The 142,308-nt window shown below is 47.4% G+C and overlaps 6 protein-coding genes across 14 annotated transcripts in view; 3 read left to right on the forward strand and 3 right to left on the reverse strand.

The window, feature by feature from the left end:
- maml1 (mastermind like transcriptional coactivator 1) overlaps positions 1 to 7,374 on the reverse strand; it is a 20,921-nt gene extending 13,547 nt beyond the window's left edge. For both annotated transcript variants that reach the window (XM_023959423.1, XM_023959422.1), the window contains exons 1-2: positions 6,594 to 7,374; positions 5,462 to 5,748 (exon numbers count right to left, since the gene is read on the reverse strand). In XM_023959423.1, coding sequence (XP_023815191.1) covers positions 5,462 to 5,743 — 282 coding nt within the window. In that variant the 5' untranslated portion in view covers positions 5,744 to 5,748; positions 6,594 to 7,374. The remainder of the gene's footprint in view (positions 1 to 5,461; positions 5,749 to 6,593) is intronic.
- A 10,118-nt stretch (positions 7,375 to 17,492) lies between these two features.
- canx (calnexin) lies at positions 17,493 to 28,092 on the reverse strand. Of its 3 annotated transcripts, none has more exons than XM_011493271.3 (15): positions 27,970 to 28,092; positions 23,046 to 23,279; positions 22,837 to 22,910; positions 22,694 to 22,752; positions 22,386 to 22,527; positions 22,238 to 22,319; positions 21,708 to 21,900; positions 21,451 to 21,640; positions 21,271 to 21,384; positions 21,010 to 21,166; positions 20,722 to 20,937; positions 19,767 to 19,886; positions 18,635 to 18,740; positions 18,507 to 18,565; positions 17,493 to 18,439 (listed from the first exon to the last, which is right to left on the reverse strand). In XM_011493271.3, the coding sequence occupies exons 2-15, from the start codon at positions 23,274 to 23,276 to the stop codon at positions 18,383 to 18,385; spliced, it is 1,800 nt and encodes a 599-aa protein (XP_011491573.1). In that variant the 5' UTR covers positions 23,277 to 23,279; positions 27,970 to 28,092; the 3' UTR covers positions 17,493 to 18,382. The 3 variants fall into 3 exon arrangements, with proteins under 3 accessions (XP_011491573.1, XP_004084971.1, XP_011491572.1); XM_004084923.4 differs by having other exon boundaries at positions 17,493 to 18,436; positions 18,635 to 18,743; XM_011493270.3 differs by having other exon boundaries at positions 18,635 to 18,743.
- Positions 28,093 to 30,143: 2,051 nt separating this feature from the next.
- mgat4b (mannosyl (alpha-1,3-)-glycoprotein beta-1,4-N-acetylglucosaminyltransferase, isozyme B) lies at positions 30,144 to 78,086 on the reverse strand. Its single transcript, XM_023959425.1, has 15 exons — positions 77,859 to 78,086; positions 45,903 to 46,082; positions 45,548 to 45,691; positions 42,765 to 42,898; positions 40,885 to 40,931; positions 40,629 to 40,742; positions 37,870 to 37,945; positions 37,287 to 37,401; positions 35,192 to 35,322; positions 35,011 to 35,118; positions 33,911 to 34,104; positions 33,761 to 33,839; positions 32,502 to 32,589; positions 31,212 to 31,324; positions 30,144 to 30,705 (listed from the first exon to the last, which is right to left on the reverse strand). The coding sequence occupies exons 1-15, from the start codon at positions 78,022 to 78,024 to the stop codon at positions 30,682 to 30,684; spliced, it is 1,713 nt and encodes a 570-aa protein (XP_023815193.1). The 5' UTR covers positions 78,025 to 78,086; the 3' UTR covers positions 30,144 to 30,681.
- A 10,121-nt stretch (positions 78,087 to 88,207) lies between these two features.
- On the forward strand, positions 88,208 to 116,181 carry dgkq (diacylglycerol kinase theta). Of its 2 annotated transcripts, XM_023959426.1 has the most exons (23): positions 88,242 to 89,126; positions 96,274 to 96,353; positions 100,957 to 101,056; positions 101,429 to 101,520; positions 102,180 to 102,305; positions 102,657 to 102,810; positions 103,222 to 103,290; positions 103,397 to 103,497; positions 105,892 to 106,097; positions 106,790 to 106,880; positions 106,981 to 107,035; positions 107,954 to 108,015; positions 108,081 to 108,231; positions 108,302 to 108,340; positions 108,512 to 108,627; positions 110,476 to 110,627; positions 111,025 to 111,173; positions 111,243 to 111,421; positions 111,892 to 111,992; positions 112,891 to 113,037; positions 113,107 to 113,218; positions 113,287 to 113,439; positions 113,515 to 116,181. In XM_023959426.1, the coding sequence occupies exons 1-23, from the start codon at positions 88,937 to 88,939 to the stop codon at positions 113,614 to 113,616; spliced, it is 2,727 nt and encodes a 908-aa protein (XP_023815194.1). In that variant the 5' UTR covers positions 88,242 to 88,936; the 3' UTR covers positions 113,617 to 116,181. The 2 variants fall into 2 exon arrangements, 1 of the variants encoding a protein (XP_023815194.1); XR_002874041.1 differs by lacking the exons at positions 113,107 to 113,218; positions 113,287 to 113,439; positions 113,515 to 116,181 and having other exon boundaries at positions 88,208 to 89,126; positions 111,243 to 111,498; positions 112,891 to 113,001.
- A 2,100-nt stretch (positions 116,182 to 118,281) lies between these two features.
- nfkb1 (nuclear factor kappa B subunit 1) overlaps positions 118,282 to 142,308 on the forward strand; it is a 45,360-nt gene continuing 21,333 nt past the window's right edge. The window contains exons 1-5 of one of the 5 annotated variants that reach the window (XM_004084545.3): positions 118,282 to 118,536; positions 122,609 to 122,652; positions 123,208 to 123,292; positions 133,952 to 133,998; positions 134,166 to 134,264. In XM_004084545.3, coding sequence (XP_004084593.1) covers positions 122,614 to 122,652; positions 123,208 to 123,292; positions 133,952 to 133,998; positions 134,166 to 134,264 — 270 coding nt within the window. In that variant the 5' untranslated portion in view covers positions 118,282 to 118,536; positions 122,609 to 122,613. Of the gene's footprint in view, positions 118,537 to 119,442; positions 119,462 to 122,608; positions 122,653 to 123,207; positions 123,293 to 133,951; positions 133,999 to 134,165; positions 134,265 to 142,308 lie in introns of those variants that run through there. The other 4 variants (XM_011492821.3, XM_020699974.2, XM_020699972.2 and 1 more) reach the window with 4 other exon arrangements.
- On the forward strand, positions 134,271 to 140,354 carry LOC110013583. Its single transcript, XM_020699977.2, has 2 exons — positions 134,271 to 137,695; positions 137,778 to 140,354. The coding sequence occupies exon 2, from the start codon at positions 138,959 to 138,961 to the stop codon at positions 139,877 to 139,879; it is 921 nt and encodes a 306-aa protein (XP_020555636.1). The 5' UTR covers positions 134,271 to 137,695; positions 137,778 to 138,958; the 3' UTR covers positions 139,880 to 140,354.

Genomic DNA, 142,308 nt, shown 5'->3' on the forward strand with positions numbered 1-142,308 from the left:
TTCTAAGGACTGAGCGGGATTTTGCTTTGAAAAGCTCACACCGACCCACAGCCGCCGCGTGAGCTGGAGACATGTTCTCCTGCTGCTCGTTCACATTGAGCTGCAGGACCGATGGCAGTCTGAAGGCTCCCACACGTAACAACGCATCCGCCCCTCATCCACAAAACGTACTGTATTAAGTCTGATTGCTCTGCACAGACACGAGCGCGGAGCTACAGTGTTTGTTGTGGAAGGAAACTTCTGACGCACGCTTTTCAGTCGCCGCTGCTTTATTTTACTAGTGTGTTTTTTTAACCAGCCCGCTTACTACCATAATGCTGCCGCGACACAAGCGGAAGGAGAGCTGTTCCTGTTCTCCCCTCCATCCACTGCTGTTCCTTGCTCATTCTTTAAACACTGACAACGGTGTGGCGAGCGGGGGATTAGACCCGCCTTTAGCCCCTAAGACTCATGGGAAATGGGGAAACGCAGATGTAAATTTCCTCATCATAACTGAGGGATGTAATGTTGATTATATGGTTACTGTTTGTAATTTTATGTATGATACCTAGATTGTCAATAAGTAAAAAAATAAAAAATAAAAAAATAACTGAGGAACTTGTGAACAGAATTGAGGTCCATGCTGTTTGGCAGATGTGGGCGTATTCAAACACATGAGCTGACGCAATACTGTCTCCTCCCACGGTGTGCTTATAAATTGCACTCAGTCTGGGAGTCAGGTCACGTTTTGTCGGGCTGACGATGTTGCGTAATGCACGCGGCTTGTATACTAACGCGGCTTATGTATGTACAAAAGAAGTTAAACACGTGAAAATGGGTGGATGCGGCTTGTAATCGGGTGCGCTTTATAATCCCGAAATTACGGTAACTGTTTTCCGTACAAAATGTACTCATAAAACTGTTATTCAAATAAAAAACGTGAACAAAAAAATCAATAAGTAAATAAATCAGTAATACATTTCTGTTTATTCAGTCTTCTATATCTGCTGTTTTCTCATTTAAACATCCTTATTAACACAGTTCAGTTAACACTATTGAGTTATAACCATTAAACACAGAAGAAGACTCCAATTCTACAGTTCTATAAATCCATCAATGGTTCTTCTTACTGATGGACACTTGGCAGCCCCTTCTCCCAAACAGCTGAGACCCTCAGTGTGGATGAAGATGACTGTCAGGAAATCTGGACTGGACTTATTGAGATTTAAGGTGGAGAAGTCAGAGAGGATGTGCTCCCTATTTAGAGTCTGTGTTGAATGTTTTTATTTAAAGTTTACTCTTTAAACCACAAATCAGTAAAGAGAAACAAAATTCAGAAACCATTTTTGGATTTTCTATCTTATGACCTTTTGCACATTTAAACCCCGATCATAAGTTATTGTATAGCAGCCGGTCATCCACTCCTATGCACGCAACTGGAAATGTATTACTGTGCTGACTGAAAGCTGCCCTGATGACTACAAAACAATGCATTATGGGACATGTGTCCTGATGGGTTTTTGTAGTTGAGTGATCAATTAAAATCATTTAAAATAGCTATGAATTGAAAAAAGGCTACATATAATACAAAACATTCAAATAAATATAAAATATATAATAACAGAGATCATACTGAGGGGGAGAGGCATATTAAAACTAAATTGAATGTTAAAAACAACTCCAACTTCCTGTTCTCCTTCAGTCCCGCTGCAGCTTCGCCTTCACCCCCCCTCCCCCCCCAACGATCCAGGCGAGGCGCTGGTTCATCTTAAATGCGTCTATCGTTGCATTTTCCCCACGTATTTCAGTGCGTCTAAGACTACATGTTGTTGCTCACACGTGTTTAATGTTAACGCCCCGTTAGCGGTCACGCATGTAGGTGTGAGACATTTATTCTCAGCTGACCATCTCCTGGGGGAGCGGTGGGTTGCAGTGACAGCCGCGCACGATAACCGTTTGGTCGGGGTTGATACGCCGCCGTGCGCCTAACCGTAACCTTCCTCCGGCTCCGTGCGCCCCAGAGCAAAGTTCAGCTCTGACTGCATGTATTTAGAAAATGACGAGCGAATAAATACGTTCTAAAAGGAAAGTAGGGAACTCCTAAATGTGGTCCGCGGAGGGGGCTGTCAGGTGTCCTGCCTTAAATGTTCCCCTGCTTTCAAGCCCGGTCATTGTCACCCCCCCAAGAGTCATTTACCCCACTGTGATTGGTTGGTTCGTCAGCTCCACGCACAACACTGAAAAAGTGTCGTTCAAACAAACTGGCGGGACGCATTGACATTAAACTTTCATATTAAGGCGGGGCCCGCAAAATATCATCTTGGGGGCTGCAAATAACCCGCGGGACGCAAGTATGAGACCCCTGGTCTAGAAGGTTCTGATACATCTACAGAGGAGCCATATCTCCAGGGTTTATTCCTGTAGGAAAACTTGAGCTGAGATGAAGCAGGACAGGTGGAGGGGCCTAAACACAACCAGGAAGTCTGTGAGTTCAGACAGCCTTCAGACTGGGGCCCTGTCTTCTTCACGATGAAGATCAGTGGGACATATCCCAGCAGATCCCAAACATTTAATTAGAAAGACAAATGTTTTCCAGAACAACGATCATTGGGGGGAGGGGGGGGGGGTGTTGCACAGGAAACTCCTTTAAGCAGAAACAGCCCTCTGACTCTGCTCGTCTCCATGGTAACAGACATTAGGAAGGGTGGTGGTGTCTGCAGCTGAACCATAGGCTTATGGGTATTTGAGTGTAAGGTGGGGTTGGCGGTGGGAGGAGCCCATCTTCGTGCCGCTCTTGGTTGGATTTAAGAGGCGTGTTCCCCTGCACGTCTGGCCCCCCCTGCAGCAAACATCCACCCCCTCCATGCTGACTCATCCAGGAATTTGGGACTGGCTCAGCCGCAAACATTCCAGCCTCGCTGAAGTGGACCTGGAGTGAGCGGCCGGCTCTGGAATTTCAAACATGTCAGCCCAACAACTTCTGATCTGCAACCCAACAAACTGCGTCAGCAGTTTCCCTAAAAAACAAACACCTTCACAGTCCTGGGAGGGCCTGTTGTTGCATTTTCCATCCACCTGTTTAAAACGGTGTTGTCTGCAGTGGGGGCTTTTCCACACCCACACTCTGCCCCGATGAGGGCAGATGTTTGCCACCACCACTCTCTTCATCATTTCCCTGTAGTCACCATCTAGAGGACAGCTTTTTCATTGTACCGGTAATTTTTTCAGTGACAATAAAGGCAATTGAGTTATCCATCCATCCATCCAGAAACACAGTTAGAAACCTTGGGGTTTTATTTGACCAGGATTTATCATTTAAGGCTCACATATCTCAGGCGTGCAGAACTGCCTTTTTTCACCTGTGGAATATTGCTAAGATCAGAAATATACTTTCTAAGAGTGATGCTGAAAAACTCATCCATGCATTTGTTACGTCGAGGCTGGATTACTGTAACTCCTTGTTAGCAGCGTGTCCTAAGAGTTCCTTAAGAAGTCTCCAGCTTGTTCAGAACGCAGCTGCTAGATTGTTAGCAGGAACTAGCAGAAGAGATCACATCACTCCTGTGTTAGTTTCACTTCACTGGATCCCAGTTGATTCTAGAATCAAGTTCAAGATCCTCCTGTTAACCTATAAGGCCTTACATGGAATGGCCCCGTCCTATATTAAGGACCTCATAGTCCCTTACCATCCAATCAGAACACTTCACTCACTAAATGCAGGACTGCTTGTGGTTCCTAGAATTAGTAAAAGTACGGTTGGAGGTAGAGCGTTTAGCCACCAAGCCCCTGTTTTATGGAATAAACTCCCAGCTCATGGAAGAGAGGCCGACTCAGTTTCTACATTCAAAGCTAGACTGAAAACATTCCTCTGTGGACAGGATTATTGTCAGACTAGATAGTATTCAGAGATTATTTAACTTAATGTTAATGTGTTTAAATTAAACTTAATATCAATAACTATTTGTTTTAAAGGCTGCTAGAAGTTGAAGCTGGGGTAACTATGGTGCACTGGGGTTCTGTCCTCTTTTCTCTTCTACTTCTACCCTTCCTCTCCTCTATTCTTGATCATAATTTATCATTTAGTTCTCCATGCCTCTGTTTGGTGCAGTGATTCATGTATTGTCCCTCTTTCCCCTCCTGGGGAGTGGGAGTGCTTCCAGACTCCAGTTGGTTCATCCGTGCTCCAGTTCCTGACCGTTTACCTCGCCTCTGCTCCTGCTCCTACACCTGGCTGTGGATCCTGCCTCTGGCTCATCTCTGGCTCGTCTCTGCTCTGTACCTGACCGAGTACCTCGTCTCTGCTCCTGCTCCTACACCTGGCTGTGGTTCCTGTCTCCGGCTCGACTCACACACCTTTGACTGTCCCCCCAACCACGGCTGGATGAAGCTCGTCTGCTGGACTTTATATATGTAGTTGTAGATTTAGATAAGTTAATTCTTCTCTAAGAGTTCTGGTAAATCGCCTGTCCGTCCTGGGGGAGGATCCCTCCATCACCCCTGAGGTTTCTCAATCCGTTTTTTTAGGAGTTTTTCCTTACAGAGAAGGGGGGTCTAAGGGCAGAGATGCCAGTTTAGTTTAGTCAGTTTGTTAGTTCATTTTAGTATTTTCCTATTGAATTCTATGTATTCATGATCCTTTTGAGTTTACTTTTTCAATTACCGATACGAAGCCAATCGAGACGACTGTTGTTGTGAATTTGGGCTATACAAATAAAATTGAATTGAATCCAGAAACATTTACAGCAGAAACTGCGTCCCAGCTCTTGTGTAGGTTCATCTGCACAAAGATGAATCTTTGTGTCCTGAAGGATAATCTGACCCTGGATCGAGTCGTTGGGGGCAATCTATTTAAAAAACGTAAAGTGTTTCAAGAGTTTTTACATTCAAAACTTTGTTTCAATCTTCATCTGAAAAATATTTGCAGACAATTTCAAACTGTTTATTTAAACTAGATTTCATGTACGACCCTTTCAAAGTGGAAAACAGATGGAGAGGAAATTCAGGGAAACAGGAAGCTACAGAATCATTTCAAAATAAAACAAAACAAGCAACAACTTTAGCGGCCTCAAACTGGCTCATTTATGAAGATAGTCAGATAGTCTGACCATAAACTGTAGCCTTGCACTTTCAACACCTGCCAACAAGTGCCCGCGCACACCTGCCAGGTGTCCGAGTCCCCGCGCACACCTGCCAGGTGTCCGAGTCCCCGCGCACACCTGCCAGGTGTCCGAGTCCCCGGGCACACCTGCCAGGTGTCCGAGTCCCCGGGCACACCTGCCAGGTGTCCGAGTCCCCGCGCACACCTGCCAGGCGTCCGAGTCCCCGCGCACACCTGCCAGGTGTCCGAGTCCCAGCGCACACCTGCCAGGTGTCCGAGTCCCAGCGCACACCTGCCAGGTCCCTAAGGTGCAGGTGTCTATGACCTTATTAGGGGATGTACTGGGTGTTTCTCATCCTGCCGCGGGTCTCAGCAAACACTCACCGCCATCAGCGTGCTGTTTCGGCTCTGCTCCGGTGCCATCCCTCCGTTTTCACCGTGGTCTGTGCTGGCAGGCGCCGCTCTCTGTCCAGCCTGGTCGCCGCTGGGCGGGGGTTGCCTGTGCTTGCTGGCCCGCTTGGCTTTGGTCTGCAGGCACCGCTGATGTAGGGCGACGGTCTGCTGGCGCTCCAGCTCCAGCCGCTCCACCGTGGCCTTCTCATAGCGGCTCTCGCAGTTGATTTGATGCTGACGGTAGAGCTCGATCTTTCGGCGGAGTCGCTCCATCACAGCTACATGAACAAATCCGCCACCATCAATCAGGACGAGAGGTTGAGGGTTCATCTACAGCAACTGAATGTTTCTCTTTCCCTGGTTCTGCATCCCCTCCCCCTTTACAAAAGCTCCATGGAGGTAACTTTTGTCTCGTTAATGGCTTCGGTCACAGAGGCGGTCCCTAGCAGGAGGAGAGCCGGGGTTTAGGGGGCAGCCACCTCCAGCTGCAGTCTTTTCAAAAACCACATCCGGTCTAGAAACCCCATCTACAGAGAGCCCTCAATTCTAACATGTGATTCACGTCACACGCTGGGTTTGCCCAGAGACCCCCACCTGTTCCAGTCACTGCCCCAGTTCTGAACCCGCCCAGAGTCTACTAAACCCGCTGGAGGTCTCCAAAGCCCGCCCCGGGTCTCCTGAACCCACCCCGGGTCCTAAACCCACTCCGGGTCTCCTGAACCCGCTCCGCTGCCCTTGGGTTTCCTAAACCCGCTCCGGATCCCCCGAACCCACTCCGGGCTCCAGCAGAGTCCCGGTCGGTTCGGGGAGCTAGCGCATTCCTCCACTCAAAAAGTTCTGCCCCGCAGACCGGTCAGACGGAAACGGCTCTTCGGTTTTAACCCCAGGAGGTTCTGCCTAAGGCTACCACTGTGTGGTGACGGTGTAGCGGGAGTCCGCAGGGGCTCGAACTTTTTCTGAAACTTTTATTTTGAAGCTTGACGACATTAGCTTAACAGCGAGCAGAGCAGCTAACCAAATTCAGAAACCTGGCAGCAAAAGTCCAGTTCAGAACCTCACACTTCCGGTCCAAACTCGGCGTTCGGAGGTGCAGAAGAACCGGGAAAGGATTTTTTTGACTCACCGTGAGGCCGCCCGCCGCTCCTACAGCATCTGCCCGGGGAACAGCTGATCCCGGAGCCGTTAGCTGCTAGTAGCTCGCAGAGCTCCGCTTCACCAGCGGCGTGGAGGCCGGTCCGGAGCCTTTAAACACGTCCTCATTCTGTCCAACTAACTTGTTCCAAGTCACCCCCGCGGATAAAACCCTCCCGGGCGGGCGCAGACTGGACAGTATGCGGTTCGGTTCTGTTCGGAACCTCGAGCCTCCGAGTTTCTATTGTTTTCCAAAGCAGCCCCACTCCGCCATCTTGAAAACTTTCTCTTTTTTTTCCTTTTTTCAATAAGCGATTGGAGCTCCGGACATTGGCCCGCCCCCTGATGATTGACAGCAGAATCAACCAATCAGGTTGGACCCACGGGGTCAGCGAGACCAATTAGGATCCAGATAAGGAGCCAGGTTTTGTTCAGTTGAAGTGAAACAATTCAAACTGTTTACATTTCTTATTTGAAATTATAAACATGGAATTTTCTATTAAACTTTAAGAAGATGGTCTTAGAATTGAAGCTGGTCACAGTTTTGACTAATTATTTTAGGTTTGTTTCTGTATTGACTACTTGAAATAAACCATTTCTAATCCATGATGCAGAAGTATGTTAAAACAGGAAATGTAATTTAAGTTAAAAATGTCCAAAACCTTTAAGTTAAAATAAAAAAGTGTTAAACTAATAAACGTTAACAATTAAACAAATCTGATTAATGTGAAAAGATTAATCTAAAACCAAAAGCTGCTTAAAGTGCTTGAATTACTGGTAAATTTACTGAAATCAATAAATAATCTATCTAGTAGGCTACTGATTATTTGTACACACTACTCCCAATAAAGAAAGGATATCGGTATTTACCCTTTTTTTTAGTTTTGTTTTATTTTGTCTGAATTTTCAATTTCTATTTTTTTTAAACACAAATGAAAATAAACACAAAAGTTTAAAATAGACACATAAAACAAGAGAGTGAGCGTGAAAAGGAGGGAAGAGAAATCTTGTATCATCCCACCTCTTTTTACAACACCAGGGGCCTGTTTCAGAAAGGAGGTTCAACCAACTCTGAGGTTAAACTTGAACTCTGAGTTGGTCAATCGAGAGATTAACAACTCAGAGTTTTCTGTTTCAGAGCAGCTGATCGGAGTTAGGTCAATCAACTCTGAGTGGACTGATTAAGCGTGCGCACCGCGTCTATAAGAAGCCATTATCAATGGAGCGTAGATATTACGAGTCACCATGGCAACCGTGGAAAAAAAGAGGTCTGCATATTTTTCGCCAGCTGAACTTGACGTGCTGCTGCAGAGTTACAGTGAATATGAGCACATATTCCAGAAGAAAAGCAACACCGCTGCATCTGCAAAACAGAGACAGTTAGCGTGGAAAACATAGCTGCTCAAGTTAATGTGTAAGTTTGCATTTAAATCATTGTTATAAAATATTGGTTGTAATAACTTTTTAAATAGCGTAAGGTGTGAAATAAAAATGGCGATATTTAGGTTTACTTTTGAAGTGTTATTCCTGGTGTAAATGCATGAAATGCTGCATAGTGTACAGAACCAATCTGGGGGAAAAATGCCTTTAACGTCTGTAATGTTTAGAGGACTTTTTTGTTAACCTTCCCCTCTTGCAAACGTTGGTCAGTTTAATATTAATACATGCAATTGTGTTTTTAAAAGTGAACTTATGTCTACCCTTGTATTGATCAAGTGGTATAGGTTTATATGGGATTAAGAAAGTAAGCAGTGCTAGCAAATTGTGTTTCCTAAAAGTAATTGTTACATTAATCTAATCCAATGTCCCTGATTTCATTTTCATGTAGATGCAATCCTGCAGGAATTAAAAGAACATGGCAGCAGCTAAAAATGAAGTATAAAAACATAATTCAATCAGGTCAAATGTGAGCATGTCATGGATGTAGGCTTTGTTGACAACATTTGACATATGAAACATCTACATAGCAATACATATCTAATGTTGTTTTCATTGTATATATGTACTTGACTGCAACGAAAAACGGTAACGCTCAAACAAAAACGTTTGGGGAAATGACACAAAATCGAGTCTAGGTCTCAAATCCTCGCAGGACGTAAATGTAATTCTCTAGGAATTAATGCAGCCTCCTCGTCTATTGGGTCCTCCAAAAAAGGACAAGCCATTCTTGTCACTTGTCTCTGTGTGACGGAAATGTGGGCAATGAAGGTTAAAGCGAAAAATACCGCTTCGTCTTTAAAAAGGGGAGGGGACCGGCAGAAACCTTGAGTTTAGAGAATAAAACCTGCTCCCGACCAGGTTAGGTTCACAGCGTAAGTAACCATGGACACTGACTCCGAGTATAAGTTACCTCTCTTTCAGAAACGGGTTTGACATACTCTGCTTTCTCTGGTTTAACAAACCTCCCATTCTGAAACGGAAAACCCAGGGTTTCCCTGATTTCAGGGTTAACACACTCAGAGTTTACACTTAACCTCCTTTCTGAAACAGGCCCCAGGCGGGTATCCAGAAGGCAGGTTCTGCTAGCTCCCACGATAAGTTTGAGGCTAAGGAAGTTGATAACCTCAGCTTTCGGTTCCAGAAATGGAGGTATGTTTCAGGATATGTCAGGTTGCCATAGCAACTCATGCTCTGAACATAACCTGGTCTGGATCAGGTTTAGTTGAAGGTTAGTTTGTTTTCAGAGAGGTGAAGCAGCATGGCGTGTCCATTTGAAGATGATTTAGTGGATGAAGAAGCTCAGATAATACTTTTTCCACCATGAGAGGGTGATAAGACCACATATGGATGTTGGAAAGAGAAACTTTATACTTTGATCTAACTTAATTATTTGCTTCAGTTAAGATCATTAAAAATCTTTTTTTGTTAAGTCAGTATAAAAATAACACGTAGTTATCAGACAGTTATTTTATTTTCATTCAAATGAATTCAATTAAGTAGGGGTAACTTTGGTGCTGCTGTTAGATCGGCACCGCAAGGGATTGTGGGATACCATTTGCCTGTCTGGACGGATTTGGGTTGAAGTGTGGGTTTTTGACCAAATGTGTTTAGTTGTTTAGCTATTTCACTGTGTTTTGCCGAGTTATTTGTCCTACTATGTTTAATTCTTTCTGCACCATGAGTGAGAGGGAGGAAGAGGAGGATGAGGATATTTAGCACCATTAGTGCTACCAAATGGTGTCAGAACTGAAGTTACAGTCAGAGTCATAAGAACCAATATCCTTCTCATTGTAAAACCACATTAAATCATTCATTTTAATTTTATAAATATTAGAATATCTACGGCCTCTTCAGACTTTAAGAATTACAATAAATAAAGATGGAAAAACATTTAGCTGAATTGGAGTTACATGACATTTAGTTAGATAAATATATAAACTTGAGTTGTAAAAACAACTACTGAGTTGGATAGATGTAAGAAATTAGGTTGAATATAGTTCTGGGGGGGAGGGGGGGCCCATTATTGGTACGGGTCGGGGGGGCTGACGGGTCGGGGTCTCCGCTGAGGCAATTAGTGGTTGCCTCGGCCGGTTGGCCTCCTCTGTCCCGTCAAGGCCTGACCAGAGCTCCTCTAGGGCCGGCGTCTGGGGGTGGCCAGGGGCCAGGGGGCCTGGGCTTGCTCCGGGGGGGCGACACTTTCTGGCTCCTCTCTCTCTGTGTGGGGCGGGTGGTGCCGGGCCTGGGGTGTCGGCGCTTCCGGGGGTGGGGCCCCTGGGCTGGGTGGCCCTGGCCCCTTTGCTGGGGGGGGACGGCTGGGGGACAGCTGTTTGACCACCAGGGGACAGTCTACCAGCTGTCCCCAACTTACCCCCTTCCTCATATAACCTCATATTAGGGTGAGGGGGTGGGGGGTCTAGCCTGCGATGCGCCTTGGGGGGGAGCTACTTGGCAGTGGCCCCCCTCCTATGGTTGCCGTATGGAGTGGGCCCCCCCTCTTTCGGTTTTATTTGCACCTTAGACATGTAGGGTCCTTGGTAGGGGGGGTGCTTGGACATCACTGCAAGCAAGCAGCAGATGTCCTCCCGGCACCCTACCCGCCAATTTGAACCGCACCTTAGACATTTAGGGCCCCCTATGCCAGGCCATACAAAGTCTGATGGAAAGTGGGCTACTGGGAAAAGACGGAAATGGACTAGATGTGAGAACAAGGTTCTGTTAGTACTTAGTAGTTACATGCAGAGAATGTGGAATGAATGGATGCTTCAAAACCCACAAGCAGAGCTAACTGCCAAACAACTGGTAGTACAGTGCTCTAACATACACAAATGCCAACTCCTATCACAACTTGAAATTGAAGCGATACAATACAATGCCACAGGAGAGCCAGAACAACAGGTCAGAGAGGAGGCTATACCACACTCCCACAATGAAATTGGGTACACAGCCCCAACAACCACAATTACGCTGGGCGAGGCAGCAACTGACCTGAAAGACAAGATCATGTCTACAATGAACACTAAGCAACCCAGACACCAGCTACAAGGGTTAGGTGATGTACCGCCTGAAAGTCTACTGGAAATTGTGAATGAAGCATTGAGGACAATTCCTACCACAACAATCACAGAAACCAATGAACTGGTTTACACTTCAGCAGCAGTGATCCTTGAGATGCTTGGCTATAAGAGCAACCCATACCTGAAGCACTGGAAACGGCCAAACAAAGGCTCCAAGCCTTGAGCAGCTGCCTAAAGAGGTACACAAGAGACAATGAAGCCAGATGGATAAACAGGCTGTTCAGAACTCAGCCTCCGATAGTATACACTCAGTGGCACGGTCAAAACAGCCGAGCAGACCCACCAAGAAACTGAACAGTACTGGAAAAGCATGTGGGAGAAAGAGACAGCACATAACAGCAATGCCCAGTGGCTGGTCTCTCTGAGAAAAGAACATAGTAACCTCCCTGAACAGAATCCAGTAACCATCACAGTGGCAGACATCCAAGAAAGAGTCTCAGGTATGAAGAACTGGACAGCACCGGGCCCTGACATGATACATGCCTACTGGCTAAAGAAGCTTACCGCACTCCATGAGCGCCTGGCAGCACAAATGAACCAGCTGCTAAGAGATGGGACTCACCCCCAATGGCTAACAGAAGGGCGAACGATCCTGATCCAGAAGGATCCCTCAAAGGGTGCAGTCCCATCCAACTACCGGCCAATAACCTGTCTCTCCACAACATGAAAGCTCATGTCAGGCATCATTGCAACCAAGATAAATAGGCACATGGATCATTTCATGAGTAACACATAGAAGGGCATTGTTAGAGACTCCAGAGGAGCCAAACACCAATTCCTGGTCGACAGAACAGTCGCTCAAGACTGCAAGTCACGACACACCAACCTGTGCACAGCCTGGATTGATTACAAGAAGGCCTATGACTCAATGCCACACACATGGATCACTGAATGCTTGGAGCTGTACAACATCAACAGGACTCTAAGAGCTTTCATAGGAAACTCAATGAAGCTGTGGAAAACCACCCTTGAAGCCAATGGGAAGCCACTTGCACAAGTGTCCATCAAATGTGGGATATACCAAACCCCCTCAGCCAAATAATCAACAAGACTGGCTATGGATACCGACTCAGAAATGGGGCCAACATCAGTCACCTCCTCTACATGGATGACATCAAGCTATATGCTAAGAGCGAGCGTGACATTGACTCCCTGATCCACACCACCAGGATCTACAGTACTGACATCGGGATGTATTCGGGCTCGAGAAATGCAGCTGGATGGTGACAAAGAGAGGCAAGGTAGTCCACACAGGAGGGGTCTCACTCCCAGATCCTCTGGATCATCAGGATGGTCATTGGCAAACTTCAGATGGGCCTTGGCATGGACTGACTTCAGCAGGGGGAACCTTCCGTGCGATACATGATTTTAAACCATGACGTTTTAATGTATTACTTATAGTAGCCTTGGAAACGGTGGTACCAGCTCTCTTCGGGTCATTGACCAGCTCTTCCGTGTAGTCCTGGGCTGATGCTTCACCTTCCTTAGCATCATCGATACCCCACCAGGTGAGATCTTGCGAGGGGCCCCAGTCCAAGGGACATTAACAGTCATCATTAGCCTCTTCCATTTTCTGACAATTGCTCCAACAGTTGTTCTTTTCTCACCAAGCTGCTTGGCAATTGCCCCGTAGCCACTTCCAGCTTTGTGAAGGTCTACAATTTTGTCTCTTGTGTCTTTTGACAGCTCTTTGGTTTTGTCCATGTTGGTAGTTAGACTTCTGACTGATTGTGGGGGGGCACAGGTGCCTTTATGCAGGCTAACCACCTCAAACAGGAGCCACTCATTTAGAATCATGAGCAGAGTGGAGTTGGACTATTTCAAAGCAGAACAGCAGCTCTTTGCTGGTCAGACATCTATCTGATAATCAAGTGATCACATACTTATTTGTCACAGTAATATAAAAAAAATTGTTCAACATGATTTCTGAATGTTTCTTCAGATTCTGTCTCTCACTGTGGAAATGCACCTATGATGAACATTTTAGACCCTCCATGTTTTCTATGTGGGAGAACTTGCTAAATCACAGGGTGATCAAATACTTATTGACCTCACTGTATAATCTTCATACGCCGTCATTAAAATCTCAGACTCCGTCTCACTTTAGTATAGCGCTCTGTTTTTTCTCCACGCATTTCCATGGTGACTCCGCAAATCGGCGATCCATTGAGAATGTCTGTATGTTCTTGCTGTGCACGTGCATTAACCCAGGGTTGCCAAGTGGAGCGTAATTACGTTAACTCATATCCGGTCTTTTGGAACCGACATACCCAGAGTAAGCAAGTTCAGGTGGACTTCAGCCAAAGTTCAGGATTAAAGTCAGGGGAGTTTAATGTTGCTTTCTGAAATGCCCCCCTGGTGACTCGACCGACACCAAAACACAGCCGTGAATGTGTGCAGTGAAGACCATGTGACCGGATGATGCAATGACGGTCTACCGTCCTGTTCACTGGTGAGAGTCAGGTCACGTTTCACAGAAATGATGGTCGTCAGCGTTGCTGTAAGAGGCGAGGAGAGCAATACACCGAGGTCAACTTGGTCTCCAGGGTTGGTTTTAGGGGAGGAGGAGGAGGAGGAGGAGCAGACATCACCAGTCAGAACAAAAGCTTAATGATGGCTCCTTTCACACCTGCATTATCATTTGACCACATGTTGTCTGTTCACAGCAGAATCTTCCAAATGCAGCACGAGTCCTCTAATCAACTCCAGGGGCCTCATTTATAAACGTTGCGTACGCACAAAAGAAGGCGTACGCCACTCTCTACGCAATAGTTGATATTTATAAAAAGCAAACTTGACGGGAAAATGTGCGGTCCTTCACGCTCTGACCCAGGCGTACGCACAAAAACGGGTGAAATGAGAAACGGCGACACCGCCGGCAGATGGAAGAAACACGTGAAAGTGAAAATGACAATACTGCCTCTCAGAAATAACATGAAGACTTCACAAAGCAAGTCTGACAATTAACAGCTACACCAACACCCGTTTGATCGATCAGCAGTGAAACAAACAAAAAAAAAAATCAAACGAAAATTACAACAGAAATTCAAATGAACACTTATTTGCAAAAAGAAAAGTGAAAAATGTTCTGCAATATTGGCATGTTGTGCAATTCATCCTCATAAATAATATAAATAATATAGTTAACAGAACGAAATAATGTACAAAACTGATATTCTCGTCAGTGTGTCCGTCTGGCGGAGCAGATATAGGTGCGGACGGACGGACAGACGTACTACTTGTCCACTGGGGAAAGTTGTTTTCATAGTAAAATATTTCTTCATAAGCTACAGACTTATGGTATTCATGCATATGCCTTTAGTTTGTTTTATTTTTGATAAAACAATGTATGGCGTATGTCCTAACCATTCAGAAAGCAACAAGACATTACATTTGCGCTGATCAATTTCCCATTTCCACGTCGATTATTCCCGACATATGTAGCTTGTCAGATGTAATTAAATGGAGGGAAATAAAATGCCCCATCACGATGCGTAATGACGCACAATGGCTGATCTTGCTCTCTTAGAAGATGTGGCAAATGGAAGAATTCGGAGTGAACGCATCTTTAGACAGCAAGAAGACTTGTTGGCAAACGAGGACCAGGGGCTTATGAGCCGGTTCCCACTTCCTGGAGCCGTCCTCTTGGACCTCTGCAGGCTTTGGGGCCCGGCGTTACAGAGGAGCACTCGGAGGAACCACGCGTGTCACCCGGTGCATCCGGCGCTCCGGTGCCCCTCCCAATGGAGCGCTAGACGTTTTTTTGCCTCGACTTTGATGTCCGACCCTTTCTTTTTTATTTTGGCCACGGTCCGAGGTTGTGAGGCTACAGCATTTTCGGCGTCTGCCACCGTTTGCCGCTCACGTGCCTTTCTGGCATTAGTAATGCCCACACTGTGCCCTCCAAACAACATTATTCTCCTCTTTTCCACCTCGCCAACGATAACTTCTATTTCACATTGAGTGAAGTTACGTTTTTTTGATTTCCTCTCTGTGTTTGCCATGGTTTCACAATCCATGAATATTCATTTGTGGGCGTTTCACGGACTATTTATGGGCAACTATGGGCGTGTCATGAGGCCGCAAAAGCTGCGCTGCATTTAGAATTGGTTGTGATTTATTAAGGGAAAGATGCGTAGGATGTGCGTGCGCATGGTTTTATAAATCCGAATATTTCTGTGCGTACGCACGTCCTATGTTTCATCCGTACGCCACTTCTGACGCAAATCCTACGCAAAGTTTTAGAAATGAGGCCCCAGGCCTTTTATCTGCTTCACTCATGATGACATAACAAGGGAATTGTCCACACCTGCCCATGCAATAGCATGGAAGTCAACTGTCCAATCACTTACCAACCCATGAAATGAAGGGATTGTGTTTAAAAATGCTTTAGTTTTTCACATTTTGATGCAATCTTTTTGTTCAACCCATGGAATAAAAGCTGAAAGTCTGCACTTCAATGGCATCTGAGTTGTTTTATTTCAAATTCACTGTGGTAATGTACAGAAACTAAATTAGGAAAAATGCGTCTCTGTCCAAATATTTATGGTCCTGACTGTGTATACAACTATAAAACTTAAATTAATTAATTCAATTGGTAACAAGTAATTGCGTTAAATTTATTTAACCCAATTTCTTAAGTTTTTTCAACTCAATTATTGTTTTTACAACTCAAATTTGCATATTTATCTAATTAAATATCATATTACTCCAATTCAATTAAATGTTTTTCCATCTTAATTTATTGTACTTCTTGAACTCTCAAATGTCTAAATTAGAGGCTGCAGATTTTCTCATTTTAATAAAATTAAAATAAATAATACAATGGGCATTTATAATATATACCATACATTTAATTATCATGACTCTGTCACTTCAGTTCTTATACCATTTTATACCATGGTCTGGGTGAATACTCGATTCTGATTGGCTGCTGGGTGCGCATTAAAAAGTGAAATACCACAGGATAACCGCACGGTGAAAAAAGAAGTTCTGGTCAGCCTTTTGCTTCATCATTTGGACAAAAACAAGCAGTAAGAGGAGAACTTTCTCTCTGAACTGATGTTTTATTTAACACATCAAGATGATATGTATCACTTGGTGCGGCGCAACGCGGACTATTTGTTTTTGTGAGAAAAGCGATCCAAATTGGAAAAAAAGAAGAATTAAGACTAAAAACGGGTTACTATTTATTTCTTTTGTAAGTGACCGTGGTATAAGCCTTGGAGGTGTCCATTATCACTTTTTAATGCACGCTGTGGAACCCTGAACCGTGTGACGCAAAGCGGAGGGCAGCTGCTTCCGCGGTGGTAAATATCCTCATCATCATCTTCCTCCCTCTCTCTCATGGTGCAGAAAGAATTAAGGTAGACAAAACACAGTAAAACAACTAAACACATTTGGTCAAAAGCCCACACTTAAACCCAAATCCGTCCAGACAGGCAAAGGGAATGGTATCCCACAATCCCTTGCGGTGCCGATCTAACAGCAGCACCAAAATTACACCTACTTAATTGAATTAATTTGAATGAAAGTAAGTTATTTTTAAACTGACTTAACCAAAAAAAAGATTTATCTTAACTGAAGCAAATAATGAAGTTATATCAAAGTAAAAGTTTCTCTTTCCAACATCCATATGTGGTCTCATCACCCTCTCACGGTGGAAAAAGTATTATCTGAGCTTCTTCATCCACTAAATCATCTTCAAATGGACACGCCATGCTGCTTCACCTCTCTGAAAACAAACCAACCTTCAACTAAACCTGCTCCGGACCAGGTTATGTTCAGAGCATGAGTTGCTATGGCAACTTGACCTACCCTGAAACATACCTCCATTTCTGGAACAGAAAGCTGAGGTTATCAACTTCCTTAGCCTCAAACTTACCCTTATAACTAAAACCTGCCTTCTGGATACCCGCCTGGGGCCTGTTTCAGAAAGGAGGTTAAGTGTAAACTCTGAGTGTGTTAACCCTGAAATCAGGGAAACCCTGGGTTTTCCGTTTCAGAATGGGAGGTTTGTTAAACCAGAGAAAGCAGAGTAAAGTTGAATGGTCAAAGTTGATGGTTCAAACACCAGAGCAAGACTGGAATACCTGAACTCAGGTAAAAGGAGCAGCGACTGAAGACTTTTGGCAGTTTCTGTAGAAAGTGGGAGATGTAAACACAACTGCCCCCCGATGAAAGGTTCTGAGCGTCCACACGTGGAGAGTCCGACAACCATGTAGACCCTGCAGGACCAGCACAGACTGCCTGTGGCCATCTTCATGACCTGACCCAAACAGGGTCTCCGCTTCTTTGTTGGGAGGACAGACCAATTAAAAAGGAAGCCCCACCCTGTGGGCGTGGCCAACGAGCTTCTAGACAGAGTCTGCACTGGATCTGGTTCCATTTGGCCTTTTTATTCAAAACAAATTGGACTCACACGTACACACACACACACACCAGCCTGCATCATCACAGTATTTTCTAATCTTGCGGCGTGTTGGTCCAAACGGGCCGGGCCAGCACACGGAGGCGACTAAGAGTTAAAGTTTTACCAGCAGGTCCAGAGTTCAGTGCTCAGTCTTTGAACGCATCGCTGCACTGCAGAATGGGGGGGGTCCACAGTGCTGCTGATCTACAACCAAGGACGAAGCTGCAGCTCCTCAGTTCACCAGGGGGCGGAGTTAGACGTGAAGGGTTTTCTGCCGTTAGGGGCGGAGCAGAGGACGGCCACGGCGGTGACGGACTGCCTCGCCATGACATCACATGATCAACAGACAAAAACCACAGCGTGGGATCGGGGGAGGGGGTCAACATCATCACGGTGAGTTTACTTCTGTCTAACAGGACCGCCAAAAGCCCGGTTCTGACCCGAGACAGGCCACAAGAACAGCAGAACCTGAGGATCCGTCAGGTTGAAGTTTTCAAAGGAAGCTTCCAGCTCGTGTTCTGATGTTCTGATCCGGTTTGGGGTCCGGCAGCTAAACCTTTACTTCAGAAACTAGCAGCTGTTAGTAGTTAGTCTGGTCACTAGGTGGCGAGGGGGCTGGCTGACCGGCGGTCCCTGGAGCAGACTGGCAGAGGTGGGGGCGGAGCCTATTCAGGAATGATGCAGGAAGTATTAGTGAATCTCAGGTAAATGCTTTCAGTCACACAGACTCAGTCCTGCTGGACTTTCTCTCCGTCTGGAAGGGTGGCCAACGTCCCGCTGGTGTCGCTGCTTCACTGGTTCCTTTGAGGAGGAGGAGGAGGAGATGAGGAGGGGGAGGGGAATCGGACCGACACCTCAGTCCTTCCTGGTCCGGTTCCTGCGAGATCTTCGAAGCTCATCTTCCAGCTTCTGCTGAGAACACAGAGCGCTTTGAACCAGAATTCAGAAGAAGGTGCGGTTCTGCGGACCTGCTCCTCACCTCATCCGCCGCCTCATTCTGCTCCTCCTCTTCATCGTCTTCATCGTTCTTCTCTGCAGCTGGAAGAAAGCAAAATTTAGCCAGCAGGAAGGGGCGGAGCCTGAGGAAGGTGGAGATGAGGAATCCACCTGGACTCTTCTCTTCTTCCTCCTCCTCCTCCTCCTCCTCTTCCTCCTTCACGTCAGGCTGCGGTTCGTCCGTCTTCTTGTAGTCTGCCGGAGACGCCGTGCTCTTCTTCTTCACAGCAAACACAGAGAGGTTAGCAGCTCAGCGGATCACGGGCCGGTCCAGAACTATCACTGACACCCCAAAGATCCTGGACTCTGACCAGAGGACTCCCGCCACGCCGTTTCCCCCCTCAATCATCTGCACCGGACCAGCTGCTCACAGTTCTGCCAGATGGTCCTGGTTCTGGTTCAGAACCACTTTGTGTTCTTCAGCTTCGGGAGGTCATTTGAGGCTTCTAAAGGACAGAACCAGGCCGCCATATCCCGTCAGCTCTGAGTGTTTGCTACTGCCTTTTGGGACAGGAAGCAGGTCCAGGACTGGTTCTGAAGGTCCATGAGCTCAACCTTCAGGACTGGTTCTGAATAGAACCTGTTCTGAAAACACAATGGCTGCTTCCACTCACTGGTTTTCACCTGAAGCGTTGGCAACAGGTGAGTTCACCTAAGTAGAACAAATCCTGACCCGGGATGTGGAGCGGCCTCAGGTCCAGACCCCCCAGCACAGACGGCGGCAGATCAGGACTTTGGAGACGTCTGCTCAGTGTGAACAGCAGAACACAAACTACACCACAGCAGCACAGACGCACAACCACAGGAGGCTACGCTAACGGCAGCAGTCACCGGGCCAGAGGGGGCGGGGCCGGTTGGCGTTCCGGCCCGGTCCAACTCCTCCTGTAAGCCGGTCAGGCTGAGGCCAGCGTGAGCCGCAGAGCTCTGTGGACAGTCCGTCAGAAGGTTAAGCAGGAGGCGCCACTCTCAGAGAACAAGGCCCCGCCCCCTTAAAGCAGCGGCTGTGAAGATGTGCATGTTCTAAACCTGAACCAGGGTCAGAACCAGAACTTGGACCAGAACTTAACCAAGTTCCACATGATCAAACCGGGTCAGAAGCCACTGAACTCCATCCTGGTTTTCGATCAGCTTTACTGATCGTGGACTTTCTACAGATTCACATGGACACATGTGTGTGTGTGTGTGTGTCTGTGTGTGTTTGTGTGTGTGTCTGTGTGTGTTTGTGTGTGTGCGCGTGAGTTACCTTGCCGGAGCAGCAGAACACAAACAGCAGGACTAGCGGCAGACCGACGGTTAGAACGTAGACGATCCAAAGCCACGGGCGCTCCTCTGCAGCCGTCAGCATCTGAGCAGCCAGACCAGGCTGCAACCGCACACACACACAAAGACACAGACACACACACCGAGACACAGACACACACACGCACACAGAGACAAACACACACACAGAGACACAGACGCACACACACACACAGACACAGAGACAAACACACACAGAGACAAAGTCAGCACACTCCCTCAGTCATTCTGGTCCACAGTCTCATCCCCTCCCGTCTGGATGACTGCAACTCCCCCTCATCTGGACCCCCCCCCCCACAAAACTACCACCAGAACTCTGCTGCTTGGATCAGAACCCAAACCCCCTCCTCTCTGCAGAAGCTCCACTGGCTTCCATGTAGCCACTCCCACCTGCTCCCTTAGGTCCGCCTCCTCGCTCCAGCTTGTTATGCTGCCGCTCGGCTGGTCACCATGGGGGGCAGAGCATTCAGCCGCTCTCCTTCAGACTAGCACCCCCCCCCCTCATTAATTGATGATTCTATGGTTTTGTTCTGCTTTAATGTTTCTTTTACTTGTGTCGTATCTGTAAGGAGACTATGGAGTCTAGATGATCAACACATCCATCATTATCAGAAGTTCACGCCAGCGTTTCATGGAGGACCTTCTGCTTTGCGTCGTACTTCGTCTCCAAACTCATGACGACCGTTTCCGACCATCCAGAACCTTTTCCTGCTGATCAGATTCTGTTTGGTCGTCTCCTGTTCTCGGTTTGGACCAGAACTTGGTTTTCCTTTCGGTACATTCTCTGAGCATCCTCATGTTCAGAAATGTGAACATAAACCGTTTCAGACAGTATTCTAACCCCCCCACAGGGACTACATGGTCTTCAACAGAACCGGATCTTCAGAACCAGAACTCACCTCGGCGGCCCCCTCTGCGGCCTTCTTCAGCCCCCAGCCGTCAGCGGCCCAGCGGTCGGCCGTGTTGCGGTCGTTGGTGATGAAGAAGTTATCAAAGAAGATGTCGGAGGTCATGGACCAGAGCTCCAGCCCCACGGCGCTGAAGGCCGTCATCCTGAAGGGCTCCAGGTCCTCAAAGAAGGCCGGGTTGGGGATCTTCCTGGGTTTCCAGATGCCCTGAAGGTCAAAAACCTTCAGCTTCGCGGATCTGGATCCTCCAAAAACCAACCTACGGGGCCACAGACTCACCTGGTAGTTGGGGTTGTCGATCATGGGGGCCTTCCACTTGCCCTTGTGGTTGGGGTTGTCAATCATTGGTCGTTTCCATTCACCGCAGCCGGGGGCGCTCTCGCAGGCGGGGTTGGGGATCTGGGGAGCCTCCCATTCGCCGTCCATGTCCTCGTCCCTGACGGACACGCAGACGGGCGTGGTAAGGGGGATCTTGCTCTTACGAGCCAATCAGAAGCAGGAACACAGAAGGAGGGGCAGGGGGTTGTCATGGTAACTCACCAGTCGTCAGGTTTGACGGCGTCAGGGTCTCCGATGTACTCGGGTTCGTCGTCCAGCCAGCCGTCCGGTTTGACTGCGTTGTCGTCGGGGATCTGGGCGGGGGCGTCCTCGTCCCTGAGGAGAACACAGGCTGAGCGTCGGGGAACCCTCCCAGAGCAGAACCGGGGTTCTGAGGCTCACCAGTCCTCGGGCTTCACAGCGTCCGGATCTTGGATCTTGGGCCTCTCGTCCCAATCCTCCGGTTTGTGGTCTTCGGGGTCCTCGATCTCAGCAGGGGGGTTGACAGGTGGGGTCATGTCCTTGAGCAGGTTCCCGCTGTTGACCACCGTCTGGTCCACCAGCACCTCAAAGCTGTTGTCGGGGTTCACCACTAGAGGGCGACACAGGGGTTAGAGAGCGTGGACGAGCATCCACCCGGACTGCGTGGCGCGGCGTACCCAGACTGAACAGGTGCGTCTTCTTGTCGGTGAAGTAGGAGCGCAGGTCAGCGTCGGGCTTCTTGGCGTGCTTCTCTTCGTACTCTCCCGTTTTTGGGTTCTTGTGCCTGAAGATGAAGTGCAGCTTGTAGTCTTCCCCACATTTGTCCGGTCCAAACATGATGGTGTACGGGGTTCTGTCCACGAACTGGTCCTGCAGGACCATCAGAGGTTAGCATCAGAGGGGGAGGAGGGTGTGTCTGTGTGCGTGTGTGTGACTGCGCATGTGTTAGATCAGGGGTCCCCAAATCCAGGCCTGGGGGGCCGGTGTCCTGCATGTTTTCCAACCACCCTGCCATTGAAGCTCCTTATTGGCTAACACCTGAACCAGGTGCTCAGCAGCAGGCCGGGCCTCAGGTTCTGGATTTGGGGACCCCCGAGTTAGAGTTCCAGGTCGTTTCCTGTCTGCAGATGCTAAATATCTTTCAGTCCAACCGCACCGGCTGAATATGATTGAGGTCAAAGGTCAACGTGAAGCCTTTGGCACTGACCAGGTTGAGCTCCGGCGTCTCTGTCAGCAGCTTGACATAGGCGCCGCCGCAGTCGATGCCAGACTGGAAGTTGACCTCGTACCTGAGAAGCAGAGTCAGAGTCAGGGGGCGGAGTCTGAACGACGCGCTGCAGAGGAGCGGCTCTTACTGGACGATGAGCGGTTTGGTGTCGAAGGTGAAAGGTCGCAGCAGCCGGGCAGAGATGGCGTGATGTTTAGCGCGGGACTTCAGGACCAGACCTTTGTCTCCGGGGAGCTTACTGTCCTTCATCTCCTCCACGGCCCATTTCCCTGTGATCAACATCATCGGGAGCGATTAGCCCCCCAGCTAAGACCTCGTCTGGAGAGACCGTTAGGGTCTCAGAGAAGCTCCGCCTTCATTTATTCACACAGAACCAGGCAGACGGGCCTGTGCGACAGGAAAACCAGGCAGCATCAGCCGTGGACCAGAACCCACCGTCATACTTGGCGATCTCTTCGTCGGCGGCGTCCTTCTTGGCCTTGGACAGAACCCACCTGCAAGCAGACAGAAGCGGGTTTGGAATCAGTCGGCCTGTCAGCTCTCAGGTCCGTTCTGACCGAACCGCGCCAGCAGCTCACCCGTCCAGGGTCCCGCGGTCAAAAGACTCTGCAAAGAAGTGCTCCCCCACCGGCTCCGGGGCCTTGTAGGTCACCTGAAAACCAAGAAGATGAGCCACATCTACATCATGCTGGACCCAGACGTCCTGGTTCTGATCCGACACTCACAGCCCCCATTACAGATGAAAAGTCTAAACTCTAGCCCCCCCTGCTGGTTGTCTGGGTCGTACCTTTGGTACTGGGGGGGTTTTAGGGGCTGGCGGGGCTTCGTCTTCCCCCTCTTCTTCCAGTCCTTCCCCTTCGTCGTCGGTACCGGCCAAACCCAGATCCAGCTCGTCCTCCACGTCCAGGTCATCGTCTAGACCTTCCTCCAGGCCGCCCTCAGCCCAAGAGACGGGGGCCAGACTGAGGAAGAGGAGGCCCGCCGCCACAAGAAGGAACAACGTCACACGCTGATGCATGGTCTGAGGAGAGGAGGAAGAGGAGTCACCTTCACTGATGAAGATCCGCTCAGATTGTTGTGAGAACAAACGGGAAACGCTTTTTCAGAACCCAGAACCTCAGAGGAACCTTCAGGTTCTGAAATGATGGGGTCGCGTGAACAGATGATGGAGGATCAGGTTTGTGTCGTCTGGTGCAGGTCTACGGGTCCCACAGGAGGAGACCTCTGTTTGCCACACCGTATGGCGCCAAGTGACGGCGCCACCGCCCAAATAGGCCTGACCACCGACTGACTGACGGGTCGGCAACCTGCAGCTCTTTCATCTCTGAGCGGCAAACAGGAAAGGCTCATGAAAGGATTTAAAAACACCAACGGGCCGAGCTTTAAAAACATCTAAATGCAGATCAGTTCCAAGTAGAGTTCTAGTGACTATGGACCCGGACAATGTTCTGACCCGGGCAGGACGACGCAGGAGAATTCAGAGAAAATGGAAGTTCCTGAAGGAAACAGGACGTTGAATGGCAGCTGGAATTAGCAAACAACAAAGTCTCAAATGTGGCGAGACATCCCCGAATAAACATGGAGCTTCTCCCCAAAACTTCCTGATCCAGGAGAGAAAACAGATGAATGCTGGTTCATGACGACACACAGCAGTTCCCTCCCTGCTGCTCCCACTGTCCGGTCCGGTGTGAACACTTCAGGCTGAACGTGTGTTCATGAAACCGCATGCATCTCCCCCTTGAACCCACAACACATGCGCGGTGTGAATGTAGCATCGGACCGAGCTGGACCAATCACGGATAACTGACCACGGCGGCGTCTATTGCAAAGAAATGGCGACTGAATTGACTTGATCTGGACGTGGAAGTGAACCGTTTTCTGTGGATGACGTCACACAGACTCAGTCCAGTTCTGCGATACAGTCTCTGGCTCAGACGCTGCAAAACCTAAATGAGAGACATCTATTTGTGACGCCCTTCCTAAACGGTGAAAATGCGTCCTTATCCTCAGTCGGACTTTGACACAATGCAGCTCTTTTGTTTGGACCTTCCCATTTCCTTCACAGCTGTAATCTACCTGAGGTCAGTGAATGCAGCGTTCATCAGGTCACTATATTCTATAACCACCACCACCTCTACCTGCCTCTAGAGCAGGGGTCGGGAACCTTTTTGGCCAAGAGAGCCATAAACGCCACATATTTTGAAATGTAATTTCGAAAGAGCCATACAATAATGTAGTGTCCCTTTCCCACACTGAGGCACGGAGACTTAACCTCTTTTAAAGTTCTTTATTCCGATTACTGCAGACCGCAACGAACGCCGTACAATTAATTCAGCAACTCCTGAATCTCTCCCGCCGAGACGAGTGCGCTTCTCCCAACTTTATATTCCCCTGCTACCCCTGCAGCCCCTCCCATTTCCCTTATTTGGCCCATAGCTGAACCCCATTGGTCCAAACTACCTAACAACAGGCTGAGCGACAGAACTGAGAGCCAATCAGATCTCTGCTTGACGCGTTCAATGAACTCCAGAACTTTTAACCTGGCCCAACAGCCATCCAACTCAGTCCGCGACAATTTGTTTAAAACTAAAATACAAGTGAATGTGTGCATTTGATTTAATTTCAACATTTTTAAAATACAATAAGTCTGTGGATTCTTTTTAATAACATCGTTATGCTGTTGCTAATAAATGGTGAGTATTTCTCGTGGTAGTTTTGCTGATGGTCTAGTCTGGTTGATACGAGGTGAGTTTCTGCTTCATGCAGGCGTTGAGACTTTAAACGTGATCGTAGGTCTGAATGTTCTGTAGATGTGACAAAGACTGCTCACATGCAGACGGGGAGCCAAACACACACTCACACGCTGCAGTGAGTGACGGGCAGCAGGTTTTACGTATTTACAATCCCTGCGCGATTCACCTGCTGTCCCCACAACACCTCAGCCCCACCCTCTGCTTTCTCCCTCACACATCCCGTCCCCGCATCTGCGCGCTCTTTCTCAGAGACGGGAGCGCGCAGTTTTAGGCACGGCAATTCACAGGTTTCCAGCTGGTACAAACTCTGTGAAATAATAGATAATAGTAAACTGATAGCGCTGGCGCAGATTTCTCTCTCTAAGCACCGCTACTACTGCGCGCCTCTGGCATCGCATCGCGCCCGAGAAGGACTGGTCTAATGATAAAAAAAAAAACTATAATTAAAGATTTGTCTGCGAGCCACATGTGACCATCAAAAGAGCCATATATGGCTCGCGAGCCATAGGTTCCCGACCCCTGCTCTAGAGTCTACACCACAGTCCTGCATCCTCCTCCAACCCACACCCATCGCCATGGTGACCAGCCGGCACCCACAGGACACACCCCCTTAGCGTCTTCATCTTTAATGAGATTACAGCCTCTGGGATTACTGCAACACCCCACGGATTAGCAACTCTGCATGTCAACCCTGGTTAGACCAACCCCCCCATACCTGCCACACCTGAGCTGGAGGGAGGGGCTACGGGACACTGAAGGACCCCGCTGTAGCCATGGAGACAGACCCACTCAGGTTGGGGGGGGGGGTCCAGAAAGTCCTGCAGGACTGTTTTCCTGGTCTGGGCCCACACGCCTACTGCACAGCTGACAGTAATCTGATTACCCTGTTGCAGGATTAGCCTGGAGGCTCATGGGAACACAGAGGGACAGGACCCCCCCTCCCAATGTCTCTGAGCTGCTCCTCGATGCTCCAAACATTCAGTTTTCTACGCCATCCTACCACCTCACAATCATCGGATCAAACCAGAACCAGAGAAGCTGGAGGTTCCGCTCATCCGTGTCCTGGTTCTCCTGAATCCGGGTTCTGGTTTCTGCTGACGCGTCAGGCGTTCTGCCACAGGAAGAAGACCGACCACGAATGCTCAACAGCTTTCAAACCACTCCCCGGTCCTTCTGGCTTCTGCGGGGGCAGCACGCTCTCCGGCCGGATCCGATTGGCCGATCAACCGGCAGTTCAGACCTGACCTCTGACCTCTGGGTGAAGACGCTCTGAAGACGCCGGATTCTCTAATCCGTCAGAACAGCCGCTTCAGCCTGCAGGACATCTGCGGCTCCACGCCCTCGCCGCCACAGGCCAGACGCTTAGACCGCCGCTGCAGCAGCGCCTGTCCCTGCAGAACCCCCCACGCTTTCACTGCGCTCATGGCCTGGTGGTCAAACGTCTGACCTTACTCTGACCCATTAAAAGGTAAAACGTGTTCCTGGTTCTGGACGGAGACATTAGAATAAACGTTTCAGCGAACAGGAATGTGAAAACTCCCCAAGACACAAGCTGTGGCGTAGCGGGTGTCCTCCATTTGTTGACCAAACACTAAATCCACACGATGGAGGATCTTCTGAAGGTTCAAACCCCAAAACACAGAAGCAGGAGACTGATGTCAAAGCAGCATGGTCCCAGCAGAACATCCAGATGTTCACTTTTACCGCAAACATGAGGAACTCTGGCCTTGATGAGAGCCGCAGGCTGCCGAGCCGTCTGTAAGGCGGTGGTCGGGCCTGTGTAGGCAGTTACGCCGTCACTCAGCGCCATAAAGCGTCTTACAGTGTGGTAAACATGAGAACACGTGAATGTGACACGCTAAATAAAAGCAATGGAAAGTGAAAATGGTTCAGACGCTCCACCTCATTTACAGGCAAAGCGGTTCACTCATCACCAAACAGGACCGGCGGGTTACATTTCAACCACACAGGTCTTCACCCAGACAGTCCAGGAGCAGGAAGCTCTGGTTCAGAGGCTGCTCGGCATCCCGGTGGCAGCAGGGGGCACCGACACCTTCTCTGGGGGGCGGCTGGTCCCAGGGTTCACCTTGGAGACCAGGTCTCATCCGCCACCAGCACCTTTAGGACGGACATCTGGAGCTTTTTGGTGACGCGTCCCATTCCAGAGGAACCCAGGGGTCTCCAAGCCCGATCCTGAGCTCCTGCCCCGCTTCAGTATCACTGCTCACCTGGATCAGGTGTGTTCAGTCATTCAATCCAGCTCACCAGGAACCGGGTTGGAGGTTCTGGATTAAACTGTGGAACCGGCGTTTCTGTGGTTCCTCTGAACAGGCAGCACTTCACTTTCTGGACGGATCTCTCAGAACTTTCTGCTGTGGTCAGAACCTCAAGAACCTGGAGGATAAAACTGACCCAGTTTCCCTTTCAGGTCGCATCTTATGACAGCGACAAAGGCAGGTTCCGAAGACAGAAGGTTCTGGAACAGGGGAGAACCCTACAACCCGGACTCCAGCTTTTCGGGCTTTACAGTGTCGTCCTGCCGGTTAATTAATACCGGGAGGGGTCCGTTTATTAAGAAACAAGCATAACTTAAATAACGCGTTCAAGAATCGTTCGAGTCCCGGGATCGAACTGCTGCCCCGGTGAAAACACACTACCAGCCCGGAACAGCCGCTGCCCGCCGGCGCTCGAACCAAACACGTGAGGACGGGTTCATTCAAACCCAAAGACAGTTCGAGTCCGGGTTCTGGAGGTTCTCGGTGCAGGAGGCCCGGTAGCAGCGACCAGCCTGCTAACTAAGCTAGCAGCGGTTAGTTAGCCGCCGCAGCAGCGCCGCGGGTTCGGCGTCCATCATGGCGTCAAGCATTCCGACACAAACCGAGACATTTACACCGATTTTATAGCGAAGTTCGTCAACGTTTTTTCGAAAGGACGCCACATTTCCGTCTCTTAGCTTACCTCGGCTGCTCGGTATGACCGCCTGGGAACCACTGAGGGGGGTCACGTGGGACACGGCAGGCTACGGACCGCTCTGCTCTGACGCCGATTGGTCACTGGGAGGACCCGTGTGGGCGGGCCCTGTCAACTGTCATCTGCTGATTGGTGGGAGGACGCTCTGGTCAGACCTCCCCTCGGAGCTGCATCTCGTGGACGGCGGTGATTGGCCAAAATCCCACAGGAAGTGAGCGCTGATTGGTTGTAGAAATTATCACTGAGATTGAAGGGAATCGTTCTTTACTCCGGATCTGATTTAAATCTGTATTTAGTTAAATATTGATTTTACCCCCAAATCTGTGTGTGCGTGTGACATTTACACAACATCCACTCAAATCTGCAAAATGTTTGTGTTTCTGTTTTGTGTTGAAGGTTGGACTCGTTCACACGTGAATACATCATGAACACACCTTTTTCATTTTATTCTTTGATTTTAACATTTAAGTCTGGCTGGGACCTAAAGGTGGATCAAACGGAATATTTCTGCTGTTCTCGGATACTAAAACAAAGATTTGTTGGTTCTAGTTATTGAATAAACAATGATTAATAAATGTTAAAATCTTGAAGTCCAGGGGGGTATTCCCGAAAGCATGTTTAACTCCACTGACTTTAAGCCTGAATTCTGGCTGAAATCTGCCTGAACTTGCTTACTCTGGGTATGTCGGTTCCAACAGACCGGATATGAGTTAACGTAATTACGCTCCACTTGGTAACCCTGGGTTAATGCTCGTGCACAGCAGGTACATTAAGACATTCTCAATGGATCGCTGATTTCTGGAGTCACCATGGAAACGATAAAAAGAAAGTGCTATACTTCAGTGAGACGGAGTCTGAGATTTTAATGACGGCGTATGAAGATTATACGTCCATCAATAAAGTAACACGGCTGCATCATCAGCAAAAGAAAGAGTTTCTGCTTGTAGTAGAAGAACAGACAAAGTAAACGCACGAGTTTCTGATCTTATTTCCATTTTCCTTGTGACGCATATATATATATATATATATATATATATATATATATATATATATATATATATATATATATATATATATATATATATATATATATATATATATCTCTGACTCTCTCTCTCTCTCTCTCTCTATATATATATCTATCTTATGTTCTGTGTTTTCATTGGTCGGTTCGATGAATGTGATTGGAAGAGAGTGGGTGGAGGCGGAGGAACCAGTGTTTAAAGGTGTGTTGTGAGAGCGCGTGCGCACGGAAAGTGAATGAGGAGTCAGGGCAAAGCTTCAGTTTTGTGCTGTTTGGCGTGACAAGATGTGACATTGTAACATCCACCCGGACGTTACAATGTCACAGCTGCCCAGCAATAGTATTTGTACTCATTTAAGTTTTTAACTACTAAAGAATATATGCAGAGATCAATATTTACATGTTTGCTGGTTTTGTAAACAATTAAGACTGTATAATTTATAAATGTCACTTTCGCACCATAAAAATATTCCATCATAATTACTTTTCTTTTTTTTTAACTAAATATATGTCGGAGGAAAACCAAATCAGGTCAAATGAACACAAACTCCAACAGGAATAAATGGATAAAGGATGAAAAAGACGTTTGTAACAGACCGATAACTCTTCCTGTCAGTGTGAACGGGTCGTTCTTCCAGGACACGCCCATTCGGCCTGTAGCGGTGACCGTCACGTGACCTTCACCCGTGGGAGTCGCTCCTCCCGGCTGAACGTCTTCAGCTTCGTCTCATCGTTTCCGGCTCCTGATGGCAGAGCTTCATCTGCAGGTGAGGATGATGGAGTTCATGCCCAGATGGGATCGTGTCCACCTGACGCGTCTCTGACACTGACGCAGGCTCCTTCTGTAGACCAGACCTTCACCAGGACTAAGACTAAGAAGCTAAGACTTCACACAGATCTTAGCTTTTATACAAGTCTGGAAACTTGACTGAATGAAATATTTTAAATGGAACTTTTCCTGCGCTGGACATAATGGCCTGAATGTTTCAGACCGTGTGACGTCAGGATGATGTTGGCGTCTGCACGGCAGCAGGACCTTCCAGCGGTGACATCAGGAGGCTCAGCTTCCCGCCAGCATGGCGGCTGCACGGGCGTCGTGTCATGTGACCGTCAGGGCAAAGAACCAAACGTGCACAGGTACGGGAAGGGAGCCGTTTATTAGAAACCGTAGTGTTTCTGAGGCGGGCGGAGCAGGTCCGAGTCTCTCCGTGGAAGACCCCAAAAAACACAGGACTCCGTCCTGGAAACCACAGAACAGTGAGAACCCAGGGGAGCCGCCGCCAGCGACAAAGAAACCGCCTTCATCAGCCCTCTAGAGGCTCAAAGGCTGCAGCAAAGGATTCTGGGAATGCTACATAGTTGAATCTGCGCTGCTTCTCATTAAGGCAAAGAGGTGTGTCCACCCCACCCGAGGGACCTCTCTGTGTTGAGAGGGGCTGTCACGGGGGTGGGTGGGCGGAGCCTCACATCCCCAGTGATGCAGAACGTACAGGTGAGTCCAGGAATAATGACAGTATTTGCTCCAGGGAGCCAACCAGGAGAAAGCTTCACCTCCGTCTGTTTCAGTCTGACTCTTGCAGCGCGGAGCTCCGCCCACACGGGGTCACTGCAGGACCACGCCAGCATGGAGTGCCGGGACAGGAGGCAGGGCGGGGCCTACCAACCGGTGGTCAGCTTCACTCTGCTTTCTTTATGAAGATCTGAGGGGACAAACGCAGAACGTTAGGGAAAACGAGACCATCCCGACCTACGGCAATACCAGAGGGACAAAAGTGAGAATCTGCCTATTTATGAAACTAAAGTTTGGGATCGTCTTAATTAAAGTCAATACAAAAACCATCAAAATGTTAAATCTAAAAATCAATCGTTTTTAAAGGTGGAATTTATGAAAGAGTTTGATCTGTGGAAACAGAATGAGAGCGTAAAGCCTTCACTAACAATGAAAACCAAACGCTGGTGACCCAAAATACAAAATAAAAGCATGAAGCCGGCTGCCACACAGATTCAAGCATTTCTGCCACTTTTAGCTTCAGAAAAACATCTGCTGGACTTTCAGCGGCAGACCGCTCTGGAATCCAGTCAAAGCCACGCCATTGTAGACGTAAAACAGGAAGTTCACCTAACACCCAGGCCAAACTACGCTGGAAAGCAGGCGTCCACGACTGAATTCCTCCAGAAATCTTTCAAACTCCTTGGGGATTCTCACCTCGCTGAGGATCACCCACACAGGTGAGTCCGTCACCACAGACAGGCGCATGGCTTCCAAGGGGCCGAAGGTGGGGTTCACCTCCCCCTCTGCAATCCCGTTCTGGAACATTCCTGAAAGAACAAGTATGAGAGGGGCCGTTCGGCATCAGGAGGTCTGTTGTTGGTGTGTTTTCTGAACATGTGATCCTGGAAGCCGCAGTGATGCTCCGCTGCAGAACTACCTTCACCACACTTCTGTTCCCGTTAGCATCTTTGGTGACGACACAAACCAGACAGCCATAAAAACACACAAACGAGCAGACGATCCGAACAGGAAACATCACCATGACAACAAAGCTGCTCCTTCCTCCCTCATCCAGAGGAAGATGAGGAGGACCAAAGCCAGCCTCAAAGGAAACTGGATCAGACTTTCAGAAGCTAACCCAGTTCCCCAGGGTCCATCAGGTGGCGCCGCAGACACGGGCTCTTTGACAAGAAAAGACGGTCATCTGCGTGCGGCATTTGGTTTCAGCTCTTCCTCAATGGAGCAATAATCCCTGCAGGATTACCAGGGGATTATCTTCCAGCGGCGAGGCCTCAGGTACGAGCCACTGTAATCCCACAAAGACCAGCCTTCCTGCTCACGCTGGGTTTATCCTCAGCCAGGGTCCAGATGATGCAGCGATGAAGAGGAGGGTCCAAGCAGATGCTGTTCAGAACCCTGGAAGAGGGGTCCAGCTGGTCTTCCAGAGAGGTGTTCGGCAGAAACGAAGACGTTTTCAGGAAAACTTGACCCACAGAACAGAGGATCCTGCAGAGTCCATCGGCTCAGATCCTGAACGGCGTCATCCAGAAGAAGCTGTGACCGTTTCAGCAGCTGCGTCTGCACCCATGTTTCAGGAATGAAACCCGATCTCTGCTGGATTCTAACCACACAACCATCAATGTCATGAATCTTCAGATTTCTACAGATTGGTGTCCTGGACATGAAAGTATGAAGTGTTAATGACAGCTGCTCCTCTTCCTCCTGAAGGAGCATCTGTGTATGCTGAAGATCCTCTGCAGCTCCATGTCCCGTTTCCATCAGAGGTTTCACTTTCAGCGAAGGTCGGCGTTTTCCAGAGTCGGTTCCCTCTGAACATTTTCAGGACTAGAGGACGTTTCAGAGACAGAACTCTGAGGTCCGACATGAACTGAAGACCAGACGGTCATGAGTCTGGGTCCTGCCAATGTGCTGATGTGACCTCCAGGATGTGAAAAGAATCCAACAGTCGGAGCAGAAGAATGTCCTCCTCTCAGTCTGTCTCACCTATTCTGATGAAGCCGTCTTCCGTGCGATGGTACTTTGGCGTTCGGTCCTTTGCTTCAGTCAGGGCCTCCTTCTCCGCCTGGATGTTCTGGAAAACACAAAGCCAGAGAAACCGATCAAGTGTGTGCCACCAGAGGACCAAAGCCTCATGAGGAACCTGGATTCTGTGCTTCTCTCTGACGTTTAGAAAGCCTTTGTGTCCTGCAGTGACTCAGCAGACAGCAGAACCTCTGCTCCCCGCTGAGGGTTTACAGCTGAGCGCTGAGAAACAAGTTCAGTCTGGACTTTTTCTACAATCAGGTTTCATCTCCATCTGCAGAGTTTTATGGTTTCCACTGCTTGGAACCAGGTCAGCGTTGCCATGGTAACTGCCTCCACCCTGCTCTCAGTGAAGCTTGATTTTCCGTCTCAGCAGGAGCTGCACCTCCTCTGCATCACGCCTCCCCTCAGCTCCTGCAGCAACTCTGGGCTCTGTTCGGCCTTCAGAGGTCTTTCAGAGTTGCCCCCACCAGCCCCAGTGCAGGGGGAGCACGGGCTGACGGGAATCTGTGCTGCTGATGGGTCGGTGCGGCTGAAGAACGTCTGGCTCTGAAAGACGGCCTTTGGGAGGGAACATGGACCTCCGTCATGCTTGGAGCCTGCAGGAACGCTGCACAGCTGCAAACATCCCTGAGGGGGAGGAGCTGGGCGGATGTGAGGGCGGGGCCAGTGAGCATCTTACCCTTGGGGGTCAGGTGTGTCTTACCTGAGACTAGAGGGGTAAATTCAATTCAATTCAATTCAACTTTATTTGTATAGCCCAAATTCACAACATCATGAATACATAGAGTTCAATAGGAAAATACTAAAATGAACTAACAAACTGACTAAACTAAACTGGCATCCCTGCCCTCAGACCCTCCTTAAATGCATCCGCCTCTTCCTCACAGGATTTCTGCACAAACCACCAGGTTTATCAGATGTTCAACAGCCCCTCCTCTTCAGAAAAGGGGCACTGACCAAACTGAAACCAGTTTTTGGGGGCTTCCAGTGTCCGTTTCTGTAGCTTCTACGGTTCTAGAACTCCAGATTTCAGCTTCTGGAGTCCTTCAGCTTCCAGATGGTGGAAGAACCTTCAGCTCAAACCAAATCAAATCAAATAGATCAAATCAGCTAAAAGACTCAAAGGATTCAAACAAAAACGTTTTCTACTCATGACTTGATTTGTTTATGTCTTAATGCTCCTAAACGCCTCCGAGCTGCAGACAGCAGGAACTCACGTCGAAGGGCAGCACCTCCACAGACGTGTTGAACAGTTTGTCTCCTGGATGCTCGATGTTTCCGCTCCGAAAGAAATACCTGAAAACACCAGACAGAAACTTTAAAACAGCCCCTCTGAGCCGCCCCCATCCCCCCCCCCCAACGCCCACCTCTCGATGCGGACGGGGCTGAAGAATCGTATCCTGATGAAGTCCCCAGCCACTGGGGTGAAGGCCCAGAAGAAGTCCTCCCCCAGGTAGGCCTTCTCCAGGGTGAAGTGCTGGTAGGTCTTCAGGCTGGTGGTCACCTCTGCCAGCGGGTTGGCGTGGCCTTTGTGCAGCGCCTGCTTCCCAAAGTCCTTATCCTGGACACAGGATGTCACCAAAGACTCAGACCGGCGTGCTGCAGATGACCACTTCCTGTCTCTACCATCCCAGAGACTCTCAGCAGCAAGGATGGATCCCCATGGAAACCTCCTGAAACGTGAACACTTCTGACAGAAAAGGGATTTTAGGACGTTTCTCTAAACGACACCATGATCGCATGGGGAGGAGCTCTTATTGTGAAAGGACCAGCAGCAGAGCAAAGCCACAAAATAAAACGTGTTTCAGTGTCAGCCTGTTGTTTCCTAAAATGTCTCATTTTAAAGCAAATGTCTTCAAAAGTTACAGTTTTGATCATTTATGAATAAAACAAGAAGAACTTACAAAAGAACCTTCAGAACGTGTATAAAAAACGGTTTAAAAGCCTACAGAAAATCTTAAAAACTGACATTTTCTTAAAGAAACACAAAGTATGCCTGATGAAGATGATGAAGATGAATCCTGAAGTTTCTTTTCACAGTAAAGATCCACATTCTGGTTTCTTGTGCAGATGTGGACTCGGTTCTACGAGGGCGGAGCTTCAGATGGACCCACACTACACTGATGTCACACCTGTAAGAAGATCCTGGTCCAGATCACTGCTGGTGATTTTCAGAATAAAACCTTGATTTTCACAGTGTTTTATTCTGAAAATCCCCTCCTGGCAGGAGGTTTCCTGTCCCGCTCTAGACTATGACATTAGAAGATCGTTCTTCGTTCTGATCAGCTGGTTTGACGGAGAAGTGGCGCCGCTGCATCCTCTACACGTCTGCCCCTTTGACCCGATGGAAGAACGTCTTCCTCTAACGGTCTCAGTGGAGTTTAAAGCAGACGTCTGGATCCTGATTGGTCAGAAGGTGAGGCGATGGAGCCTCCCCATGAAGATGGGACGGTTGTTCCTGATCTACCTTCAGTTTCTGGATCTTCCCTGCCAGAGAGGAGTGGGTCCCGACGTGCTGGAAGAGCGAGGGTTTGAAGCGGATCCTCAGGTTGGCCTTCTGCCGGTCGCAGTGTTTCTGGTGGAGACAGACGGGTCAGAACGCCATTGCCCTCTGATGGGGCCTCTGTGGACCACGGGCAGGAACTCACCGCGTCCTTCTCCGGGTTGCAGACTTTGACCCACATGATGTGGTCCAGCAGCCAGTCGATGGGCTTGTCTCTGTAGAACATCAGCATGAACTCCACGATGAGCGACAGGTCCGCAGACTTGAACATCTTTCCTGCAAGGAGGACGCGGTCAACTTAACATAGAGGTTGAGAAAACGAGCAAGAAGGTTACCATGACGACCACAGAAGAGGATCCTAATGATCCTGTAGAAGGTTCTAGTGGTTCACATTAGTGTACAAGTCTCTCCATGGCCGAGCACCAAAGTACATCTCTGACATGTTAGTGCCATATGAACCATCTCGTACTCTGAGGACCTCAGGGACCGGCCTCCTGTTGATGCCCAGAGTCAGAACTAAACAAGGGGAATCAGCGTTTCAATATTCTGCAGCTAAAATCTGGAACAGCCTCCCTGAAGTCATAAGACAGGCCTCTTCTGTGTTCATGTTCAAATCTAGACTTAAAACATTTCTGTTTAGCCGTGTATATGACTGAAAGGTCCTATCTGCACTTTTCTTTCCTTTCCTTCCTTTATTTTTAAATCATTTTTCAAATTTTTTTTCTTTTCTTTTTTTCTTTTAAAGTAAATTTTACGTTGATTGTTTCTATGATGTATTGTGATTTTAATGCATTTTTCTGTTTTGTGAAGCACCTTGAATTACTTTGTGTAGGAATTGTGCTATACTAATAAACTTGCCTTGCCTTGCCATTAGGTGTAGTCCAGCCTGACCTTCAGGCGACCTTCAAGTCGCACCTCGACGGTCACAATTCAATTCAATTCAATTCAATTTTATTTGTATAGCCCAAAATCACAACAACAGTCGTCTCGATGGGCTTCGAAGTAAAACATGAAATCAAAAGGATCATGAATACAAAGAGTTCAATAGGAAAATACTAAAATGAACTAACAAACTGACTAAGCTATACTGGCATCCCTGCCCTTAGACCCCCCTTCACGGTAAGGAAAAACTCCCCAAAAAAACGGATTGAGAAACCTCAGGGGTGATGAAGGAGGGATCCTCCCCCAGGACGGACAGGCGATTTACCAGAACTCTTAGAGAAGAATTAACTTATCTAAATCTACAACTACATATATAAAAGTCCAGCAGACGAGCTTCATCCAGCCGTGGTTGAAGGGACAGTCGGGGCGCGAGTCGAGCCGGAGACAGGAACCACAGCCAGGTGAAGGTCACAGACCAGAGCTGTCTCTGCAGGCCAGAAGCTCCCAAAGAAGCAAACCGGCATCAAAGAGAGCCAAACCCCAAACGTGAGCGTCTGAATCGTAGAACGGCCCCACAGCGCCCCCTGTCTGATGTCAGTCAGAGAGTCAGCTTCAAACAGATCAATGCATCAGGACACCCAGGGGCCCCCAGTCAGGAGGAGGAGAGGTCACAGCCAGGACACCAGGGAGTAGGAGGAAGGACATGGCTCCTCACAGAGGAAGGTCAGCGACTGTATATGAGGACTGGACTGAGTGGCCCCTCCCTCCGGTGTTCCAAACAGGAAGTGACCTCAATAGAGAAACAAACAGCTGATACTCATTCTATTGGTCAGAAGAAACATTCTGGATCTGATTCTGATCCAGGAAACATTTCTTGATAATCCTCTTTGTTTATTATTGTTGTCTGTTTTTAGTTGTTCAAGTCATAAACTGAACTATTAGACGTCTGAGTAAAAATAGGTGGAGTCTGCTGACCCCAACCTCAAACGCTTGATTGACAGATTCCCCAGAGCTGCTTTCAGTGGAAGGGGTGTGGCCTTTCAACAAGCTCAGTCCTGATTGGTGACGGTAGTCGTCATAGAAAAGTGACTCAGACCGACTCGGACCAATCACAGTCGCCTGGCTCCAACATGGCGGCGTCCATATTTAGGGAAATAGGCGACTGAACTGATTTAATTTTGCTGGAGCCAGAGGTAACGCGTCTTTCTACGGGTGACGTCACACGTGCCACGTCCAGTCTTCTGTTAGGGACCCGCTCACTGAGGGGCCCTTACTGAGCAAACCTCTTCACAGAGCAGGGGCCCTAACAGAGCGGGCCCCCTAACAGAGCGGGGCTCCTCCTGTAGTGGGGGTCTCACCGATGAAGCCGAGCTGGGAGAACTCCAGGATCATCCACTCCTCGGACGGCTGCTGCAGAGCGAAGTTCTTCATGGTGGTGAAGAAGTTGGGCCGGGCGACGATGTCGTCCTCCAGCTGGAAGACAGAAGCAGACGTTCATCTTCCTCTGAGCATCAGCTGGTTCTGATGAAGCCAAACGGGTTTCATCAGAACCAGACCTTTCAGAATATTCTGGACTAGAAGTCAGAGTGTGTCTGCAGACGTGTGTGTGTGAGCGGGTTTATGAGGACCTGAAATCCTCAAGACAGACGACAGCATTGCTGTGTGTATACCGCCACCTACAGGCCGTCTGTGGTATTACAAGAAGATGGATGCTATTACGCACAAATATCATTGGTAACTTTGTTCAAACGCAAAAACAAAGCAATCTGAAAGGACAGCGCCCCCTGGTGTCTCATTCAGAGACAGCTTGTTTGAGTTTTTGGGCTGAATTAACAGTGAGGAGTTGTGTGTCTGTGTAGTGTGTTCTTGAGTACACAAAATCACACAACACTGAGTCTGAGGACTAGAATCCGACTCATCCATCCCCCAGTGGAGCTTTACCTGCACATAGTAGGTTCCTTTAGACTGAGCATACATCATCAGGAAACAGTAGTCCAGGTTCTGCTTTGTCCTCCACCTGCATAAGAGGAGGAGTCATCATGAACCATCAGGGACAGTGACTCCGCCCTTATCTTCAGATTTAATTACCTAAAACTGAACCATTCGTCAAGTTCTGGACCCGTTTATCTGAGAATGAATGTTGTTCTGCAGATTCCTTCATGAATTTATACGCTGACTTCACACTTTTCCACCTTTTTTTTTCCATAGAATGTACACAGCTTTAAGCAGAAGCTGCAGATTTCAAAATAAAGTGTGTCAGCTGACTCTGTGGGCCCATGCATGATCACGCTCACACCTGCACCTCTAAACCACCTTAATGATCAAAGCTTTATTGAGACAGACGATCGACACAAAAAAAATCAAACCAACGTTAAAATTCAAAACAGAAAGGTAAAAATAAAACATTTACATTTAGAATGGAGGAGAGGGAGGGGTCAGTGTGACGGCAGTTACAAAGATGGGGGGGGGGCAAACCTATGACCATCTTTTTGTTTTGTCCCGCCTATTTTGTAAAAGGTTAAAACACCACCGTCCTCCTATGGGAGCAATAAAATCTGACCCCCCACCCCCCATTGCACTGCTGCTCTGAAGACCCACATCTTCGTTCCTGTAGCTCAGACAGAAGCTCTTTGTGAATCTCCTCCTTCAACACAGACCTCCTCCCTCCCCTCTGTGACAACCCCCCCCCCCCTGTAAAGGCTGCCCTACAGCAGGGAGCCAACAGGCTTTTTATAATCCCTCTGAGGCCTAACAGCAGTCACGGCTCAAAAGGCTCTTATGGGGAAACAGAAGCTGCCTTGTCTCATGCCACACCCCCCTCTAGAAGCTCCAGAGGGGCAGGGGGTCAGCCGCTCCCCACCCCAACCATGAAAACAAGTGGCTTCTAATGGAAACTGGAGGGAAAACGCAGATTCCAACAGCCTCTAACACTCCTGAACCAAAAACCTTCAGTTCTCTGCTGTACCTGAAGACCTGCCTTTTCCAAAAAACAGAGATCCAGAGGAGGATCCACAAGAGGATCCAGAAGAAAATCCAGAGGAAGATCCAGAGGAGGATCAAGAGGAGGATCCAGAAGAAGATCCAGAGGAAGATCCAGAGGAGAATTAGAGGAGGATCAAGAAGGAAGATCCAGGGGAGGATCAGAAGGAGGATCCAGAGGAAGATGCAGAAGAAGATCCAGAAGATGATCTAGAGGAGAGTCCAGAAGAGCATCCTGAGGAGGATCCAGGGGGAGATCCAGAAGAAGATCCATAAAGAGATTTAGGGGGAAATCCAGAAGAGGATCCAGAGGAGGATCAAGAGGAGGATCCAGAAGAAGATCCAGAGGAAGATCCAAAAGAGGATCCGGAAGAGGATTCAAAGGAAGATCCGGAAGAGGGTCCTGGGGAGGATCCAGAACAGTATTCAGAGGACAGTCAAGAAGAGGATCATGAGGAAGATCCAAAGGAAGATCTAGAAGAGGGTCCAGAGGAAGATCCACTGAAAGATCCAGAGGAGGATACAGAGGAAGATCTAGAAAAGGTTTCAGAGGAAGATCCAAAGGAGGATCCAGAAGAAGATCCAATAGATGATCAAGAAGAGGATCCAAAGGAGAATCCAGAGGAAGATCCAGAGGAGAATCAGAGGAAGATCAAGAAGGAAGATCCAGGGGAGGATCAGGAGGAGGATCAAGAAGGAAGATCCAGGGGAGGATCAGGAGGAGGATCAAGAAGAAAGATCCAGGGGAGGATCAGAAGGAGGATCCAGAGGAAGATGCAGAAGAAGACTCAGAAGATGATCTAGAGGTGAGTCCAGAAGAGCATCCTGGGGAGGATCCAGGGGGATCAAGAAGAAGGTCCATAAAGAGATCTAGGGGGAAATCCAGAAGAGGATCCAGAGGAAGATCTAGAAGGAAGATCAGGAGGATAATCCAGAGGAAGAGCCAGAAGAGGATCCTGGGCAGGATCCACTGGACGATCCAGAAGAAGATCAAGAGGAGGATCCAGAAAGGGATCTAGAGGAGAATCCAGAAGAGGATCCCGTGGAGTATCCATGAGAGGGGAAACTGAGCTCCAGTGAAGTAGATCCCTACACTACAGCTTTAAAGTAAAAAGTAATCAGTTACTCTTTGGACTCTGAGTTTGGTGGCTTTCATGAAAGCTGCTGTTTCTCCATTTTCAGCATCACAGGATTTCTCTCCAACTTTAAATCAGTTATTCTTCTTTATGGATCCATTTCTCTACACGTTCAAAGCCCTCCATCACCTGCTCCCTCTTATATTTCTAATCGCCTCCATATCAACACCCCCCCTCCTCCTCTCCGGTCTTCTTCCTCCCTTCAGCTTTCAGCCCCTCGGCTCCCCAATTCTGAAACTCTCTCCCCCCAGACATCCTTAACACTGACTCCTTTTCAATTTTTACACCCAGACCAAAAACCAGTTTAAATCTGCTTTCCCTGATCTTCTGCTATCTGATTTTATTAATGATTTTAATGTATTTCTTGTTTTTAACATGTTGTGATTTTATTGGGTTTTCTTTTGAATCTGTCCAGTGTCCTTGGGTGTTCTGAAAGGTCTTTCAAATTAAATGTATTGTTATTATTGTTTGGTTCTAATGATCAAATATGGGAGCTCTTGAATGATTCTGGAGGTAACAGGACACTTTGTCTCTACCTTAGAGGAGGAAACAAACTTCCTCCTCTAGGCTCCTCACTGCACACACCTGACTCTCTCCTTGGGGTCTCCAAAAGACTCTCGAAGGCGGGAGAAATCTGGATAGAAGTGGACGGACGGCGAGATGACCTCCAGAAGTCCGGACTGGATCTCTACTGGAAAACTGGGAATCAGACAAACACAAGAGAAGCTGAAATGAACCAGTTTTCTAAGACAAGAAGGAAACAAGGACGGAGGGAGGAATCAGGGAGGGGAAATGGATGCTGCGGCCTGTTGCCATGGTAACGGCATGCACACTGACTCACAGGCGCTTCAGGTTGTCTGCTACACTGCTGGCATACTGCTGGTCAGCCTGGAAACACAGACGTTCAACGTCAGTTTCAATCAAATCAACGAATGAACAAAATGAAAAACATTTAAATTCAAAATAAGAATCTGTGAAACAAAATTTATGCTTGAATTTATTCAACTACCGACTAAAACATTGTTAAAAACAGCAGATAACACAACAGTCTGTGTTTAGCTTCTATATTTACAGTTTATATTTACAGTGATATGACTCATATCACGTAAGAATAATATTGATTATTACTAAACACCAAAACATTTTAATTCTAAAAACAAAAACAATAGTTTTGAAAAACTGAAAAAAAAACACAAATAAATGTTTTTCTCTATTTACATATTAAACATTAAAGTTCTGTAAACAAATAAACGGTAAAAAATAAAATAAAATAACTTGTTTAAAATCTAAACTTCCTGAACTTTAAAATGACAGAAACTCAGAAAAATAAATACTTTTTATAAAAAAATGCCCCGAACACTGTTCTCCAGTGTAACTTCACTGAAACTTCGCTTCAAGTGTCTCCTCCTCATCAGGGGGCGGGGCCAGACGGCCAAAGAGGTACTCAGTACTCTCTTCCAGAGACTTCAGTCTTTCCGTCTGACCAGAACGTCCTGGGAGGAGTCACGTGTCTGCCTTCCTGTGGGAGGAGTCACTTGTCTGCCTTCCTGTGGGAGGAGTCACGTTTTTTCCTTTCTGTGGGAGGAGTCACGTGTCTGCCTTCCTGTGGGAGGAGTCACGTGTCTGCATTCCTGTGGGAGGAGTCACGTGTTTGCCTTCCTGTGGGAGGAGTCACGTTTCTTCCTTTCTGTGGGAGGAGTCACAGGTTTTATGTCTGAACAGAAGAACCAGCATGTTTCTACATCTTCTGCTGGTCTCTCGGCTGAACCGGACCAGAACTATATTCAGCTTTGGTTCCATAGAACCATCAGAAGATCTCCATCAGAATCGAAGCTCCAACAAGAATCCAGCTGATGTAAAAATAGAACTGCAGCAGATCTGCTGACTGCATCAGTGCAGCTGATTATCAAAGGACCAAGAAGATCTAGAAGATGACCGGATCTTTAGAACCGACCAAAAGTTCCGCTGAGGATCTTTAGGATAAACCCAACTCAGCAGCACACCACAGAGACTGGGATGGATCTTCTGCTCTTCATATATTTCCTTAGACATAAACGTTCCTCAGATTCTCAGGTGATCCTGCTGGAGTGCAATAACGGCTGCTCAGTGTTGGCCTCAGTGACGCTACAGTCATGTAATATTCATGTGCTACATCTGCTCACATTAAAAGCGTTAAGTGCTGTCGCTGATCGCCGTTTATCTGCAGAGGCGCCACGTGACGCGTTAGCTCGCAGAGTCTGAGCTCTGTGGGTTTCTGACGAAGCTGCTGAGAAGAAGATGAAGAGGAATTCCTTCTGACAGAAAGATGACGGACAGCTGATAGACTCATGAAGGAAAAGTTCACATTGGGCAGAGTTCTGAGCTTCACAACAACAGCACAGATATATTAAAAATGGATGAATTATTATCACTGTCAGTGCAAAAACATATGTAAAACTCAAGAAAGTACCCAAATGACCACCATGACTGATATTTCCGTCCCTCCGGCCCGTATGGTCACCATGGATATTTGTGTTAACAGTTTTGAGTATGTGCTTTTATTTTGAAGGCCCCCTTTTGCTTCATGCAGTTTCCCTCCATTTCGGCAGTGATGTGAGCAGATTTAACTAAGACTCTGAAACAGAAGCTGGACTGCAGAGCAAGAGGCTGGCGGCGGTGGCTTCAAGACGTTGATCGCATTTTTACGTCACGACATCGCTCCACACGCCAACATCTACTGACCTCTGCGATGAGGACCACGATGACGCAGTCGTCCTTCTCAGCAGGGCTGAGCTCCGACATCAGAGAGGCGAGCGTGTCGGTCAGGTAAGAGTGGACCTCCCTCTTCACACTGGGAATGCCCATGACCACGGACACTGCACACAGACACAGAGAAGACGTTTGGTTGGACAGCAGCCACATTTTCTCACCCTCCTTAAAGCTGGAGCCAGGCCAGTTCACAAGGGAACCACTAGGGGGGCGTTCAGCACTCAAGTCAGCCTGGAGCCACATTCACACCGCCCTCAGCAACGTGCGTTCAAGAGCCAACTTCCAACACAAAGTCTATGTAAACGTGCACAAATGTGTTGGTGTTCATGCGTAGCTCCAACTGTGATCGGCCTCTACATACAAATGTGTGTCCATCAGACGCATGTTGAACGTTAACCTGGTTGAACTTTGACCAATCAGGGCCCTGGATTTGGTTGTGACAGGTGCGTCATGTTCAATACACTGACTGTATTGAAAAGCCGCCATTTGAACGCGCGTCACAAACCCAGCGTGTCTCTACCTTCAGTGTTTAAAACAACACACACTAGAAGGCTGGACGTCCAGGTGTCCCTGACAGGGGACGAGGATAGGCTCCAGCAACCCCGAGGTGTGCCGGATTAAGCAGATTAAGAGAACAGTTCTTCTTTCCATCCTCTCCATGGTCAAACATCTGCAGCTGCTTCCAGAAAAAAAAAACGAGTTTTTAACTCTCCTCTTTATCTGTCAGTGCTTTAACAAAACACATTTGTGCCTGAAACTAGTTTTCCTCTGAGTGCATCATAAATGCATTTGGCTGCCCTCATTCATGCTCACAGCTCTGCACACACACACTAGAGTCTGCTCATCTGCTGCCTCTGCTATTATCTGCATTTACCGTCTCTGGAAAAGGCCAGCTTGTCAGAAAAGGCTTTAGTAGGCATAAAAACATCTTGTAAATACATTAGACAGGACGTGCACGCCCACACAAGCACGGCCTTTGAATAGTCTGCCTGAATGGAGCTGTTTACTTTCCTCTCCAGGGAATGCTGAGTGCATCACAGGGGCCTCAGCGAGCTCCTGTCCCATGAAAGGTGCTCTGTTCCTGCGCCGGCCTTCAGGCAGAGGCTGCCCTCCGTGCAGCGTTAAAGCCTTTTGGACCGTTCTGACTCTGGCATTGAGAATCCAGATTCTCTAAGGATTGAATCTTATCCCAAACTCCTTCAGCCTGGGACGACCTTCAAACAGGAAGTCCGGAGCATCGGTATACGTAGTTTCATGGACCTGCTTTTGGCATGCAGCGTTCACACCAGACAAGCAGGGAGGGGCTTCTCCTTCTGTTGTTTTGCTACGGTTTACTAGCACATGTTCCCACAGCTGGAAGAGTCTGTGAAATGTCGTAGCGCTGTAAATCTGGCGGCTTTTTCTTTCACAGCTCGATTCCCAAATATGAAAGACTTTTATGATCAAATTTCAAACAGTTGGCATTTCTGTGATTTAAAACAGACGCCATTCATACGTCACTACCAAATCTGAGTCACTTATTGGCCAAAGTTCACCTGGTTGACCTTTAGCGTGCGTTTAATGAACGCCGGGTTTGTACATAGAGCCCGGACACGGACTTAAGCTTTGAACATGGAAGCTGGAAACACCGGTTCATGGCTGTTTTCATGGACATTTCATTGAAAGTGGTGGCTCAAACATCATTGCAGCCAGACATTCTGGGACTACTAAACAGGATTCTGGAGTCATTCTAGAGTCCAGCCGGTTCAGCTGCTCTTAGCACCTGATGTGGTTAAGGGAACCAACCCAGAGCTTCAGCCCAGTTCAGCGGACTCTGGCGCCGGACGGAACCGGAGGAATAAAGCTTCAAAAGACACCAGGAAGCATTTTATTCCACGTCCATCGTCAGAATTCAGAGGTTCTAAAGACTCTTTCCGCAGGGTTTACATGTGCACAGATAAACCCGATATGCTGTTTTAACTCGGTCACATGATCACACGGTTTCATGAAGTCCATGAAGCTTTTGTCTTGTTTTTATTAAAGTCATTCACTCAAATGTTCCTTTTTCTGATTTCAGATGATCCCCAATAACGGATAGTTGTATTTCTTATGCCTACTTCCTGTTTTTGGTTTGTTTCTAAAGAGCATTCTTAAAAGTCTCTTTTCTTTATAGAAGCATTTTCTTTGGTGTTTGTTCCTCTGCGGTTTATCATCCTTTTCCTTTTAAAGTCATTACTTTTCCATCATAAAATCTTTCGCTGTTTCGCTAAAATTTGTTCACGTCTCCCCACAGCGATTCTTCAGGTCTGACATTTGGTGCAGGTTTTCCTAATCATCTCTAAGTTCTTGTCTCCAGTAGAGAAGCTGAAGTGTCAGAACTTCTCTGGATGCTATGATTAGCATGCTATGTTAGCTCCATCTAAAACAAAAATCTGACGTTTTCACATCATAGCGTCACATCATTATGACGCTACAGCTGGATTTCTGGGAGACGTCATAACAGATGTAGTCATTAGGAGCTTTATTTATTGCTTCATATTATAATAAACGTTGATCCCTTTTTTCCAAACTCACCTTTTATAACGTTATCAAAGTGCAGGAATCCAGAAACGTCACTACTGAGCTTTAATTTTTGGTTGATTTATTTGAAAGTGTGAGTGTTTTCATGAACATGTTTCAGGGATTCCTGTGTTCTGCTGCTCGTAGCAAAGCCTGCAGAATCATTTGCCAGTTTTGGTCCAGACTCCGGCAGAAACGTGGCGTCTGGCAGCGCTTACCTCCGGTGCGTCCCTGGCCCAGGTGCACAGTGGGCTGCAGGCCGTCCTCTCTGTTCAGCAGGTGAGGAAGGTGATGGAAGATGGAGGGAAGCTGCAGCAGGTTTTTGCTGCTGCTCACGTTCCACAGCTTCAGCCGGGTCTCTTCTACGAACACATGGAAGAGCAGAGGAGACCAGCAGAAAACTGAATGTCTCAGGCGGAGTCCCATGTCTCCCTGCTGACAATGAAGCGTCTGGATCCGCTCAGAGCTGCGTCTCTCTCTGAGCGGATCGCCAGGGGGAATCTGACACAGAACACCTGCAAGAAGCATCAGAACCGTCTGAGCTGGAGAACATCACCTCCATGCTGGACTGACCAGAGAGGCTGCTCCAGGTGCGGTTGATATCTCTGAGCGCCTGCTTCTCAGCGATGGCCTTCTTGATCTCCTCCAGAACCAGGTTCAGCTCTTTGGAGCGCCGCAGGTTCTCCTGCTCGGCTGAGTGGAGACGTTCTCTCAGAGCCAGGAACTCTCTCTGGTAGATGTCGACCACATCTCCTGCAAAGGAGACAACAGAGGTTCCAGTTTCCATGTGTGAACAACGTTTACAGGAAGATCCTTATTCATCCAAAATATCTGCATGGTTTAGAAAAAAGAACTTGTGTAGGTGACCTCTGACCTCCATAAAAGTCACAATCATGAGGTCGCATCTTCAGAAAGATACGACCAAAAATGATCTCAGTCAAAGCAAATGTTTTTTATTTTATTCAGCTTTGATGAATCCGAAAAAAGTGAAACGGCTTTCAGACTGAGCTGAGAGTCTGAGGCTGCAGGACACCGAGAAGAAAACAGAAGCTTTCTCCAGGAGATCCTCAAACTCTTCAGTTTCATGCACATCTGGAGCTAAGCTGCACGTTTTCTACCAAGGTTTGCATCTGACCTGTGAGCTTTCCGGTAACCACGATCAAAGACTGTCGACTCGACCTTCAGCTCTGAGTGGATGAAAGGACAAACCCCACGATCACCGGACTCCAACCTGACCTCTGGATCCATCAGTTCTATTCTCAAAGCTTTCCCGGTTGTCTTTTCATTATGATGATGCCGTTTTAGACTAAATCCAATTACCTGTGTTGTTTTCTAGAACATAGTTTCTGCAGAGCGGCAGGTTCATCAGACGTTCACCTCACCCCGAACTTCCATCATCCATCTATTCATACCCCCCATCCTGGATGAGGCGAGGTGAGACGCGGCCGGCCTGCAGTCAGTCACAGGAAGGCTGCCGGTCCTGATGGTGTCCCGGGGCGAGTGCTGAGGGATTGTGCGGACCAGCCGTCTGAGGTTTTCACAAAGATCTTCAACTAATCCCTGGCACAGTCAACGGTCCCACTGTGCCTGAAGTCCTCCACCATGGTTCCCCTTCCCAAGAAACCACACATCTCCAGCTTCAATGACTACAGATCAGAGGCTCTCACTCCAACAGCTTTGAAAAGCTGGTCTGTAGTCACATAATGGCAGCCCTCTCAGGGGACTGGACCCCCATCAGTTATCCGGACCCCCACCAGTTCTTTGGATCCCCACCAGTTATAGGGCCCCCACCAGTTATCTGGACCCCCACCAGTTCTCTGGACCCACACCAGTTCTCTGGACCCACACCAGTTCTCTGGACCCCCACCAGTTATCTGGACCCCCACCAGTTATCTGGACCCCCACCAGTTATCTGGACCCCCACCAGTTCTCTGGACCCACACCAGTTCTCTGGACCCACACCAGTTCTCTGGACCCACACCAGTTCTCTGGACCCCCACCAGTTATCTGGACCCCCACCAGTTATCTGGACCCCCACCAGTTCTTTGGATCCCCACCAGTTCTCTGGACCCACACCAGTTATCTGGACCCCCACCAGTTATCTGGACCCACACCAGTTATCTGGACCCCCACCAGTTCTTTGGATCCCCACCAGTTCTCTGGACCCCCACCAGTTATCTGGACCCCCACCAGTTCTTTGGATCCCCACCAGTTCTCTGGACCCACACCAGTTATCTGGATCCCCACCAGTTCTCTGGACCCACACCAGTTCTCTGGACCCCCACCAGTTATCTGGACCCCCACCAGTTATCTGGACCCCCACCAGTTATCTGGACCCCCACCAGTTATCTGGACCCCCACCAGTTCTTTGGATCCCCACCAGTTCTCTGGACCCACACCAGTTATCTGGACCCCCACCAGTTATCTGGACCCCCACCAGTTATCTGGATCTTCACCAGTTATCTGGACCCACACCAGTTATCTGGACCCCCACCAGTTCTTTGGATCCCCACCAGTTATCTGGACCCCCACCAGTTATCTGGATCCCCACCAGTTATCTGGACCCCCACCAGTTATCTGGACCCACACCAGTTATCTGGACCCACACCAGTTATCTGGACCTTCACCAGTTATCTGGACCTTCACCAGTTATCTGGACCCACACCAGTTATCTGGACCCACACCAGTTTGCTTACAGGTTGCCATAGCAACCGCTCTGCACGCTGCTCTCTCCCATGTGGAGCAGCGGGAGAGCTACTTGAGGATGCTCTTTGTGGATTACAGCTTGGCCTTCAACACCATCCTCCCACCAACGGGTGGCCAAGTTGGTGGACCTGGGACTGCCCCATTCAACCTGCTGTGGTTCAGTGGCTTCCTCACCGGTTGCAGACAGAGAGTCAGAGCAGGACATCAAACATCCACGGCACTAAGATCCAGATTCCAGCTCAGAGGAAAACAAAGATGTTCATGACCCAAAATATCGTTTCCCCACTTCAGGACAAAGCCTGGTCTCTACATTCTATCATTTTATCACTTTTTTAATTTATTTATTCATTTATTTATTTATTTATTGATGTGTGTGTGTGTGTGTGTTTTTGCGGGGGGGGGGGGGGGGTCGCACGGTTTGTCTTGTCATCTTGTTTTTAAATTTTATTGTATTTTATGCACAGCACTTTGAGTGACATATGTTGTTGAAAAAGTGCTATATAAATAAAGGTTGATTTGATTTGATTTGATGGGATCTGTTTGTCTGCAGGTGGTTGATCGGAAAGGGGCGGAGCATGGAGACTTTGGCACTGCCCAGAATATTTTCTATGTCACAAATACAACCTTTTTCAAACTAGCTCGGAGTGGGGCGGTACAAACCCTACAGCAGGAAAAGTGATGGAACGACATGCCCCGCCTTCTTTTACATGTACTGGGATTCTGTAAATGAAGCTCACGCTCCTCACATTCTAGAACCGATCTGTTTGGATGAACCAGTTTTTGTCTTTTTTGTCCTCAGACAAAAACTGGTTCATCCAAAGAACAAAATTCCTAGCTACAAAAAGAGTAATGTTTTGTACTCTATCCACTGCAAAGAGAACTGCAATGAACAGTATATAAGAGAAACCAAACAACCTCTACACAAGCGGCTTTACCAACATCGCAGAGCCAACCCAAGTGGACCTGAGTCTGCAGTGCGTCTCCACCTGAAGGCCACAATTCACTCGTTCCAGGACAGTGAAGTCCGAATTCTAGCCAGAGAGAAAGGATGGTTTGAGCGAGGAGTGAAAGAAGCCATCTTTGTCAAGAAGGATAAACCTTCTCTTAATAAGAATGGTGGTCTCAGGTTTATTCTTCCATCCATCTACGGCAGTGTTATGAAACCTAAACAAACCAAACCAGTTCCACCTGAGTCGTTAACCGCTGAAAGAGAGGACCAATTTGGAGAGGGAGTCACTGGCTCCCCAACCCCCAGCTGAGGACAAAGGACTATTAACGACCCGAAACCATGTAGGCTAAGTGGATAATACCTCCAGTTTCAGGTCTGACTCCTCCCCCCATGAACGCATATAAATACCAGCTCTTCAACCAGCTATTTCAGAATTGACAAAGCCTCTTGGATAAGAGGTGAAACGTCTTCTAACTTTAAAACCAAGTCCAGAAGACATCCCCTAAACCTACTACAATGGAACCAACCTGGATGAATGAGAGTCTTCATAGACATTCACATACACATGAATTCACAAGCACATGCACTTCAACATGTGAGGAAAGTGCAGCAGCTTCAGCAGCAGCAGAAGACCCTCCAGGACCAGTTAAGGGTTGAGGTAAAAGCGTTGACTCTGGATCAGCAGCAGCGGTAAGAATGGGCACAGCAGCAACAGGAACGTGTTCAACCTGGAAACGCTCAGGTGACTGGTTCATGATATAAGGCAATTCACATTCATCTACATCTTCCTGTGGCAGATTTTGTCTTGCTATGGGAGGAACTTGTTCCCCCATCTCTAGCGGGTGTATGACCTCTCTAGTTGAAAGGTCGGATCTTTGCTTTGCCTTGAGTTCTTCAGCAGACAAGGAAGGATCAACAGGCAGCCCATGGTGACTCTCATTTTAGCGGTCAGGGATGGCCTTGTCAGAATTTGTGAGCGACTCAATGAGTGTGATGGAGTAAGGGTCAGGAGAAGTAGATAGAGAGCTGGTTCTTGCTAAACAGCTTTGACAGATGGCCGCAATAGCTTCTGGAGCAATCTCATGTCCGAATTTATGCTGTGTTCTTGGGTGAACTGGTGGATGAGATCATTATCTGAGGAAAAGTCGGGTAAAGAATCATGTGGATGTCCAGATAGCGCATCTGCATCAAGGTTCTGTTTGCCAGCACGGTACTGAAGTGGAAAACTGTTGGTAGAGAGAGCAGAAAGCCAGAATCACCAAAGTCTGGTTGAAGACTTTGGGTGGTTTCAGCTGATGTAACGTGTGACAGAATCTGAGGAGCTAACACAAAATCAGCAATGGTGCTCAGAGAAGGAATGCACACGTCCTGCTCTGACCCGTTGACCCGGTCTTGGGGGTGACTGGAACTCTGTGCAGTGTGTGGCGTGAGATGGTGATGAGACAGCTTGTGACACAAAGTCCCACAGCAAATGGAGTAGCGGGATGTTCTATTAGCGCACAGCAGCCTGAAACAGGCGCTTTGGTGTGAATGGCACCCTCAATGATGACAGTGTGCCCCACAGGGACGACAACTGGTGCTTTGCTGGAGTGTCCCACTACTCCTTCACTATCCAACTGCGTTTGCTGATGTCTTAACTGGAGTAGGTCCAGGAGAACTTGGTACCCATATGTTCCTGGCTGGAAACTGTCGTCTTCACTATGCAAGTGCTGGTCATAGAGTAGTTCCAGAGTGTTCATTCCGATTAATACTTTTGTTCTCTTTGTATCTGTTACCCTTAGGGTCAATCTTGAGGAAGCACGGCATTTCTTTTCATTTGTACGCAGATGACAGCCAGATCTATCTGCAGTTAAAAAAAGATGATCTCTCCATGAACAGCTCCTGTCATGTCTTCTTGCCCTTAGCTTTTTGAGTTTTAATGAAAATAAAAGTTCTATTTCTAGTTCTATTTTTTGGACCGAGTGATTTTAGTGAACCTTCCCAAGTTGATTTGGGTCCCTTGACTAACTTTTTAAAAACAAATGTTTCTAATCTGGGTTTTAATCTCAGTGGTGAAGTCAAGCTTCTTTCATCTTCGCCAACTTGCTACGGTAAAACCTTTTTTAACAGCTGCACATTTTCCAACAGTAATCCACGTGTTCATCACGTCCCGGCTGGATTACTGTCATTCTCTGTATGTTGGACTCAGCCAGTCGTCTCTCTCACTTCTCCAACGTGTTCAAAATGCAGCTGCCCGTCTTCTGGTTGGAGGACGTAAGAGAGACCACATCACGCCAATTTTAACTTCTCTCCACTGGCTGCCTGTGCATTTTAGAGTTCACTTTAAGACATGGTCTGTCCCCGCTGTGCCTCTCTGAACTTCTCTCTCATTACTTGCCAGCCCGGTGCCTCAGATCAGCTGATCAGCTGCTTCTGGAGGTACCGAGGTCCAGATGAAGCTCAGAGGGGACAGAGCTTTTGCTGTCGCTGCTCCAAAGCTTTGGAACTCTCTGCCACTGTCCATCAGAGAAGCTCCATCACTGTCCATTTTTAAAACCCATTTTTATGCTCTGGCGTTTAATACAACATGAGACTTCTGTTATTTTTGTGTTGCTGTACTGGTTTTATTGTTTTTATCTCTCTATTTTTAATCTTGTGTTTTAAGATGTTTTAGTGTTTGTTTTCTTCATTTCTCGTGTTCAGCACTTTGTGTCAGCTGCTGTTGATTGAAAGTGCTATATAAATAAAGTTGAGTTGAGTTGAGTTGAATACTTGATACTGAGTCTCATACTGAAGGAACAACAAGTGCAACTGTGGATAATTCTGTCTCACCACCAACAAAGTCTCTGGGAAATTTTCCTGTAATTTTGATATAACCCAAGTAGGGAACGGCTTGCCCTCTGGCACCCTCAATGCGTAGGAGCTCACAGAGAGGTTGCAACGGCTGGGGGAACAGATGGTTGTTGTAAAACAACACAGGAGCAGTAGTAACATGTGAGCCAGTGTCAAGTAAACTGTGACATTTGACCAGCGATGTCAACTTTGCTTCCACATTTGGATCCAATGAGCCCCTTCGGCAGATGTGACTTGATAACTAAAGTAGAATAAGTCTGTTCTTTGCAGGTAAACAAGTTCTTGGGACATTTAGGGTCCGGAGAAGTTCCAGGAGAAGTTCCAGGAACTTCATTTAGTTTAAAGACTGATGTGTAGATGAATTTGATTCTTTCCACTTGCCATGTTTCTCGGTTTCTTCTTAGCAGCAACCAGGGTTCAGGGCCAGAGTTCGGAGGGTTACTACTAGGTGTGTAAGAAATAATCCATTTGGGAAAATATCGCCATAGTTCATTTGGTGAGACTCGTATCGATTCAAAATGCAGCCAGGACGATATTTATTTAATTATTTCTGAGCATCCTTCAGTGTCTGACTCTTGTTGTCCACTTCACCCTCCAAACACTAGTTGGCAGCAGAGAACATGGAGTCTCTTTGAGCAGCTCTACACCACACAAAACAACAGGAAGACGTCAGCTAGAGGCAGCTTGTTTCGTTGTTATGAGACATGAACTACTTCATATTTACTTGGAATGGATACAGAACAGAAACTCTGAGCCATATTGCCAGTAACACATAAAAACGAGGATTGTGGTGCTTTTTAGCGGCTAATGCGCTTAGCATCGGCTAAAATGCTATCTGCAAAGCGGGCCAAAGTTCTGCAGAACCTCCCAGCAATAGATTCTAGTTAAGCGACCTGATGGATCAGAGTGATGTGTACAACGCTCTGGAAAAAGGCCGACATCATGGCGAGGAGCGTTAACAGTTACTTGCGTGTGAAAAGACGTGGCTGCAAAGGTGCAGCAGAGCAGACTGATGTAAACAAAGCCTCTTTGTCCCATTAAAGCAACTTTCCTTCGTTCTGTCCTGCTGCCTCATCATCACACTTTATTGTTTCTGGAAAGAATCAGTGCCCCCCCCCCCCCCCCCCCTCCCCCCCTATTTTTGAAGCACCATTCAGGCTCCTGAACCGAAGTACTGGAAAAACTACATTAAGCAATGTTTAAATACACAGCATTTTATTTCCCAATAGAAACTTATTGGTTAAGGAACATTCATTTTTTGTTTTTTCTTGCACTGAAAAATATTTTGTTGTGGAAATCAGACAATGTTGACTGTTCCCTTTCTATATTTTAACTTACCAAAATAAAAGCACTATGAGTTTGCTTTGGCAAAAGCAACTTATATGTGAGATACAGTTGCAATGCTTAACATTGTGATCATTAAATAAACTGAATTTGACCATTTTATTACAGTGGAAGACATTAAAATTCAGGTAGAGTTTCTTCTTTCATATTTAAAAAAACAGAAAGAAAATATATTTCAGTAAAAATATCTGGATGTGTATCGTATCGCAGGGCGCGTATCGGGATACGTATCGCCAGACTCTTACCAATACACAGCCCTAGTTACTTCAGTGAGTTGTGATATGCCCATCTTCACCACACCTGAAGCAATAGCCGGGCTTAGGTGCAGAACGGGGGTTTCTTTGTGACTTGCCCACCACCTGACCTTCACTAGAGTGATGGCTAGATGTGGGCTTGGTTGCCATAGACTTTAAGCTGGACTGGGCAGCAGTCAGAGACGCCAATAGTCTTTGAATATCAGCCAGTTGTTTTGTGAGTTGTGGTAGTGTAGCGGTTTCTGGTTCTTCTTCATGCTGAGAATAGGCGTATTGAACGTGCACCTTGACTTTGGCAGGACCCACATGTTGTCTCATCCGCTGCATCTTGGCAGCTTCACGGTCTTCCTCAATACGAAGTAGAAGTAACAGGCCGGTCACATGATCCGAGGCACGCAAGGTACGTAGCACACAAGCAACAGGCAGGGCAAAGGAACACTGAAAAGGGTTTTGGCACCCTTGTTGCACATTCAAGGGCACACACTTTCACATGCACTTGCTGCTAATGAGGTCCTAATGATGCAGTTATTTGTCTGCTCCTGCAGCAGCTCTGTTTAACACTGAGCGACCTGTTTCACTACACTCAACCACATTTGCTGCTTTGGTTCAGCGTGCCTCTGGGAAAAACCTTCTAGGTTTGCACAATTATGAAATAATTGGACCGGCTTTAAATTTAAAATAACAAAACAGTTGAGCAGAAAACGATTCAACTATTTAGCTTTATCACGTGAAGAAAACAATACTGAGTGGAGAAAGCCAGAGATTCGGACCCTTGTTCTGTTCTGAACCATGAAAACAGTCTGAAAATGAGGGTAAAACTGTAAGATCCTCTCAGGCTCTTCAGGCTGAGGTGGACAGGTGTGAACGCACAGGTGAGGACGTCCATTTGTTCCTGTTTGCAAGCTTCTGGATCACCTTGTTTGTTCCTTCTTGCTTTTGTTCTCCACCAGAACTTTACAATCACTGTTAAGAATCTGCCTGAAGCCTCAAACACAGCAGCTTCACGCTCAGCATCATGATGCCGTTCGCTCCTCACAGGATGAAGATCCAAGCAGACGTTGTTCTCAGTTTGTTCTACAAGAAGAAACGTCTTCCTGGGGGGCAGGAAGGCTCTTCATGGGGGTTCGTCTCATTTCTCTGATGATATCAGGAATTCATTTAAATCACCGCTCTTGTAAAGCTGTGTGTGTCTGTCTCTGTGTGTCTGTGTGTGTGTGTGTCTGTGTGTGTGTCTATGTGTGTGTGTATCTGTGTGTCTATGTGTGTCTGTGTGTGTGTGTGTGTAGGTGTGTGTGTGTGTGTATCTGTGTGTGTGTCTATGTGTGTCTGTGTGTCTATCTCTGTATGTCTGTGTGTCTATCTCTGTGTGTCTGTGTGTCTATCTCTGTGTGTCTGTGTGTCTATCTCTGTGTGTCTGTCTCTGTGTGTCTCTGTGTGTGTGTGTGTGTGTCTGTGTGTCTCTGTGTGTGTCTATGTGTGTATCTGTGTGTCTGTCTCTGTGTGTCTGTGTGTCTATCTCTGTGTGTCTGTCTCTGTGTGTCTGTGTGTGTGTGTGTGTCTGTGTGTCTCTGTGTGTGTCTATGTGTGTATCTGTGTGTGTGTCTATGTGTGTCTGTGTGTGTCTGTGTGTGTGTGTATCTGTGTGTGTGTGTCTCTGTGTGTCTATGTGTGTCTCTGTGTGTCTGTGTGTGTGTGTGTGTGTGTATGTGTGTGTGTGTGTCTCTGTGTGTGTGTCTCTGTGTGTGTCTGTGTGTGTCTGTGTGTGTGTGTATGTGTGTGTGTGTGTGTGTGTGTGTCTCTGTGTGTCTGTGTGTGTGTGTGTGTGTGTGTATGTGTGTGTGTGTGTCTCTGTGTGTGTGTCTCTGTGTGTGTCTGTGTGTGTCTGTGTGTGTGTGTGTGCCAGCTCTGATTTCAGTCGATCTGTCAAATGTATTTTTGTCAATTTGAGCCTTTGGTCAATAGAATTGCTGGAGTGTGTGCATTTGTGTGTGTACATGTATGTGTGTGTGTGTACATGTATGTGTGTGTGTGTACACGTATGTGTGTGTGTGTACATGTATGTGCGTGTTGGTTAGAAGGTAAGTCGTCCCACCCTGACTGCGGAGCCGCAAACACAGGATGGCGTTCCTTCTTCAGAGCCGGTCGTCTCCGGTTGAAGATCTTGTCCAGAGAAGAAGAAACAGGAAGAGAAATGCAGCCTCTGCCAGAAAAACCACCATTCCTGTTTCCAAAAATCATTTTTCTCTTAGTTGTTCGTCTCTGAAAACTGACCTGAGAGAGAATCAGCAAACAGAAACCAACCACAAAGGTTTCAGCCGAAGCTTTTTCATCTTCTCTAGAGAAAGTCCAGATCTTTCAGATCTTCATGAGTAGATTCAGAACTTCTCCTGCTTTAATCCATTATTAGATTTTTAATGACTTCTCACGTTATTTTCTGTCTTTTTACTTCAGGTTTAGTTTTCTGCAGAGTTAATATTCTTATAGATAAACTTGGAAAAATATGTAATTCTCCAGATGAAGCTGAACATCAGCAGCTTCATGTCCTCCGAACATACTGCTCACTCTCTGTACCCCCCTTCCTGGTTCCTTATCAGCTGTTTTCCTGTCTATATGAGGCGCTTCCTGTCTGGATGATAACAGTTTCCTTGAGTCCACTTCTTTGTAAAACACATCCACAGCTCATCATGTTTGTGTTCTTTCCTGATTGTGGACCACCTATGATCTCCTCACAGAAACAGCGGGACCTTCAGCTGTGCCCAGCAGAGGCCGAGCAGCGGGGCAGGACCAGCTGGTGGACGTTCACTGAGGAGACCTGGGTCACTCCGGGAATGCAGCATCTTTGTGAACATAACTGATTGGAGTAGGATATCAGACGAGCCAGAGACGTACGGAACACCTGCACATCCTGGGTTAAAGACTGTTCACATAGCTAGGCAGTAGCGTGAAGGGTCTTACCCCAGGACCCACACCCGATGAAGTCCGGGGAATCTCATGTGCCAGTCCTGCACTTAACCACGTCCATGGTTAAAGACTATTTATGCATAAACATTACAATGATGGATCTAGAATGCTGAAGGCTACGTGTGGCCGTCAGTAAGGCTAAGTGCTAAACTGCTTTTTTCTTTATGTTTAACCCTTGTTCTATCTTAGGTACTTTAACACTGGGAGTAGGGTCATCTAGACCCACTAGACCAGGGGTCGGGAACCCATGGCTCCGGAGCCACATGTGGCTCTTTCATCCATCTGTTGTGGCTCCCTGTGACTTTGGAAAATAATGAGTATTTTATAATAATTAAATTTTATTTTAGTTTTTTCATTTTTCATGGCATTTCAAAGGCGCTGCTGGCTCCGTACGAAGCACGAGCCACGTAAAAAACAGCTTCGTAATGAGCTCGTATTTATCGGGCGAGACCTGCAGAGCTGATAGCAGGAGGAGGCACACGGGGCGGCTTCAATAAACGATCCGATCTTCTGCCGGGAACTTGATGTGCCGCGGGGCAGAGACCAACTCGCTGATGACAGACTGAGAGTTCACACCAGCGTTGCCAGATAGAGTCACAGGTTTCCAGCCCAAAAGTCATCTGAAAACCGCCAGACCCAGCCAAAAACCGCCCAACACAGCTTTTGTTGATGTTGTTTTTCGTCCTGGACTGATAAAATAAAAGATTTTTCTAAATAAAAGATAGTTCAGACTAATAATAAAATGAGTTTAGTATTGAATATTTCTTCAGCGGGTCGCCTTCTTCCATCCATTTTCTTAACCCGCTCTATCCCCGCTATAACCTGCGTCCGGCTCTTTCATCCTTGTGCGGCGCTGGAGCGCCCTGACTACCGTATTTTGCGCTCTCTGTGTCGGACACACTGAGGAGCGCAGGGGAAACCAACTCTCAGCTGCAGAGGATGTGAACAGGTGAACAGGTAGAGAGGAAAAGCAGGTAAAGAGGCTTTGGCTTCAAACTCTGTCAGATGCAAACACGGCGTCAGATTCAGACGCAGCTTTCCCTGCAGGAGTTGAAGCAGAGACTTTCTCTGGGATGATTTTATGAACTCAAACATGGAAACATGATTACCAAGTAGAACTCTTCAAAATAATAAACCTGATCTCTCCACATTCTCAGTGTCTACCATGCATTGACAAACACATCGCTCCATCCAGCGATCAGACCAGAACCAGTAGCTCCTCCCACACGCGGCCGCGGTATCATCCTTTAAAGAACATAATGTGCATTTGCAGCGGTGTATGCTTCAGACGATGTCCGATTGGCCAATCTACATGTCAATCAAGTCCCGTACTTCTCAGTGAGGATTTTGATTGGCTGGTGGATTTTAAAGAAGTACTTTTATATATTTTTTTAATCTTTTCTGGCCCGCGATCTACACTCATGTCATTGAAGGTCGATCGCGATCGACGTAATGAGCACCTTTGAATAATGTATACATGCATAATATATATAATGATGTCAAAACAGGTTGTGGCGGGGGGGCTTTCTTTTCATTAGGGGCGGTCCCAAATGGCTCTTTGAGTAAAAAAGGTTGCCGACCCCTGATCTAGACCCACTAGACAGTGCTCTGAACCTTTTTTCTTCAATGATTTGTGATCTTCACTGGTGTCCATGGATTACATGAAATCTTTCCACCTTTATCCACCTTTGTCATGGTAGGGAGAACACATCAATGGAAGGGGGGGGGGTCATCTAAGATAGCACAAGGGATAAACAGGTTTGATTTATTATAATGTGTTTTCTTTGCAGATGATACTACTTTGTATTGTTCAGAGGAAATCTAGGGTCAAATGTAGGGGTGTGTATTGGCAAGAGTCTGGCGATACAATACATATCCTGATATTGTACCGGAACACGTTTTCTTTCTTTTTTTAAGTGTGACTTAAAAGAAACTATACCTGTATGTTAATACATCTCCCATTGTAATACAATGGTAAAATTCAGTTTATCTAATGATCACAATGGTAAGCACTGCAACTGTATCACATAGATAAGTTGCTTTTGCCCAAGCAAATTCATAGTGCTTTTATTTTGGTAACTTACAATATGTAAAGAGAACAGCCAACATTGTCTGTTTCCACCTCTAAATATATTTCAGTGTAAGAAAAAAAATGGAATGAATTTTTCTTAACCAATAAAGTTCTAAAAGTAGGATTGAGTGCTGTTTATTTTCAACATTTCACCGCTTATTGCCACGACGTTGGACATTTTTCAGAGCATTGCTTCACAACAATTTTAATAAAGAAATACTCAGATCTTCATTTTCTTTATATTTGGTCTCCAGCATGAGAAAATGCTACGAGAACATGTTAAAAACACAGTTTTCATGGTGGGTCTCTAAGAGACAAATATGCAGACTGGAGATATGATTGATACCAAAAGATCATTTTAAATCCCACCACAGTGTAAAAACCAACACAAAACTAATTTTAACTTTCCTGAAAATCCAGAAGTACGACTAACGATTCAAAGCACCATCAACCACTAAGCCATTGTTGTGGTCCATTAAAGCTCTAATGTTCTGTGATCTTGTTCATCTTTCCTGGTGATGAAAATAGGTTATTGTCCAAAAGACTGTGTTTAAAATAAGAGAGAATAGCTGTGATCTGTGGGATGAGGAAATCTTCATGATAACGGTGGTAAGAACTCATCTAGAACTGATCTATAGTCCAGACACACATGTGAACCTAGCCCTGCGGTGGACAGGTGAACTGTCAGGGGGGAACCCCACCTTCACCCTACAGCAGGGGTATCAAACATACGGCCCGCGGGCCATCAATGATGGATGGATGGATGATGGATGGATGATGGATGGATGATGGATGATGGGTGGATGATGGATGGATGGATGGATGATGGGTGGATGATGGATGGATGGATGGATGTTGGGTGGATGGATGGATGATGAATGGATGATGGATGGATGGATGGATGATGGGTGGATGGATGGGTGGATGATGGATGGAAGGATGGATGATGGATGGATGATGGATGGATGGATGGATGGATGATGGGTGGATGGATGGGTGGATGATGGATGGAAGGATGGATGATGGATGGATGATGGATGGATGGATGGATGATGGGTGGATGATGGATGGATGGATGGATGTTGGGTGGATGGATGGATGATGAATGGATGATGGATGGATGGATGGATGGATGGATGGGTGGATGATGGATGGATGGATGATGGGTGGATGGATGGATGATGGATGATGGATGGATGGATGGATGATGGGTGGATGATGGATGGATGGATGGATGATGGGTGGATGATGGATGGATGGATGGATGATGGATGGATGATGGATGGATGGATGGATGATGGGTGGATGGATGGATGATGAATGGATGGATGGATGGATGGATGATGGGTGGATGATGGATGGATGATGGGTGGATGGATGGGTGGATGATGGATGGATGGATGGATGATGGATGGATGATGGATGGATGGATGGATGATGGGTGGATGATGGATGGATGGATGGATGTTGGGTGGATGGATGGATGATGAATGGATGATGGATGGATGGATGGATGATGGGTGGATGATGGATGGATGGATGATGGGTGGATGGATGGATGGATGGATGGGTGGATGGATGGATGGATGATGGGTGGATGGAGAGATGGATGAATGATGGGTGGATGGATGATGGGTGGATGGATGGATGATGGATGATGGATGGATGGATGATGGAATTGATGATGGATGGATGGGTGGATGATGGGTGGATGATGGATGGATGGATGAATGGATGATGGGTGGATGGATGGATGATGGGTGGATGATGGATGGATGGATGGATGATGGGTGGATGATGGATGGATGGATGGATGTTGGGTGGATGGATGGATGATGAATGGATGATGGATGGATGGATGGATGGATGATGGGTGGATGGATGGGTGGATGATGGATGGAAGGATGGATGATGGATGGATGATGGATGGATGGATGGATGGATGATGGGTGGATGGATGGGTGGATGATGGATGGAAGGATGGATGATGGATGGATGATGGATGGATGGATGGATGTTGGGTGGATGGATGGATGATGAATGGATGATGGATGGATGGATGGATGGATGGGTGGATGATGGATGGATGGATGATGGGTGGATGGATGGATGATGGATGATGGATGGATGGATGGATGATGGGTGGATGATGGATGGATGGATGGATGATGGGTGGATGATGGATGGATGGATGGATGATGGATGGATGATGGATGGATGGATGGATGATGGGTGGATGGATGGATGATGAATGGATGGATGGATGGATGGATGATGGGTGGATGATGGATGGATGATGGGTGGATGGATGGGTGGATGATGGATGGATGGATGGATGATGGATGGATGATGGATGGATGGATGGATGATGGGTGGATGATGGATGGATGGATGGATGTTGGGTGGATGGATGGATGATGAATGGATGATGGATGGATGGATGGATGGATGATGGGTGGATGATGGATGGATGGATGATGGGTGGATGGATGGATGGATGGGTGGATGGATGGATGGATGATGGGTGGATGGAGAGATGGATGAATGATGGGTGGATGGATGATGGGTGGATGGATGGATGATGGATGATGGATGGATGGATGATGGAATTGATGATGGATGGATGGGTGGATGATGGGTGGATGATGGATGGATGGATGAATGGATGATGGGTGGATGGATGGATGATGGGTGGATGGATGGATGATGGATGGATGATGGATGGATGGATGGGTGGATGATGGATGGATGGATGATGGGTGGATGGATGGATGATGAATGGATGATGGATGGATGGATGGATGATGGATGGATGGATGATGGATGAATGAATGATCGGTGGATCGATGATGGGTGGATGGATGGATGATTGGTAAATGGGTGGATGGATGGATGATGGATGGATGGATTGATGATGGATGGATGATGGGTGGATGGATGATGGATGGATGGATGGATGATGGATGGATGGATGATGGATGATGGATGGATGGATGATTGATGGATGATGGATGGATGGATGGATGATGGATGGATGGATGATGGATGATGGATGGATGATGGATGGATGATGGGTGGATGGATGATGGATGGATGGATAATGGATGGATGATGGATGGATGATGGATGGATGATGGGTGGATGGATGATGGATGATGGATGGATGGATGATGGATGGTGGATGGATGGATGATGGATGGATGGATGATGGATGGTGGATGGATGGATGATGGATGGATGATGGATGGATGATGGGTGGATGGATGATGGATGATGGATGGATGGATGATGGATTGATGGATGGATGATGGATGGATGGATGGATGATGGGTGGATGGATGGATGATGGATGGATGATGGATGGATGGATGGATGATGGATGGATGGATGATGGATGGATGGATAATGGATGAATGAATTATCTGTGGATCGATGATGGGTGGATGGATGGATGATTGATAGATGGGTGGATGGATGGATAATGGATGGATGATGGATGGATGGATGATGGATGATGGATGGATGGATGGATGATGGGTGGATGGATGATGGATGATGGATGGATGATGGATGGTGGATGGATGGATGATTGATGGATGATGGATGGATGATGGATGATGGATGGATGGATGGATGATGGGTGGATGGATGATGGATGATGGATGGATGGATGGATGGATGGATGGATGATGGATGGTGGATGGATGGATGATGGATGGATGATGGGTGGATGGATGATGGATGATGGATGGATGGATGGATGGATGGATGATGGATGATGGATGGTGGATGGATGGATGATGGATGGATGATGGATGGATGGATGATGGATGGATGGGTGGATGATGGATGGATGGATGATGGGTGGATGGATGGATGATGAATGGATGATGGATGGATGGATGGATGGATGATGGATGGATGGATGATGGATGAATGAATGATCGGTGGATCGATGATGGGTGGATGGGTGGATGGATGGATGATGGATGGATGATGGATGGATGGATGATGGATGGATGGATGGATGATGGATGGATGATGGGTGGATGGATGATGGATGGATGGATGGATGATGGATGATGGATGGTGGATGATGGATGGTGGATGGATGGATGATTGATGGATGATGGATGGATGGATGGATGATGGATGATGGATGGATGGATGGATGGATGATGGGTGGATGGATGAAGGATGATGGATGGATGGATGGATGGATGATGGATGGTGGATGGATGGATGATGGATGGATGATGGATGGATGGATGATGGATGGATGGATGATGGATGGATGATGGGTGGATGGATGATGGATGGATGATGGATGGATGATGGATGGATGGATGATGGATGGATGGATGATGGATGGATGATGGATGGATGATGGATGGATGATGGATGGATAATGGGTGGATGGATGATGGATGGATGGATGATGGATGGATGGTGGATGGATGGTGGATGGATGGATGATGGATGATGGATGGATGGATGATTGATGGATGATGGATGGATGGATGGATGGATGATGGATGATTGGTAGATGGGTGGATGGATGGATGATGGATGGATGGATGGATGATGGATGGATGGATGATGGATGGATGATGGGTGGATGGATGATGGATGGATGATGGATGATGGATGGTGGATGGATGATTGATGGATGATGGATGGATGGATGATGGATGATGGATGGATGGATGATGGGTGGATGGATGAAGGATGATGGATGGATGGATGGATGATGCATGGTGGATGGATGATGGATGGATGATGGATGGATGATGGATGGATGGTGGATGGTGGATGGATGGATGATGGATGATGGATGGTGGATGGATGGATGATTGATGGATGATGGATGGATGGATGGATGGATGATGGATGATTGGTAGATGGGTGGATGGATGGATGATGGATGGATGGATGGATAATGGATGGATGGATGGATGGATGGATGATGGATGGATGATGGGTGGATGGATGATGGATGGATGGATGGATGATGGATGGATGGATGGATGATGGATGGATGGATGATGGATGGTGGATGGATGATTGATGGATGATGGATGGATGGATGGATGATGGATGATGGATGGATGGATGATGGGTGGATGGATGAAGGATGATGGATGGATGGATGGATGATGGATGGTGGATGGTGGATGGATGGATGATGGATGGATGATGGATGGATGGATGGATGATGGATGGATGATGGGTGGATGGATGATGGATGGATGATGGATGGATGGATGATGGATGGATGGATGGATGGATGGATGGATGATGGATGGATGGATGGATGGATAATGGGTGGATGATGGATGGATGGATGATGGATGGATGGAAGGTGGATGGATGGATGGATGGATGATGGATGGATGATGGGTGGATGGATGATGGATGGATGATGGATGGATGGATGATGGATGGATGGATGGATGGATGGATAATGGGTGGATGATGGATGGATGGATGATGGATGGATGGATGGATGGATGGATGATTGATGGATGATGGATGGATGGATGGATGGATGGATGATGGATGGATGGATGGAGGATGGGTGGATGGATGATGGATGATGGATGGATGGATGGATGGATGGTGGATGGTGGATGGATGGATGATGGATGGGTGGATGGATGATGGATGGATGGATGATGGATGGATGATGGGTGGATGGATGATGGATGGATGGATGATGGATGGATGGATGATGGATGGATGGATGATGGATGGATGATGGATGATGGATGGATGATGGATGGATGGATGGATGGATGATGGATGGATGATGGGTGGATGGATGATGGATGCTGGATGGATGGATGATGGATGGATGATGGATGGATGGATGGATGATGGATGGATGGATGATGGATGGATGATGGGTGGATGGATGATGGATGGATGATGGATGGATGGATGATGGATGGATGGATGATGGATGGATGGATGATGGATGGATGATGGATGGATGGATGGATGGATGGATGATGGATGGATGGATGATGGATGGATGGATGGATGGATGGATGGATGGATGGATGATGGATGGATGGATGATGGATGGATGGATGATGGATGGATGGATGGATGGATGGATGATGGATGGATGGATGGATGGATGGATGGATGATGGATGGATGGATGGATGGATGGATGATGGATGATGGATGGATGGATGATGGATGGATGGTATAAAATGGTGGAATAGTTATACAGATGAATTCCAGAGCTGTAACTTCACGCTTATGGAGACAGTTTAGTGGTGAAAATCAGAGTTTTAGTTTAGCATGAGAACATCTGCTGCATAAATGTTGGTTAAAGTTCCTTTCTAAGGATTTTCTAACAATCTACAGGCTCTAAGCCAGAGCTTCACCTGTTCACTAACATATTTTCTTTGTAGTAAAGATTGCTAATGGATACCTGTGTGTAACGAGTACTGCTCAATATTCCTGATGGGATGATGTCTGCAAACCAGCATAAATCAGTCTGTAAATGTGGTTTTTGGAGGTCTGGATGTTCCTGGACTTCTGGGCGGGGCAGTGGATTCTGGAGGAACACCAATGTCCAAAATTCAGAGATGGCATCAACAAGAAGACAGAGTCTACAGGCAGGTCCAGAAGCACCTCCTAGTTTCTGGAGGAACCTGGTTCAACCAGCATTGACCAGGTTACCATGGTGACCATCGTTTCATCTGGATCAGGAATGAGACTGAGGGACAGGAGGTGTGTGGACAGCAGACACACAACCAGAGAAACAGCCGTCAGGTTTCTGTGGGGCTTTCACCACTCAGCACTTAATCAATAATTCAGAGTTCACAATTAAATCACGAGCTTTTAAAAAACTGCTGACACAGGAAGTAGGTCTGCAGCCACTTCCTGTTCCAGAACATCCTCATTTAACCAGATTTCAGCCTCATAAGTGACAAAGGGTGGAAGCTTCTACAGCAACCTGTGCTTCAGGTGTACAGGAAACACCTGAAACAGAGATTCTGACTGAGACTCTACACTGTGAAAGAACGTGCACACACACACACATACAAGCACACACACACACACACACACACATACAAGCACACACACACACACATCTAACACATACACACACACATCCATACAAATACACACACATCTAACACACACACCTAACACACACACTAACACACACACACCTAATACACACATATACACAGAGACACACACACACAGCGTTCCCATGGGAAACTGCCCCACCCCCTTAAATGTAATTGTGAGGGTGTTTCAGGAAGGGGGGCCACCTTTGCTTGTGTGGGAACAGACTCTTGACAGACTGTTGGCATGGCAACGGCATCCTCCAACTCCAACCTATTGGTTCCTAGGTGTCCGGGTTCTGCAGAGGTTCTGCGGTCCAGCAGGTATCCCAGGTTCCTGGACCCAGGTCCATCTAGAGGTCTTCAGGAGGCTTAGTAAACTGCAGCAGATGTTTGTTCACTAAAGGAGCTCTTGAAACGGCCGCGGTGTGGGGGGGTCGGTTCTGGGGCTGAGCATTCCCGCCTGAGCGCGGGCCTCGGGGCGGGCGGAGCTTTTGTCTGGGCGAGTCGAGGCGGTCGGGTCAGGTAGCTGCTTCTCAGTGGCAGTCTGTGAAAAAGGCCCGGAGCTCCAGTCTGTATGATACAGGTCTTTGGGGGGGGGCATCTGGTGGGGGGGTTCAAACCCTTTGTTCTGGAGCGGTCCAGATGCATCCTGGGGTTTCTGGCTGCAGTTTCAGTCCAGTTTCTGTGCCTTTCCCTTACTCAGAGTCAGGTTTCAGGCTTTTCTTCGAACGATCGGTTTCCTGACAGACGAGACGCTTTGAGGCGATTCAGGCAGAAACAAAGACGACCTCCTCCGCCGGGAATCCGAGACGGTTTGTGGAGCGGCTCCACCCGCTTCTGCAGAGTTAGAAACCCTTCAGTTCTGAGGCTAAGGCCCATGAAGAACGGCCTTCTAGGCGCCGGAGCAGCATCTGCACGGCACAGCTGGTTTGACCTCAGAGCAGAGACGAGGCGTGGGGGGGTGCCCTGACTGTGGGGGGGTCATGCTTGTTTCTGCAGCTGCAGCCTCTGCAGAAATGATGAAATCCCAAAACAAAGAGGTTTCCATTCTCCTGTCCGGATCAAACCACGGCTGTGTGTTCCCTTCACACTGCATAGTGCACTCCATTTGGGGCGTTCGCCATTTCTAGTTTGTCTGAATCTACAATTCCAAGATCCAGTGTCCTAGAAATTACCCAGAAGTCTCTGTGAAAAGCCAGTGTGCATCCATGCTCACTAGATCGGTGAACATAGACCACAATGCATTGGGTCAGGTTTAACTGTATTTTTATGATAAACCATCAACGTTTTTATCTTTACAAGACAGTGGATTCCTAATCGTCACAAATTTTTACTTTTGCAGATTTTAACTTTGTGAAATCAATGACATCAAATCCACGGTTTAAAAACAGGGTGGTGTCCGAATTGCTTTTAAAGTCCAGGGCTCTGCATTGTCCTGCACCGTCTAGATTTTTAGTAGTTAGGGCGGGAATTCAGAAACAGTCTAAGTCTCTTTTGTTCTGATGTTCTGTTCCGGTTCTGCTGTTGAGGCCCGTTGTAGGTCTGCCGGTCCACTAAGGGGAAAATGTTCTGGAGGGTTTTTTACAGGGGTGGAGCTGACCTTTGGGCGGCATGGATGCTACTGGCCCCGCCCACAGGTCAGCATGGATGCTACTGGCCCCGCCCAAAGGTCAGCATGGATGCTACTGGCCCCGCCCAAAGGTCAGCATGGATGCTGCTGGCCCCACCCACAGGTCAGCATGGATGCTGTTTGCCCCGCCCACAGGACAGCATGGATGCTACTGGCCCCGCCCAAAGGTCAGCATGGATGCTACTGGCCCCGCCCACAGGTCAGCATGGATGCTACTGGCCCCACCCACAGGTCAGGGTGGATGCTGCTGGCCCCGCCCACAGGTCAGCATGGATGCTGTTGGCCCCGCCCACAGGACAGCATGGATGCTACTGGCCCCGCCCAAAGGTCAGCATGGATGCTACTGGCCCCACCCACAGGTCAGGGTGGATGCTGCTGGCCCCGCCCACAGGTCAGCATGGATGCTGTTGGCCCCGCCCACAGGACAGCATGGATGCTACTGGCCCCGCCCAAAGGTCAGCATGGATGCTACTGGCCCCGCCCAAAGGTCAGCATGGATGCTACTGGCCCCACCCACAGGTTAGGGTGGATGCTGCTGGCCCCGCCCACAGGTCAGCATGGATGCTGTTGGCCCCGCCCACAGGACAGCATGGATGCTACTGGCCCCGCCCAAAGGTCAGCATGGATGCTACTGGCCCCGCCCAAAGGTCAGCATGGATGCTGCTGGCCCCACCCACAGGTCAGCATGGATGCTGTTTGCCCCGCCCACAGGACAGCATGGATGCTACTGGCCCCGCCCAAAGGTCAGCATGGATGCTACTGGCCCCGCCCACAGGTCAGCATGGATGCTACTGGCCCCACCCACAGGTCAGGGTGGATGCTGCTGGCCCCGCCCACAGGTCAGCATGGATGCTGTTGGCCCCGCCCACAGGACAGCATGGATGCTACTGGCCCCGCCCAAAGGTCAGCATGGATGCTACTGGCCCCACCCACAGGTCAGGGTGGATGCTGCTGGCCCCGCCCACAGGTCAGCATGGATGCTGTTGGCCCCGCCCACAGGACAGCATGGATGCTACTGGCCCCGCCCAAAGGTCAGCATGGATGCTACTGGCCCCGCCCAAAGGTCAGCATGGATGCTACTGGCCCCACCCACAGGTTAGGGTGGATGCTGCTGGCCCCGCCCACAGGTCAGCATGGATGCTGTTGGCCCCGCCCACAGGACAGCATGGATGCTACTGGCCCCGCCCAAAGGTCAGCATGGATGCTACTGGCCCCGCCCAAAGCGTGAAGACCTGCTGATGATTCCACTTCCCAGGCTTTCATGGTTTCTCCGTTCTTCTGCCTTGAACCGCATCGTTAAGCCGCCGCCGGTGGAGGTTTATGGCGGGAAGGTTCCCAGCAGCGACAGTGACAGCTGTTCCTCCTTTACAGTAAACGTGAACGTCCACCAGCTCGCCAAACGGTTCCTGCAGACAGATGGCTCACTCTGTGTGAGGAAGCTGCTCGGTTCCTCCTCCTCCTCCTGCGTCTCTGTTTGCAGACATTCAGAGCTCCTCCACTTTTCATTTCTCTGGGATCCTTTTTCTTTTTTTAATTTAGATCTGATCTCCAAACGGTTTCCTGAACTAAAACTGGAATGCTAACAAAGTTGGTTCATTCCTTCTTTATTATTCTTGAACATCCCATCTGAACCAGGACATTATTTTAGGTTTGGTTGGATGGGCTAAACCGTTAGCTTCATGCTGTACAGGTACGGCTAAAGTATAAAAAAGGTTTTCTAGAAAACGATAGTAAAAATAAAGGCTCTATGTCAGAAGAAGTGTACAGAAAAGATGGAAGGAGTATTTTGAGGAGCTGATGAACGAGGAAAATGACAGGGAAAGAAGGGAGGAAGATGTGGTTGTTGTGGAGCAGGAAGTAGCAGAGATTGGAAAGGATGAGGTTAGGAAGGCTCTGAAAAGGATGAAGAGCGGAAAGGCCGTTGGTCCTGATGACGTTCCTGTGGAGGTATGGAAGTGCTTAGGAGAGGCAGCAGTGGAATTTCTAACAAGGTTGTTCAATAGGATTTTAGAGAGTGAGAAGATGCCTGAGGAATGGAGGAGAAGCGTTCTGGTTCCGATCTTTAAGAACAAGGGTGACACGCAGAACTGCAGCAACTATAGAGGAATAAAGTTGATGAGCCACACAATGAAGCTGTGGGAAAGAGTAGTGGAAGCCAGGCTTAGGAAGAAGGTGGAGATCTGTGAGCAGCAGTATGGTTTCATGCCCCGTAAGAGCACCACTGATGCCATTTTTGCTTTGAGAATGTTGATGGAAAAGTACAGAGAAGGTCAGAAGGAGCTGCATTGTGTGTTCGTAGATTTAGAGAAGGCGTATGACAGGGTGCCAAGGGAGGAGCTGTGGTACTGTATGAGGTTGTCTGGAGTGGCAGAGAAGTATGTCAGAGTAGTTCAGGACATGTATGAGAGAAGTATGACGGTGGTGAGATGTGCTGTAGGTCAGACAGAGGAGTTCAAGGTGGAGGTGGGACTACACCAAGGATCAGCTTTGAGTCCCTTTTTGTTTGCTATGCTGATGGACAGGCTGACAGACGAGGTAAGACAGGAATCTCCCTGGACAATGATGTTTGCGGATGACATCGTAATTTGCAGTGAGAGTAGAGAGCAGGTGGAGGAACAGCTAGAGAGGTGGAGGTTTGCTCTGGAAAGAAGAGGCATGAAGGTCAGTCGTAGTAAGACAGAATACATGTGTCTGAACGAGAGGGATCAAGGTAGAAGCGTTAGGTTACAGGGGGCTGAGGTGAAGAAGGTGCAGGAGTTTAAGTACTTGGGGTCAACAGTTCAGTGTGATGGGGATTGTGGAAAAGAGGTGAAGAGGCGAGTGCAGGCAGGTTGGAGCGGTTGGAGGAAAGTGTCAGGAGTGCTGTGTGACAGAAGAGTGTCAGCAAGACTCAAAGGAAAGGTGTACAAGACAGTGGTGAGACCAGCTCTGCTCTATGGGTTAGAGACGGTAGCAGTGAGACAGAGACAAAAGGCTGAGATGGAGGTAGCGGAGATGAAGATGTTGAGGTTCTCCTTAGGAGTGACCAGGTTAGACAGGATAAGGAACGAGTACATCAGAGGGACGGCTCATGTTGCCTGTGTTAGCGACAAAGTCAGAGAAGCCAGACTGAGATGGTTTGGACATGTTCAGAGGAGGGATAGTGGATATATTGGTAGAAGGATGTTGGAGATGGAGCTGCCTGGCAGGAGGGCAAGAGGACGGCCAAAGAGGAGATACATGGATGTCTTAACAGAGGACATGAAGTTGGCTAATGTTAGGGTAGAAGATGTCCATGATAGAGTGAGGTGGAAAAGGATGATTCGCTGTGGCGACCCCTGATGGGAAAAGCCGAAAGAGAAAGAAGAAGAAGTCAGAAGATTGTCTCCCGTTTCCGAAGACTCCTGATGGACTCCAGGCCTGAACGGAGATTTGTTCTTCCAGTTATCAGAGCTGCATGTTCACTGGCTCATCCTAGATCTGTAAATACTCGTCTCCAATGGACTCATTCCAACGTGACAGCTGTAGATCTCACCAAACGGACTGAAGATTACCTGATGAGAATACGGAGGAACAGCGGTTCTCTGACAAACGACGCCGTCCTGGTAGGAGATGAGGAGAAAACGATGACTAATAGAATAATACTGGACCCAAGGTTGGTTTTGTCTGGTTTCCACCCAGAGAAGCACAGCTACACTCATTCTGAGGGCCGGCTTGTAGACCTGTGTGCAGTTGTCGCTAAACGGTGACAGAGCGACTGTTGTGGCTCCGACAGATGCTATCTGCAGGAACTACATCTATGCTGACAGGTAGACGAGAAACCTCAGAAAACTCACCGCAGGATGCCACCAATGACTACAGGACACTGTGGATCCGACAGATGGACGTTTTCAGTCATCGCATTTGTCCATTTTGAAACGGAAATAATAATATTTCAGACACATTTGCTGTTATTTTACTAACTCTGTATAAGGCATCTGTGTGTTTTCTTCATGACATCGTCATAAAACATTTGTGAAAAAAACTGTTTCTGTTTCAATATTTCCTTAAGATTGTTGATTGACTCCCACTTCAGGAACAGATTTGAGGGGTTCATGTTTCGGTTGCCATGGTGACATCTCATCCCCTTCATTGGCTGCTGTTACAAAGCATCAGTCATTCAGAAATGGCGTCCAACAAAGCGATCTGGACGTTTTCTTCAGCGTGATGACATCATCCTTCTCTTCAGGAACGCCTTCATGCTGAAATATTTTTCCAGAGCGGGATGAAAGTCCTGCAGGAACGGCCTCGTTCTTCGCCGCCGGCGTGGATCATCTACAGGCTGCAACATCAAAGAGCGACTTTACTACAGAACAGGAGGTCAAAAGTCCCATCCAGGCCATGAAGGCCCCACGCTGCAGGCTGCGGGGAGGGGGGGGGTCACATGTCGTCCTCGGGACACGTCTGACTCTGCAGCCGCCTGGTTTATTCAAACACTCCAGACGGAGCGGGGGAGGGGGAACGCTGTACACATCAAACTCCGTCAAAGCTCCTCTCTGCGTCTTTAGCGGTTCTTCTCTGAAGTCTGGGTCTGATACGACCCGGTCCCACCCAGAAACTCAACAGAACTTTTTCTGAATAAAGTTCCTCCCAGCCGGAGGTCTTTCCTGCAGAGAACCGGTGCAGACGCTGCCCGCAGGTCCTGACCCGCAGGCTCAGTTCTGCTGGGCTTTAGAGGCTGATCCAAAGCGATCCTCTGATCTTCACAGGATCCCCTTCACTTCTAGGTTCTGACAGAGATTTCCAAGATGCAGTCAGGTGCTAAAAGTTCAGCGAGAACAAGAAGAACAGAAAGAACCTGATCTGCCTTCTCAACATCAGCATCATGGATGGAATACGATGCCTCATTTCTTCTTCTGCCTGTGAAGCTCTGCTGTGTTTTGATGCTTGCGTTCGTCTGCAGAGCAAAGATGAAGCCACAGACTCTGACGGGAACCTGAGGAGATGCCATCAAACATTCAGCAGCTGCTCTCAGTGTCTTGGACCTCTGTGAAACTCTATCACCATTCCAGTTTACACCAGGGAGAAGAACTGCCCCGGGTCAGCTGACGCTCCGGTTTGACTCACAACCATCCCACTCCAAACCGTGACAAGGTCCTGAAGAGGATGCCGGTCAGAAGCTGCAGATGCTGTAAACGGGGCTGGAGGTCCAAGCTGAGAGGAGCAGCATGAAGAGCCTCTGCACACAACCACACACTCCCATAAACTCCGCCTCCGCCGCCATCCGTGTGTGAATGGCCCTGTGAGTGTAAAGCAGCTAGAGCTGCAGACGTTTACACCCTGTTCCACGGACCACAGAGCTGCAGGTTCATGTGTCGGGACAACCACACAACCGGTGTGAAGCGGGTCAGTCGGGACAAACTAACCAGAACTTCAACCATGCAGGACAGTTGCTGCAGTGAAGCAGTGTCATTTAAGCATCAGACGAGATGGGGGGGGGGGGGCAGGAGTGACTCCAGATTCCAGCTCCGGTACCTGACCGTGGACCTCCTCTCTGCTCCTGTCATTGGCCGTGGATTCTGCCCCCCCCCCAGTCCCCCAACTCCATCTGGACGAAGCTCAAATAGAAAAAAAAAGGATCCTTCCACCTCGTAGCTTGGTTAAAATGAAATGGTTTGGAACGCACAGCTGATCTAGGCTATTGTGTAACCAATGTGGATTATTAATTATTTTAAGTTTTATAACTTGTAAGATGTATTTGTCATTTCTAAACAACACAATTGGAATTTAATCAACCAAATATTTGAACAAAGACAGAAAATGATTTTATTTTCGATCTGATCATGTTTGTGGGATGAGTCTCTCCAAAGGTTTCAGATTTCTTCAACTGCCTCTAATGTTCTCCAGATTCACGTCGTTTGTTTTTATCAAAGCTGCTGGTCTCATCCAAAAATCCAGTTTGTGCTTTAGAAAATCCGTCCGATCCCTCACAAGTTCTGCAAGCTTCAGATTTCTGCTCCTCGGATCAGAAACAAAGAACAGAATTCTAGAAAACCGCCATCCGCCTTTGTGTTTACTGCTCAGCAGACGGGAACGGCTGCACAGTGACATCACGGCGATCACATTTCACAGCGACACGCTCTCAGTTTCCCCCTCTGACCAAACCGTCAAAGATCGGCTCCTGTTCCACGCCGGGACAGGAAGGACGGGATGAAGAGGAGAAAACGGGGAAAGAAGGGAGTGAAGGTGAACGTCTCCAAACCTTCACCCGTTCAGTTTGAACCTCAGATCAGATCAGATCAGATCTGATCTGATCTGATCTGATCTGATCTGAGGGACCGTCATTTCAAAGTTATTCCTGTTTTGTTTTGTTGTTTGTGTAGTAATGTGTGTGTGTGTGTGTGTGTTTACTCCACACCACAAGTCAGGCATAACAATAAAACAGCCTCACACATGTCAGGAAGCCTTACACAAACACACACAGACACACAACTTGTACACTTTTGACAGTAAATTAGAACTGGATTGACCCCCCCCCCCCCCCCATTCCAAGTAGGATGTACCATTTGGACGGACCAATCACGGCTTACGGAGGACGTCTGCTTCCAACATGGCGACGGACATATCGCAGAAAAATGGCGACTAAATGACTTGATTAGGTTGAAACTGGAAGGAGTGCGTCTTCTATGGGTGACGTCACACGCCATTCGTCCAGGTTTATCATACAGTCAATGCTGTAGACTCACACATGTGAGTAAGAATCAGAGATGAAGTGAAGGAAGTCTGAGCTTCAGGCTAGAAAGACAAACTATCAGAGTTTGGAAGCTGTGAATGAAGCTGCAGAGACATGCAAGAACGTGTAGGGGGAGTGGGGGGGGCCGACATGAAGCAAAGAACCCTCACAAGACCACTTTATACCAACAAACACACAAACAACAACTAATGCCATAAAAAAGAGCCCTCCAGCTCGTCTGGAGCCCCCAGCCGTCCCCCAACTCCATCTGGATGAGACTCGTCTGCTGGACTTCAAACATGTAGTTGTAGCGTTTGATAAGTCTCCCTATGAGTTCTGGTACATCGCTGTCCGTCCTGGGGGAGGATCCCTCCTTCATATGGACACCCCTGAGGTTTCTTCTGTTTTCCAGAATCTTTTTTTTTTTCAGTTCTTCCTTACCAATAAGGAGAGTCTAAGGACGGAGATGTCCAGTTTAGTCATTACCTAATGAATTCTATGAGTTTATGTTCTTTAGGATTCATGTTTTTATTCAATCACAGGTATGAAGCCCATTCAGACGACTGCTGGTGTAATTCTGGGCTAAAATTGAATTGAACTGAAAAACCAGTTTACTTCCTCAAAGACCAGTTTATGCACATAAAGTCCAGTTTACACCAACTAAATGAGAAAACGATCCGTGTTTTCCGTCCTAGATAACATTCATGGCAGCTCGTGTCTAGCGGTGTGACGATAACCGCATCACAGCAGGTTGTTTTTTTGTAAGTGGTGACTCTTGCTGCTTCATCGCTGCGGTGATCAAAATCCTCCACCGTCACAGCTCTACTTCACAGCGGCTTAATACAGAATCAATCACCGTTCTTCTGGGGGAAACCTTTTATTACTGTTCTCCTTCACTCCGTAACACCAAACATGAATGTGTGCTGTTAGATTTCCATGAATATCACTACATGTTTTGTTTGGGAACTATTTTGTGCAGCGCAAGGTTACGTGTCTGTATAAACAAAGGCGGAGCCTCCTGCCCCGTGTTCTTCATGGGTGTCAGGCTTCATGGCTACCAGAAAGGTGACAAAGGCTACGTTCACACTGCAGGGCTTAATGCTCAATTCGGATTTTTTTGAAAAGATTGGATTTTTTTGCAAGGCCGTTCACATTTTTGTGATCTCCTGTGTGACCGTGAAATGACCCAGAAGTGACCCGCATGCGCAGAAGAGTCCTCATCAGGGAACTACGTCACGCGTTTGTGGAAGTAGCTAACGTTAGCAACAACAGTGTAGTCAAAGTGGAGCTCTTTTTGCATTATTACATTTATTTCACAAAGGAGCAGCACATTTACAATCTTCTCATTTTAAGAAGGCAATGGAGCCAGGGTCGTCTGGACCCACTGTTGTGGAATGGGGATGTGGATGTGCTGGAGCCGCGTGTGTGTGTGTGTAAGAGAGAGGAGAGAGCGCGTGCAGCGCAGGAGGGAGTGAGGGGGGGCAGTGGGGGCGCGCATTCATGTTGTGTGTTATGGAGGAAGGAGAACAGTAATAAAAGAAGGTTTCCCCCAGCAGAAATGCTATTGACTCTTTTTTAACCCGCTCTGGAGAATCTGAGGGTCCGAACGGGGAAGTGAAGCCCAGAGGAGGATCCGCCTTCTGTGTCCCGCGCTTCTGACCACAGTCGGAAAGGGGAAAAAAAGTAATGGCGGGAAAGGTTCAACACCACGCTTGGCCATTTCGCTGGAAATGTTCTCAAAAACCGAGCTGTCACCCCAAACATGAATCCAATCGGTGACCTGGCTTCCCTTCCACTGACTGGTCTCAGCAGCATCGTCCGCCATGGTTGATGTTTACGTTCTCGTTCCCGCCTACTTCAACGCAGAATGATGACGTTTGTAGCGTATCGATGACGTACGGGTCGGATTCATGTGGCCTGGCTGTTCAGACGGCGGTCGCATTTGAAAGATGGGATCTGTGTCGTCCAGACTGTCATGAAAAGATCAGATGCAGGTCTCATAGGGGCAACACAATGGGAATTGGGTGGTTTCAGCCTGCGGTGGTAACGTAGCCTCAGTGTCTGCAGTCTGTTTCTTACTGGAAATATAGAATATTCTGAGAAGACGTCTGTACCAGAGAGCACAGCTGAAGCCTCACATGCAGCTCCAGAGAAGAATCAACACGCACCCCCAACACACGTGTGTGCTCCTTCCTCCTACACACACTGACACACACACATAGTCATTCTACAACACCTACTTAGTGAGTTCATTAGTTAGATAGGTGTAGTTAGTAGTTACTGTTATTTGTAAAGAACGAATGCTGCGTCCCACACCGCCACAGCTCTACTCGTGTCACCAGACTTCCCTGCAGGGTTTCAGCTCAGACGGAGCTGGCGAGTCTGAACCTGCCCCGCCCCCCTCCACCGCAGGTAAAGTCGGCTGTCACTTTCACCTGGGGTTGGGTGATTGGATCCCTACAAGTATGAACGGATCCTGAACGGGCCTGAAGAGAACCTGCAAAGCGAGCCCCGCCTCCCAGCCAACGGGCCTGGGAGAAACCCCATGCCCCCCCAAGCATGTGATCCAATAATACTCACACTGACATCGATCATCTTCAAAAATGTGTCTGTGATTATTGTTCTGTTGGAAACCAAACAAGCCCTGACCATGATGATGCCCCCGCCGTGCCCGCTCCAGCCAGATACGAGTCACGCCTTCCACATGTAGGTGAGCCATGTTCTCTGTCCAATGTTTGAACAAAGGGCAGCACTGAGAGTGACGGACATCCCATAATACCTCACCATAAAGAGCTGGGACTGCTTAGCATGAGGCCTGACGGATTAACCCAGTTTCCAGGTTCATTCTGGAGTTCTGGAGATGCTGTCAGCTTCTGTCTGCAGCTTTTCTGCCTTTTAGGTCAAAGTTTGTCAAACTTTTCATTTCAGGGAAAGAAAGAGAAAAACAGCTTCAAAAACATCCAGTAGCAACGGAACCGAGTCCGTGCACGCCCCTCGTGCACATCTGAGTCCGTGCACGCCCCTCGTGCACATCTGAGTCCGTGCACGCCCCTCGTGCACATCTGAGTCCGTGCACGCCCCTCGTGCACATCTCCACGTTAAAAAACCCAGACAACAAAAGGGTTTCCTGCAACAAACTGACAGGAATTCTGACGGAGGTTCTCAGCTCGGTCCTGGTCTCTGGCTCAGGTGATCCAGGTGATCCAGGTGAGCTTTCCTCCAAAGTGATGGAGCAGAAGATTCTTTGCTTCAATGTGAGTCAAAGCCATGAAAGAGCCGAACTTTAATGGACTTTAAATGGACAAAGTTCTGGTTCTGTTGGTGCTGCTTTCAGCCTTAGAGTTCTGTCTGTTTTCTTCTGAATGTTTGCTTTAAAGCTTCAGTTTTCCCAACTTTTATTCTGAAAATCAACCTTCATTTATATTTACCCCAAAAAACAGCTGAAGACACGTGATCTGCACGTGATTCACTTAAGGAATATCAGGAAATTCGAAATGCAGGGAAAGCAAACAGCCTGAAATGACCCCCGCAGCTGAACGTGATGGAGCAGAAATCAACCCCCCCCAATCTGCAACTGTTTAGCGCCGATGACTGCGGGACCCGCACGGCCCCGCATATCATCCTGTTGCGCTCAGGGCGCGTGAGACAGAATCCAGCTGCATCCCGAGGCCTCCGCCGGCTGATCCGGTGCTTTAAACCGAGCGGACCCCTGCAGCAGCAGTTCACCTGTTCTCCATCCCTGCTCCCCCCGCGGCTGCAGCTTCAACCCAGCGCTCCCTCCATGACCTCACTGCTCGAGCCTCCATGGACGAGCACGCGCCTCTGCTGTCATCCCGCAACAAAGAGCAGCCCCCCCCCCCCTTCCTCTTCATCCCCCCGAACCTGCGCGCTGCGCCGCAGAACCTCCGCGCGGCGGGCATCCAACACCGAGCGCACCTCTCCCCGCAACATCCAGATCCGCATCCCGACAGACACACGCGCGCGTGCTCGCGCCTTACCTCTGGAGCTGCTGAAGGCGGTGTACCAGGAGAGGGAGAGCAGCCCGCTGAGCCCGAACAACAACACCGTCAGGAAGGAGACATTACGGAACCTCATCTCCGGAGACCCGGGAGCATGTCCGCGCCGGGGGGAGGACGGCGGCCGGAGGGAGGGGGGCAGGAACATACAGCACGGAGTGGCACGCGGAGCTGTGCGCAGGAGGGCGGCCGCGTCCAGACTGAGCGGGGAGGCGGGAGCGGGCGGGAGGGGCTGAAACAGAGGCGGGGGGCGGGGACCAGCAGGTAGAGGAGGAGGGGAGCGCGGGGGGGGGGGAGTGGGTCAAATAAAAACAGTCAGATATCCAGAGGACGGTCAGGTCCAAACGTCAGAACCAATCTCAAGTGGGTCGGACCGGTACCATAAAGCAAAATACAGCTTTGTTTTTGTTAATTTACTCAGTTGGAAAAAATGGTCACTAATTATTAAGACACATTCATCACAGAGGCCAATGGATCTGAAATCTGTCATCAGTTGTTGTTGTGTCCATCAACTCCAGAAACTCCACTGTGACGTCACTTCATCACCTCTAATAAATATGCACAGCTGTACACATCTGTGATGTTGGTGCTTTCATCAATAGTGACTGAAAATACAATAAATGACTGGATTCCTTCATATGGCTGCCCATGTTTCCTCAGAGATGTTGGATCTGATCGTAATTCTTGACAGACTCGTGTTTAAGGTCGACTGCTTTTTGGGAACAAGACTTCTGCAGCCTTCAGCATTTTTCAATAAGTTCACCATCAGAAAATGGTTTGGATGTTTGCTCCAACTTGTCTGCAATAAGGTAGCTAGCTTTCACTGCTCCATCACTGACGTCACGGCTGCAGTAAATCCAGATGGTTATTTATCGGTCCAGCTAATAGTTGCTAAATCTTCTTTTTTCTTAACTGCAAATGGTGAAACTTTTCTTTGTGGAGAGTCTCATAGTGGAGCTGAATGTTATGTTCTTGGAGAACCTGTTGATGACATACCAAGCATGCAGGTTTGCATTCAGCTCCGTGAACAAATAAAACGCTTTCCATTTTCCTGGAAAGCTCAGGACTTCACTTCAACCTTTTTTTTTTTTTGACAACATTTTGGTCATTAGTGTCACTACTCATCATTCGTATAGCAATGTAACAGCAGTGAGGCTCACAGGGAACCAAACTGCATCTTACCCAGACCCAGAGCTGTTAGGTTCACTTTTGGCACGTGCAGATATTTGCTGTTTCACCTGGTCTGCTTTTCCTTTGCTCCCCCTAGTGGCGGAACTGCGCATTTCGGTTATTTCTTTAAAAAAATCATAACTCGCCACAGAAATGGACTAGAAACGTGATCTAAAAAAAAACCTCTTTATAATTTTTACTCTTCATGTCTGGGCCAGACTAAACCACCAGGCGGGGCCGTATGTTTGACACCCCTGTTCTGGACTCACAGTTCTGCATGGAGTAAATTCTAGAAAGGTTCTGGACTCTCATGGTTCTGCAGGGAGCTCGGACATTCCTCCAGCAGTCTGTAGGCCCGTGTGAAACCCCTTCACGGTTCCAACCCCCTCCAAGCAGGAAAAAGAAGACTTCTTGTCATTCCTATGGTTATTCTGGTCCTCGTGGTTCTGATCTTCACGGTTCTACTAAAGTCCACAGCTACAGAACCAAACGGAATCTGCCGTTTGGCTGGATTTCTGGCCCCGCCTCTTAAAGTCCTGGTTTGTGACACGCGGTCCATGTTTGGTCCACACGGACAAACGGGGTCAGAGTGTTTGCAACACCAGTCACTAGAATGCAGCCCTGCTTGGTTTCCATGGTAACAGGCTGCAGAGCAGCATGGCTCAGCAGGTTCCACACCTCGTTTGTCCTTTTTCGTGGGTTTGACCTCAAAGGTGAACTCTGCTGTTGTTCACAGAGAAGATGCTGAGTCATGTCTGTGAGAGGAAGAAAGTGGTGAAGGGCGGCCGTGGTGCAGCGGTAGGGCGGTCGACCCATGATCGTAAGATTGCAGGTTAGATTCCCACCTTGCACGCCCATGTGTCGAAGTGTCCTTGGGCAGGACACTGAACCCCACCTTGCCTCTGGTGGGAGGTTGGTGCCAGTGTGTGAATGTGTGTGTAAAGCGAAAGAATGTAGAAAGCGCTATGTAAGTATATGCCATTTACCAAGGTCAGACATACAGAATAGGTGGCGGTTCCCTTCCCTTCAGCGCCAGAACCAAGCTTTGGTTTGGTGCAGAAAAAAAAAATTCAGTCCAACTTTATGACCGATCAGAGAAACAAAACAACGTTAGAACCTCAGAGACCAGGGGCCTGTTTCAGAAAGGAGGTTAAGTGTAAACTCTGAGTGCGTTAACCCTGAAATCAGGGAAACCCTGGGTTTTCCGTTTCAGAAGGGGAGGTTTGTTAAACCAGAGAAAGCAGAGTAAGTCAAACCCGTTTCTGAAAGAGAGGTAACTTATACTCGGAGTCAGTGTCCATGGTTACTTACGCTGTGAACCTAACCTGGTCAGGAGCAGGTTTTATTCTCTAAACTCAAGGTTTCTGCCGGTCCCCTCCCCTTTTTAAAGACGAAGCGGTATTTTTCGCTTTAACCTTCATTGCCCACATTTCCGTCACACAGAGACAAGTGACAAGAATGGCTTGTCCTTTTTTGGAGGACCCAATAGACGAGGAGGCTGCATTAATTCCTAGAGAATTACATTTACGTCCTGCGAGGATTTGAGACCTAGACTGGATTTTGTGTCATTTCCCCAAACGTTTTTGTTTGAGCGTTACCGTTTTTCGTTGCAGTCAATTACATATAAACAATGAAAACAACATTAGATATGTATTGCTATGTAGATGTTTCATATGTCAAATGTTGTCAACAAAGCCTACATCCATGACATGCTCACATTTGACCTGATTGAATTATGTTTTTATACTTCATTTTTAGCTGCTGCCATGTTCTTTTAATTCCTGCAGGATTGCATCTACATGAAAATGAAATCAGGGACATTGAATTAGATTAATGTAACAATTACTTTTTGGAAACACAATTTGCTAGCACTGCTTACTTTCTTAATCCCATATAAACCTATACCACTTGATCAATACAAGGGTAGACAAAAGTTCACTTTTAAAAACACAATTGCATGTATTAATATTAAACTGACCAACGTTTGCAAGAGGGGAAGGTTAACAAGAAAGTCCTCTAAACATTACAGACGTTAAAGGCATTTTTCCCCCAGATTGGTTCTGTACACTATGCAGCATTTCATGCATTTACAACAGGAATAACACTTCAAAAGTACACCTAAATATCACCATTTTTTATTTCACACCTTACGCTACTTAAAAAGTTATTACAGTCAATATTTTATAACAATGATTTAAATGCAAACTTACACATTAACTTGAGCAGCTATGTTTTCCACGCTAACTGTCTCTGTTTTGCAGATGCAGCGGTGTTGCTTTTCTTCTGGAATATGTGCTCATATTCACTGTAACTCTGCAGCAGCACGTCAAGTTCAGCTGGCGAAAAATATGCAGACCTCTTTGTTTTCACGGTTGCCATGGTGACTCGTAATATCTGCGCTCCATTGATAATGGCTTCTTATAGTCGCGGTGCGCACGCTTAATCAGTCCACTCAGAGTTGATTGACCTAACTCCGATCAGCTTCTCTGAAACAGAAAACTCAGAGTTGTTAATCTCTCGATTGACCAACTCAGAGTTCAAGTTTAACCTCAGAGTTGGTTGAACCTCCTTTCTGAACCAGAACCTCTTCCTCCCTGAATGAAAGCAGCAAAGTTGTGTGGGAGGAGGTAAATCATACACAACATGTGACCCGGTGATTGACAGGTGGAACTGCCTTCCCCCTAAAGTAACCGGGATAGGCTCCTGCATCATGGTGACCCTGGAGAGGAGTGAATGTTTGAGGTGCAGATCTCCCCATCAGTGGCGGTTTTTGATATGGGCGATGTGGGCGGTCGCCCAGGGCGGCACTTCATAAGGGGCGGCATTTGCCGTGCCTGAGGCGTTACACCTAATGTGCTACATACTATATTCAAAGAGGAAGCTTGGAGCTTTTAACTTGAAATTGCTTCAGCAGCCGACACTTAATGCTTTCAGTTTGACACATCAGACTCTTAAGAATGTCTTCCTCCTGTTTCCTCTTCACACTTATGGTGCAAAAAAAAAACAACAAAAAAAAAAAACAAAAGAATAATTTACAGTGAAACAACGTAAAACAGGCACATGAAAAGGAATTAGGCAGAACAAACATCCGTGCTCAACCCAATTTCGAAAAAAGCAGGCAATGGAGATTATTTCCCACAATTCTTTGCTCCGACACAGCAGACCCGATGCGCACATGACCACCGCCCTCTGCTGCAAGACATTTGCGGCCACACCTCTTTGCGGTAGTCTTTGGAACATAAGTCAAAAAACTCGAGAGGGGAGCGCAACTCGCCGGTGGCTGGCTGAATCACACTAACAGGTGATTGGGAGTCTTTTTCTATCTGACAATCAACTCTGGGCCGCAGCTGCGCCTCCCGTCATAGAGACGGAGCCGCGTGTGTCAGAGGGAAGGGGAGGGGGAGGGGGGATGAGCGCAGACCATTTTTTATGGATTGAGTTTTTTTGGAGGATTTCTACTGTTGGTGTTGCACAAATTTAGGGAAATGCCAAATATTTTTGGAGTAATCCCACTGATGAGTTCTAAGTTTTAGTCTTTAATGTTTTATAAGACCTAAACATATTAATCACAATAAGTTTTATTTTTTAGATCTAATCCCTCTGATATGTTTCACAAAGACACACACAGGACGTCACACATTAAGAAATTATTGCTAAAAATGAAGCAGGAGTCCAGCTCTAAAAAAAAATGCTCTAAAAAATGATGAAAGAGCGAAAAAATGGGAATTATTTGATATGTAATTTCTTATTAATATTTCCAGGCTTTCTTTGTTTTTTGTCCTGCAGCATGTTCATATTTGTATAATTTTGACAGAATATATTTAAATGGAGAACAAAATATTACAAGTTATTTAAGGTTTAACTTGAGTTATTCTGGATTAAAATTCCTGTTTTTATTCATATTTATTTTCAAAAAGTTCAGTTTAAAAGGTTTAAAAGTTTAGCTTCAGTGTGTAGTTCAGTAAATCTTTATCTTCTTCGGCTCAAAACCTTAAGCGTGTTTTTAACTTAGGCCCCTGTGTGACTGAGTTTGACCCCCCTGTAATACGAGTCTAGAAAATTCATGCATTTTTTTGAGTAAAATGGCTAAATAGAAGATAGGGAACACAGCAGGATGTTGTCAAATTCTGTATGTGTGTGCGTGTGTGTAGGGGGGGGGTTGGGGGTGGGGTTACTCGCCCAGGGAGTAAGTTAGTGTAGAACCGCCACTGCTCCCCATCCTGTTATCATGAAGCTGAGAGAAGAAAACGATGAAGATGCAGGTCTGATCTTTCTGAGGAAGACGCTGCAGTTGATCTCTGAGAACTTCATTTCTTCAGAATGAAGAGTGTGAGGAGAAAAACGGACTCTGTGCAGCCTGAAGGTGTCTGTTTTTCTGACATGACGTCTGTGTTACACTGACATCTAGTGGTAATGAGCGGAACATTTTGAATTTAGACCCAAAAATAAAAGATTCAAACTTTCAGTAAGAGCTTTTAATAAATCCCCAAAAGATGTCTTTGCAGGAGATGTCTTCTCAGAGCCCCACCCACCGATTTTAGCTGCACCCCAGACATTTAGGGGTTGCCAGTCTGACGCAGGACCACAAATCACACACCCATTCACACCTAGGGACAATTTAGAGAAACCAAAGAACCCATGAAGCATCTTTTTGGACGGTCTGGAGTCCCTGCAGAAAACCCACGCATGGACCGGCCATCCACTGCGCCAGCGTGCGCCAGCGTGCGCCAGCGTGCGCCAGCGTGCGCCAGCGTGCGCCAGCGTGCGCCAGCGTGCGCCAGCGTGCGCCAGCGTGCGCCAGCGTGCGCCAGCGTGCGCCAGCGTGCGCCAGCGTGCGCCAGCGTGCGCCAGCGTGCGCCAGCGTGCGCCAGCGTGCGCCAGCGTGCGCCAGCGTGCGCCAGCGTGCGCCAGCGTGCGCCAGCGTGCGCCACGCCAGCGTGCGCCAGCGTGCGCCAGCGTGCGCCAGCGTGCGCCAGCGTGCATTTCTTGGTTATCTTTAACAAAAAACAATGGAAACACTGTCTGTTCTGAAGAGTGGACTGAGGGGTGTTCTAAGTTTCGCCACTAGAGGGCGCGGTCGTTTTTTGAGTTAATAGAAATCATAATTTGTAAAGAGAGGGAAACAGAGGAACAAATGGTCGTGTTTCCAGAGCAGTTCCGTTTGATTAGCTAGAGTGTGCGTCCATGAGAGCGGTGAGCCCATTTTTGTGTTTGTATTGGGGTGAAATCTGATAGTTTGCTGTTGTGGACATTTTCTGTAACTTAAAAGTTAAGCTAGTTTGGTTTAGAAGGTTATTGGATTTATATAGTTCCTACAGTTTAGGAATTGTAGTTTTTTTGGGATATTTGTTTTCTCTCCTCTGGTCTGTAGACACACACTTGACCAGTGTGCTCTCTGCGCTCATCCACATCCAGAACCCTTAGGAAGGACTGAAGTCTTCAGTACACTGTCATAAACCGCTAAATGACTTAAATCCTCTTAAGTGTATAAAGGAATTTCCTTGAATCTGTTTTGTAGTCGCTTGACCAGAAGCCTGAGCCGCCTGTAGCTCCTCTGGATGTGGAGGAGCAGCGGTTCAAATCCCACCTCTCTCTGGATGACGGAGCTCCTCCCCCGTCTCTAAGGGAGTGTCCGGCCGCTCTACGGAGGAAGCTCATTTCAGCCGCTGGTATGCAGGACCTGGTTCTTTGGGTCATGACCATAGGTCAGTGTTGGAACGAAGACTGACCGGTAAATTGAGAGCTTTGCTTTCTGGCTCAGCTCTCTGTAGACCACAACGGACCGATACAGCGACCGCAGAACTACAGACTCGGCTCCGTCTCACGCTCCGATCTTCCCTCACTCGTGACCAAGACTCCAAGATACCTAAACTCCTCCACCTGTGGCAGGAACACTCCACCCACTGAGAGATGGCAAACTACCTTTCTGCGGTCAAGAACCATGACCGGAGTCAGACTTAGCGGTGCTGACCTTTATTTTGCTTCACACTCTGCCATAAACCCCCCTAAAGCACGCTGGGGGTCCTCCCTCGATGAAGCCAACAGGACAAGATCATCTGCAGAGAGACTGTTTCCGCCATGTCAGCACCAGGAAGAGGCAATGTGATTGGTTAGAGGGCTCCCAACTGCTTCCACTAACAAACGCTCACAAAGGAACACAAAGACCTAAGCCCGCTGGCTTCTGCGCTAACAACAGCTAGCTTCCATCGGATTTGGTACCAAGCCTTAAGATCAGAAGGTATTTTAGGACAAAAAGGGCCACAACATCCCCTCTGAACATCCAAGCAACCTTTTTGTCTAACAAGGACCTTTTAAGGATAAATGGCACACTATGTATTGTATGTTTTGTGGACAATAGGAAAAATACATTTAATACATTTTTATTTAAAATAAATATTTAATAAATGAACATAATTCATACTCATTTGATTTTACACACAAATGTAAAAAGGAAAGAAGCAGCAAAGACAGCTGTTTGTGAAGACAGCAGGCGTGTGACAGACTACAATATTTGCCACCGAAGGAAAGAGTTCCTGTCACGTTGACCCAGTGAATCTTGGGACATGTAGTGCATGAGGAAAAGTTGGTGCTGTGTGCCAAACAGACCACGTTTTGCACCTTTTTACCCCACCTGACACCAGAGTCCTCAGGCAGCTGCTGCCCTGCCTCTGTTCAGGGAAGACTTCGTCACGTGAATCTGCATATTAGGAAGACTTTATAGTGAGAGGAGCAGCTGCAGAAATGTGACAGCCAACAGAATGCTGTTAACAAACTCTGCACGTTCCTGCAGACATCCACTTACGGCACGTCTCAAGATCTGTCGTGTTACCACGACGACGCAACTGAAGTTCAGTGGATTCATGTTTATTATGATATCCAGAAACCGCAATTCTTATGCTGGTCATATATATGCACGACCTTAAAAGTTGCTCTGTGGGAAAAACGTTTTTTGAACATCAGAGTGGATCTGAACTGAAATGGATTTCTCTGAAAAAAAGTCTTTTTGCCTTCAAATCATTTTCCCAAATCATGAATTTTGTTTGACTTATTACAGAGGATGGATGCTGAAGATCGAATACTATTTTAATTAAGTTCAATTCAATTTTATTTATGGAGCCCAAATTCACAACAGTCGTCTCAGTGGACTTCATAAGTCTTGTAAGGTAAACCTACAGTCAGGACCATCAATATTTGAACAGAGACACATTCTTTCTAATGTAGTTTCTGTCCATTACCACAGTGAATTTGAAATAAAACAACTCAGATGCCATTGAAGTGCAGACTTTCAGCTTTTATTCCATGGGTTGAACAAAAAGATTGTATAAAAATGTGAAAAACTAAAACATTTTTAAACACAATCCCTTCATTTCATGGGGTCCTAAGTCCTTAGACAAATGAAATAAGTGAAAACCAAATGGTCATTCCTAATATTTGGTTGAAAAGCCTTTGTTGGCGATGACAGCCTGAAGTCTTGAACTCATGGACATCACCAGATGCTGGTTTTCTCCTTCTGAATGCTCTGCCAGGCCTTTACTGCAGCGGCAAACAGTTGCTGTTTGTTTGTGGGCCTTTCTGTCTGAAGTTTAGTCTTCAACAAGTGAAATGCTGCTCAATGGGTTCAGATCAGGTGACTGACTTGGCCATTCAAGAAGATTCCACTTCTTTGCTTTAATAAACTCCTGAGTTGCTTTGGCTGCATTCACCTGGATCTGCGCAGACAAGGCTGCATTCACCTGGATCTGCGCAGACAGTCTGTCTCTGAACACCCAGAATTCATTGGGCTGCTTCTGTCCTGTGTCACGTCATCAATAAACACTAGTGTCCCAGTGCCACTAGCAGCCATGCAGGCCCAGACCATCACACTGCCTCCACCGTGTTTTACTGATGATGTAGTGTGCTTTGGATCAGGAGCTTCTCCACGCCTTCTCCAGACTTTTCTCTTGATCATCATTCTGGTAGAGGTTGATTTTGGTTTCATCCAAAGAATGTTTTTCCAGAACCTTTTTAGATGTTTTTTAGCAAAGTCCAATCTAGCCTTCCTATTCTTGAGGCTTCTGAGTGGCTTGCATCTTGCAGTGTTCCCTCTGGATCTACTTTCATGCAGTCTTCTTTTGATGGTAGACTTGGATATTGATCCGCCTACCTCCTGGAGAGTGTTGTTCACTTGGTTGGCTGTTGTGAACGGGTTCCTCTTCACCATGGAAATGATTCTGCCATCATCCACCACTGTTGTCTTCCGTGGACGTCCAGGTCTTTTTGCTGAGTTCACCAGAGCTTTCTTTCTTTCTCAGGATGGACCACACTGTTGATGTTTCCACTCCTAATACTGTAGCAATTTCTGGTTTCATGTTTTTTCTGTTTTCTCAGCTTAATGATGGCTCCTTTCACCTGCATGGAGAGCTCCTTTGACCGCATGTTGTCTGTTCACAGCAAAATCTTCCAAATGCAGCACGAGTCCTCTAATCAACTCCAGGCCTTTTATCTGCTTCACTCATGATGACATAACAAGGGAATTGTCCACACCTGCCCATGCAATAGCATGGAAGTCAATTGTCCAATGACTTACCAGCCCATGAAATGAAGGGATTGTGTTTAAAAATGCTTTAGTTTTTCACATTTTTATACAATCTTTTTGTTCAATCCATGGAATAAAAGCTGAAAGTCTGCACTTCAATGGCATCTGAGTTGTTTTATTTCAAATTCACTGTGATAATGTACAGAAACTACATTAGAAAGAATGTGTCTCTGTCCAAATATTTATGGTCCTGACTGTAGACTCAAAAGGTTCATAAATGGATAGAATAAATAGGATAACACTGAAACTTTACGTAAACAGATTAAACTAAACTGGCATCTCTGCCCTTAGACCCCCCCTTCAGCATCCATCCTTTGATGGATGCTGAAGGGGGGGTCTAAGGTTAGTCAGTTTGTTAGTTCATTTTAGTATTTTCCTATTGAATTCTATGTATTCATGATCCTTTGAGTTTACTTTTTCAATTAATGAAACGAAGCCCATCGAGACGACTGTTGTTGTGAATTTGGGCTAAACAAATAAATTGAATTGGATTAGAGGTTGGATGCTGTAGATTACGGTGATCCTGAAGACATCTCTGATCACACAAGAGGCGCGCGCCCGGGACACCCGGTTTCCCTCAGGAGGAGAGCGAGAGCGGAGGAACAAACCGGAGAACGGAGAGAAAGGAGACAAGAGGAGGAAGCGATGATGCTGTTGGAGGCGGAGTCAGGCGGAGGGAGGGGATCAACGCGGAGGCTGGCACGCGGAAGAAGAATGGAGTTAAGAGGAAGAGGCTCCGGCTGAAGGCAAACCCCCCCCCACCCCACCGGCGGGAGACACACTTGTTGAACGTCATCCTCTCCGCCAGCGTTTCCCGGTCTTCCCAGTTTGGTGCACTCCGCGCGCGCCCGTTGCAGCCTCCGGTTGGGATCTACCTCATCTTTTATTCATCAGGCCTCGTGAGCTCCAGGAATCCACGCGGCGCCGCTGTCTGCGGGCGGAGGAGGGGAGGCGGGGACACGACCGGCGGCTGAGCTCCGTCCGTCTCGAGTCGGAACTGCAGGTTCGGCGCACGCGGACACCTTTCCCAGACTAGTTTGCTCGCGCGCGTCTGGCTTTCCGGATCCTTCTAGGACACCCCCCCCCCTCCGCGCAGCACCGCTGGCTCCAGCCGTGGAGCGAATCCACGCGGAAACGCTACGTCACATCCACCGCCTCGCGGCTTCGTGTCGGACCGAATCTGTTTAGAGGGAAAAGTCCCCGAACACCCCGTCTGCCCCCCCACCCCGGCCGGCGGGATGACTCCGTGCTCGGGGGGTGGCGTTTGTTAGAGGCTTCCTTCCTCCACCGCGGGACTAGGCTCGGATTTGGGGGCATGGCTGACCCGGGGCGGGACGTCACGGACCACCGGAGCCCGCAGACTGTGAAGAAGTCGCCGGGGCTTCGGCCCCGGTACCCGAGCTCCGCGCCGGGTCACCGCTTCCGGAAGGTGACCCTCACCAAGCCGACCTTCTGCCACAGCTGCAGCGACTTCGTCTGGGGGCTCGCGGGCTTCCTGTGCGAAGGTAAGGCGGCGCTCAGCCGCACGGGACACCTTCACGCCGAGAGCACGCGCCCTCACGACTCACAACAGTCACATCCGCGCGCACACCCATCCCCCTTCACGGTCGTTCAGACACGCACCTTTGCCAATGCGCGTGCGCACACCCCTGTTATGAACTTTCAGGAAATCACTTACAGACACTGATGTACACAATGACACACAAACAAAGGCATACTGATGTACACAATGACACACAATCAAAGGCATACTGATGTACACAATGACACACAATCAAAGGCATACTGATGTACACAATGACACACAATCAAAGGCATACTGATGTACACAATGACACACAATCAAAGGCATACTGATGTACACAATGACACACAAACAAAGGCATACTGATGTACACAATGACACACAATCAAAGGCATACTGATGTACACAATGACACACAATCATAGGCATACTGATGTACACAATGACACACAAACAAAGATATACTGGTGTACACAATGCCGTTCTCTGTATTCTGCCTGGTAACAGCATCAGTACAGAGAAGTGTGTGGTAGAAGGGGTTCCTGCTCTCAGTTGTCAGTTACTTTCTACTGTTGGCATGGCAACAGGAAACTGACAGGGATGCTTGAGGCTGTGCAGATACATGTGTGTTCTTCCTCATCCTTTTCATCAGCAGCTGCATGGAAAGCTCCATGATACCTCATCCTGTACGGCTGCTTCTGGATTATGTAACGTTTGTTCTTTAAGCCATCACTTGGATTAACTTGAAAGTTTGACGTCATCGCAGAGCCTCATCTGCTGCCGCCGCCATGTAGGCCTGCACATCTCAGACGTATGTTTCCTCCCAAAGACCTGCCCCCGCGAGTCTGAGGTCTACAAATCTAAAGGTTTGACAAGGCTGTTGAATACCAGCAAAGATTGGTTGGTCAGTTTGTTCATTTGTTGGTTGGTCGGTTATTGTGATGGTTGGTCGGTTAATGAGTTTGTTGGTCTGTTGTTGTGTTTGTTGATCGGTTAGTCTGTTGGTTGGTCAGGTAGTGTGTTGGTTAATGTGTTGGTTGGTCGGGGAGTGCGTTGGTTGGTTGGTTAGTGTGTTGGTTAGTCGGGTAGTGTGTTGGTTTGTCGGGTAGTGTGTTGGTTGGTTAGTCGGTTAATGAGTTGGTTGGTCAGTTGTTGTGTTGGTTGATCGGTTAGTCTGTTGGTTGGTTAGGTAGTGTGTTGGTTAATGTGTTGGTTGGTCGGGGAGTCTATTGGTTGGTTGGGTAATGTGTTGGTTGGTTGGTTGGTTGGTTGGTTGGTTGGTTGGTTGGTGCGTTGGTTGGTCTGGAAGTCTGTTGGTTGGTCGGGTAATGTGTTGGTTGGTCTGGAAGTCTGTTGGTTGGTCGGGTAATGTGTTGGTTGGTCGGTTAATGTGTTGGTTGGTCAGTTAAGGCGTTGGTTGGTCTGGTAGTCTGTTGGTTGGTCGGGTAATGTGTTGCTTGGTCGGTTAATGTGTTGGTTGGTCAGTTAAGGCGTTGGTTGGTCTGGTAGTCTGTTGGTTGGTCGGGTAGTGTGTTGGTTGGTTAGTCAGTTAATGAGTTGGTTGGTCGGTTGTTGTGTTGGTTGATCGGTTAGTCTGTTGATTGGTCAGGTAGTGGGAAGGTTAGTGTGTTGGTTGGTAGCATGTTGGTTGGTTAGTGTGTTGGTTGGTCGGGGAGTGCGTTGTGTATCCAGTTAACTAGAATCCACAAAACTCTAGTTAAAGCTAGTTACAAGGGCCAAAGTTCGTCTCAGAGGAAGTGCTAATGATGACAAGCAACATTAAGATGCAGTAAGTGTACATATGTATTCATATTTGATTTACAACAGAAAATAAACGAGCAAAAAACACAAATCAGTTCACTGCAGTGCATCTGCTGTCCATCCTCCAATAATGTTCATAAATCCAGTCCAAGAAGTTCAGTGTAAGCAAAGTTCATCGCATAAATCCATCATGTCCACATATGGGGGTGTAGGTGTAGATGCTTCCTACCGCCCAGTCCAATGTTTCCATCTTGGAAAGGCCTGACTTCCAGGCCGAACAGCCTCCATCCTCGGTGGAACCTGGCCTGCACAGATCCAGCAATATCTAACTTCTTTGTAATGGAAGAGGACATTAAAGTAAAACACAAATTCCAGCAAATAAACAACTCAAGTTCAAAAAGAGTATTCCAGATCAAACATAACCAATTAATTCAGTGAATAAAAACCAATAAAGAGGGAATCAAATCCCAAACATCAGTGACAACAGGTCAGCATTTCAAAACCACCGTGTGCATAAAACAACAAAACACACATAACCCGTTCAACAAGACGAGCTCAGCTAACCCCAGCATCAGCTGATCCGCCTGGGCACACAACCGAGTGTTTAATAAGAATGACACCCCAATATATACAAAACACTCACCAGTTCCCACGTTAACTCATTCGCGTAGCGTTTCTCATCACCCGCCTGCGTCTCATGTATGCAGTGACAGCCCCCTCCGTCGGACTTCCATCAGCAAAACTGACTGCGCATGCCTCTTTATAAAGCCTAGTGCAATAATCGCACAAACTCTCGCGAGAGCTTTACATCATAGCTGCGGATGGGGCGACAAAGCACGTCAGGGTTACACCTGGTTGGTCAGGTAGCGTGTTGGTTGGGTGGTGTGTTGGTCAGTTGGGTAGTTCGGTGACACATGGTTGGATGTTTTGGATGTCTGCAAGGTTGTGCTTGCAGACGTTTATCTTCCACAGACTGTGTGTCAAACTTCTGATGAAAACCACTAAACTACAACAATAAACCAACACTCTTGGGCCCTTTTTGTCTGTTATTGGTCAAAATACTGGATCCTTTTTGTGGAACCAAGGAAACAGAATTTCATATCAAACTGTCAAAATTAGCTTTCCTTTGTTTTTCTTCAAGACTTAAAGAAAAGACAGGGGCGGGACTATCATAAATACGTTGAAATACTGACATTGAAAAGAAAACCGTTTCTCCTCATTTTGACTCAAACTCATATTTGACTGTAAACAATTTCAAACCAAAACACTTCCTGTTGTGACTCATCATTGTCATCAGGATTTGCTTTGTGTGGATACAAGAGTGGACATTTGTATTCTCCATTTCAAATCAGTGGAGGTCTTTGTACCGACAGTCCAAGATTTGTGCTGAAAGAGAAGAATCAAACCTTCAACCCAACAAACAGGTTTTAATACACCAGTCTGGTTCTGTCTTCCATTATGCCATAATTCTAAGCTTCTAAAAGAGGATGGCCCGGTTGTTCAGTGCAGTCCGTCAGACCCCACAATGTTCATGTTGGGTTCCACGTCTTAGCTGGGTTCCTTCAGCGTTTCACAGAGAATCGCTGACGTTCATTTGACTGGAAGATGCTACAAACACTTTGTACCAAAGGGTGACTGACAGGAGCCTGACTGACCAGTAATGATCTATCATTGTTCCCGATCTATCGGATAATGGGTGCAGAAACGTGCTAGGGTGCAATCTTTGTTGTCGTAACTTTGTTAGTGTGTGTTAAGTCACGCATGCTGAGAAGTCCACCTCCAGAAGAGTTCCTGAACTGGAAAAACCTGAAGAGTCTCGTCGTCTTCCCCTAAATGAGCTCAAGTACAAGCACACTGTTGTGTTCCTCTGTTGTGTTACACTGTTGTGTTCCTGCATTGTGTTACACCTATGTGTTCAGGGCTCCAGACTGTGACCAGGAATGGTCGCATTTTACGACCAAAATTTGAGAGTGTGCGACTGAATTTTACATCCAGTCGCACATGTGCCACCAGTAAATGTGCCTCCCCCACCCTCCGTATTTTTATACATTAAACGTGGAAGGGGCACGTCAATGATCAATGAAATGAGCAATGAGACGCGAGCGCACACGCACGCAAACACACACACACTCGCACACATACTCATGAGACGCACACACACTTGCGTTTCATTGAGTGATGCCTGTCTGTGAGGCGGCCAATGCGTGTGAGAAGAATAGGGAAAGCGCATGGAGGGGGAGGGGCCTAAAGATAATCGAGTGTACGTAAACATCTGTGTGAAGGAAACGGAGACAAATATCATCACAACCTGATATGTGCGTCTGAGCTATGAGTAAGCGAACCATTGATTCGTTCTTCCCACCTGCGGCTAGTGTACACTTTTTCAGTGTTGTGCGTGGAGCTGACGAACCAACCAATCACAGTGGGGTAAATGACTCTTGGGGGGGTGACAATGACCGGGCTTGAAAGCAGGGGAACATTTAAGGCAGGACACCTGACAGCCCCCTCCGCGGACCACATTTAGGAGTTCCCTACTTTCCTTTTAGAACGTATTTATTCGCTCGTCATTTTCTAAATACATGCAGTCAGAGCTGAACTTTGCTCTGGGCCGCACGGAGCCGGAGGAAGGTTACGGTTAGGCGCACGGCGGCGTATCAACCCCGACCAAACGGTTATCGTGCGCGGCTGTCACTGCAACCCACCGCTCCCCCAGGAGATGGTCAGCTGAGAATAAATGTCTCACACCTACATGCGTGACCGCTAACGGGGCGTTAACATTAAACACGTGCGAGCAACAACATGTAGTCTTAGACGCACTGAAATACGTGGGGAAAATGCAACGATAGACGCATTTAAGATGAACCAGCGCCTCGCCTGGATCGTTGGGGGGGGAGGGGGGGTGAAGGCGAAGCTGCAGCGGGACTGAAGGAGAACAGGAAGTTGGAGTTGTTTTTAACATTCAATTTAGTTTTAATATGCCTCTCCCCCTCAGTATGATCTCTGTTATTATATATTTTATATTTATTTGAATGTTTTGTATTATATGTAGCCTTTTTTCAATTCATAGCTATTTTAAATGATTTTAATTGATCACTCAACTACAAAAACCCATCAGGACACATGTCCCATAATGCATTGTTTTGTAGTCATCAGGGCAGCTTTCAGTCAGCACAGTAATACATTTCCAGTTGCGTGCATAGGAGTGGATGACCGGCTGCTATACAATAACTTATGATCGGGGTTTAAATGTGCAAAAGGTCATAAGATAGAGAATCCAAAAATGGTTTCTGAATTTTGTTTCTCTTTACTGATTTGTGGTTTAAAGAGTAAACTTTAAATAAAAACATTCAACACAGACTCTAAATAGGGAGCACATCCTCTCTGACTTCTCCACCTTAAATCTCAATAAGTCCAGTCCAGATTTCCTGACAGTCATCTTCATCCACAATGAGGGTCTCAGCTGTTTGGGAGAAGGGGCTGCCAAGTGTCCATCAGTAAGAAGAACCATTGATGGATTTATAGAACTGTAGAATTGGAGTCTTCTTCTGTGTTTAATGGTTATAACTCAATAGTGTTAACTGAACTGTGTTAATAAGGATGTTTAAATGAGAAAACAGCAGATATAGAAGACTGAATAAAACAAGAGTTGATGCCAAGGAAGCTGTGCAAACATGGTTCAGTCAGGGTAAAAGGTCTAGTCCAGGGGGGGCCAACCCTGGTCCTGAAGAGCCTCAGCCCCGCCTGTTTTCCAGCCCTCCCTGGACTGCTTGATGCTGATAACCTAAATCAGGTGTGTTCAGTCACTCAGGATGTGAAATCACTTGATTCAGCTAATCAACAGCAAGCTGGTGAGGGAGAGCTGGAAAACCGGCAGGGCTGAGGCTCTTGAGGACCAGGGTTGGCCCCCCCTGGACTAGGAGGCCAAATTACAAGGGCTGGCCTTCTGAGCCTCCTAGTGGAACACAGGAGGATCTGCTCTAAGGGGGGGTGAGGACAGGCTCAAGTTGTTTAGACCTCCATGTTCTAGTGGAATGTTATTGGCCGGTGCCCCTAATGTTTACATACATTTAAGTATTGTTCGTAACTGTGAAATGACCGAAAGGTTACTACGGTAATTCCTTTGTTACTAAGGATGTTTGGTATTTTGTTTAGTATTTGTACTGTCATGACAGCGATGCTGCTGTCAGTTTACCTTATTATTACATCTTCAAAAGTACAGAATAAAATGTGAGACTGAAACAGCACATTGTAATTTCTGCATCTATTATTAAAGTACTTCTTAGTAATACAGTGGAAATGAGTAGATCTGGTTAGCATGTTGATTTACGGCATGCGCCCCTAAAAGTTTCAGTTGGGGGCCACAGTGCTCCTAGTGAAAAAAGTTGGTCTGGAGCCCTGCTGTTACTCTTTTGTGTTATGCTGTGATGTTAGATTGCTGTGTTACTTCATGTGACTTTGTTGTGTTGTACTTAAGTGTTACACTCTCTTGTTACACAGTTGTGTTACGCTGTTTTGATATTCTATTGCGTTAAAGTGACGGTTAGGTTAAGTTTTCTGTTAGGTTAGACTGCTATGCTGTTGTGTTCCCTTGACCTTGTGGTGAAGTGTCCGCCCTGAGAGTGGAAGGTCGCAGGTTCAAATCCATGCTTGAGTCGTACCAAAGGCTCTGAAAATGGGGGCCAAAGCCTCCCTGTTTGACACTCAGCCTTAAGGGGTTAATGGTTCTGGAAGCATTTGAATTCAATGTCTGCCGCTCACCGTTCCCCCAGGTTAGGGGTCAAATGCAGAGCACCAAGGTCATACCCAGGTGGGTGAGGGCTGATGGGACTTCACCTTTTGTGACTGATGGGTTTTTGTTCTCGTCAAAGCGATGAAGGAGACTCCTGGACCTCAGACACTCATCCCAGCTGAACATCTGTGACGTCTGGGGGTGTAGTGGGGGCTGATGGGATGTCTGCAGCCTCAGAACGTCCTCTTTCCGACTTCCACAGGAAGGAATTGTTAATAAAGGAGTACACCCCCCCCCCCCCCCCCACATACTTCCTCTGTGTAACCACTGAAGAAGTTTGAATGATGAGTCAGCAGGCCGTCATGTGTGCAGGTGACTGCTTTTGGGGGGGGGCTCAAAATGTTTGGATTATTACTGTCCCATGGAGGATAAAAGGTACATTTTTTATATTCTTTTTACTGTTGCCCAAAGGTCCAGTTTGTTTGTGCAGCCACAGATCATGATGCTCCCGCTGCCATGCTTCCCTGTGTTGGAAGTTCTGATAATATTGATAAAGTTGATCTGAGTCACCGATGGAGACTCATGCCGTGTTGTCTTGATTCAAAGATGAGTGACGGTCCTCCTCTGTCTTTTTCAGTCTGTAACTTCATGTGTCACGAAAAATGCCTGAAGACCCTGAGGACGGTCTGCTCCTGCATGGCGCCCTCGCAGGTCCAGGTGAGTCTCGAACAGGTAGAGTGGACTTGGTGTCTGCAGACAACAGTTTGTTTGTTTACCCATGTTCTTGGCTACCCGTGTTCAGGGGGGTATTTCAGAAAGCATGTTTAACTCCCCTGACTTTAAGCCTGAACTCTGGCTGAAATCCGCCTGAACTTGCTTACTCTGGGTATGTCGGTTCCAACAGACCGGATATGAGTTAGTGTAATTACGCTCCACTTGGTAACCCTGGGTTAATGCTCGTGCACAGCAGGTACATAAAGATATTCTCAATGGATCGCTGATTTCTGGAGTCACCATGGAAACGTGTGGAGAGAAAAAGAAAGAGCGCTATACTTCAGTGAGACGGAGTCTGAGATTAATGACGGCGTATGAAGATTATACAGTGGTGGACAAAATAGTTGGTACCCATCAGTTAAAGAAAGAAAGTCCGCAATACTCACTGAAATGACTTGAAACGTTCAAAAGTAACAATAAATTAACATTTATTGAAAATTAAATCATCAAAATCAGCCATTACTTTTGAGTTGTTGATTAACAGAAGTATTTAAAAAACAAACTAATGAAATAGGGCTGGACAAAAATGATGGTACCCATAAAAGACTGAGAATTAATTGTCCAGGGGGTCATGATGAACTCAGGTATGTCCTTTAATTGACATCACAGCTGTTTTCAAACCCAGAATCAGTCAGTCTGCCTATTTAAAGGGAGACAAATAGTGAAAAGCTGTGAACCACACTGAACATGGACAACAAAAAGCAAAGGAGAGGATTGTCCCAGGACATTAGAAACACAATCATAGACAAACATGGTAAAGGTAAAGGCTATGAAACCATCTCTAAGCAGCTTGAAGTTCCTGTGACCACAGTGGCACATATTATTCAGAAGTTTAAGACCCACAGGACAGTAGCCAACCTCCCTGGACGATGGAAGAGGAACATTGATGACAAATGGAGGAGACGGATAGTTGGAACTGTATCCAAAGAGCCCAGAACAACCTCCAAAGACATTAAAGGTGAACTCCTAGATCAAGGTACATCAGTCTCAGATCGCACCATTCGTGGTTGTTTGAGCCAGAGTGGACTTCATGGGAGACGACCAAGGAGGACACCACTGTTGAAAGGAAATCATCAAAAAGACAGACTGGAATTTGCAAACATGCATGTTGACAAGCCACAAAGCTTCTGGGAAAATGATGAGACCAAACTGGAGCTTTTTGGTAAGAAACATCAGCTCTATGTTGGTAGACTCAAAGATGAAGCATCCACCCAAAAGAACACTGTCCCTACTGTGAAACATGGAGGAGGCTCAGTTCTGTTTTGGGGCTGCTTTGCTGCATCTGGAACAGGGGGTCTGGAAGTTATGAAGGTCAAATGAAATCTCAAGATGATCAAGGCATTCTGGGTAGAAATGTGCTGCCTAGTGTCAGATAGCTTGGTCTCAGTGGCAGGTCATGGGTCTTCCAACAGGACAACCATCCAAAACACACAGCCAGAACCCCCCCCCCCAAGAATGGCTGAGAGAAAAGCCTTGGACTATTCTGAAGTGGCATTCTATGAGTCCAGATCTGAATCCTATTGAACATCAGTGGAAGGAGCTGAAACATGCCATTTGGAGAAGACACCCGTCACACCTGAGACAACTGGAGCAGTTTGCTCATGAGGAGGGGGCCAAAATACCTGTGGACAGGTGCAGAAGGCTCATTGACAAATACAGAAACCGTTTCATTGCAGTGATTGCCTCAAAAGGTTGGGCAACAAAGTATTAAGTTATGGGTACCATCACTTTAGTCCAGCCCTATTTCATTAGTTTGTTTTTTTAATAATTCTGTTAATCAACAACTCTAAAGTAATGGCTGATTTTGATTATTTAATTTTCAATACATTTTAATTTATTGTTACTTTTGAACGTTTCAAGTCATTTCAGTGAGCATTGTGGACTTTCTGTCTTTAACTGAGGGGAACCAACTATTCTGTCCACCACTGTATGCCCATCAGTATAGTAACACGGCTGCATCATCAGCAAAAGAAACAGGAAGATAAAAACAACAGACAAAGGAAACGCAGTAAAGTTCTGATGTTATTTCCAATTACATTGTGATGTATATTTATACAACTTATAAAACTTTGAATTACTTCTGTTGGCAACAAGTAATTTAGTATATTCTTTTCAACCTAATTTCTTACGTCCAACTCAATTATTGTTTTTACAACTCAAATTTACATATTTATCTAACTACATATCATTTTACTCCAATTCAATTAAATGTTTTTCCATCTTAATCTATTGTACTTCTTGAGCTCTCAAATGTCTAAATTAGAGGCTGCAGATTATCTCATTTTAATCAAATTGAAATAAATGATACAGTGGGCATTTATAATATATACCATACATTTAATTATCATGAATCTGTTATTCAGATCTTCAGTTTTTATTCCATACTGTTGCACTAGTGGTGCTACATATCCTCATCCTCCTCTTCCTCCCTCTCACTCATGGTGCAGAAAAAATTAAACATAGTAGGACAAATAACTAGACAAAACACAGTAAAACAGCTAAACAACTAAACACATTTGGTCAAAAAGCCACACTTAAACCCAAATCCGTCCAGACAGGCAAAGGGAATGGTATCCCACAATCCCTTGCGGTGCCAATCTAACAGCAGCACCAAAGTTACACCTACTTAATTGAATTAAGTTGAATAAAAGTAAAATAAATGCCTGAAAACTACATGTTATTTTTAAGCTGACTTAACTAAAAAATTATTCATTTTAACTTGGATCAAAGTAAGAAGTTTCTCTTTCCAACATCCATATGTGGTCTCATCACCCTCTCAGGGTGGAAAAAGTATTATCTGAGCTTCTTCATCCACTAAATCATCTTCAAATGGACACGCCATGCTGCTTCACCTCTCTGAAAACAAACTAACCTTCAACTAAACCTGCTCCAGACCAGGTTATGTTCAGAGCATGAGTTGCTATGGCAACCTGACATACCCTGAAAAAAACCCTCCATTTCTGGAACCGAAAGCTGAGGTTATCAACTTCCTTAGCCTCAATTTTACCGTGGGAGCTTTTACCCGTGTTCTCGGTTACTCGTGTTCTTGTGTCAGATAAATGCATCTAGACATTAAAGAAAAACACAATTATAAACAACAAACCACAACAAGAATTAAGTTTCTCATGCACGAGGGAGAGGAGCAAATGTGTTGGAAAAGGTCCACCACGTTTCTCTTCTCAAAGGTCTGCCTCTCCCTGTGCACCTTTTATTAAGAACACAAGAAGGAGGTTACATTTTCAAGACAAAGAGGAAAAGTTCATTAGGGGGTGTCGTATAATGACCCATTTGGTTGGATTCTAACTTCAAACAGTATCCCTTATCAGCTCAGGACAGTGTGTCGTAAACCCCTCATCCTGGGTGGGAGATGAGAAGCAGATGAACAAACACACAACTGTTTTCAGAAGAGGTCAATCTGAGTTAACATTTAAAGACACGTTTAAACAAATACATTTAAACAATGATAATAATAAAACAATTTCCTTCACATAGTGTTTAACTGTGTTCTGGTTTACCCGTGTGTTTGTTTACCTGTTTTTTTGTGTACCTGTGTTCTCGGTTACCCGTGTTCTCGGTTACCCATGTTCTTGTTTAACCGTGTGTTTGTTTACTTGTGTTTTTGTGTACCCGTGTTCTCTGTTACCCGTGTTCTCGTTTACCCGTGTTCTCGGTTACCCGTGTTCTTGGTTACCCGTGTTCTCGGTTACCAGTGTTGTTGTTTAACCGTGTTCTCGGTTACCCGTGCTCTTATTTAACATTGTGCTTGTTTACCCGTGTTCTCGGTTACCCTTGTTCTCTCTTACCCGTGTTCTTGGTTACCCGTGTTCTCGGTTACCAGTGTTGTTGTTTAACCGTGTTCTCGGTTACCCGTATTCTCGGTTACTCGTGTTCTCTGTTACCCGTGTTCTCGGTTACCCGTGCTCTTATTTAACATTGTGCTTGGTTACCCGTGTTCTCGTTTACCCGTGTTCTCGGTTACCCGTGTTCTTGGTTACCCGTGTTCTCGGTTACCAGTGTTGTTGTTTAACCGTGTTCTCGGTTACCCGTATTCTCGGTTACTCGTGCTCTTATTTAACATTGTGCTTGTTTACCCGTGTTCTCTGTTACCCATGTTCTCTGTTACCCGTGTTCTCGGTTACCCGTGCTCTTATTTAACATTGTGCTTGGTTACCCGTGTTCTCGTTTACCCGTGTTCTCGGTTACCAGTGTTGTTGTTTAACCGTGTTTTCGGTTACCCGTATTCTCGGTTACCCGTGCTCTTATTTAACATTGTGCTTGGTTACCCGTGTTCTCGTTTACCCGTGTTCTCGGTTACCCGTGTTCTTGGTTACCCGTGTTCTCGGTTACCAGTGTTGTTGTTTAACCGTGTTCTCGGTTACCCGTATTCTCGGTTACTCGTGCTCTTATTTAACATTGTGCTTGTTTACCCGTGTTCTCTGTTACCCGTGTTCTCGGTTACCCGTGTTCTCGGTTACTCGTGCTCTTATTTAACATTGTGCTTGTTTACCCGTGCTCCTTGTTACCCGTGTGTTTGTGTTTGTTGCAGGTGCCGGTGGTTCATTGCTTCGGTCCGGCTGGTCAGAAGAAACGCTTTTGCGGCGTCTGCAGGAAACAGACGGAGGGAAGCTCGGCGCTGCGGTGTGAAGGTGCAGCTGTCAGACGGTTCCACGGCACACGTGGAGGACAGGGGTCACTGCAGACACGGGTCTGCAGTGACCCCTGTCTGGGTTCACAGGAACCTTGGTTTTGCATTGACATTATAACCGCTAAACTGGTGACTGACTTGTCCTGGAGGTGTGAGACTCTGATTGTGTGGCGTGACGACCCGGTGACATATCCAGGAGAATCCCGCTTTACCCAACAGTAGGATAGGCTCCAGCAGCCCCCTGACCCCAGAAGAATTCAGCGGGTTCTGAAGATGGATTTGAACAAAAGACGACAATCTGAAGGCGGTTTTCACTGGTTTGCAGCTTTGTGGTTCCAGTTGTGTGTCCTCACACTGTGTGTATGTGTTGCAGTGTGTGAGCTGCACGTCCACGCTGACTGCGCCCCCTTCACCTGTGCAGACTGTCGCTGCTGTCACCTGGACGGCACTCTGGATGGAGCTCAGGTGAGTTCAGTTCTCAGTCTTCTGTCAGTGTTTGACCTTCAGAACACACTGTGGAAGTAACTCCGCCCACTTGGAGTGCGCCATAGGCAGCCTGACATTGCAGCAGAAATGCATCATGGGGCAGACCGGTCCTTTGGAACGGGTCAAACCATTTTCCTCTGGTTAGCTCTCATCTACAGACCAGAGTGAATGTAAACGGGTTTCTGGGATTTCATCAGATCTCCTCTGAAATTCAGTTTAGAAAACTGAACTTGTTAAACGTTCACAGTCAGAACAAGACTTTTCTCAAGATGAACATGTCCATGTGACATATAATAACCTTAGACACTGGAACATTCAAAACACTTTAAGGTGAAAGTTAGAAATAATTGATCAGTCTTCTGGTTCCTGTTGAGCGGGAACCTCCTGAAACCGGAGAGACGCTAAGCTGCCGCTCTGATGACTGATCTCACCTGGTTTGTTTCTACTGACGGACGCCTGGCAGCTCAGGGAACTCTAAATCTACCGTTAATTAAAGTCAGTGAAGCTGAGATCCTGATGATGGCAGCTTCACTGAGAGGCCAGTGGGTGGAGCTTCTGGCTCACGAGCTGTGAATAAACGTAAAGACAGCTGAGCGTTCAGCTGGATGTGAAGATCAGTGAGAGCCTCTGTCCTGCAGGAAACCTTCCACCACCACTGGAGGGAGGGGAACCTGCCGTCAGCATCCAGGTGTGAAGTCTGCCGCCGCTCCTGCAGCTCGTCTGAGGCCATGGTGGGGATGCGATGCGAGTGGTGCAGCGTGACGGTTGGTTTCTCTGTGAAGCTTTTTATCTTAACGCCATCAGGACGACGCCGTCAGTCAACAATGCAGCATATTGACCCCTGTGTTTGTCTGGATAGATGTCCATTTATGGACATTTTCCCATTAAATAAACGGCGGCCTCCAACACGCCTGTGGAGTCCTGATACACAATCAGGACCGCCTGCATTTAAACATCCCATAATAAGATCCTTCTCAAACACAACTAATATTCAGGCAGCGGTCTAATGTCGGTGCACATTGTCAGAGTTGTTCCCATGGTACCATAGACCTTCGGTCCAGAACGTCGGTTCCGTTGGAGTCTGTCATGCTGAAGTTCCTCCATCTCACCTGCAGACGCACCCCTCCTGTTACCACAGCGTGCCACTAGAGTGCGCTGTGGGGCGCCTGCGCTGCATGCTGCTAAAGCCCGCCTGCGTTCGCCTGGACTCCAGAAACTTCAGTAAGATGCACTGTTATCGGATCACGGAGAGCTGCGGGCATGAGCCGGGTAAACGCACGCAGACACGTGAAGCCTCTAAACATGTTCTGGTTGCATTTTTTTATGATGGAGGACATAAAAAGTCCTGATGTGAGAAGGTTTTGCTAATAACTGTGCTCCTCCTCTTTACCTGCTGCCATATTCTGTTTTGCTTTATGGTAATAAAATGTTGTGATCTGTTCATGATATGTATTTATCCGTATGGATGAGCTTGAAGTATTTAACACTGATCATTATAAGAATGAAATAATATCCGATCCCTGATGGGAATACAACACCTGCTACTGCTGGAGTCTGAGACGTGATCGGATCGGGACAGGCCCAGTTAAAGCAGCATGAAGCGGCTCCTCACCCTTTTGGGCTAAGATGCTTGATAAAAACCAAACTGCTTCTCTGATCTCTGACTCCGCCCCTCTTCAGAAACCTTTGATGACTCTGATCAGGCCGCAGCAGCGCCCAGAGACCTGCAGCCAGCACCTGCAGAGTCCGGTGAGCCCGCTTTTCCTGTCTGTCATCTTTTTTGGGAGGGTGTGTGCTTGGTCACGCCCACCTTCCTGTCTAAGTCCCGCCCTCTGACGTTGTGTCTGTTCTGCAGGAAAGCAGCTCCTCAGGGTGTTTGACGGAGACGACGGTGTTAACAGAGGCTTTTACCGGCTGGTCCCCCTCTGCAGAGCCATGAGGAACGAGGAACTAGTGGTTGGACCCTGTTTACTTCTTTATTTTGTTTTTAACTTGTCCTGTCCAACAGCTGGGCAGACAGATGAGAGCTGAGGGCCTCTTGTGTTGGACATATTTTACTTTAACAAGAGGGGTTATGAACCTACAGACAAACCAAAGGTATGTCTGAATAAACCCCTTTTGGAATTGAGGCCAAACTTTATTAATTTCAACCATGTTTGAAAATCTTTGGTGTTGGACCGGACGGAAAAGGAAAGAGGGGAAGAAGAGAGAGGGATGTCAGAGGGGGGGGGGGGGGTGGTGATAGTGAGAGGGGGGGTAAGACCATGAAGCAGCATAAAGCAACAAGTTTACTGGTTGTTTATCATTACGGTACGGTTCAAATGTAGTACAAAAAGGGCGGGGCCTGTCCGCACACTCAAATGTTATCAACACACCTGCTAGCTGCAAAAATGTCCACATGTCAACATGTACACAAAACAGATAGTGTTCACACACGCATACCTATGCCTTAAAACCAACTAGGGTGAAATCTTTCATTCATTCAATCACGCAAACTATTAGTGCAAAGGTGAGCTAACACCTGTGCTCAGGTGAGTGTTTATGTTCTTCTAAAATGGATGGTGGAATGTGAAAAGAAGGAGGAGGGGCGCCCAGCCACCCCCACACCCCCGCCGCAGCAGCAGCGGCAGCCGGAACCCCCAACACCACACAGCAGCAGGCAGGGAACAACCGCCCCCCAGGCCAGGGCCAGCAGGACCGCCGCGAGGCCCCCAGAGAGCAGGGAGGCACCGGGGACTTCTAAATGCTCTAACCCAGAGGTCCCCAACACCCGGGCCGCGGACCGGTACCGGGCCGCAGGAAGAAAGGAAATACATAGGCTAACTTAGATTATTTCTGTTTTGTTTATTTCCTGATACTCAAGGAAGTTAAATTTTGGTAAACTACCAGATTCTCTAGTTTCTCCACATCTGTCTGTCTTGACGCGTCGCATGACTATGAGTTGCTTCTCAGACCACTAAGCTAGCAGCTCAAAGCTAAAATTGAATGAAAACCAACCAAAAAAAACGTATCTGGACTGTTTTTGTAGGAGAAAAGAGTCGGCGAGGAAATTCAAGAAGAGTCTTCAACGTCACAGAAACACTAAGCTGCTGTTTGCAGTCAAAACCAGGAGTTTTGCTCCAAACACGGATTTATGGAGATGGTTGTTCTGTCGGAGCAGAAGACGTTCCCGCCTGAAACGCAGCGACTGATTCTCCAATGTTTCACACGCAGATAATTAAGAAGCAGATGGATTTAGGTTTAATATTATATTTAGGAAATTCCACTTTAAGACAGTTTTGTCATTTTATTTTGCTTTAGTTATCCGTCACACCTCAATGGTCGGTACAGCTAAAGTTAGCATCCGGTTGTTAGCCTCCGGTTGTTAGCATACGGTTGTTAGCATACGGTTGTTAGCATACGGTTGTTAGCATCCACAAAGTCTACGTTTAAACCAGCCGCAAACAGCTGACAGAAATTGAAGATTAAATCTAATAACGTTTCTGATTTGTTGAAACTTGTAAAAAGACGATTTATGAATTTTTCTTACAGAAAGGCTGACTTAAGCAGCAAACTGTTATGAAACGAGAATGTTTATCTGTGTTAAAAACACACAATGAATGAAGATTTATGTAAAAACAAAATATGATGAATCTTGTTGGCCGGAAGGATGATCAGAGACTGGGTTGATTTCTCAGTGTGAGCATAGTGTTCTATGAAAAAAAATGCTTTGATTTGAAAAATATGTTTTTCACAAACCGGAAGCTTAAAAATATCAAACATAAACTTTGACCTTGTTTGGACCGGTCCGTGAAAATATTGTCTGACTTAAACTGGTTTGTGGCCCACAAAAGGTTGGAGACCACTGGTCCAAAGCACACTTGCACACACACCCCTTCACGCACACACCTGCACACACACACCTGCACACACACACCTGCACACACACTTGCACACACACCCCTTCACGCACACCTGCACACACACACCTGCACACACACCTGCACACACACACCTGCACACACACACCTGCACACACACACCTGCACACACACCTGCACACACACACACACACCTGCACACACACACCTGCACACACACACCTGCACACACACTCCTGCACACACCTGCACACATGCTTTCACACACACCTGCACACACTCAGGAAACAGGCCCTACAGTGTTGATCCTTTTGTTTTAAATCAACAAACCTGAACGTTAAAACAGATTCAGTATTTTAGGTTTTGACCAGTCCTGATGAATCAACCTTTGTGCTTTGAACTCGCAGGAGAAATGCTCCTTTCTGCTAACGATCACATGACTCGGATGTTTTGACTGACACCTCATTGCACTACTTGTGCTGCCCTGTAGGAGGCGGCTCTCAGGGCGTTCTACCTGCCTGGGGATCCGCAGAACTTTGAGCTGGAAGAGGTCAGCGCTTCCCAAAGTGACATCACAAACCGGAACGGCAGCGGGCCAGATAACCGCAGCTCTCTGAAGGACGGCGGTGAATCCTGGCTGCTGAGGGCCAAACCACGAGACAAAGACCTCATCCAGGTGTATGTCAGCTTGCCCAGGTGAGCCCAGGTCTTTTACTCAAAAACTAAAACAAATCCTTTCAAATGCAAGTGTAACAGTTTTCTTCAGGTCATTGACCAGCTCCCCCATGTTTTTCTGAGCTGGTTCCTCGCTTTTCTCTGTTGGTCCTGGTGTTCTCCACCAGGTGAGATCTTCCATGGAGCTCCAGGTGGAAGAAGGTTGTCAGGGATCTTCCATTTTCTAAGAATTGCTCCAACAGTTGATGTCTGGTCTCCAAGCTGCTGTTTATAATGATTGGTTCATTTGTGTCTGGCTGCTGGTGTCCTTTGACAGCTCTTTGGTCCTGATCATGGTTGTAGTTTGTTTGTAGTTGTACATTGGTGTCTTTTATACAGGTAACCAGTTCAAACTGGTGACATTAACACAGGTAAGGATTGGAGGACAGAAGAGCTTCTTAAAGAAGGAGAAACAGGTTGTTAGGAACAGATTTCTTGATTGTTTGTTGGAGATAAATCTTATTTTTTGCTCCATAATACAATTGAGTTCTTTAAAAACAAAAAATGGGATTTTCTAGAATCTTCTTTTACATTCTGTCTGGCAGCTGAAATATTTATATGATGAACATTTCAGACCAAACTCTGCAGAATGACTGACAGATTCCTCTTTGCCCCACTGCATTTGCATTTCTTTTATTTTGACCCTCCCGGCGGTCCATACTTGTGTGTCTCAGAGTGAGAGATACGCACGTGAGCGTCTGCGTCTCAGTGCGGAGCACGGTGGCGTCCGTCATCGGGGAGGTCCTGTTCCAGCTGGACAAACAGGTAGAAGTGAACTTTCACAGCCTGGAGAGTTTTGAATGTTTTTTAGTTTTGACAACAGTGAACATTCCTAAAATCAGTTGTATTTGTTTTTGTTGTTCAGGCTGAAGAGGTCTCACGGTTCCGTCTGCTGGAGGTCTTCATGGGTGGGAAACAAGGTAAGGAGGAGCAGAGGAGGAGGATGGAGGAGCATCTGAAGTTCAGGGAGCAGAGGAGGAGGAGGATGGAGGAGCAGCTGAAGCTCAGGGAGCAGAGGAGGAGGAGGATGGAGGAGCAGCTGAAGCTCAGGGAGCAGAGGAGGAGGAGGATGGAGGAGCAGCTGAAGCTCAGGGAGCAGAGGAGGAGGAGGATGGAGGAGCAGCTGAAGCTCAGGGAGCAGAGGAGGAGGAGGAAGGAGCATCTGAAGTTCAGGGAGCAGAGGAGGAGGAGGATGGAGGAGCAGCTGAAGCTCAGGGAGCAGAGGAGGAGGAGGATGGAGGAGCAGCTGAAGCTCAGGGAGCAGAGGAGGAGGAGGATGGAGGAGCAGCTGAAGCTCAGGGAGCAGAGGAGGAGGAGGATGGAGGAGCAGCTGAAGGTCAGGGAGCAGAGGAGGAGGAGGATGGAGGAGCAGCTGAAGTTCAGGGAGCAGAGGAGGAGGAGGATGGAGGAGCAGCTGAAGGTCAGGGAGCAGAGGAGGAGGAGGATGGAGGAGCAGCTGAAGGTCAGGGAGCAGAGGAGGAGGAGGATGGAGGAGCAGCTGAAGCTCAGGGAGCAGAGGAGGAGGAGGAAGGAGCATCTGAAGTTCAGGGAGCAGAGGAGGAGGAGGATGGAGGAGCAGCTGAAGCTCAGGGAGCAGAGGAGGAGGAGGATGGAGGAGCAGCTGAAGCTCAGGGAGCAGAGGAGGAGGAGGATGGAGGAGCAGCTGAAGCTCAGGGAGCAGAGGAGGAGGAGGAAGGAGCATCTGAAGTTCAGGGAGCAGAGGAGGAGGAGGATGGAGGAGCATCTGAAGTTCAGGGAGCAGAGGAGGAGGAGGATGGAGGAGCATCTGAAGTTCAGGGAGCAGAGGAGCGTCTCTCACAGCTTCTGTCTGTCTGCAGTGCAGAGACAGACGCTGATGTCGGAGGAGAACATCCTGGAGAAACTGCGGGACATCAGAAAGGTCAGAAGGTCTCCAGAGCCCTTCAACCGACGTCTCCTCCTAACGCCGCTGCTTTCCTCCTCCAGGTGTCGCTTCGGCAGATGAATCAGACCAGGTTCTACCTGGTGGAGAACCAGAACCTGGCCGTGAACGTGAACCTCCTGATAGGAGGACTGCCCCCCCTGCTGACCACAGAGCAGTACCTCCAGCTGATCCAGGAACACCTGGCTATCAAGAGTGAGTCCGCCTGCGCCGTGTTTGCTGCTTCCAGCTGGATCGACGCTGAAAACTGTTTTCATCCCAACAGGTCACTTGGTCACCGTCAGCCAAATCTATAGCAGCCAAGGTGAGCCTGTCACCATGGAAACCATCCTGTACGGTTTGTGAGTCTGCATCAAGTCAGAGCTTTTCCAGGTTTCCAAATAAAACCTCTTGGTTTTTGGTTTGGAGCCTGAAGGTTTCTGAGAAGCTGAACCTGTAGAGGGCGCTCCGGTTCAACGCCGCGTGTTTTGTGCAGGTGCAGCCGAGCTGCAGGTTTCCTGTTTCTCTGAGGCAGAGAGGATCTACATGCTGGCCAGAGACACCTCCTGCAACAGCAAGACGCTCAGCTCACTGGTGGTCCCACAGATCCAGGTGGGTCCTGCAGACTCATCGATGAAGTTCAGGTTCATTCAGATCACGCTGCTGCACTTTAGAACACAGAAGATGTGCTAGAAGTCATGACAGCAGGTCAGACCTGGGTCTGGGATAAAAAGAACATGTTCTTCATTTACACATGAAGGTTCTCACAGTTTCCAACAGATCAAATGTGACTCGCAGCTACAAATACACCATCACCTTAAGAAACCAGATTCTAGAAGGCTGCCTATAGTTAAACTAGAACTAAATCTATTTCAGAGTTTTTACAAAGAAAGCAAAAAAGTACTCGACATAAAAAAGAAGAGGAAAGGGAAGCTGGAATTGTCTCTGTGGAAGAAGATTGGGAAGAATACTACTCTTCACACAGCTCCTCCACAGATTCACTAGAATGGAAAGAATATTCTAGGATAAAGTCCTCTATGAGATGTTTTCCATGTCATAGATCAACATTGGACATTACAGGTTGACATTCTAGTTGGGCATTCTAAAATACCGACAGACGCACTATAGAAATGTGGATGTTGGAGGCAGTGTGGAAACCATCACCATGTGTTCTGGGAATGTCCACGACTCAAAAAGTATCAGAAAGATGTCATAGAAGGTTAAATGTTCTATGACCCGAGCTAATATTCTAGCTAACCCTTTAAACGTCTCGTCACAGGACCCCAGTTAGGCAGAATGAACTACTGTGGTAATGGAACCCAAAAGGTCCACGCATGAGGGCGCCGGGTCCTAAGAGGAAGAGATGCAGAAAGCTTTTGAGTTAGACCATCTCTACCTAGACCATGTCCCAAGCCTGGAAGGGAAGACGGAGACCAGGCTGCTGCAGGAACCTTTAGCTGCCGGCAAAAAGCCAGACTAAGAAATGGAACCGCCCAGTCATTAGAGAGCTGTTTGATAAAACACACCGATGTCTCAAGATGTAAAAACCCACAGACGCACAAAAAATTCAAAAGGACAAGTTCCACCAAATCTGGGCTAAATGATCACATTCATTCAGGTTTGTATGAGAATCAGTGATATTTATGTCCACAATTAAGTTTGTTTTACCATTATTCATGGAAAAAGGTATAACTGTGAGCTCATGTTCCATATTTTGGTTTGGAATTTTAAAAAAATGACTTGAAAGGACTTTCCAAATGACAGCAAAGTGAATGTTAGGTTACAAATAAACGAAGAAAATCCCACCTGGACTGAGACCAACAGTCTGTTGCATATTGGTCGATGCAACTCTACGTAGAGAAGGGAGGGGAACCTGACCATTCAGAGGGAGCTGGACCCAGTTTGCACCTGCTCCTCCCTCATGGGGTCATGACCTTTGAGGAGGTCATGAGAATCTCAGTCATTTAAATGGATTTTGGCGAAAGGCCAAATGTCTGCGATCTTGTTCCACAGCACAGAACTGGCTCAAACTCTGACAGCACACGTCATCACCTGGTGCACGTAGCAACGCTCGCTTCCATCGCTGCGTTGCATCCATGACGACCACAGGTCCTCACCAAATAGACAAATGGGCTAAGCCGCTCACAGTACTTTGGGGAGGTAATCTGAGCTGCTTTCAGGGGGACAGGGGGACTGTATCATCGGCATAGAAGCTGACACTTACAGTGTGGTGTCCAGTAATCTGTATCCACTGGAATGAAGCGGGACCAAGCGTGGAGCCCTGTGGTACACCAGAATGGACTGTCATTTGGTTAAAAGCTCTCAGATGAACTGGATGGGGTTTACTAAGTCCTGATGATGCCAGAGAGGATTCAGGACTTTGATGGACAGCCTTAAACCACATGACGCAGCCCTTCTGTTTGAAGCCAATCCTTGAGATGGTTCTCCATTTTTCTTCAGATAAACAAACTGGAGCGGGACGTCAGCCCCCTGCTGGTGTTCGTCAATCCGAAGAGCGGCGGTTTGAGGGGCCGAGAGCTCCTGTACAGCTTCCGGAAGCTGCTGAACCCTCACCAGGTCTTTGACCTGTCTAACGGTGGACCTTTGGTGGGGTGAGCATTCTGCACGCTCTGACAAAACAGCAGCATCACTTCTGAGAAACGTTCCGACACTGAGATCCTACAGCTCATCTTCAGGTTCCTTCAGCCACTCTGGTGGGAAAAGGTTCAGCTCCTCCTGGAGATTCCTTCATTTATTTAGTTATTTGTTGGGGTTTTTCAGAGTTTAACTTGTTATTTTCTAGGTTTTTACAGAGTGAAGACCTTTTTTGGTGGTGAAATGATACCATCAGTTGTCCTCATCAGAGGTTCATCTTTGTAATGTCTTAAATGCATTTGCAGTGTTTCTAGTATTTCTGGAGACAAACACATTCATATTATCTTCATGCAGAAGACCTTAAATGAAAAGCAGCACTCTTAATTCTTTGGACGTTCTCATTTTGCATGGCAGCTTTCACACCTTCAGAGAGGTCCCCAGGTTCCGGATCTTGGTCTGTGGGGGGGATGGAACCGTTGGCTGGGTTCTGGGAGTTCTGGAGGCAGTGAGACACAAACTGGTTTGCAGAGAGCCCCCCATCGGCATCGTACCACTCGGGACAGGTGAGACGTGCAGCAGCTTTGTCTCCTCGCAGGGTTTGGTGCTGCATGGACTTTGGTTTGTCTCATCAGGCAACGACTTGGCTCGAGTTCTGCGCTGGGGGGCAGGATACAGCTGCGAGGACCCACACAGCATTCTGGTTTCTGTTGATGAAGCTGATGAGGTTTTGATGGACCGCTGGACCATTCTTCTGGATGCTCAGGACATCTCAGAAGACAGCAAGGACCATAACTATCTGGAACCCCCCAAGGTCTGTTCAGGACTCCTCAGGAAGTCATTCAGACAGCCAGACTGTAATGCTCCCCCAGAACCCGGTCCTAGGAAAAGGTCAGTGGTTGTTGAAACCTCTAGAGGTGTTGGAGAAACTTCATCTGCAATAAAAACTATTAGGACAAATCACCAATGTAGGATTGAGAGTGGTGAGGAGGAAAGCAGCAGATCATCTGTAGAAGCTTCTCACGGTGAGGATGGGACTGAAGGTCACGCTGTCTGAGGAGTCCACAACCGACCTGTTCCACCAAGAAGCACCTGGAATGGAAGTGTCATGATCCTGGCTTAGGGCTCTGCTCTGGATAAACATATTTCAGAGACCTTCAGAGAGTCTGAAGTTTCCAGAAAGTCTGTGAAGGTCCCGGATACAAACCAGGATTCTGGAGGACAGACTGCTTTTTTGGTCATTGTTAAAAGTCCTGAGGTGAACTGGTTGTGTCTTTCTGTCAGATTGTCCAGATGAACAACTACTTTGGCCTGGGCATTGACGCAGAGCTCAGCCTGGACTTCCACCAAGCCCGAGAGGATGACCCGGATAAATTCACCAGCAGGTAACAGATCTGCTGCTGTAGGGTTAACTTTGGTCCAAACATCATGAAGAAACAGTCTCTGTCAGCAGGTCTGAGGAGGCGGGGCTCCTACTAAGGGGTGACTAAGGGTCATGTGACCTGCTGGTTTGAAGCTTTCAGCTTTTACACTGGTTCTCATGTTGGTTGGAGATGAAATCATCAAACTCAGAACTTTTCAAGAACCCTCAAAGATGTGGGACAAACAGCCCCTGAACACACCCACAGGAATGCCTGTTGGTTCTTGTTTAGTGTTGGTAACCCCAACGTGTTGAGGGTTTTTCTTTAGTGCCGAAACTCAGGAGGCTGCTGATTTTCTAGAAAATTGATTGATGGATGGATGGACTGATGGACGAGTGGACGGATGGATGGATGGATGGACTGATGGACGAGTGGACGGATGGATGAATGGATGATGGATGGATGGATGGATGGATGGATGGACTGATGGACGAGTGGACGGATGGATGAATGGATGATGGATGGATGATGGATGGATGGATGGATGGATGGACTGATGGACGAGTGGACGGATGGATGAATGGATGATGGATGGATGGATGGATGGATGGATGGACTGATGGACGAGTGGACGGATGGATGAATGGATGATGGATGGATGATGGATGGATGGATGGATGGATGGACTGATGGACGAGTGGACGGATGGAGGAGTGGATATGCAGCAGGTTACCACATGTCGTCTCTCGAGTCCTTTGTGATCCGTCTCTCCAGCAGAACCGGCTTCTTCTGGTTTTGTGATTCCATAAACTCGTGTTTGCTTCAGGCTCCACCCGGAGCACACAGTGCTGCGACTGCCTCCATAGTGATCTGTGGAGGAACTACATTTCCCATCAGCCCTCGCTCTGCCGGCTCTCCTCAGGTTCCATAACAAAGGCGTGTATGTGAAGGTGGGTCTCCAGAAGATCAGCCACTCCAGGAGTCTGCACAAAGAACTGCAGCTTCAGGTGGACAACCAGAACGTCCCGCTGCCCAGCATCGAGGGGCTGATCTTCATCAACATCCCGAGGTGAGGAACACACCTGACCCCCCACCCCCCACCCAGGAGGCCTCAGCTCAGCCCTGCTCTCGTGTACAGTTGGGGTTCTGGTGCCGATCTGTGGGGGTCAGAGGTCGACGGTCGCTTTGGGAAGCCACGCATTGACGACGGCCTGCTGGAGGTGGTGGGGGTCACAGGGGTGGTGCACATGGTAAGAAGGAGTCCAGACGCTTCCGCAGGGCTCTTGAGCAGAGCACCTCACCGCTGCTGTGTGTGCAGGGTCAGGTGCAGAGCGGCCTGCGCTCCGGCATCCGCATCGCTCAAGGGAACTACGTCAGGTTGACGGTCAGCAAGCCCACACCTGTGCAGGTGGACGGGGAGCCGTGGATCCAGCCCCCCGGCATCATCATCATCTCTGCCGCGGGACCAAAGGTGGGTCGGTGTGGGTGTGAGGTCGTCAGCTGTGGGTTCGGGTCGTCTGTGTGGTTCTGATGAAGGTCTCTGTAGGTCCGCATGCTGAGGAAGTCCAAGCAGAAGCAGAAGAAGTCTTCATCAAGCGTCAGAGACGGCCGGTCCGAGAGTCCGTCCTCCAGAGACGGCCAGCACTGAGCCGGAAACGGTTTGAGTCCTGAAGCTGTGGAGCACCGGGCAGCAAGTCAACCCACAAACAGAAGGAGGTCCAACTCCCCAAGATCAGGAGGACGAGGAGCTCCCGATCCCTTTGACCTCCTGGCCTGGTTACTGGAAGATGCCGGCTGCTGAGAACCAGGCTCCTCCAGGCGCGTCATCGGAGCGTCTGAACTCGGCGTGGGCCAAACTGACGGGCAGCTTCCTTCCCCAACGCTGACTTTAGAAAGGTTCGCTTTGGTTCAGACAAAGGTCACGGGTGTGGCGACCTCCGTCCAGAACAGTGACGAGCTGCTGAAACCTGCAGAGATTCTTCTGGAAAACAGACGGACGGATGAACTAAGGCGGAGCTTCGGAGAAGACGTGGAGGACGTCCATCCCTGCAGGCGTCATTCCTAAAATCCAGTCTGTTTGGTTAACTTGCTGCTCAGGATCTGTCTGTTTCTAGGATCATCTCAGAGTGGGAACAGAATTTACATTATTGATCAGAATTTAACGAGGTTTTGTGTTTATTTAAAAACTGAACATCTTACTAAAGCTTACTGAGGATATTAGCTGAATGGCTCTGGAACTGACCAATCAAAGGAAGCTAAATCGTCTTGGGGGCGGGGCTTGTAAACCTTCACTCTGTCTTTTCCTGACATATTAGGGGGAGAATTGGTTTGAGACCAATTATTCACAAAACAAGCTTGACACTTGCAGGCTGAAGCCATTTGAGATTAGGTTCAGAGATATGAAACCAGGGTTCAGAGGAGGATGCCGTTACCGTGACAACCTGGACTGAAAAAGCTTTGAGCTGCTGTCTTTGTTGCCCTCCAGCCAAACTTCATCTGTAGATTGAGGTCCAGGTCTTTCCTTTCACTGGGATCAGCCGGTCTGATCTGTAGATCCGCTCCGATCGTCCTCTGATCCGTTTCCAAAGCGTTCCCGTGGTTCTTTCATGACCATGATGCCGTTTTTAGACAAAATCCCCAAACCTGTTCTTTTCTAGGACATCAGTTCATTTGAAATTCCCCTCTGACTTGTGGGCGGGGCTGTCGGTGCAGATTAAGCCCGCCCCCCCTCATACCCCCAACTTAACGTCAGTGGTGCATCAGAAACAGCAGCAGCATCAGATCCATCCATCTGTCCGGTTCTGATCCAGATTCCAGCTCAGACCAGGAAAACACAGACGTCCATGGATCTGTTGGTCTGCAGGTGGATGATCGGAAAGGGGCGGAGCAGGGAGACTTTGGCCCCGCCCATTGTAGCTACATCACTGCTACAAGCTTTTTCAAACTGCATATTTTCGTCTGCTCCGGATTTTCAACCATTTAATTAAAGAAATACTCAGAAATGCAGTTTAATCTAAATTTTCTTTGTAAATGTCATCAGAATAATTCTACCTGTTAGAACCAAACACACAGTTTTCATTAGAGGGTCTTTAAATTCCAGGTGGTCTCCTGGTTTCACTGGCATTGGCCTGCCTGCAGAAGACGCGTCTCTCTTAGGACGGATTCTATCAAAGCTTTTCTTCGTGGTTCCTTGGAGTGTTGTGACTGTTCTGGCTGTAATCTTGGGTTTTGGTAAAGCAGTTGCGACGTTTTGGTGCTGACCACCACAGTTTGAAGTCCTGTGCTCCTCTGGAGGTGGGAGTGTTGTGTCAAAGCCTCAGAGCTCGTTTGTTGGACCAGCGTGAGCTCTGCCTGCGTTTGGACAACAGGGGGCGGCAGTGAGCGGCTTCCCTGTAGATGAGACGTCATCGTGGCTGAAGCTCTGTAGTGCTTCCCTCCTGCCTGCAGTCAGATGCCTGCAGCCATCACCAGTAGATGCCTTTCTTTTCCCATCATGCCTGCACAGCTGTTGGGGGTTCACATTACAGAGGGTGCTCATGGGGGGGCGCAGACAGGAAGCACACACTAATCGTTTTTTCTCCGCATTAATGTCGTCTTTGGGATTTTACAGTTAAGTTTTTATCTACAGTAAGGAGACCAGCTGCCCCCCAGGTCCTAGCTCCTGCACCATATTCACAACTCTTTCAAGTTTAAATCTGATTTAGTGAAAATCCTGAAGATATTTGTGTTAAATTGTGTGGAAACAAAGACACAAAAAGCATTAGTGATTTTCAGTCATAGTGCAGTCGGGGGCTCCTCTTCATATTGACACTGCCGTTCACTTTGTGATGTTGCTGCTTTTATCTCTGCTTTCACCTCTGTTGTGAGTGTGTGGCTCCGCCCCCTCAGGCTGCCGGTGGGTGGAGCCTCGCTTCAGTGTGTCGCGATGATGTGTGTGGTGCCGCTCTCGTGCCTCAGAACATCCTGCAGATGTTTTAATGTTTGTACTTACGGTCTTAGATGACGTGGATATTTCTGCACACAGACGCTGTTTTTATTTTCAGCTGTGATGGTTAAACTGTAAATTGCACTAATTGTTTCCCAGATTCTCCTAGATGAGATGTTTGGACTCATGCTGAACGTCGTCATCACTAAAGTGGAATGTTGGTGTTGTAGACATTTCTCTGCAGAATTTCTGTGTGTGAAATCACATTAAAAGAAATACTAAACAGTGGTGGTTTGTTAGTTTGTTGCTGAGTTCCAGACCATGGCAGGATCCACCTGGACCAACCAGGATCCACCTGGACCAACCAGGATCCACCTGGACCAACCAGGATCCACCTGGACCAACCAGGATCCACCAGGACCAACCAGGATCCACCTGGACCAACCAGGATCCACCAGGACCAACCAGGATCCACCTGGACCAACCAGGATCCACCTGGACCAACCAGGATCCACCTGGACCAACCAGGACCAACCAGGATCCACCTGGACCAACCAGGATCCACCTGGACCAACCAGGATCCACCTGGACCAACCAGGATCCACCTGGACCAACCAGGACCAACCAGGATCCACCTGGACCAACCAGGATCCACCTGGACCCACCCGGATTCCACCAGGACCCACCAGGACCCACCAGGATCCACCTGGACCCACCCGGATTCCACCAGGATCCACCAGGACCAACCAGGATCCACCTGCACCCACCAGGATCCACCTGGACCCACCAGACTCACGTGACAGACACCATGTCAGCTGATGGGCCGCTCATGCCCAGCTCAATCCAGAAAAGATTCCTTCAGAAGGAAGGCGTTTTCCTTCAACTCTTCAAAGTCTTCTCTGACACCTGTCAATCTGTAACCATCCCAACCCTTAGCCACTCTAACCTGCTGCATGCCCTTCCTTTCTCACTCTCTCTGCCTTGCTCATCTGTACAGGTCAGTCTCTCCCTCTTAAAGGCCCGTTCACACCGGGACGAATTTCGCCGGCGATTTTCGCCGACGTTTAACGCCTCGTGACTAAACAAAGGGCACCAATGTGAGTGTGCACACCGACGCGAAAAAACGCCAAGCGCCAAAGCGTCAAAAAAAAAAAACGCCTCGGGTTCGTTTTTTTTTTCCGACGCGTCTCGTCGAAATCTATTCGACCAATGAGAATGGCGCTTTTGCTCACGTGTCTGGAGCTTCTGAAGTTACAGTAAAACACAACTTGGGGGCGCTCAAACACAAAACTGCCTTGCTGAGCACACATACCAGCGAAGAAGTTAGACGCCAAGTAGCGTCAACACTGCCGCAAAGAAATAATGACGGACATTCTAAAATATCCCCTTACCAAGCACCAGTTGGAGCTACTGGTGCTTGAAATATTCATGTTTTCTTTGTATTATTCTGACTAGCGCGTAAATACTTGCTCTCTTTTTCAGAGTGAAAAGCGACTTTAAGAATCGTAAAGTTGCGCAGCGCCACCTTGTGTACAGGAGTATTTCTGTTTTACATTAAGCGCCATCTAACGTCAGGGAATGAAATTGCATGTTCGCTCGGCTCATCGTCAGCGAAAATCGCCTGGGTGTGAACACAAAAAACGTGGCGAAAAACGCTGGCGAATAACGCCTGGCGAATATTCGTCCCGGTGTGTACGGGCCTTTAGTCTGTAGAAACTCCTGCACCTCCTCATTCCACCACCAACTCTCCTGTCATCCTTCCGTCCTGATGACCAAGTACACTCCTACCTGCCTCATCTGGGAGTTTCTCCTGACCACCCAGAGCCTACATTACCTTTTCGTACAAATATCCTTCAGGGTTGAATCTGTTTCAGGAAAAGGTATTTTGCTTTACAGGCTTGTCTGGACATCATTTAAGCTGAAGATGTTTTCTCCTTTGAAACCTTCTTTGCTGTGGATCCATCCAGAATGAAGGAGAGTCCGCACAGATATTTAGTTTGTTCTTCCCCTCAGTAATCCTTACATTTTAAAAATATTCCCGGCTCACTGAAGATAAAAAATAAACCATTTAAGAACCTGAAATTAACACCATAGCTTAAATTCTATCCCGTCTATAAATATGGTTGGTGTGTTTTTAAAAAGGAAATCCTGATCTGTCTCTAACATTACATTCTTCCTCTTTCTGGATCCTGTTGATGGTTTCGGTTTGTCTTGTTGTTCTGGTTCTGTTTGTGGATCCTCCGCGCGTCTCTTTGGTTTGTGTCGCAGAAAAGTTTTTGGGGACATTTTCGCTTTTGCGCTCAGAGTGACACCTCCTCGTTTTACCGCGCTCTCTGTTTCCTTTTACGTCACGGGGAATTTCCAAGAGGAAGGAAGTTGCTTTATTCTCACTTTAGCGCGCGCCCTGTCACCTGCGCTCGCGCTCTCCAATACGTCACTCTCTCGCGCACATTTGTTTCTTCGTTTTAGCTGTTAGAAGCTGCAGGCACGCGCTCGTGTCGTGTGATGACGCATAGCCGTTAAAAAAGGCAGAAATTCGCTCCGACAGAATAATAAACAAAAAAAACAAAAAAATGAGCGAGAGCCCCTGAGGTGAAGCGGCACGAGAACCCTCACCTGCGGACGTTCACCTGAGCTGAACAGGTAAGAACCGGGTCAGAACAGACCACGCCACTTCCTTTCACTTCCTTGTTCTTCGGACATTCGTTTTCGCGCGCGGACTTTACCACAACAAAGAGGCAAAAAGTAGAAATACACTCATTTTATTCCAAGTTTATTGTGTTAATAAGGTGACGGTCGCGTGCTCGCGGCAGTACGGCAACAAAGACAAACCATAAAGAATCTGACCGGAAAACGTTCGGAAACGAGGGAACGTCGGCTCATGGCGGTTTAAGTTTAACACGTGGCGGAATCTCTGACTGTTTGGACCGGACCGTGAACGCAGCAGTCAGACTGGAAGAGCCCACGCACGGGCTCACCGTGGGACCGACAGCAAATGTGTAAATGTGTTCTAAAAGAACGTAAACAACGAGCCTCGCGGCGTTCAGGAGGCTGAGCGAGTTCCCGCGCAGCAGGCACGCGCACAATCAGATGTTCCTACCCAAATTCCGAAGTTGAAAAAAACGCTTTAATAATTGGCACGAAGGATGGGAACATTTTTGTTTTCATAAAAAAGTCCTGGACTATCCCCGCCCCCACCCATACTGTTTACAAATAGGCAGCTGGTTTGTTTATCTGCTGCTCTGTGTTGTTGTTGTTGTTGTTGTTGTTGTTGTTGCTTCGGTTTGAACTGCCAGACAGAACTTTGAGGGTTCTGTGTTATGGGAAGGTTGATTCAAACCTGTCGATGGTGACGGTTTCTGCCTCTTCAGTTTGGAGGAGGTTCTACTGTCATCATCATCACTTTCACAGATGTTCCTGCAATTAAAGAACAAACTGTTAGAACCTCGCTTAAGTTCTTGTCTCAGCAGCTTCTGGAATCACCAATGAGAACACGATGCAAAAGGTCATGAGACCTCCACATTGGCAGGTGAAGCATCTTCTTAACTTGTGGGTGTAGTCTCTGCAGGTAGGTGTAGTAGGGCGTCTGCGTGGATGTAATTGCTTCAGTAGGGCGTCTGCGTGGATGTAATTGCTTCAGTAAGGAGTCTGCATGGGTGTAGTCACGGCAGGAAGCCGTCTGCGTGGATGTAAGTGCTTCAGTTGGACGTCTGCGTGTAGTCACTGCAGGAAAGCGTCTGCATGGGTGTAGTACCACGGCTGTGTGGGTGTTATTGCTTCAGTTGGACCTCTGCGTGGGTGTAGTTGCATCAGTAAGGAGTCTGCGTGGGTGTAGTCACTGCAGGAAGGCGTCTGCTTGGTGTAGTACAGCGTCTGCCTGGATGTTATTGCTTTAGTAGGGCGTCTGCGTGGATGTAATTGCTTCAGTAAGGAGTCTGCATGGGTGTAGTCACGGCAGGAAGCCGTCTGCGTGGATGTAAGTGCTTCAGTTGGACGTCTGCGTGTAGTCACTGCAGGAAAGCGTCTGCATGGGTGTAGTACCACGGCTGTGTGGGTGTTATTGCTTCAGTTGGACCTCTGCGTGGGTGTAGTTGCATCAGTAAGGAGTCTGCGTGGGTGTAGTCGCATCAGTAAGGAGTCTGCGTGGGTGTAGTCGCATCAGTAAGGAGTCTGCGTGGGTGTAGTCGCATCAGTAAGGAGTATGCGTGGGTGTAGTCGCATCAGTAAGGAGTCTGCGTGGGTGTAGTCACATCAGTAAGGAGTCTGCGTGGGTGTAGTCACATCAGTAAGGAGTTCGCGTGGGTGTAGTACAGCGTCTGCGTGGATGTTATTGCTTTAGTAGGGAGTCTGCATGGGTGTAGTCACTGCAGGAAGGCGTCTGCGTGGTGTAGTACAGCGTCTGCGTGGATATTATTGCTTTAGTAGGGAGTCTGCGTGGGTGTGGTCACGGCAGGAAGTCGTATGCGTGGATGCAATTGCTTCAGTTGGACGTCTGCATGGGTGTAGTACCGCGTCTGCGTGGGTGTAGTCGCATCAGTAAGGAGTCCGCGTGGGTGTCGTCACTGCAGGAAGGCGTCTGCGTGGTGTAGTACAGCATCTGCGTGAATGTTATTGCTTTAGTGGGGAGTCTGCGTGGGTGTAGTCACGGCAGGAAGCCGTATGCGTGGATGTAATTGCTTCAGTTGGACGTGTGCGTGGGTGAAGTCGCATCAGTAAGGTGTCTGTGTGGGTGTAGTCACTGAAGGAAGGCGTTTGCATGGGTGTAGTCACTGCAGGAAGGCGTTTGCATGGGTGTAGTCACTGAAGGAAGGCGTCTGCATGGGTGTAGTACCGCGTCTGCGTGGGTGTAGTCGCATCAGTAAGGAGTCCGCGTCGGTTTAGTCACTGCAGGAAGGCGTCTGTGTGGTGTAGTACAGCGTCTGCGTGGATGTAATTGCTTCAGTTGGACGTCTGCGTGGGTGAAGTCGCATCAGTAAGGAGTCCGCGTAGGTGTAGTCACTGCAGGAAGGCGTCTGTGTGGTGTAGTACAGCGTCTGCGTGGATGTAATTGCTTCAGTTGGACCTCTGCGTGGGTGTAGTCGCATCAGTAAGGAGTTCGCCTGGGTGTAGTCACTGAAGGAAGGCGTCTGCATGGGTGTAGTACCGCGTCTGCGTGGGTGTAGTCGCATCAGTAAGGAGTCCGCGTCGGTGTAGTCACTGAAGGAAGGCGTTTGCATGGGTGTAGTCACTGCAGGAAGGCGTTTGCATGGGTGTAGTCACTGCAGGAAGGCGTTTGCATGGGTGTAGTCACTGAAGGAAGGCGTCTGCATGGGTGTAGTACCGCGTCTGCGTGGGTGTAGTCGCATCAGTAAGGAGTCCGCGTCGGTTTAGTCACTGCAGGAAGGCGTCTGTGTGGTGTAGTACAGCGTCTGCGTGGATGTAATTGCTTCAGTTGGACCTCTGCGTGGGTGTAGTCGCATCAGTAAGGAGTTCGCCTGGGTGTAGTCACTGAAGGAAGGCGTCTGCATGGGTGTAGTACCGCGTCTGCGTGGGTGTAGTCGCATCAGTAAGGAGTCCGCGTCGGTGTAGTCACTGAAGGAAGGCGTTTGCATGGGTGTAGTCACTGCAGGAAGGCGTTTGCATGGGTGTAGTACCGCATCTGCGTGGATGTAATTGCTTCAGTTGGACCTCTGCGTGGGTGTAGTCGCATCAGTAAGGAGTCCGCGTAGGTGTAGTCACTGCAGGAAGGCGTCTGTGTGGTGTAGTACAGCGTCTGCGTGGATGTAATTGCTTCAGTTGGACGTCTGCGTGGGTGAAGTCGCATCAGTAAGGAGTCCGTGTGGGTGTAGTCACTGCAGGAAGGCGTTTGCATGGGTGTAGTACCGCGTCTGCGTGGATGTAATTGCTTCAGTTGGACCTCTGCGTGGGTGTAGTCGCATCAGTAAGGAGTCCGCGTAGGTGTAGTCACTGCAGGAAGGCGTCTGTGTGGTGTAGTACAGCGTCTGCGTGGATGTAATTGCTTCAGTTGGACCTCTGCGTGGGTGTAGTCGCATCAGTAAGGAGTTCGCCTGGGTGTAGTCACTGAAGGAAGGCGTCTGCATGGGTGTAGTACCGCGTCTGCGTGGGTGTAGTCGCATCAGTAAGGAGTCCGCGTAGGTGTAGTCACTGCAGGAAGGCGTCTGTGTGGTGTAGTACAGCGTCTGCGTGGATGTAATTGCTTCAGTTGGACCTCTGCGTGGGTGTAGTCGCATCAGTAAGGAGTTCGCCTGGGTGTAGTCACTGAAGGAAGGCGTCTGCATGGGTGTAGTACCGCGTCTGCGTGGGTGTAGTCGCATCAGTAAGGAGTCCGCGTCGGTGTAGTCACTGCAGGAAGGCGTCTGCGTGGTGTAGTACAGCGTCTGCGTGGATGTTATTGCTTTGGTAGGGAGTCTGCGTGGGTGTAGTCACGGCAGGAAGCCATCTGCGTGGGTGTAGTCGCATCAGTAAGGAGTCTGCGTGGGTGTAGTCACTGCAGGAAGGCGTCTGCATGGGTGTAGTACCACGGCTGCGTGGGTGTTATTGCTTTAGTAGGGCGTCTGCATAGGTTTACTCACTGCAGGAAGCCGTATGCGTGGGCTCAGTTGGACGTCTGTGTGGGTGTAGTAGGGGGTCTGTGTACTGACACCGCCCACATGGTCAATGGACAAGAAGCTTCAGATTCAGCAGATGATGATGGTTTAACCTTTGATCTCTGCAGACGCCATGGCTGGAGACGACCACTACCTCCGTGCTTCTAACCAGGTACGTTCTTCCTGCTCTGCAGGGGGTGGAGCCTGCAGAACAATGACCCAGATGTTTGTGAAAACCTCATTTTTGGACAGATGTTCATGATGTTTTCGTAGTTGAGCTGATCTGCTCTGTGAAGATCATGGTCCACATGGGTGGGTTGGCGGTTTGGTTCCCTGGTCCCACATGAAAAAGTTGGTGAACCCCTCATAACCTCCGTTGGGCGTGTTTCTTCCAGCTGAACCTTCTACCATCCTGTCCCGTCTGAAGAGGTTCCACCAGTCTTTTGGTTCCAGTTTTCTGAATGTCAGGTGTTCTGCAGGTTCTGGGGGGTTCACCAGCCTACCTGCAGCACGAGGACCAGGATGTTCTGATGAGCGTGGTTTTCGGATCGTTCTATGTTCATGATGAAGAGCAGTTCCAGGACCTCCAGGTTCCTCAGCAGAGTCCAGGTTTTCAGAGTGATCTGCTGCAAACACCAAGCAGCACAGATGGAACCGGTCTCATTGCAGAGGTGGAGTCCAGAACTTCCTCAGAACATCCTGACACCAGAACTCTGTGTGTGTCCAGCAGATTTATGGAAACTTAATCATGGATCCGTCCTGGGAGTTTACTCATTTCCCTGCGATGCCTCAGTCCACGTCTCTGCAAACAGGTGAGTCCTCGTCACAGACCGGTCGGGTGTGTCTGACCTTCAGAGCCTCCTCATCCTCGCGCCCCCGAGCAAAGGCAGGAGCCACGGGAAAACGCCAGCGTCGTTGGTGACCCCGTCTTTATTTCTGCTCCCTGAAGGTTTCTCTAAACCTGAACACGACAAACCAGATCAAACGCAGAACCGAGCTGCAGTCGCTGCTTTGTTCCGGATCGGGTTCTGAACCTCTGGTTTGGTCTGGATCCAGACTGAACATCTGTTCTGGATTGTCGGGGGTAACAGACTCTGGTTCACTTTCAGCGAACTCAATGAGTCCAGTCTAAAGAACAAACATCCAGTCAGGTTCACTGGCTGTGTAACAGTGGGCAACCCAACACACTCAGAGTCCAGGAAGGTCATTCAGGGAGTTGTTGAAGGGGGGGGGGGGGGCTGACATTCGAGTGTCTTTTTTTGTTTTTTACACATCACTGTCCTGGTTCTGACATCTCATTATACACTCTGTATGTCTGTTCAAATGTAAAATGTTCAATAAACAAAGTTATATAGATAAAACAAGAAAGGTCATTCAAGGTTAGAGCCTCGCCAAATTCACCGTCCCAGGATTTCCCATAGTAAATCTGCAAATACGCAGCAGCTGGAAGAGAAAAAATCCAATAAAACAATAAAAATATGTAAATAAAGCAAATATGTTAAATAGTTTGTACTGAAAAAACAGATTTTCTCCACAGCAGCTGCTAAAACTGAAAATGGTTCCCTTTGAAGCTGGATTTACCGCCTCAGCGATTTCTGCTTTTCTGGGACGGTTTTCACACGTGTGTGCATGTTCGTTGGAAGTTCTGCTTTCCTGCTGCAGCCTCTGCCGGTTCTCAACCTAAAGTTCTGGAAGTTGAGAATAAAGACGTAAAAGCGGTTTTAGATGAACCAGAGCAGAAACCGGACTGGTCTTTGGAAACTTTGACAGTTTGACCGACGCCTGTCTGGACCGGCTCTGATGGAATCGGCTTTTTTGGCGCTTTTCTCATAATGGAGGACATGTTTTTCTGAGGATTTCTTCATTCAAATCGTTTTGAATCAGATAAAAAAATACGGTTTAAAAAAATAGTCTTTGTGACGAAACATACGCTGGGCGGGACCACGGTCTCCAAGCTCCGCCCCTTTCTGATCATCCACGTGCAGACCAACAGATCCATGAAGGTCTTTGTTTTCCTGGACTGAGCTGAAATCTGGATCAGAACCAGACGGATGGACGGACCTGATGCTGCTCTGCGTTTTTGTTGTAATGCTAATGTTAGGTTGGGGGTGTGAGGGGCTGTAAGCTGGCAGAGGAGCGCGTAAACGTATGGATGATGGGAAGTGGGGGTGGGTTTGTGGTGAGCCTTGACGCCGCCACCGTTGAATTCCTTTCTCCCGCAGAAAAGTCGCCACTCGTTGGTCCCCGGAGCGGATGTCCCGGCCATTGGGCCCCCCGTCTCTGTTGGCGGTCACAGCCGGCGCGCATGTTGTGGTTTGGCGCTCACGCCGGTGATTACGGCGTCCTTCATCCGCCTTACTGGATGGACATGTCCTTTGTCTCCTGTCCAGTCTCTTCTTCATGGTTCACTCTGTGGCTCTTCTTGGTTTTGTTCCGCTGAAACCTGAAAACTCCAATATTTAGTCAAACTAACAGATACGTGTTGCCATAGAAACGTCATGATTTGGGTTAAGCTTGGTTGTCTTCAGCCATGATCACTATTCTTCATGATTATGCGACTTTTCCAATGGAGTAACACGCATTGACCCGGTGACGGTGTGCGGCCGTGGTTCCTGCTGTGGCCCCGCCTCCTGCAGCAGCAGGTCATCTGAAGGGTCTGTCTCCATTAGGGTTGTGCCGATGGACGATATCATCGTCCATCGTGATGGGTGACTGACATCCCGATGGAGAGACCACCATCGTGATGCCACGCCCCCGCCACGTTGCGCGTCGACATCATAAGCCGCGGTTACATGTACAAAATATCTTGATGGGGTCAATGGTCGGATTAGAATCCATCCGTGTACATGGGCCCAGAAAAATGTTTTCAGAATATAAAAACGTTCACTAAGGTCACAATTTCGGTCGGAATAAATCATTCGCACACGCGCAGTTTGAAAACCGGAAGAGGATATAACTTCCGCCGAGCGGCTTTTTTTCCAAACTTTATTGAATGTAACAATTCAATACAAAACAATGTTAAACAGCGCCGAGCGGCTATATACATTGACATGTCAGCTCGGTAAAATACGAGACGATCTTCTAAACGTGCTTTTAATAATGTTACGGTTATTATGAAACACCTGTTCGCTCATCATTTGAATTTTAATCCGTGTGGTCAGTGCTTTTTCTGAACGGAGCCAGGATTAGCAGTATGCTAACACGGGCTAACAACATTAGCTTTGGGTGGCGCTGCATCCTGTGAATAACATCAGCCTTTATTTAGTCGGGACACGACTGGAAACACAAATCCACGTGATTGATTGAATGTTTTCTAAGGACTGAGCGACATTTCTGCTTTGAAGCTCAAACCGCTGTGTGCTGACGATCCGAACTGTGCTCAGACACACGTTTAGACCCGGTTCTGAGTTTGATAGCTTGTACCCCTAGAGCTGCGGGACGGATCGCAGTCTTAAATCTCCCACACATACCGCTCATGTACCCCCCCCCCCCCCTTCCCATCAAACATAAAGCTGTAAATCCGCCCTCCGCCGGTCCACTTCGCTAGTTAAGTGCGGGAGCGGACTACTTCTTTTCTATTTTGCTTGTTACTTTTTCTGTTAAAGTCACTTCCCTCAGTTTATACTGGATCATCGCGGATTAACCATTAGTTGGGAAATAAAATGAAAAAAGCAAAATAATGAATAGCAGTTATATAAGAACGAAAAATTTAAAAAATACCCCCCCCCCCCCCCCCCCCGACGATGTCATCGTCCATGCCGATGGTTGACAGCAAACATCGTCAACGGCCAAATTAGGGGACATCGCCCAACCCTAGTCTCCATTACTCCGTGATCGCAGTGACTCAGCCCCTCCCACACACAGCTACATAAGAGGGGTCACTCCACATAAGCTCTGTTATTTGTTTGGAGGTTTTGTCGTTTCCCTTCATTTTATTGTTCTTCACCTTCACATTTGGGCCGTTCTTGTCTTTGTTTTGACCATCTGATGATGTCAGATGCTGCATGTGAGCCGCTGGGCCAATCAAATCCCAGAAATCAGGAGCAAGCAGCCAATAAGGAAAGAGAAACTGAACAGTCGGAAAGAAATCAGGTTTCCTGCAGTTTCATCTTTCATTGAGTGTGAATGATTGACAGGTGGAGACGCTGGCTTCAGTGTGACAGCGTCATCTTCATCTGGGAGGGGCTTCTTCCTCCTCAGTCGGTTTGTGGTTAGGAAACCACTCCAACTTATTTGACAGGGAAATGATGCCAACAGGAAAACGTGTGAAGCACCAGGAACGGGTTTGACTTGGTGCCGGCTAAACAAACCAAACTCCTGCCCCGGTTCTGCAGACCTTTCTGGATCTCATACTTTCAGAGCACCCCCCCAGACCAGAAGGGAGAAGAATACTCCCCCCCCCCCTAACAGGGCTCCAGACTAACCTTTTTCACTAGGAGCACAGTGGCCCCCTACTGAAAATTTTAGGGGCACAACCAGAAAATTTAGGGGCGCATGGCGTAAATCAACATGCTAACCAAATCTACTAATTTCCACCGTATTACTAATAAATACTTTAATAATAGATGCAGAAATTACAATGAGCTGTTTCTAATTCAGTGTCACATTTTATTCTGCACTTTTGAAGATGCAACAAGAAGGTAAACTGACAGCAGCATCGCTGTCACGACAGTACAACTAAGTAAAAATAGTAAAAAAAATACCATACATTTAGAATAAAAAAAAGTTTTTAGTAACAAAGTGATTACCGTAGTAACCTTTTGGTCATTTCACAGTTTCAAACGATACTTAAATGTATGTAAACATTAGGGGATGGAAATACATGTTGGTGACACCAAATAGGTTCAGCCAAGATGCACAATAATTTGAAATCACCCAGGTGAACTCAACGCTGCACAGATCACCTGGTGTGAGATGTATATTTTTGTTTTTGCTCCAACATCACCTGTCAATCAAAACAAAAATATCACGAGAAAGGGGCGGAAGCAAGACCCCAACCTGAGCGAACGCAGCTGGAAATTTAGTACTGAACTGACTGAAAGCTGCCCTACAGACTACAAAACAATGCATTATGGGACATGCGTCCTGAGGTTTTTTTTTAGTTCACTGATTAATTAAAATAATCTTAAATACCAACTGATTAAAAAAGGCTACATACATCACAAAACATTAAAATAATTATAAAAGATGTAATATCACAGATCATACTGAGGGGGAGAGGAATATTAAAACTAAATTGAATCTTAAGGACAACTCCAACTTCCTGTTCCTCTTCAGTCTCGCTGCAGCTTCGCCTTCATGCCCCACCCCCACCCCCAGGGCGCTGGTTCATCGTAAACACGTCTATCGTTGCATTTTCAAAACGTGTTTTAAATGTGTCTAAGACTAAATCGTGTTGTCGCTCACACGTGTTTAAAGTTCAAGCCCCGTTAGCTGTCACGCATGTAGGTGTGGGACATTTATTCTTATCAGCTGCCCCGACTCCCGCGGGAGCGGTGTGCTGCAGTGACAGCCGCGCACGAGAACAGTGCTTTGCTTCGCGAGTTTGAGACCCCTGCTGTACACTCTGGCACTGGTACACTAGCCGCAGGTCGGAAGAACGAATCAATAGTTCTCTTGCTCATAGCTCAGACGCACATATCAGGTTGTGATGATATTTGTCTCCGTTTCCTTCCCACAGATGTTTACGCGCACTCGATTATCTCTAAGCCCCGCCCCCTACACACATTTTAGCCACTTGCAGTGACCTTCCCTATTCTTCTCACACGCATTGGCCGCCTCAGGCATCACTCAATGACACGCGAGTGTGCGCTCGCGTGTGCTCCAGTCTCATGAGTATTCGCGCGAGTGTGTGTGTCTGTCTGCGCGTGTGTGCGCTCGCGTCTCATTGATGATTTCATTGATCATTGACGTGCCCCTTCCACGTTTAATGTATAAAACATACGGTGGGTGGGGGAGGCACATTTACTGGTGGCACATGTGCGACTGGATGTAAAATTCAGTCGCACACTCTCAAATTTTGGTCGCAAAATGCGACCATTTGGTCGCAGTCTGGAGCCCTGCCCCCTAATCCACAAACACATGTGGATTGGTCAGGAGAACTGCCATCAACCCCCCCAGAACTCAGTGTAAAGTGTAGAGACAGAAACCCCACTGCCCCCCCCTGGATCAGAGTTTTGACCATCACACATCTCCTCTCCGGTACTCTGGAGTGGACTTACCGGGGAGTTTTGGTAGTCTGGTTGAAGAACCCCCTCTAGTCCCCCTCCTTACATACAAAGACCCCCACCCTGGTCTTTCAGTTCAGAGGTTTTCAACTGTCATGAGATGTTTCAAAGGCGTGTCTTCCAAGACTGCCCAACACTATGCAGATTCTTATGGTTCTAAGGCCAGACCCCGCCCACCAGCGGAGCTCGTTAACCCTGGCTGGGACGTCAGCCTCACTTCCTGGTTCCTCAGTTTCTGCTTCCTCTACGTGTGATCAGATCAAGTAGATCCTCACGGTCTTCTGTCCTCCTGCTGATTATGTTTAACTGCCCGTTAAGCGTTAACTCCATCTAAGGAATAAAATGTTTTGGTGCTAATTTTGACAACATTTGACCAAATCCAGAACTTCAGGCTTTGATCACAAAAAACTAACAAAATATCACAAAAGCAAAGACATTTAGTCAAATTGTTAACAAATCTTCATGTTTTTTTTGTCTGATTACTTTTTAGCTTTAATTTAAAAAAATATGAATTTCTGTAAAAACAGATAAAATGATTAATGCAATGAAACTAAATGGGTCAAACAAAAACATGGGGGTCAGAGGTCACTGTCAGACTAGATACTAGTTGGTTTTGTCCTGCATGAATGAGGACTTTGCTCACAGCTGATGGAGACAAAATTCTCTGCTTCACCTTTCAGAGGAAACGTCAACATTAAGTTATAAAATGGACCTGTTCAGAATAAAAATAGGACAAAGAGGAGTTTCATGACGCGTCTTTTGTGGGACGTCCACTCTCCTCTCAGTTCCCTTTATGGGTCTGTGCAGCGTTGCAGCAAAACCAGTGTTTTCTATTGATGTCTTTTTATCTATTACGGTAATCGTTATTGCTTTTGGGTTAGGGCTCTAAATTCTCTATTGTAAGATTCATTGAAAATGAATAAAATAATTGATTTAGTGCTGTTTTGTCATGGATGCGTGTCTGCACGTATGTGCCTGAAAACATGGCAGACAAAGATGTAGATGAAAGGTCTTAAAGGTCGTTTTTGTGGCTCATCCATCAGACAGATGAGCTGACATTTTTGGTTTGCACATTGATCAAAGGGTTTAGTCTATAGACACTTGAAGTCTCCACTTTATTATTGACATTTCGTTCAGCTATGTGTGTGTACCTTCTAGTACTACACTTGTAGTACTACACTTGTAGTACTACACTTGTAGTACTACACTTGTAGTGCTACATTTGTAGTACTACATTTGTAGCACTACATTTGGGTGCTGGGTACTTTGGCTTCAGCGTCTGTCCCGCCTAAAACCGGCCTCGATCTCAAACAGACTAGTGTTGCAGACTCGTGGCACTGATTCATGTCATGGACTCCACACAGTTTCTTGGTGCAGAACCGTGACATGGATTCGGACCCGTCAGATCAGAACCAAAACCCAGACAGCTGAGCTTCATGTAATGTCGTGGATGAAAGTGTATCCACCTTAATGTTGGGTTGTAATCTTTGTATTTTCGTGAGTTTCCAAACTCTTTGGAGATAATTAAAGGTTTTCTCCGCAGACTGAGCTTCATCTCACAGGATAAGGATGACGTGTTCAGACTGTAATTCAATTCAGTTTTATTTCTATAGCCCATAATCACAACAACAGTCGTCTGAATGGGCTTCATAAATTGAATTAAATACATTTTTTTGGACGTTTGGTTTTTGTATTGACTTAAATTTAGACACAATCCCAAACTTTAGTTTCACAATTCTTCTTTCTCTTTCGGCTTTTCCCATCAGGGGTCGCCACAGCGAATCATCCTTTTCCACCTCACTCTATCATGAACATCTTCTACCCTAACATTAGCCAACTTCATGTCCTCTGTTAAGACATCCATGTATCTCCTCTTTGGCCGTCCTCTTGCCCTCCTGCCAGGCAGCTCCATCTCCAACATCCTTCTACCAATATATCCACTATCCCTCCTCTGAACATGTCCAAACCATCTCAGTCTGGCTTCTCTGACTTTGTCGCTAACACAGGCAACATGAGCCGTCCCTCTGATGTACTCGTTCCTTATCCTGTCTAACCTGGTCACTCCTAAGGAGAACCTCAACATCTTCATCTCCGCTACCTCCATCTCAGCCTCTTGTCTCTGTCTCACTGCTACCGTCTCTAACCCATAGAGCAGAGCTGGTCTCACCACTGTCTTGTACACCTTTCCTTTGAGTCTTGCTGGCACTCTTCTGTCACACAACACTCCTGACACTTTCCTCCAACCGCTCCAACCTGCCTGCACTCGCCTCTTCACCTCTTTTCCACAATCTCCATCACACTGAACTGTTGACCCCAAGTACTTAAACTCCTGCACCTTCTTCACCTCAGTCCCCTGTAACCTAACGCTTCTACCTTGATCCCTCTCGTTCAGACACATGTATTCTGTCTTACTACGACTGACCTTCATGCCTCTTCTTTCCAGAGCAAACCTCCACCTCTCTAGCTGTTCCTCCACCTGCTCTCTACTCTCACTGCAAATTACAATGTCATCCGCAAACATCATTGTCCAGGGAGATTCCTGTCTTACCTCGTCTGTCAGCCTGTCCATCAGCATAGCAAACAAAAAAGGACTCAAAGCTGATCCTTGGTGTAGTCCCACCTCCACCTTGAACTCCTCTGTCTGACCTACAGCACATCTCACCACCGTCATACTTCTCTCATACATGTCCTGAACTACTCTGACATACTTCTCTGCCACTCCAGACGACCTCATACAGTACCACAGCTCCTCCCTCGGCACCCTGTCATACGCCTTCTCTAAATCTACGAACACACAATGCAGCTCCTTCTGACCTTCTCTGTACTTTTCCATCAACATTCTCAAAGCAAAAATGGCATCAGTGGTGCTCTTACGGGGCATGAAACCATACTGCTGCTCACAAATCTCCACCTTCTTCCTAAGCCTGGCTTCCACTACTCTTTCCCACAGCTTCATTGTGTGGCTCATCAACTTTATTCCTCTATAGTTGCTGCAGTTCTGCGTGTCACCCTTGTTTTTAAAGATCGGGACCAGAACGCTTCTCCTCCATTCCTCAGGCATCTTCTCACTCTCTAAAATCCTATTGAACAACCTCGTTAGAAATTCCACTGCTGTCTCTCCTAAGCACTTCCATACCTCCACAGGTAGGTCATCAGGACCAACGGCCTTTCCGCTCTTCATCCTTTTCAGAGCCTTCCTAACCTCATCCTTTCCAATCTCTGCTACTTCCTGCTCCACAACAACCACATCTTCCTCCCTTCTTTCCCTGTCATTTTCCACGTTCATCAGCTCCTCAAAATACTCCTTCCATCTTTTCTGTACACTCTCTTGGGTTGTTAGCACCTTTCCATCTCTGTCCTTAATCACCCTTATCTGTTGCACGTCCTTCCCATCTCTGTCTCTCTGTCTGGCTAGCCTGTACAAGTCCTTCTCTCCTTCCTTTGTGTCTAACCTGTCATATAGCTCATCGTAAGCTTTCTGTTTGGCCTTTGCCACCTCTCTCTTCACTCTACGCTGCGCTTCCTTGTACTCCTGTCTACCTTCCTCAGTCCTTTCTACATCCCACTTCCTTTTAGCCAACCTCTTCCTCTGGACGCATTCCTGTACTTCCTCATTCCACCACCAAGTCTCTTTACCGTCTTTCCTCTTTCCAGATGACACACCTAGCACCTTCCTACCTGTTTCCCTGATAATCTCTGCTGTAGTTTCCCAGTCCTCTGGAAGCTCATCCTGACCACCCAGGACCTGCCTCAACTTCTGCCTAAATTCCTCACAAGTTTCTTCATTCTGTAGCTTCCACCACTTGGTCTTCTTTTCTGTTTTCCCTCTCTTCTTCTTCCTGACCTCCAGAGTCATCTTACACACCACCATGCGGTGCTGTCTGGCTACACTCTCTCCTACCACCACTTTGCAGTCATTAACCTCTCTCAAATGACCTCGTCTACATAGGATGTAGTCCACCTGAGTACTCCTACCTCCACTTCTGTATGTCACTCTATGTTCCTCTCTCTTCTGGAAGTAAGTGTTGACTACAGCCATTTCCATCCTCTTCGCAAAGTCCACCACCATCTGTCCCTCCAGATTCCTTTCCTTCACACCAAACCTGCCCATCACCTCCTCATCACCTCTGTTGCCCTCACCAACATGCCCATTAAAGTCTGCTCCAATAACAACTCTCTCTCCTCTGGGAAAACTCTCTATGACCTCATCCAACTCACTCCAGAATCTCTCCTTCACTTCTAACTCACAGCCAACCTGTGGCGCATACCCACTGACTACATTCACCATCACCCCTTCGATTTCTAACTTTAAGCTCATCATCCTGTCTGAGACTCTTTTCACCTCTAGAACACTGTTTACAAACTCCCCCTTCAGAATCACACCTACCCCGTTTCTCTTCCTATCAACACCATGATAGAACAGTTTGTATCCTCCTCCAATACTACGTGCCTTGCTGCCCTTCCACCTTGTCTCCTGCACACACAGTACATCTACCTTCCTTCTCTCCATCATGTCTGCCAGCTCTCTGCCTTTCCCTGTCATTGTGCCAACGTTAAGAGTCCCTATTCTCAAACCTATGTTCCTGCCTTAGAGTCCCTATTCTCAAACCTATGTTCCTGCCTTGACTTTAGTTTCACAATTAAACTTTTAAAAGTGCAGATTTGTACACCTTTGTCCCTCTAGTATTACCGGATGGTCTCGTTTTCCTAACGTTCTGGATTTGCGATGTAGCTGTGATGCTGCAGGAGGAAATCTGAGTAGGTCTGAGCAGGCCGAGGCCGGCTTCATCGTCTCTGAGCCGGGAAGCTTGCAGAACCTTCAACACGCCGCCTGTTCACCACCTGCGCAGACAAACATGCAGCTTATTTCAGAGAAACTGGTCGTGAAGCTACAGCTGATGCAGCAGATCCGTGTTCTGAATGTTCTCTGTCAGAACTTGGGAAAGACCCACAGGGTGTTTTTTTTTATCCATTTGTGGTTCTGAACACATCATTCCACCAATGAAGCTCTACAGCAACTTTTAAGATGTTTAATGTACAGAATATACATGCGGGAAATCCTGTGTTTTCTGATTCTCATTTCTGTCATTGTTGTTAAAAGAACACGGAGAAGGACCAGGAGATTCCAGAACAAGTCTACTAGATCTAGAACAGAACAAGTCATCAGTTTCATCTGTAGATGACTGGAACCATGAGGATGTACATGAGCCCCCCCAGAATGATGCTGAGTCTGTGTGTTTGTAGTTTCAGCGGACGGACCGTACCTGCAGATCCTGGAACAGCCTAAACAGGTAACCCAGGCACACCTGCAGCTACGCCCCAGATAATGGGGAAGAAGCCCCTCCCCCAGACCACCACAAGTTCTACTCTGTATTTATGGTTCCTCCTCAGGGGAACCTGCATGGTTTCACTGAGGAAAGCTACCGTAACACAAAACTGACTCATTACTGTTCTCCAGCGCGGCTTCAGGTTCCGGTATGGCTGTGAAGGTCCGTCCCACGGTGGTCTGCCCGGAGCCTCCAGTGAAAAGAACAGGAAAACCTACCCGACCGTCAAGGTAAGACTTCCTGTCTGCTTTGGTGGGTTGGATCACAGAGAAGAAAGCAGAAGCTTCAACTTCAGGTCCGCTCAAACTTCACCAACGTGAGAAGAAACCGTCTGACGTCCAGCGGGTGAGGTGTGCATAGTTTGTTCTAGAGTTCTCTACAGCCGGTTTGTTCTACAGGTCTCTGCTGCAGAAGGTTTGTTCTAAAGTTCTCAACAGCAGGTTTGTTCTAGAGTTCTGTACAGGAAAAGGTGTGTTCTAGAGTTCTCTGCAGGAGAAGGTTTCTTCTACAGTTCTCTGCAGCAGTAGGTGTGTTCTAGAGTTCTCTACAGCAGGTTTGTTCTGGAATTCTCTGCAGCAGCAGGTTTGTTTTTGAGTTCTCTACAGTAGGTTTTTTTGTAGAGTTCTCTACAGGAAGGGGTGTGTTCTAGAGTTCTCAACAGCAGGTTTGTTCTTGAGTTCTCTGCAGCAGAAGGTTTGTTCTTACGTTCTCTACAGCAAGTTTGTTCTAGAGTTCTGTACAGGAAAAGGTGTGTTCTAGAGTTCTCTACAGCAGGTTTGTTCTTGAATTCTCTACAGGAGAAGGTTTGTTCTAGAGTTGCCTACAGCAGCAGGTTTGTTCAAGAGTTCTGTGCAGCAGAAGGTTTGTTCTAGAGTTCTCTGTAGCTGGTTTGTTCTAGAGTTCTTTACAGCAAAGGTTTATTCTTGAGTTTTCTACAGCAGGTTTGTTCTTGAATTCTCTACAGGAGAAGGTTTGTTCTAGAGTTCTCTACAGCCGGTTTGTTCAAGAGTTGCCTACAGCAGTAGGTGTGTGCTAGAGTGTTCTGCAGCAGAATGGTTGTTTTTGAGTTCTCTACAGCCTGTGTGTTCTAGAGTTGTCTGCAGCAGGTTTGTTCTGGAGTTCTCCACAGCAGTAGGTTTGGTTTTGAGTTCTCTACAGTAGGTTTTTTTGTAGAGTTCTCTACAGGAAGGGGTGTGTTCTAGAGTTCTCTACAGCAGAAGGTTTGTTCAAGATTTCTATACAGGAGAAGTTTTGTTTTAGAGTTCTCTACAGCCGGTTTGTTCTAGAGTTCTCTGCAGCAGCAGGTTTGTTCAATAGTTCTGTGCAGCAGAAGGTTTGTTCTAGAGTTCTCTGTAGCTGGTTTGTTCTAGAGTTCTTTACAGCAAAGGTTTATTCTTGAGTTTTCTACAGCTGGTTTGTTCTGGAGTTCTCTGCAGCAGAAGGTGTGTTCTAGAGTTCTCCGTCGCTGGTTTGTTCTAGAGTTCTCTACAGGAGAAGGTGTCTTCTAGAGTTTCTGCAGCAGTAGGTGTGTTCTAGAGTTCTCTACAGCAGGTTTGTTCTGGAGTTCTGTACAGGAGAAGTTTTGTTTTAGAGTTCTTTGTAGCAGCAGGTTTATTCATGGGTTCTCTACAGCTGGTTTGATCTAGAGTTCTCTGCAGCAGAATGTTTGTTCAAGAGTTCTCTACAGCAGGTTTGTTCTGGAGTTCTGTACAGGAGAAGTTTTGTTTTAGAGTTCTTTACAGCAGAAGGTTTATTCATGAGTTCTCTACACCTGGTTTGTTCTAGAGTTCTCTGCAGCAGTAGGTGTGTTCTAGAGTTCTCTACAGCAGGTTTGTTCTGGAGCTCTGTACAGGAGAAGTTTTGTTTTAGAGTTCTCTACAGCAGGTTTGTTCAAGAGTTCTGTACAGAAGTTTTGTTCTAGACTTCTCTACAGGAAGGGGTGTGTTCTAGAGTTCTCTGCAGCAGCAGGTTGGTTCTAGAGTTCTTTACATTAGAAGGTTTATTCATTAGTTCTCTACAGCTAGTTTGTTTTGGAGTTCTCTGCACCCGAAGATTTGTTCTAGAGTTCTCCGTAGCTGGTTTGTTCTAGAGTTCTCTACAGGAGAAGGTGTCTTCTAGATTTTCTGCAGCAGTAGGTGTGTTCTAGAGTTCTTTACAGCAGAAGGTTTATTCATGAGTTCTCTACAGCTGGTTTGTTTTAGAGTTCTCTACAGCCGGTTTGTTCTAGAGTTCTCTGCAGCTGGTTTGTTCTGGTGTTCTCTGCAGCAGAATGTTGTGTTCTAGAGTGTTTTGCAGCAGCAGGTGTGTTCTAGAGTTCTCTGCATTAGATGGTTTATTCTAGATTTCTCTACAGGAAAAGGTGTGTTCTAGCGTTCTCTGCAGCAGAAGGTTTGTTCTAGAGTTCTCTACAGGAGAAAGTGTGGACTAGCGTTTTCTGCAGGATAAAGTGTGTTCTAGATTTCTCTACAGCAGACGGTTTGTTCTAGAGTTTCTGCAGCAGAAGGTTTGTTCTAGAGTTCTCTGCAGCAGGTTTGTTCTAGAGTTCTCTACAGCCGGTTTGTTCTAGAGTTCTCTACAGCCGGTTTGTTCTAGAGTTCTCTACAGCCGGTTTGTTCTAGAGTTCTCTACAGCCGGTTTGTTCTAGAGTTCTCTACAGCAGAAGGTTTGTTTTAGAGTTCTCTGCAGCAGGTTTGTTCTAGAGTTCTCTACAGGAGAAAGTGTGGACTAGCGTTTTCTGCAGGATAAAGTGTGTTCTAGATTTCTCTACAGCAGACGGTTTGTTCTAGAGTTTCTGCAGCAGAAGGTTTGTTCTAGAGTTCTCTGCAGCAGGTTTGTTCTAGAGTTCTCTACAAGAGAAAGTGTGGACTAGCGTTTTCTGCAGGATAAAGTGTGTTCTAGATTTCTCTACAGCAGACGGTTTGTTCTAGAGTTTCTGCAGCAGAAGGTTTGTTCTAGAGTTCTCTACAGGAGAAAGTGTGGACTAGCGTTTTCTGCAGGATAAAGTGTGTTCTAGATTTCTCTACAGCAGACGGTTTGTTCTAGAGTTTCTGCAGCAGAAGGTTTTTTCTAGGGTTCTCTGCTGGTTACAGACTCCAGCACATGGTAATGAAATGACAGTCTCCCCTCAGGGCGTCTCTGATGACGTTTCCTCAGAGTCTGAATCTCCATCATGCTGCGGTTGAACCAGAAAAGATGGGAAATCCCCAGAGACTGCTGCCGGAAGAATACGCATTTGTAGGATCGGGACGTACAGGTTTTAACCGATGTTCTTCTCATGTGGCGTCAGGTCTGGGTGGGAATTTGCATGAATGTTTCCAGAATGTTCCTGCTAGTTTTCCTGTGGGGGTCGGGTGTTATTGGGCCTGTAACTGATGCGTGGGGTCAAGAGACAGAAGGTCATGCCACCACTGATCAAGGTCTAGACCATGGAGGGAAGAAGTGGTGGGGCCATGATGATAATGAAGAAAATGACGGTGACAATGTTGAAGTCATTTTGGCGCGCTGATGCGTTCAGGGTCTTCGTGGTTTCATGGTCAAGGCAGAACTTTATCTGAGTAGCAGAAACGTTGCACGATTGCGACTTTTTTATCTGAATATTAATATTAAGCTTCACTGTTTTTGGTTTAGGGGTTTCAGGGTCTGGATTCTGGATCTGGATCATGTAAGAGTGATTGTTTGGAAACAAAGATCCACCATGGCCTGATGAGTTTGTGAAGTATGTCTACCTCAACGTTTTCCCTAAGGTCCCTGCAGATGAAACCCTGTTCCCATTTTCTGCCCTGCAGTCTGTGCGTGGGGGGGTCAGAAGATTCCTCTGCTGGTCCGGACCTGCCCCAGAACTTCATGCTCAGAGACACACAAGCTTGTGCACGTGTCTGTTGGGAAATTCCTCCCGGGACGCCTACATGTAATTAGAAGGAAGTCAAAGTTGGGGCAGGAGGAAAGATGATGACTTTCAAGTTGGAGATCAAAACTCGGCGTCTAGAGCAGCGGCGGCGCCCACTCTGACCCACAAACGGAGTCGGTTTCACACAAGGCTGCTGGGAAAGCGAGGTCCAGGCTATTGTCTTGTTGAGCCCTTGAACGAAGCGGTTCTGAACTGAGTCTGGCTTTTCAAACCCGTCAAACACTGCAGCTCAGCTGCATCACTGCAAAGCAGGAACTCGTGCAGGAAGTTCGGAGTCCTGCTCTGACATGTGACTCACTGTGGTTTTCATTCAGATCATGCAAACCAAGGGCTCACTTTGTAGTGTCATGATGGTAGAAGTCCTCTGAAATCAGCTGAACTGGCACCTTCAACCGTTTCACTGTCACCTATTCCTGTTTTTTAAGGATGGAAGTGTTGAAGTTGTAGGAGAAGCTGTAGATGGACAGCAGTTCTTCATCCTTTTGTCCTTCCTGTGCTTCACTTTTACTTTGAGATGAAAACAGCTGTGATGAGGATGTTATTTTCATGATCTACATGATCTACAGGCTTGGAGAGAAGGACTTGATATGCATTTACATGCACACGTCAATGCGCCTGCTTATACTGCAGGTTTGAACTGCAAAATGTTTGTGGCTACTGGGACCAATCAGGAGCCTCAGACACCAATACGTCTTCACGCCAGGAAACCATCAAACTGTGGCGACCGCTGAGTTTCTAGGAACTGCATTTGTCTGCCGGATCGCTTCAATAAGCCGCCCTAACCGGGAAGAGGAAGTGGGCTTGTGTTTATTTAACACAGCAGTTGCAACAGTCCTTCAGGCAAATGTCTGCTTTGGTATGATACACAAACAGGAACCATCTTTTCTGATTTTCTCTCTGTAGAACCCAGGAAAAGAACTGAACTGATGAGACGCTGAAGTTCAGCAGATTGAACTGCTGCACTGTAGTTCACAGAAACACTAAAAACATCATGATTTACATCTTTTAAGCACATGGATGTCAGCGGTGCAGCCTCATTGTCCTCTGGGAAATTTTTACTCGTTAAAAAGTCACATCAGTGTCTTAGCCGAAGAGAAACGATGGGGGGGGGGGAAGTGGTTAGAGACACAAACCTTCCACAGAATCCATCCATCCGTATACAACCGTGCATCCCTCTACAGCTGTTCATCCCTCTACAGCCGTTTGTCCGTCTACAGCCGTTCGTCCGTCTACAGCCCTTCATCCCTCTACAGCCCTTCATCCCTCTACAGCCCTTCATCCGTCTACAACTGTGCATCTGTCTACAGCCGTCCGTCCGTCTACAGCCGTTCGTCCGTCTACAGCCGTTCTTCCGTCTACAGCCGTTCGTCCGTCTACAGCCGTTCGTCCGTCTACAGCCGTTCGTCCGTCTACAGCCGTTCTTCTGTCTACAGCTGTTCGTCCTTCTACAGCCCTTCATCCGTCTACAACTGTGCATCTGTCTACAGCCGTCCGTCCGTCTACAGCCGTTCGTCCGTCTACAGCCGTTCTTCCGTCTACAGCCGTTCGTCCGTCTACAGCCGTTCGTCCGTCTACAGCCGTTCTTCCGTCTACAGCCGTTCGTCCGTCTACAGCCGTTCGTCCGTCTACAGCCGTTCTTCTGTCTACAGCTGTTCGTCCTTCTACAGCCCTTCATCCGTCTACAACTGTGCATCTGTCTACAGCCATCTGTCCGTCTACAGCAGGGGTGGGCAAACTGCGGCCCGCGGCCTGGATTCCCCTCTTCTGCAGTCTGTGCTCCAACCTGAAACCCTGGCTGGAGACCCTGTCAATCAATCTCCTCAGTCCATGCCGTATCTCCTGTACAGAAATGCGGAGCTCTTCAGATCAAAAATCTTTGATCGATCAGAACTTTGTTTTCATTCTAATATCCTGGAACTTATTTCTATGAATGTATGAATGAATGTATGAATATATGTTTGAGAATTTAAACAAGAGAAAAGGTGAAAGGAATTTTACTCCCATAAACGTCTGTAATAATCATTCTCCGTGGATTTCACAGATCACGGTTATTTTTAGAACGTAACTCCTGCAATAAATGAACTCTGTACTGGTGAAAAGGTAAGACAGAAATTTGCTTTTTCAGTAATAATGGATGAGAAACAGAAGTGCAGGACTATCGAATTACATAAATGCCAAAAATTGAAAGGGCGTAAAGACAACTAAGCGGGCGTATTTAGAAGCTGAGTGAGTGAACCTTACAACTGTGATGGCGCAATTCTAACCAAGCGACCCCGTATTTTACAACTGAACGGCTGAAATCCTAACTGAGCAGTGATCCTGCTCCGTCAGTTCTCCTTTGCGCCCTCACCTGGATTTACGCTCAGTGTTATGGGGGCGTTTTTGTCACTTGGGGGCGGTATTCAGGGGTGTGTTTGTCACTAAGGGGCAGGAACCTTTCTGGTTGATCTGATTGGCTGAAATTTGCATGCCAAGCAGCGGGGCGGGACTTTCATTTTGGGGCTTTAATAGAAATCGAACAGCGGCTGTAACGTGGATTTAAAGCATTAAAACGGTAACAAATGCAGTGAATTTCACATGAGAAAAACCTACAGCACAAAAACCCCGCTGCACTTTCTTACCTTAGTTTTGGGTCGTTGGTTAATGTTTTAATCCACGTTACATCCGCGTTTTTTTTCTATGATTGCCTCTAACAGGGGGGGGGGACAAACAAGTTTGACACAAAGAGCTGACATCTCTAACTGTGATAGTCAAAGAGCCACACCACACACTGACCTGCCAGACAGACACACAATTACAGCCATATTATTTCCCATAACTCCCTCCTCTCCTTAAAACAGCACTGGATTAAACGGCGCCGTTTCAGTTTAGTGTTTTTTCTGTGTTTAACGTAAACACACATACCGGTGAAACGTGCACGCTGGTGTGTTTAAAAAAGGCAGCGAGCGCAAAACTGAGTTGGTTGTGATTTATTTTTTCAGTCATCAATCAGCATTTCTAATCCATCAAAGTCCTCATCTTCTGCATCTGGAACAGCTGGACTACATCTCCATCAGACACGCCGGCTTCCCTTTCCTCATCATCAGAGTCCGTCTCTTTGCTATGCGGCTCCAAAGAACAGTGAAAGCAGACGCCTCAGGCCAAGTTTAAGTCCTGCAGTCCCAAAGTGTGGCGTAACTCGCCCGTTGCTGCGTCCCGGTAAGGGGGGAGGAGGATGGCTCTTTTCACGGTCATCTGCTGGAAGTAGCAGCGCTGACCCTCCAGTCGATCTTCCAACACAGGCCTTTCCTTTTCCGCGGAAACTCAGCTGCTGCTGCGTCTACTTGTCTTGTCGGAGTTGGTTTTCCAGCGTCCTCACTTCCGAACCATAGATTCATTATTTTAAATTCTCTGGGAGCTGAGGTTCGATAAGTTATAAAGATCTTCAAAGGTTCGGACTTCTTGCTTCTTCCAATAACTCTTCTGATCAACGTTCAAATGTGTCAGCAAGTATCTCAATCCTTTTGTATTAACACAGAGAGTGAACCACAAATGCATTTCTAAAGAAAAAACATCGTTTTTATTGCCTTTTAATCAGAATTGTTCGCTTTAAGCTGTGAATGCAGACATGCAGCAGCCGGCTGCCAAGGGACCGTCAACAAAGTGCAACCTCTGTGAACTGTGAAACACCACTGTGTAAAAATCAATAATCTTACAAAAAAATCATAAAACTATTATAAAGCATGTTATTGTTACAATACATATTTTGTAGGAAAGTCCATCTTCATTTATCTTGTTTCATATACTTTTTCAAATTTTAATAGATATGAATCATGACTAAAGTTATCAGTTACTTGACATGACCTTATTGTAATACTAAAATAAAGATTGTCAATAGTTCACTTTGTTTATTTATAGGAATTTTTCATATTTACAAATGGATCAGATTTGGTCAAAAATCCTCAATAGCTCTGAAGATGCCAGAATTTTTTTATTTTTTTTGCATAATCTTTATTTTAGTAGGAAAATATAATATAATAAAATAAAATAAGGTCATGATTAGTCAGTACAGGAAGTTTTGTGTCACTAACTACAGCATCTTCAAAGCCATTGAGCATTTTTGACCAAATCTGATCAATATTTTAATATGAAAAATTCCTTACAATAAACGTGAATTATGACATAATATTTATTGCAGTAGGACAATAAGGTCATGATTAGTCAGTACAGGAGGTTTGGTGACAGAAGCTTTAGTATCTTCAGAGCTATAGTGCATTTATGTTATGATTCATATCTCTATTAAATTTTAAGAACTATAAGCAATAAAATAGAGGTTGACTTTCTAACAAAATTTAGTATAATAAATAATAATATAGCATGACTATGCT

Source organism: Oryzias latipes, chromosome 10, assembly GCF_002234675.1.
Source record: "Oryzias latipes chromosome 10, ASM223467v1".
Classification (NCBI taxonomy): Eukaryota; Metazoa; Chordata; class Actinopteri; order Beloniformes; family Adrianichthyidae; genus Oryzias; species Oryzias latipes.

Coding starts and splice junctions, on each gene's coding strand:
- mgat4b (XM_023959425.1), bottom strand. CDS start 78,024: ATGTTCCTGCCCCCCTCCCTCCGGCCGCCGTCCTCCCCCCGGCGCGGA. Junction 33,840..33,910: donor AGCCCCGTCCGCATCGAGAG/GTGGGCGTTGGG, acceptor TGGTGTTTTCAG/GTATTTCTTTCGGAGCGGAA. Junction 30,706..31,211: donor TGTGGGTGATCCTCAGCGAG/GTGAGAATCCCC, acceptor TTGTCCCCTCAG/ATCTTCATAAAGAAAGCAGA.
- canx (XM_011493270.3), bottom strand. CDS start 23,276: ATGCATCAGCGTGTGACGTTGTTCCTTCTTGTGGCGGCGGGCCTCCTC. Junction 22,528..22,693: donor AGAGATCGCCAAGTATGACG/GTGGGTTCTGGT, acceptor TGTTGATCACAG/GGAAATGGGCCGTGGAGGAG. Junction 21,385..21,450: donor GCTGTGAAGCCCGAGGACTG/GTGAGCCTCAGA, acceptor TGTTCTCCTCAG/GGACGAGGACGCCCCCGCCC.
- LOC110013583 (XM_020699977.2), top strand. CDS start 138,959: ATGTCAGCGGTGCAGCCTCATTGTCCTCTGGGAAATTTTTACTCGTTA.
- dgkq (XM_023959426.1), top strand. CDS start 88,937: ATGGCTGACCCGGGGCGGGACGTCACGGACCACCGGAGCCCGCAGACT. Junction 108,016..108,080: donor AACTGCGGGACATCAGAAAG/GTCAGAAGGTCT, acceptor TTCCTCCTCCAG/GTGTCGCTTCGGCAGATGAA. Junction 113,038..113,106: donor ATCTTCATCAACATCCCGAG/GTGAGGAACACA, acceptor TCTCGTGTACAG/TTGGGGTTCTGGTGCCGATC.